Below are 144179 nucleotides of genomic sequence, written 5' to 3' on the forward strand. Positions count from 1 at the left end.
CTTCATCAGCCAATGAATTCCCTTCAACGTGAACGCCATCACGTTGATGACTCAGTGTATTTATCACGTGTTTTGTAGTCCTTCTCGTCATTTACCTACTTGTTCCCAAAGCATTTTATTCTTGATTGTGCCACCTTTTGCATCTTAGAAACCGTTTTGAAGCCAGTTTTGCACAGTATTCATTGCAAGATTGAACACAATAAAAAGAATCGCACACTAGGAGTGTGGGGAATTCGCGATCCGTGTTTACAAGTGCCATCTTGAATGCTTGCAGTTCAGCTTGCTGAGCTGTACAATCTCCTAAGGATTGATATTCAGTGACCATTGGTCTAAATTTGCCATCACGCCAAGGACCTTTAACGATTGTGCATGCAGCACTATAGGCTTGTTTACCCCCCGAGCGGGTTGAGCTGATCCGTCAGTATAAATTATACATTCATACTTCTCTAGAGGTAGAATTTCAGCAGGCAGAGGACATTCATGTTCGTATTGTAGAAATACTTATGTTTTTAAATATGGATCAAAAAGTATTCAACATCTGTTGCAGTAAGAGAATTAACCCACTGTATCCATTTCAGATGTAAAGCTTTAGCATTTGTAATGCTCGCTTTTGTCACTGCTTCTAAGGCAGGTAAAGGAGTTACGACCGTTATGCGTTTTCCCTGTGCCAGGGCTCTTTCTCTTGCAACAGCCGTCTGAACCGCTGTCAGAATTTTTTCTGTTGAAGTGAATTTCGTTTCTGCTTCTGTATACAAATGTGATTTGTAAGCTACTGGCACTTTTTCACCTTCGTTAAAAGTTAAGTAGGTGAATCCGCATTGACCCGGAATGATTCGGATCACTAGGTTGCGTACGTTTACGCGTTTGCAAATGTGTAGTTGCTAACATGTCATTTTGTAGTGAACGCTAAATTTCTGTCCAATTTACTGTTTTAAAATCAGGTTTGATTAATTCGTAGAGAGGTTTAACCCTTTCTGCGTAGCTCAGAATGTAAGTTCTTCCAAAATGTAAGAATCCTAGAATCGACTAAGTTTTTCAGCGTTTCTGGAGGTTGGAGCAGCGCACATTTCTCTAGAAAGTTTGCTGCCAGGCTTTTGCCTTCACTTGATAACTCATATCCTAGAAATAGGACGTTGAGTTGGGCAATTCTAGATTTTTTTAAATTTGAATTTGTAACCCTCAGATGCGAATCAAAGTATAATGGTGTTCACTCTGTTCAAGTGCCTATCCAAATCGTCATCTGTCAGATAGATGCCATCTACATATGATAACGCTTCATCATCATAACTTTGTAGTAACTCTGTTACTCTTGCTGAGAATAACCCAGGACTGTTCTTGAATCCCTGAGGGAGACGACAGAAGAGATTCTGTATCCCCATAATTGAGAAAGCTGTCAAATACTTACTTTCTGGTGCAATGTTTTGACAGAAGAAAGCGTTAGAAATATCTAATGTGATTTTATATTTTGTACGCACAATGTTATTCATTAGTGCTGTACTGTGTGCATTTTGCACAGCAAATGTTTTGCAACAAGAATTTAGATGTCTGTAATCCAATAGTAGACGATATGTGTTGTCTGGTTTGGTTATAGGAAACAAAGGATTGTTCATTGACGAGGTGCATGTTTCAATCACACCTTGGTATTCAAGTTGATCTAATATCTCCGTGACCTGTTTTTTAGCTTCTTGCTTAACCGGGTACTGCCTTTGTGCAGTTGGTTGATTTTTTAACTGTATTTTATTGTGAGGTGAATCCTCATCTTATCTTACATGATTTTTATATAATGCTGGAGCTTGGGTGACTGCCCATTTCCTGGGATATGTATACTTTAAATACATTGGAATATGATTAGATAAGGCTGGCATAATGATGTCTTCGCCATGTGGGCACTCCCTGACAAATTGTGGTGGCCAGTCTTGTTCAGCTAGAAGAAGTCATAACCCTTAGAAAGACGCTCACAAAAGAGTGCTTTTACTTTTTTTTGGTATGTATCCCTCCAGTCGGAGTGTTATTTCATATAACCTATGTGGAGAGCTAACCCTGGTATCTGCAGTTTCAACTTGAATAAATTCATTCAAGTCCTCTGTCTCCAGAAGATCCTTCAGGTTCAGGCCAGCCATGGTGACTTCTCCAGCGTTGTCCAACATTGTCTGAGCCCATTCTCCGTTCTTGAGTTGTGTCCTCCAAGATCCTGGGCATGTCTGATTTTTAGACCTGCTACCTTCTTTTTGGTAAATTGAGGGTTCTTGTTTTTCTGAACGTGTTGTTCGTCTTTGGACTTCACGCGTTCTTCCTTGTTTTCTGACCGTCCTCTTCTTTCGGATTTCTGTGACGAAGTCTGAAAGGTACGAGAGGAACGTGTATCAGTATCTTAATATCTATTAGGTTTTCTCAGATTATCCCTATTCCTGAGGCTATACTTCCTTTTGGAGGGCTCCTTTTGAGGAGACCTACCTCGGGAATGAGAACGCTTCTTTTTAGAAATTTGTTTGCTATTTTCCCACTTCTTTTTAGAAGGAGTGTTTTTAGTAAAGACCTTTTCAGGACTTTCAGACAGTTGGTGTTTCACTGTATAATTCTATTACATTTTGTAAATTACTTAGTAATTCATTGCCTGACATTGCGTCAATGTCAGGGTCTGGTGTGTAGCTGGCTAGTGCCGACCATGTTGCTCCTGGTCTACCTCGTGGACTTAGCCTTGTAATGTGAACTAAATGTTTTAGGGTGCCTTTAAACCAGAGCTCATGCTCCTGGTATGTGAGTGGAATTTCAATATCCTCGAAAGGAATGTATTCCTCTGGTGGTTCATCTTCGTTGTAGAAGTGAAACACATGTGTTAGTGGATTTGCTTCAGGGACGACTATCCATGAATAGAATACCTGTCTGGTGATATTCATGTGCCTCTATCACAAAAACTGCCCTACCACCTCTCGATGTTAGGCCATGTTTTATACATTTTATAGTGATGGCTTTCCTTAAATTTAGAGGGATTGCTATAGCATACACGTCGGTTTCTTGGAAACCTGAAAAGTTAAGGGCTGGATCGACTAAATCAGCCACAGCTCCACCGGTTTCGGTGTTGCTGCTATCCGGCATTTTGTTGACAATGTTTGCAGAGCAAGTTTCAAGGAAACAAAGATAAGGTGCACAATATTTTGGAACACTATATCCTTCAACGTTGTACAAACCAAAAAGCTAATACATAGGATTTTCGTCCTACTCAGCTATGGCGGATATTATCCCTTACTCACTCCAGACGTCTATTGGATTATTAGGAGTATGGGGTCTCTGAGAAAGCACAACTGAGTTTCTTCAGTATCTAGCGTTAAATTAGTGCCTTACAAAACTGTTGGGCGCCATGTAGTGTAGTTTCTATATTCCCAATAGGCTCTGCGCATTGTAATAATATACACTATAGATGTGACAAAGGACTGAGGTCAGTATGTCTCTATCGAGTATAATAAACTTAATTGTGTGTGCCGACTAACTCAGAGTTCACTAGAAACTTTCTCGAATAAAGAAGGGATTTGTTTCTGACAACCGCATAAACATGACAACTTTGTTTCCCTAGGACTAGAGCAAATATCTTCAGTCGTGGAAACAATAGATAACTATTTCACTCAGTCAGTCGTGCATGCTTCGTTTCTACAGAGTTGCAGAGAAATAGTGAGACGGGTGTTTTCAATAAAAGGGTTTATTGAACAGTCTCCTTTCTTGTGCAAGAGAGGTGAACTGCTAGAATCGATAGACAGAATGCAAAGTATAATGCGTACAGCGCAAACAGTAATATAAATTAATACTGTAATAGCATTGTCTGCTGCTATGACAAATAAAAATACATACATAAACAACACATGCTAAAATACTCAACTGGTGCTTCTAAAATACGCCTACCCCAATGTACCTAACCTAGGTCTAGTACCAGGGAAGAAGTTAGTGCTGCTTAGCATAAGTTTTAGTTCTGCCAAGAATTGCCAAAGGTTTCTCTAGGTTCTAATCAGCTCCATACCTTTAGAATGAAAGAGGCTAGTATCTCTGTCTCGGGACTCGATTTCCCAAAACCCCAAAAGGGGAGTCAGAAACACTGGAGCTTGATTCTCGGCAGGAGGATGTCAGCTTCTAGTCAGTGCGTCAACTGGAGAGTTGGCTTTCTTCGGCACTTGCTGTAGCGAGCTGCGTCGGGCAAGTAGGTAGTCGAACTGCACCGAACCACACTGTGCTTTGAAGTAGCAAGTGAAGGCATATACCTTGAAGGTGTTTAGGAATGCCAGCTTTGACGTAAAGTCGGGCATATGAACGTCATGGATGGACCCCTAAGGAATAGTTGTTCAGGCATAATAAATGAGTTCTTGTAGAAAACAATAGTCAAGCAAGAGGAAGTCCCTAAGAGCTTAAGAGTCTGGTTTTCCTAGAACTCGTTGTGAAATAGATGAATGGATGGAAGTAGCCATGACTGTATTTGGGTAGCATGGGCTGCGCCTATATAAGGGCTGGATTTCTATGCCTATATAAGGGCAAGTCGAATTGTACCTATAGAAGAGCATGAATCCGGAAAATTCATTCAGAATCTAAAACTACATATGACACCCATTCCACTTGCTTATGTACGACGTTACTGAATTTGAAACATGTTTAACATATCTAAAACATATCTACACATGAAGTGTGAAAACCCACTCAAAAATACATAAAAATGCATTTGAACTGGTTGTACACATAACAGATGCATTGGTGCTGTACGCATTTAAAGCAATGTTTCATTCTAAGCATATATGTTGACATTTGGATGCTAAATGAATGAATCATGAAGATATACATTTATGAAATGTCTCGTAAATACAGAAGAAAAAAGGCAAACCATTCATGTCAGATCACATAAAACTGATTGAATACTTCTAGAGACAATATCTGACCTTGTCCATATACAAAGAATTCTTGTTCTCTATGAATAGTTCTACTTTAAGCAGATTACTTGTGCCAAGAATGAAAAAAATACAAATTTGGGAAGAATTTTTTTTTTATCATACGAAAAAGAGTCCCAAAGTTTAGAACTTTGTTTTGAAAAAAGGAAGGTCAGATTCAAAATCTCTCAGAATACTGTGTACTCAAAAGTCAGTGTTAGTGCTTGGAGAAAACATGAAATCTTCTAAGTCTGTAAAAAAGTAATCTGTCATTGTGGGTTACAGTTGGATTATCTTGTTTAGAAGATTAACAGCACAGATATGAATCATTGCCTTCAGCATTGGTCGTATTAGCAATGTTCAAATCGGTTGGTGCATGTGTGTCTGTTGGACAGAGTCATTCAAAAACATAATTTGCTCAGGTATTATACAGGCTCTAAATAAAGCTTCTATACCCTGTACTTGCCAATCTTTTGTACCCCAGACAGTTTTTGTCTCAATATTGTCTTTTCAAAAGTCGAAACCTAGTTTAGACACTTGGGCATAAAAGGCTGCAGAATAAATCTGTTTTGTATTGGTCAACATACTTTTCATTCCGGTTTTGTTCATATTTCTAAAGTAAAATGATTCAGGATTGAATATATTGAAGCCTGAAAAGTACGGAAATTGCATTGCAAATGTTTTTGAGCTACCCTTTGGTGGCGTAGGACAATGTTTCCTTTGGTTATACATAAATACATCTCTAGGCATTGTTGATTTGTGCAAGAAATGATGACCATAATGATTATAACAATACATTTGTTCATAGTCTGATGAACCTTCAAAATATTCCTGATTTGTGAATACTGCAGACATTTCTAAGTCTGACATCATATTATTATCAGACTCGAAGTCCCAATCATCAGAAAAGGTACTAGATGAAACAAAGTCACTTAATGAAATCTTGAATAAGTGTGGAATCTTCAACAGCTCTGACGGGCCAAAAATGTCATATTCTGTTTTGTCCCAAGCTATACCCCCAGGTATAGGAATGGCTGTGATGTTCACTGCTGACAAGTCTCTTTGCTCACGATGGGATGATTTGTGTGGCTTGAGGAGTACGTTGATGTTCTTACTTGCTGTGTCCGTTTTGACATTTCTTCCATTAATCAGCATACCCAGTTATTACTAGAGTCAACCAAAGTAGAAGAAAAAATACACCCAACACAATCCAAAGTTCAATCCATGGTGAAACCAGAGAAGTCTTTTTCAGGTGATGAAAAAGGTCTGTTGCTTGTTCTTTGAAAGTACTTTTTGCTGGCATCGCTTCAGGTTCGCTTGGATCCTCAGAAAACGTATCAAAGTTAATGAAATAGCCAGAGGCAGCTCTGTCAATTGTTGGTATTGCATCAGGATTAGTTGAAATCGCTGGAACCACTTGATCACTTGTTACTTCGTTGTAGACATGTGTTTCTTGACGAACTGTTATTTGGGTCTCAAGAGGTACAAGTTCCATGGCTTTATTGCATAGTCCTTCATTTTGTACTGCAGATTCCTCAAAGGTGATGAGTCTCTCAGTTTGAACCTCTTGGATAGTAGCTAGAGGAGTGCGTCTGCTACTTGGTCGGAGTCCACTTGGCCTACTGCTTAGTATCGGCCACATAGTGTGGTTTGATCAGGTCGATAGACACAAACCTGTTCTTTTTACCAGCTATGGGTGGCAGTAAACTGTTCTTGATCCGCGGATTGCTAGGACAGGTACTGGTTGTTTGTAAGAAGGCCCAAATTCTTTCTTGTCCTCGATCTTTTCTCTGACATGATCACCGAGCTTTGGAATCCAGACAGGCCTTGCGGGGACGGTTGGTTTTCCTTCAGTGGTGGTTAGCTTCAGGAACACGTTGCTTTGTTTTGTTCGAGGGAAGCCGTAGAGATTCAGAAACCGAGTGTCAGAAAATATGTTACGTTAAAAACATCCTTACACATTGAGCCTTATTTAATGGGTGCTCTGACCTCATATGAAAAAATGTTATTAACCAGATTTCGGCTGAATCAATTTTGATATTCGCTTGTTAGGTCACAAAAAGCCATTTTTAGTAAAGGAGCTGCTCCCTGCGGCTGCGACCGAAAGTCTCCGCAGGATATGCTGCATTTTATGCAAATTTTATGAATATCCCCGTAAACGCTATTTGGTGTCACTTTTAAGGAAACTGAATTTGTCAGATCAGACCAGCTATGATGTATTTACAACTATTACACAGTGACAGTATTCTCCATGTACTTGAATTTTTAAAATCTACTGTAAAGTAGATAAAATATCTGGATTTGTAATGAATTTCTAATGGAATTTTCTCTAAGCTTGTATTTATTGTATTCAGGTAAAATATGTATTCCCTCATGGTGTTGTTAATCTTGTATTTTTGTATCCTGATATGGTTCTTTTTTAAACAATGAATTTTTTATTGCTGTATTTGCACTATTATGGTTTGCAAACAAGACCGAAATAAAGTTTTTATTGATTGATTGGTTCTTATTTCATTTAAATCCTGTAAAACAGCCAAACTGTCAAATGTTTTTTGGTCTACCACTGAAGTCTGACAATTGAGGTCCGCTACTAACATTCTGGTCCAAAAAAGGACTTCATATGGAGTGATACTCCCTCGCGAACTTCTTGGCAAATTGTTAAGACTACGTTGGACACTTATTAGATGTTTAACCCACCCGTCACCCGAGCCTAATACCCTAGCTGTTATAGATTGCTTTATGTCCCAGATTTTTCTCTCCACAACCAAGTTTCCCTCAGGATGGAATGGACTAGAGTACCGTAATGCAACGCCCAAACTGGCCATGGCCTCCTTGTACGCTCGGGGGCTAAACATGATCCTGGTCAGAATGTAGCGTGCCAACTGCGTATGTGCCGATAAAGACTCGCAAATGTTTTATAACAATTCGAGCGTCAGACGAGCGCTGAGGCCACATCCAAATGAACCTTGAATATGAATCCACTGCGACCATGATACATTTATAGTTACCATCCCTCTGTAGGGGACCGCAGTGGTCCAGGTAAACGCAAGCGAATGGTTTATCTGAAATTAGCAGGGGCGTCTGCGCAGGACGTTTCACAGTAGACACTTTAATCTTTTGGCATATTTCACATTCCAAAACATAATTTCTGGTTTGTTTCCTCATGCGCGGCCACCAATATCTCTGTTTTAATAAAGACTCTGTGGCAGAAACACCTGCATGTGCAGAGGCGAGCCCTTCATGTGCTGCTAAGGTTAGTCCTAATCTATGTTCCATGTTTGGAAGTACCCTATCCCCCAATTCAGGGATACGAGCAAACGGAACATTGTTCGCATCAGTTATATATGAGTATTTGAGTGGAAACCCTTTTGGTAATGTCTTACCACTGTCTTTGCTTGAAGCATTGACAGCCAGCATTATTTCACGGTCTATTTTTGTTTGTGAACGAGTGATTGCAGCTACAGAAGCAGTTTGCACAGCTGCTTTCGCGGCTTCATCAGCCAATGAATTCCCTTCAACGTGAACGCCATCACGTTGATGACTCAGTGTATTTATCACATGTTTTGTAGTCCTTCTCGTTATTTACCTACTTGTTCCCAAAGCATTTTATTCTTGATTGTGCCACCTTTTGCATCTTAGAAACCGTTTTGAAGCCAGTTTTGCACAGTATTCATTGCAAGATTGAACACAATAAAAAGAATCGCACACTAGGAGTGTGGGGAATTCGCGATCCGTGTTTACAAGTGCCATCTTGAATGCTTGCAGTTCAGCTTGCTGAGCTATACAATCTCCTAAGGATTGATATTCAGTGACCATTGGTCTAAATTTGCCATCACGCCAAGGACCTTTAACGATTGTGCATGCATCACTATAGGCTTGTTTACCCCCCGAGCGGGTTGAGCTGATCCGTCAGTATAAATTATACATTCATAATTCTCTAGAGGTAGAATTTCAGCAGGCAGAGGACATTCATGTTCGTATTGTAGAAATACTTATGTTTTTAAGTATGGATCAAAAAGTATTCAACATCTGTTGCAGTAAGAGAATTAACCCATTGTATCCATTTCAGATGTAAAGCTTTAGCATTTGTAATGCTCGCTTTTGTCACTGCTTCTAAGGCAGGCAAAGGAGTTACGACCGTTATGCGTTTTCCCTGTGCCAGGGCTCTTTCTCTTGCAACAGCCGTCTGAACCGCTGTCAGAATTTTTTCTGTTGAAGTGAATTTCGTTTCTGCTTCTGTATACAAATGTGATTTGTAAGCTACTGGCACTTTTTCACCTTCGTTAAAAGTTAAGTAGGTGAATCCGCATTGACCCGGAATGATTCGGATCACTAGGTTGCGTACGTTTACGCGTTTGCAAATGTGTAGTTGCTAACATGTCATTTTGTAGTGAACGCTAAATTTCTGTCCAATTTACTGTTTTAAAATCAGGTTTGATTAATTCGTAGAGAGGTTTAACCCTTTCTGCGTAGCTCAGAATGTAAGTTCTTCCAAAATGTAAGAATCCTAGAATCAACTAAGTTTTTCAGCGTTTCTGGAGGTTGGAGCAGCGCACATTTCTCTAGAAAGTTTGCTGCCAGGCTTTTGCCTTCACTTGATAACTCATATCCTAGAAATAGGACGTTGAGATGGGCAATTCTAGATTTTTTTAAATTTGAATTTGTAACCCTCAGATGCGAATCAAAGTATAATGGCGTTCACTCTGTTCAAGTGCCTATCCAAATCGTCATCTGTCAGATAGATGTCATCTACATATGATAACGCTTCATCATCATAACTTTGTAGTAACTCTGTTACTCTTGCTGAGAATAACCCAGGACTGTTCTTGAATCCCTGAGGGAGACGACAGAAGAGATACTGTATCCCCATAATTGAGAAAGCTGTCAAATACCTACTTTCTGGTGCAATGTTTTGACAGAAGAAAGCGTTAGAAATATCTAATGTGATTTTATATTTTGTACGCACAATGTTATTCATTAGTGCTGTACTGTGTGCATTTTGCACAGCAAATGTTTTGCAACAAGAATTTAGATGTCTGTAATCCAATAGTAGACGATATGTGTTGTCTGGTTTGGTTATAGGAAACAAAGGATTGTTCATTGACGAGGTGCATGTTTCAATCACACCTTGGTATTCAAGTTGATCTAATATCTCCGTGACCTGTTTTTTAGCTTCTTGCTTAACCGGGTACTGCCTTTGTGCAGTTGGTTGATTTTTTAACTGTATTTTATTGTGAGGTGAATCCTCATCTTATCCTACATGATTTTTATATAATGCTGGAGCTTGGGTGACTGCCCATTTCCTGGGATATGTATACTTTAAATACATTGGAATATGATTAGATAAGGCTGGCATAATGATGTCTTCGCCATGTGGGCACTCCCTGACAAATTGTGGTGGCCAGTCTTGTTCAGCTAGAAGAAGTCATAACCCTTAGAAAGACGCTCACAAAAGAGCGCTTTTACTTTTTTTTTGGTATGTATCCCTCCAGTCGAAGTGTTATTTCATATAACCTATGTGGAGAGCTAACCCTGGTATCTGCAGTTTCAACTTGAATAAATTCATTCAAGTCCTCTGTCTCCAGAAGATCCTTCAGGTTCAGGCCAGCCATGGTGACTTCTCCAGCGTTGTCCAACATTGTCTGAGCCCATTCTCCGTTCTTGAGTTGTGTCCTCCAAGATCCTCGGCATGTCTGATTTTTAGACCTGCTACCTTCTTTTTGGTAAATTGAGGGTTCTTGTTTTTCTGAACGTGTTGTTCGTCTTTGGACTTCACGCGTTCTTCCTTGTTTTCTGACCGTCCTCTTCTTTCGGATTTCTGTGACGAAGACTGAAAGGTACGAGAGGAACGTGTATCAGTATCTTAATATCTATTAGGTTTTCTCAGATTATCCCTATTCCTGAGGCTATACTTCCTTTTGGAGGGCTCCTTTTGGGGAGACCTATCTCGGGAATGAGAACGCTTCTTTTTAGAAATTTGTTTGCTATTTTCCCACTTCTTTTTAGAAGGAGTGTTTTTAGTAAAGACCTTTTCAGGACTTTCAGACAGTTGGTGTTTCACTGTATAATTCTATTACATTTTGTAAATTACTTAGTAATTCATTGCCTGACATTGCGTCAATGTCAGGGTCTGGTGTGTAGCTGGCTAGTGCCGACCATGTTGCTCCTGGTCTACCTCGTGGACTTAGCCTTGTAATGTGAACTAAATGTTTTAGGGTGCCTTTAAACCAGAGCTCATGCTCCTGGTATGTGAGTGGAATTTCAATATCCTCGAAAGGAATGTATTCCTCTGGTGGTTCATCTTCGTTGTAGAAGTGAAACACATGTGTTAGTGGATTTGCTTCAGGGACGACTATCCATGAATAGAATACCTGTCTGGTGATATTCATGTGCCTCTATCACAAAAACTGCCCTACCACCTCTCGATGTTAGGCCATGTTTTATACATTTTATAGTGATGGCTTTCCTTAAATTTAGAGGGATTGCTATAGCATACACGTCGGTTTCTTGGAAACCTGAAAAGTTAAGGGCTGGATCGACTAAATCAGCCGCAGCTCCACCGGTTTCGGTGTTGCTGCTATCCGGCATTTTGTTGACAACGTTTGCAGAGCAAGTTTCAAGGAAACAAAGATAAGGTGCACAATATTTTGGAACACTATATCCTTCAACGTTGTACAAACCAAAAAGCTAATACATAGGATTTTCGTCCTACTCAGCTATGGCGGATATTATCCCTTACTCACTCCAGACGTCTATTGGATTATTAGGAGTATGGGGTCTCTGAGAAAGCACAACTGAGTTTCTTCAGTATCTAGCATTAAATTAGTGCCTTACCAAACTGTTGGGCGCCATGTAGTGTAGTTTCTATATTCCCAATAGGCTCTGCGCATTGTAATAATATACACTATAGATGTGACAAAGGACTGAGGTCAGTATGTCTCTATCGAGTATAATAAACTTAATTGTGTGTGCCGACTAACTCAGAGTTCACTAGAAACTTTCTCGAATAAAGAAGGGATTTGTTTCTGACAACCGCATAAACATGACAACTTTGTTTCCCTAGGACTAGAGCAAATATCTTCAGTCGTGGAAACAATAGATAACTATTTCACTCAGTCAGTCGTGCATGCTTCGTTTCTACAGAGTTGCAGAGAAATAGTGAGACGGGTGTTTTCAATAAAAGGGTTTATTGAACAGTCTCCTTTCTTGTGCAAGAGAGGTGAACTGCTAGAATCGATAGACAGAATGCAAAGTATAATGCGTACAGCGCAAACAGTAATATAAATTAATACTGTAATAGCATTGTCTGCTGCTATGACAAATAAAAATACATACATAAACAACACATGCTAAAATACTCAACTGGTGCTTCTAAAATACGCCTACCCCAATGTACCTAACCTAGGTCTAGTACCAGGGAAGAAGTTAGTGCTGCTTAGCATAAGTTTTAGTTCTGCCAAGAATTGCCAAAGGTTTCTCTAGGTTCTAATCAGCTCCATACCTTTAGAATGAAAGAGGTTAGTATCTCTGTCTCGGGACTCAATTTCCCAAAACCCCAAAAGGGGAGTCAGAAACACTGGAGCTTGATTCTCGGCAGGAGGATGTCAGCTTCTTGTCAGTGCGTCAGCTGGAGAGTTGGCTTTCTTCGGCACTTGCTGTAGCGAGCTGCGTCGGGCAAGTAGGTAGTCGAACTGCACCGAACCACACTGTGCTTTGAAGTAGCAAGTGAAGGCATATACCTTGAAGGTGTTTAGGAATGCCAGCTTTGACGTAAAGTCGGGCATATGAACGTCATGGATGGATCCCTAAGGAATAGTTGTTCATGCATAATAAATGAGTTCTTGTAGAAAACAATAGTCAAGCAAGAGGAAGTCCCTAAGAGCTTAAGAGTCTGGTTTTCCTAGAACTCGTTGTGAAATAGATGAATGGATGGAAGTAGCCATGACTGTATTTGGGTAGCATGGGCTGCGCCTATATAAGGGCTGGATTTCTATGCCTATATAAGGGCAAGTCGAATTGTACCTATAGAAGAGCATGAATCCGGAAAATTCATTCAGAATCTAAAACTACATATGACACCCATTCCACTTGCTTATGTACGACGTTACTGAATTTGAAACATGTTTAACATATCTAAAACATATCTACACATGAAGTGTGAAAACCCACTCAAAAATACATAAAAATGCATTTGAACTGGTTGTACACATAACAGATGCATTGGTGCTGTACGCATTTAAAGCAATGTTTCATTCTAAGCATATATGCTGACATTTGGATGCTAAATGAATGAATCATGAAGATATACATTTATGAAATGTCTCGTAAATACAGAAGAAAAAAGGCAAACCATTCATGTCAGATCACATAAAACTGATTGAATACTTCTAGAGACAATATCTGACCTTGTCCATATACAAAGAATTCTTGTTCTCTATGAATAGTTCTACTTTAAGCAGATTACTTGTGCCAAGAATGAAAAAAATACAAATTTGGGAAGAATTTTTTTTTATCATACGAAAAAGTGTCCCAAAGTTTAGAACTTTGTTTTGAAAAAAGGAAGGTCAGATTCAAAATCTCTCAGAATACTGTGTACTCAAAAGTCAGTGTTAGTGCTTGGAGAAAACATGAAATCTTCTAAGTCTGTAAAAAAGTAATCTGTCATTGTGGGTTACAGTTGGATTATCTTGTTTAGAAGATTAACAGCACAGATATGAATCATTGCCTTCAGCATTGGTCGTATTAGCAATGTTCAAATCGGTTGGTGCATGTGTGTCTGTTGGACAGAGTCATTCAAAAACATAATTTGCTCAGGTATTATACAGGCTCTAAATAAAGCTTCTATACCCTGTACTTGCCAATCTTTTGTACCCCAGACAGTTTTTGTCTCAATATTGTCTTTTCAAAAGTCGAAACCTAGTTTAGACACTTGGGCATAAAAGGCTGCAGAATAAATCTGTTTTGTATTGGTCAACATACTTTTCATTCCGGTTTTGTTCATATTTCTAAAGTAAAATGATTCAGGATTGAATATATTGAAGCCTGAAAAGTACGGAAATTGCATTGCAAATGTTTTTGAGCTACCCTTTGGTGGCGTAGGACAATGTTTCCTTTGGTTATACATAAATACATCTCTAGGCATTGTTGATTTGTGCAAGAAATGATGACCATAATGATTATAACAATACATTTGTTCATAGTCTGATGAACCTTCTAAATATTCATGATTTGTGAATACTGCAGACATTTCTAAGTCTGACATCATATTATTACCAGACTCGAAGTCCCAATCATCAGAAAAGGTACTAGATGAAACAACGTCACTTAATGAAATCTTGAATAAGTGTGGAATCTTCAACAGCTCTGACGGGCCAAAAATGTAATATTCTGTTTTGTCCCAAGCTATACCCCCAGGTATAGGAATGGCTGTGATGTTCACTGCTGACAAGTCTCTTTGCTCACGATGGGATGATTTGTGTGGCTTGAGGAGTACGTTGATGTTCTTACTTGCTGTGTCCGTTTTGACATATCTTCCATTAATCAGCATACCCAGTTATTACTAGAGTCAACCAAAGTAGAAGAAAAAATACACCCAACACAATCCAAAGTTCAATCCATGGTGAAACCAGAGAAGTCTTTTTCAGGTGATGAAAAAGGTCTGTTGCTTGTTCTTTGAAAGTACTTTTTGCTGGCATCGCTTCAGGTTCGCTTGGATCCTCAGAAAACATATCAAAGTTAATGAAATAGCCAGAGGCAGCTCTGTCAATTGTTGGTATTGCATCAGGATTAGTTGAAATCGCTGGAACCACTTGATCACTTGTTACTTCGTTGTAGACATGTGTTTCTTGACGAACTGTTATTTGGGTCTCAAGAGGTACAAGTTCCATGGCTTTATTGCATAGTCCTTCATTTTGTACTGCAGATTCCTCAAAGGTGATGAGTCTCTCAGTTTGAACCTCTTGGATAGTAGCTAGAGGAGTGCGTCTGCTACTTGGTCGGAGTCCACTTGGCCTACTGCTTAGTATCGGCCACATAGTGTGGTTTGATCAGGTCGATAGACACAAACCTGTTCTTTTTACCAGCTATGGGTGGCAGTAAACTGTTCTTGATCCGCGGATTGCTAGGACAGGTACTGGTTGTTTGTAAGAAGGCCCAAATTCTTTCTTGTCCTCGATCTTTTCTCTGACATGATCACCGAGCTTTGGAATCCAGACAGGCCTTGCGGGGACGGTTGGTTTTCCTTCAGTGGTGGTTAGCTTCAGGAACACGTTGCTTTGTTTTGTTCGAGGGAAGCCGTAGAGATTCAGAAACCGAGTGTCAGAAAATATGTTACGTTAAAAACATCCTTACACATTGAGCCTTATTTAATGGGTGCTCTGACCTCATATGAAAAAAATTTATTAACCAGATTTCGGCTGAATCAATTTTGATATTCGCTTGTTAGGTCACAAAAAACCATTTTTAGTAAAGGAGCTGCTCCCTGCGGCTGCGACCGAAAGTCTCCGCAGGATATGCTGCATTTTATGCAAATTTTATGAATATCCCCGTAAACGCTATTTGGTGTCACTTTTAAGGAAACTGAATTTGTCAGATCAGACCAGCTATGATGTATTTGCAACTATTACACAGTGACAGTATTCTCCATGTACTTGAATTTTTAAAATCTACTGTAAAGTAGATAAAATATCTGGATTTGTAATGAATTTCTAATGAAATTTTCTCTAAGCTTGTATTTATTGTATTCAGGTAAAATATGTATTCCCTCATGGTGTTGTTAATCTTGTATTTTTGTATCCTGATATGGTTCTTTTTTAAACAATGAATTTTTTATTGCTGTATTTGCACTTTTATGGTTTGCAAACAAGACCGAAATAAAGTTTTTATTGATTGATTGGTTCTTATTTCATTTAAATCCTGTAAAACAGCCAAACTGTCAAATGTTTTTTGGTCTACCACTGAAGTCTGACAATTGAGGTCCGCTACTAACATTCTGGTCCAAAAAAGGACTTCATATGGAGTGATACTCCCTCGCGAACTTCTTGGCAAATTGTTAAGACTACGTTGGACACTTATTAGATGTTTAACCCACCCGTCACCCGAGCCTAATACCCTAGCTGTTATAGATTGCTTTATGTCCCAGATTTTTCTCTCCACAACCAAGTTTCCCTCAGGATGGAATGGACTAGAGTACCGTAATGCAACGCCCAAACTGGCCATGGCCTCCTTGTACGCTCGGGGGCTAAACATGATCCTGGTCAGAATGTAGCGTGCCAACTGCGTATGTGCCGATAAAGACTCGCAAATCTTTTATAACAATTCGAGCGTCAGACGAGTGCTGAGGCCACATCCAAATGAACCTTGAATATGAATCCACTGCGACCATGATACATTTATAGTTACCATCCCTCTGTAGGGGACCGCAGTGGTCCAGGTAAACGCAAGCGAATGGTTTATCTGAAATTAGCAGGGGCGTCTGCGCAGGACGTTTCACAGTAGACACTTTAATCTTTTGGCATATTTCACATTCCAAAACATAATTTCTGGTTTGTTTCCTCATGCGCGGCCACCAATATCTCTGTTTTAATAAAGACTCTGTGGCAGAAACACCTGCATGTGCAGAGGTGAGCCCTTCATGTGCTGCTAAGGTTAGTCCTAATCTATGTTCCATGTTTGGAAGTACCCTATCCCCCAATTCAGGGATACGAGCAAACGGAACATTGTTCGCATCAGTTATATATGAGTATTTGAGTGGAAACCCTTTTGGTAATGTCTTACCACTGTCTTTGCTTGAAGCATTGACAGCCAGCATTATTTCACGGTCTATTTTTGTTTGTGAACGAGTGATTGCAGCTACAGAAGCAGTTTGCACAGCTGCTTTCGCGGCTTCATCAGCCAATGAATTCCCTTCAACGTGAACGCCATCACGTTGATGACTCAGTGTATTTATCACGTGTTTTGTAGTCCTTCTCGTCATTTACCTACTTGTTCCCAAAGCATTTTATTCTTGATTGTGCCACCTTTTGCATCTTAGAAACCGTTTTGAAGCCAGTTTTGCACAGTATTCATTGCAAGATTGAACACAATAAAAAGAATCGCACACTAGGAGTGTGGGGAATTCGCGATCCGTGTTTACAAGTGCCATCTTGAATGCTTGCAGTTCAGCTTGCTGAGCTGTACAATCTCCTAAGGATTGATATTCAGTGACCATTGGTCTAAATTTGCCATCACGCCAAGGACCTTTAACGATTGTGCATGCAGCACTATAGGCTTGTTTACCCCCCGAGCGGGTTGAGCTGATCCGTCAGTATAAATTATACATTCATACTTCTCTAGAGGTAGAATTTCAGCAGGCAGAGGACATTCATGTTCGTATTGTAGAAATACTTATGTTTTTAAATATGGATCAAAAAGTATTCAACATCTGTTGCAGTAAGAGAATTAACCCACTGTATCCATTTCAGATGTAAAGCTTTAGCATTTGTAATGCTCGCTTTTGTCACTGCTTCTAAGGCAGGTAAAGGAGTTACGACCGTTATGCGTTTTCCCTGTGCCAGGGCTCTTTCTCTTGCAACAGCCGTCTGAACCGCTGTCAGAATTTTTTCTGTTGAAGTGAATTTCGTTTCTGCTTCTGTATACAAATGTGATTTGTAAGCTACTGGCACTTTTTCACCTTCGTTAAAAGTTAAGTAGGTGAATCCGCATTGACCCGGAATGATTCGGATCACTAGGTTGCGTACGTTTACGCGTTTGCAAATGTGTAGTTGCTAACATGTCATTTTGTAGTGAACGCTAAATTTCTGTCCAATTTACTGTTTTAAAATCAGGTTTGATTAATTCGTAGAGAGGTTTAACCCTTTCTGCGTAGCTCAGAATGTAAGTTCTTCCAAAATGTAAGAATCCTAGAATCGACTAAGTTTTTCAGCGTTTCTGGAGGTTGGAGCAGCGCACATTTCTCTAGAAAGTTTGCTGCCAGGCTTTTGCCTTCACTTGATAACTCATATCCTAGAAATAGGACGTTGAGTTGGGCAATTCTAGATTTTTTTAAATTTGAATTTGTAACCCTCAGATGCGAATCAAAGTATAATGGTGTTCACTCTGTTCAAGTGCCTATCCAAATCGTCATCTGTCAGATAGATGCCATCTACATATGATAACGCTTCATCATCATAACTTTGTAGTAACTCTGTTACTCTTGCTGAGAATAACCCAGGACTGTTCTTGAATCCCTGAGGGAGACGACAGAAGAGATTCTGTATCCCCATAATTGAGAAAGCTGTCAAATACTTACTTTCTGGTGCAATGTTTTGACAGAAGAAAGCGTTAGAAATATCTAATGTGATTTTATATTTTGTACGCACAATGTTATTCATTAGTGCTGTACTGTGTGCATTTTGCACCAAGAATTTAGATGTCTGTAATCCAATAGTAGACGATATGTGTTGTCTGGTTTGGTTATAGGAAACAAAGGATTGTTCATTGACGAGGTGCATGTTTCAATCACACCTTGGTATTCAAGTTGATCTAATATCTCCGTGACCTGTTTTTTAGCTTCTTGCTTAACCGGGTACTGCCTTTGTGCAGTTGGTTGATTTTTTAACTGTATTTTATTGTGAGGTGAATCCTCATCTTATCTTACATGATTTTTATATAATGCTGGAGCTTGGGTGACTGCCCATTTCCTGGGATATGTATACTTTAAATACATTGGAATATGATTAGATAAGGCTGGCATAATGATGTCTTCGCCATGTGGGCACTCCCTGACAAATTGTGGTGGCCAGTCTTGTTCAGCTAGAAGAAGTCATAACCCTTAGAAAGACGCTCACAAAAGAGTGCTTTTACTTTTTTTTGGTATGTATCCCTCCAGTCGGAGTGTTATTTCATATAACCTATGTGGAGAGCTAACCCTGGTATCTGCAGTTTCAACTTGAATAAATTCATTCAAGTCCTCTGTCTCCAGAAGATCCTTCAGGTTCAGGCCAGCCATGGTGACTTCTCCAGCGTTGTCCAACATTGTCTGAGCCCATTCTCCGTTCTTGAGTTGTGTCCTCCAAGATCCTGGGCATGTCTGATTTTTAGACCTGCTACCTTCTTTTTGGTAAATTGAGGGTTCTTGTTTTTCTGAACGTGTTGTTCGTCTTTGGACTTCACGCGTTCTTCCTTGTTTTCTGACCGTCCTCTTCTTTCGGATTTCTGTGACGAAGTCTGAAAGGTACGAGAGGAACGTGTATCAGTATCTTAATATCTATTAGGTTTTCTCAGATTATCCCTATTCCTGAGGCTATACTTCCTTTTGGAGGGCTCCTTTTGAGGAGACCTACCTCGGGAATGAGAACGCTTCTTTTTAGAAATTTGTTTGCTATTTTCCCACTTCTTTTTAGAAGGAGTGTTTTTAGTAAAGACCTTTTCAGGACTTTCAGACAGTTGGTGTTTCACTGTATAATTCTATTACATTTTGTAAATTACTTAGTAATTCATTGCCTGACATTGCGTCAATGTCAGGGTCTGGTGTGTAGCTGGCTAGTGCCGACCATGTTGCTCCTGGTCTACCTCGTGGACTTAGCCTTGTAATGTGAACTAAATGTTTTAGGGTGCCTTTAAACCAGAGCTCATGCTCCTGGTATGTGAGTGGAATTTCAATATCCTCGAAAGGAATGTATTCCTCTGGTGGTTCATCTTCGTTGTAGAAGTGAAACACATGTGTTAGTGGATTTGCTTCAGGGACGACTATCCATGAATAGAATACCTGTCTGGTGATATTCATGTGCCTCTATCACAAAAACTGCCCTACCACCTCTCGATGTTAGGCCATGTTTTATACATTTTATAGTGATGGCTTTCCTTAAATTTAGAGGGATTGCTATAGCATACACGTCGGTTTCTTGGAAACCTGAAAAGTTAAGGGCTGGATCGACTAAATCAGCCGCAGCTCCACCGGTTTCGGTGTTGCTGCTATCCGGCATTTTGTTGACAACGTTTGCAGAGCAAGTTTCAAGGAAACAAAGATAAGGTGCACAATATTTTGGAACACTATATCCTTCAACGTTGTACAAACCAAAAAGCTAATACATAGGATTTTCGTCCTACTCAGCTATGGCGGATATTATCCCTTACTCACTCCAGACGTCTATTGGATTATTAGGAGTATGGGGTCTCTGAGAAAGCACAACTGAGTTTCTTCAGTATCTAGCATTAAATTAGTGCCTTACCAAACTGTTGGGCGCCATGTAGTGTAGTTTCTATATTCCCAATAGGCTCTGCGCATTGTAATAATATACACTATAGATGTGACAAAGGACTGAGGTCAGTATGTCTCTATCGAGTATAATAAACTTAATTGTGTGTGCCGACTAACTCAGAGTTCACTAGAAACTTTCTCGAATAAAGAAGGGATTTGTTTCTGACAACCGCATAAACATGACAACTTTGTTTCCCTAGGACTAGAGCAAATATCTTCAGTCGTGGAAACAATAGATAACTATTTCACTCAGTCAGTCGTGCATGCTTCGTTTCTACAGAGTTGCAGAGAAATAGTGAGACGGGTGTTTTCAATAAAAGGGTTTATTGAACAGTCTCCTTTCTTGTGCAAGAGAGGTGAACTGCTAGAATCGATAGACAGAATGCAAAGTATAATGCGTACAGCGCAAACAGTAATATAAATTAATACTGTAATAGCATTGTCTGCTGCTATGACAAATAAAAATACATACATAAACAACACATGCTAAAATACTCAACTGGTGCTTCTAAAATACGCCTACCCCAATGTACCTAACCTAGGTCTAGTACCAGGGAAGAAGTTAGTGCTGCTTAGCATAAGTTTTAGTTCTGCCAAGAATTGCCAAAGGTTTCTCTAGGTTCTAATCAGCTCCATACCTTTAGAATGAAAGAGGTTAGTATCTCTGTCTCGGGACTCAATTTCCCAAAACCCCAAAAGGGGAGTCAGAAACACTGGAGCTTGATTCTCGGCAGGAGGATGTCAGCTTCTTGTCAGTGCGTCAGCTGGAGAGTTGGCTTTCTTCGGCACTTGCTGTAGCGAGCTGCGTCGGGCAAGTAGGTAGTCGAACTGCACCGAACCACACTGTGCTTTGAAGTAGCAAGTGAAGGCATATACCTTGAAGGTGTTTAGGAATGCCAGCTTTGACGTAAAGTCGGGCATATGAACGTCATGGATGGATCCCTAAGGAATAGTTGTTCATGCATAATAAATGAGTTCTTGTAGAAAACAATAGTCAAGCAAGAGGAAGTCCCTAAGAGCTTAAGAGTCTGGTTTTCCTAGAACTCGTTGTGAAATAGATGAATGGATGGAAGTAGCCATGACTGTATTTGGGTAGCATGGGCTGCGCCTATATAAGGGCTGGATTTCTATGCCTATATAAGGGCAAGTCGAATTGTACCTATAGAAGAGCATGAATCCGGAAAATTCATTCAGAATCTAAAACTACATATGACACCCATTCCACTTGCTTATGTACGACGTTACTGAATTTGAAACATGTTTAACATATCTAAAACATATCTACACATGAAGTGTGAAAACCCACTCAAAAATACATAAAAATGCATTTGAACTGGTTGTACACATAACAGATGCATTGGTGCTGTACGCATTTAAAGCAATGTTTCATTCTAAGCATATATGCTGACATTTGGATGCTAAATGAATGAATCATGAAGATATACATTTATGAAATGTCTCGTAAATACAGAAGAAAAAAGGCAAACCATTCATGTCAGATCACATAAAACTGATTGAATACTTCTAGAGACAATATCTGACCTTGTCCATATACAAAGAATTCTTGTTCTCTATGAATAGTTCTACTTTAAGCAGATTACTTGTGCCAAGAATGAAAAAAATACAAATTTGGGAAGAATTTTTTTTTATCATACGAAAAAGTGTCCCAAAGTTTAGAACTTTGTTTTGAAAAAAGGAAGGTCAGATTCAAAATCTCTCAGAATACTGTGTACTCAAAAGTCAGTGTTAGTGCTTGGAGAAAACATGAAATCTTCTAAGTCTGTAAAAAAGTAATCTGTCATTGTGGGTTACAGTTGGATTATCTTGTTTAGAAGATTAACAGCACAGATATGAATCATTGCCTTCAGCATTGGTCGTATTAGCAATGTTCAAATCGGTTGGTGCATGTGTGTCTGTTGGACAGAGTCATTCAAAAACATAATTTGCTCAGGTATTATACAGGCTCTAAATAAAGCTTCTATACCCTGTACTTGCCAATCTTTTGTACCCCAGACAGTTTTTGTCTCAATATTGTCTTTTCAAAAGTCGAAACCTAGTTTAGACACTTGGGCATAAAAGGCTGCAGAATAAATCTGTTTTGTATTGGTCAACATACTTTTCATTCCGGTTTTGTTCATATTTCTAAAGTAAAATGATTCAGGATTGAATATATTGAAGCCTGAAAAGTACGGAAATTGCATTGCAAATGTTTTTGAGCTACCCTTTGGTGGCGTAGGACAATGTTTCCTTTGGTTATACATAAATACATCTCTAGGCATTGTTGATTTGTGCAAGAAATGATGACCATAATGATTATAACAATACATTTGTTCATAGTCTGATGAACCTTCTAAATATTCATGATTTGTGAATACTGCAGACATTTCTAAGTCTGACATCATATTATTACCAGACTCGAAGTCCCAATCATCAGAAAAGGTACTAGATGAAACAACGTCACTTAATGAAATCTTGAATAAGTGTGGAATCTTCAACAGCTCTGACGGGCCAAAAATGTAATATTCTGTTTTGTCCCAAGCTATACCCCCAGGTATAGGAATGGCTGTGATGTTCACTGCTGACAAGTCTCTTTGCTCACGATGGGATGATTTGTGTGGCTTGAGGAGTACGTTGATGTTCTTACTTGCTGTGTCCGTTTTGACATATCTTCCATTAATCAGCATACCCAGTTATTACTAGAGTCAACCAAAGTAGAAGAAAAAATACACCCAACACAATCCAAAGTTCAATCCATGGTGAAACCAGAGAAGTCTTTTTCAGGTGATGAAAAAGGTCTGTTGCTTGTTCTTTGAAAGTACTTTTTGCTGGCATCGCTTCAGGTTCGCTTGGATCCTCAGAAAACATATCAAAGTTAATGAAATAGCCAGAGGCAGCTCTGTCAATTGTTGGTATTGCATCAGGATTAGTTGAAATCGCTGGAACCACTTGATCACTTGTTACTTCGTTGTAGACATGTGTTTCTTGACGAACTGTTATTTGGGTCTCAAGAGGTACAAGTTCCATGGCTTTATTGCATAGTCCTTCATTTTGTACTGCAGATTCCTCAAAGGTGATGAGTCTCTCAGTTTGAACCTCTTGGATAGTAGCTAGAGGAGTGCGTCTGCTACTTGGTCGGAGTCCACTTGGCCTACTGCTTAGTATCGGCCACATAGTGTGGTTTGATCAGGTCGATAGACACAAACCTGTTCTTTTTACCAGCTATGGGTGGCAGTAAACTGTTCTTGATCCGCGGATTGCTAGGACAGGTACTGGTTGTTTGTAAGAAGGCCCAAATTCTTTCTTGTCCTCGATCTTTTCTCTGACATGATCACCGAGCTTTGGAATCCAGACAGGCCTTGCGGGGACGGTTGGTTTTCCTTCAGTGGTGGTTAGCTTCAGGAACACGTTGCTTTGTTTTGTTCGAGGGAAGCCGTAGAGATTCAGAAACCGAGTGTCAGAAAATATGTTACGTTAAAAACATCCTTACACATTGAGCCTTATTTAATGGGTGCTCTGACCTCATATGAAAAAAATTTATTAACCAGATTTCGGCTGAATCAATTTTGATATTCGCTTGTTAGGTCACAAAAAACCATTTTTAGTAAAGGAGCTGCTCCCTGCGGCTGCGACCGAAAGTCTCCGCAGGATATGCTGCATTTTATGCAAATTTTATGAATATCCCCGTAAACGCTATTTGGTGTCACTTTTAAGGAAACTGAATTTGTCAGATCAGACCAGCTATGATGTATTTGCAACTATTACACAGTGACAGTATTCTCCATGTACTTGAATTTTTAAAATCTACTGTAAAGTAGATAAAATATCTGGATTTGTAATGAATTTCTAATGAAATTTTCTCTAAGCTTGTATTTATTGTATTCAGGTAAAATATGTATTCCCTCATGGTGTTGTTAATCTTGTATTTTTGTATCCTGATATGGTTCTTTTTTAAACAATGAATTTTTTATTGCTGTATTTGCACTTTTATGGTTTGCAAACAAGACCGAAATAAAGTTTTTATTGATTGATTGGTTCTTATTTCATTTAAATCCTGTAAAACAGCCAAACTGTCAAATGTTTTTTGGTCTACCACTGAAGTCTGACAATTGAGGTCCGCTACTAACATTCTGGTCCAAAAAAGGACTTCATATGGAGTGATACTCCCTCGCGAACTTCTTGGCAAATTGTTAAGACTACGTTGGACACTTATTAGATGTTTAACCCACCCGTCACCCGAGCCTAATACCCTAGCTGTTATAGATTGCTTTATGTCCCAGATTTTTCTCTCCACAACCAAGTTTCCCTCAGGATGGAATGGACTAGAGTACCGTAATGCAACGCCCAAACTGGCCATGGCCTCCTTGTACGCTCGGGGGCTAAACATGATCCTGGTCAGAATGTAGCGTGCCAACTGCGTATGTGCCGATAAAGACTCGCAAATCTTTTATAACAATTCGAGCGTCAGACGAGTGCTGAGGCCACATCCAAATGAACCTTGAATATGAATCCACTGCGACCATGATACATTTATAGTTACCATCCCTCTGTAGGGGACCGCAGTGGTCCAGGTAAACGCAAGCGAATGGTTTATCTGAAATTAGCAGGGGCGTCTGCGCAGGACGTTTCACAGTAGACACTTTAATCTTTTGGCATATTTCACATTCCAAAACATAATTTCTGGTTTGTTTCCTCATGCGCGGCCACCAATATCTCTGTTTTAATAAAGACTCTGTGGCAGAAACACCTGCATGTGCAGAGGTGAGCCCTTCATGTGCTGCTAAGGTTAGTCCTAATCTATGTTCCATGTTTGGAAGTACCCTATCCCCCAATTCAGGGATACGAGCAAACGGAACATTGTTCGCATCAGTTATATATGAGTATTTGAGTGGAAACCCTTTTGGTAATGTCTTACCACTGTCTTTGCTTGAAGCATTGACAGCCAGCATTATTTCACGGTCTATTTTTGTTTGTGAACGAGTGATTGCAGCTACAGAAGCAGTTTGCACAGCTGCTTTCGCGGCTTCATCAGCCAATGAATTCCCTTCAACGTGAACGCCATCACGTTGATGACTCAGTGTATTTATCACGTGTTTTGTAGTCCTTCTCGTCATTTACCTACTTGTTCCCAAAGCATTTTATTCTTGATTGTGCCACCTTTTGCATCTTAGAAACCGTTTTGAAGCCAGTTTTGCACAGTATTCATTGCAAGATTGAACACAATAAAAAGAATCGCACACTAGGAGTGTGGGGAATTCGCGATCCGTGTTTACAAGTGCCATCTTGAATGCTTGCAGTTCAGCTTGCTGAGCTGTACAATCTCCTAAGGATTGATATTCAGTGACCATTGGTCTAAATTTGCCATCACGCCAAGGACCTTTAACGATTGTGCATGCAGCACTATAGGCTTGTTTACCCCCCGAGCGGGTTGAGCTGATCCGTCAGTATAAATTATACATTCATACTTCTCTAGAGGTAGAATTTCAGCAGGCAGAGGACATTCATGTTCGTATTGTAGAAATACTTATGTTTTTAAATATGGATCAAAAAGTATTCAACATCTGTTGCAGTAAGAGAATTAACCCACTGTATCCATTTCAGATGTAAAGCTTTAGCATTTGTAATGCTCGCTTTTGTCACTGCTTCTAAGGCAGGTAAAGGAGTTACGACCGTTATGCGTTTTCCCTGTGCCAGGGCTCTTTCTCTTGCAACAGCCGTCTGAACCGCTGTCAGAATTTTTTCTGTTGAAGTGAATTTCGTTTCTGCTTCTGTATACAAATGTGATTTGTAAGCTACTGGCACTTTTTCACCTTCGTTAAAAGTTAAGTAGGTGAATCCGCATTGACCCGGAATGATTCGGATCACTAGGTTGCGTACGTTTACGCGTTTGCAAATGTGTAGTTGCTAACATGTCATTTTGTAGTGAACGCTAAATTTCTGTCCAATTTACTGTTTTAAAATCAGGTTTGATTAATTCGTAGAGAGGTTTAACCCTTTCTGCGTAGCTCAGAATGTAAGTTCTTCCAAAATGTAAGAATCCTAGAATCGACTAAGTTTTTCAGCGTTTCTGGAGGTTGGAGCAGCGCACATTTCTCTAGAAAGTTTGCTGCCAGGCTTTTGCCTTCACTTGATAACTCATATCCTAGAAATAGGACGTTGAGTTGGGCAATTCTAGATTTTTTTAAATTTGAATTTGTAACCCTCAGATGCGAATCAAAGTATAATGGTGTTCACTCTGTTCAAGTGCCTATCCAAATCGTCATCTGTCAGATAGATGCCATCTACATATGATAACGCTTCATCATCATAACTTTGTAGTAACTCTGTTACTCTTGCTGAGAATAACCCAGGACTGTTCTTGAATCCCTGAGGGAGACGACAGAAGAGATTCTGTATCCCCATAATTGAGAAAGCTGTCAAATACTTACTTTCTGGTGCAATGTTTTGACAGAAGAAAGCGTTAGAAATATCTAATGTGATTTTATATTTTGTACGCACAATGTTATTCATTAGTGCTGTACTGTGTGCATTTTGCACAGCAAATGTTTTGCAACAAGAATTTAGATGTCTGTAATCCAATAGTAGACGATATGTGTTGTCTGGTTTGGTTATAGGAAACAAAGGATTGTTCATTGACGAGGTGCATGTTTCAATCACACCTTGGTATTCAAGTTGATCTAATATCTCCGTGACCTGTTTTTTAGCTTCTTGCTTAACCGGGTACTGCCTTTGTGCAGTTGGTTGATTTTTTAACTGTATTTTATTGTGAGGTGAATCCTCATCTTATCTTACATGATTTTTATATAATGCTGGAGCTTGGGTGACTGCCCATTTCCTGGGATATGTATACTTTAAATACATTGGAATATGATTAGATAAGGCTGGCATAATGATGTCTTCGCCATGTGGGCACTCCCTGACAAATTGTGGTGGCCAGTCTTGTTCAGCTAGAAGAAGTCATAACCCTTAGAAAGACGCTCACAAAAGAGTGCTTTTACTTTTTTTTGGTATGTATCCCTCCAGTCGGAGTGTTATTTCATATAACCTATGTGGAGAGCTAACCCTGGTATCTGCAGTTTCAACTTGAATAAATTCATTCAAGTCCTCTGTCTCCAGAAGATCCTTCAGGTTCAGGCCAGCCATGGTGACTTCTCCAGCGTTGTCCAACATTGTCTGAGCCCATTCTCCGTTCTTGAGTTGTGTCCTCCAAGATCCTGGGCATGTCTGATTTTTAGACCTGCTACCTTCTTTTTGGTAAATTGAGGGTTCTTGTTTTTCTGAACGTGTTGTTCGTCTTTGGACTTCACGCGTTCTTCCTTGTTTTCTGACCGTCCTCTTCTTTCGGATTTCTGTGACGAAGTCTGAAAGGTACGAGAGGAACGTGTATCAGTATCTTAATATCTATTAGGTTTTCTCAGATTATCCCTATTCCTGAGGCTATACTTCCTTTTGGAGGGCTCCTTTTGAGGAGACCTACCTCGGGAATGAGAACGCTTCTTTTTAGAAATTTGTTTGCTATTTTCCCACTTCTTTTTAGAAGGAGTGTTTTTAGTAAAGACCTTTTCAGGACTTTCAGACAGTTGGTGTTTCACTGTATAATTCTATTACATTTTGTAAATTACTTAGTAATTCATTGCCTGACATTGCGTCAATGTCAGGGTCTGGTGTGTAGCTGGCTAGTGCCGACCATGTTGCTCCTGGTCTACCTCGTGGACTTAGCCTTGTAATGTGAACTAAATGTTTTAGGGTGCCTTTAAACCAGAGCTCATGCTCCTGGTATGTGAGTGGAATTTCAATATCCTCGAAAGGAATGTATTCCTCTGGTGGTTCATCTTCGTTGTAGAAGTGAAACACATGTGTTAGTGGATTTGCTTCAGGGACGACTATCCATGAATAGAATACCTGTCTGGTGATATTCATGTGCCTCTATCACAAAAACTGCCCTACCACCTCTCGATGTTAGGCCATGTTTTATACATTTTATAGTGATGGCTTTCCTTAAATTTAGAGGGATTGCTATAGCATACACGTCGGTTTCTTGGAAACCTGAAAAGTTAAGGGCTGGATCGACTAAATCAGCCACAGCTCCACCGGTTTCGGTGTTGCTGCTATCCGGCATTTTGTTGACAATGTTTGCAGAGCAAGTTTCAAGGAAACAAAGATAAGGTGCACAATATTTTGGAACACTATATCCTTCAACGTTGTACAAACCAAAAAGCTAATACATAGGATTTTCGTCCTACTCAGCTATGGCGGATATTATCCCTTACTCACTCCAGACGTCTATTGGATTATTAGGAGTATGGGGTCTCTGAGAAAGCACAACTGAGTTTCTTCAGTATCTAGCGTTAAATTAGTGCCTTACAAAACTGTTGGGCGCCATGTAGTGTAGTTTCTATATTCCCAATAGGCTCTGCGCATTGTAATAATATACACTATAGATGTGACAAAGGACTGAGGTCAGTATGTCTCTATCGAGTATAATAAACTTAATTGTGTGTGCCGACTAACTCAGAGTTCACTAGAAACTTTCTCGAATAAAGAAGGGATTTGTTTCTGACAACCGCATAAACATGACAACTTTGTTTCCCTAGGACTAGAGCAAATATCTTCAGTCGTGGAAACAATAGATAACTATTTCACTCAGTCAGTCGTGCATGCTTCGTTTCTACAGAGTTGCAGAGAAATAGTGAGACGGGTGTTTTCAATAAAAGGGTTTATTGAACAGTCTCCTTTCTTGTGCAAGAGAGGTGAACTGCTAGAATCGATAGACAGAATGCAAAGTATAATGCGTACAGCGCAAACAGTAATATAAATTAATACTGTAATAGCATTGTCTGCTGCTATGACAAATAAAAATACATACATAAACAACACATGCTAAAATACTCAACTGGTGCTTCTAAAATACGCCTACCCCAATGTACCTAACCTAGGTCTAGTACCAGGGAAGAAGTTAGTGCTGCTTAGCATAAGTTTTAGTTCTGCCAAGAATTGCCAAAGGTTTCTCTAGGTTCTAATCAGCTCCATACCTTTAGAATGAAAGAGGTTAGTATCTCTGTCTCGGGACTCGATTTCCCAAAACCCCAAAAGGGGAGTCAGAAACACTGGAGCTTGATTCTCGGCAGGAGGATGTCAGCTTCTAGTCAGTGCGTCAACTGGAGAGTTGGCTTTCTTCGGCACTTGCTGTAGCGAGCTGCGTCGGGCAAGTAGGTAGTCGAACTGCACCGAACCACACTGTGCTTTGAAGTAGCAAGTGAAGGCATATACCTTGAAGGTGTTTAGGAATGCCAGCTTTGACGTAAAGTCGGGCATATGAACGTCATGGATGGACCCCTAAGGAATAGTTGTTCAGGCATAATAAATGAGTTCTTGTAGAAAACAATAGTCAAGCAAGAGGAAGTCCCTAAGAGCTTAAGAGTCTGGTTTTCCTAGAACTCGTTGTGAAATAGATGAATGGATGGAAGTAGCCATGACTGTATTTGGGTAGCATGGGCTGCGCCTATATAAGGGCTGGATTTCTATGCCTATATAAGGGCAAGTCGAATTGTACCTATAGAAGAGCATGAATCCGGAAAATTCATTCAGAATCTAAAACTACATATGACACCCATTCCACTTGCTTATGTACGACGTTACTGAATTTGAAACATGTTTAACATATCTAAAACATATCTACACATGAAGTGTGAAAACCCACTCAAAAATACATAAAAATGCATTTGAACTGGTTGTACACATAACAGATGCATTGGTGCTGTACGCATTTAAAGCAATGTTTCATTCTAAGCATATATGTTGACATTTGGATGCTAAATGAATGAATCATGAAGATATACATTTATGAAATGTCTCGTAAATACAGAAGAAAAAAGGCAAACCATTCATGTCAGATCACATAAAACTGATTGAATACTTCTAGAGACAATATCTGACCTTGTCCATATACAAAGAATTCTTGTTCTCTATGAATAGTTCTACTTTAAGCAGATTACTTGTGCCAAGAATGAAAAAAATACAAATTTGGGAAGAATTTTTTTTTTATCATACGAAAAAGAGTCCCAAAGTTTAGAACTTTGTTTTGAAAAAAGGAAGGTCAGATTCAAAATCTCTCAGAATACTGTGTACTCAAAAGTCAGTGTTAGTGCTTGGAGAAAACATGAAATCTTCTAAGTCTGTAAAAAAGTAATCTGTCATTGTGGGTTACAGTTGGATTATCTTGTTTAGAAGATTAACAGCACAGATATGAATCATTGCCTTCAGCATTGGTCGTATTAGCAATGTTCAAATCGGTTGGTGCATGTGTGTCTGTTGGACAGAGTCATTCAAAAACATAATTTGCTCAGGTATTATACAGGCTCTAAATAAAGCTTCTATACCCTGTACTTGCCAATCTTTTGTACCCCAGACAGTTTTTGTCTCAATATTGTCTTTTCAAAAGTCGAAACCTAGTTTAGACACTTGGGCATAAAAGGCTGCAGAATAAATCTGTTTTGTATTGGTCAACATACTTTTCATTCCGGTTTTGTTCATATTTCTAAAGTAAAATGATTCAGGATTGAATATATTGAAGCCTGAAAAGTACGGAAATTGCATTGCAAATGTTTTTGAGCTACCCTTTGGTGGCGTAGGACAATGTTTCCTTTGGTTATACATAAATACATCTCTAGGCATTGTTGATTTGTGCAAGAAATGATGACCATAATGATTATAACAATACATTTGTTCATAGTCTGATGAACCTTCAAAATATTCCTGATTTGTGAATACTGCAGACATTTCTAAGTCTGACATCATATTATTATCAGACTCGAAGTCCCAATCATCAGAAAAGGTACTAGATGAAACAAAGTCACTTAATGAAATCTTGAATAAGTGTGGAATCTTCAACAGCTCTGACGGGCCAAAAATGTCATATTCTGTTTTGTCCCAAGCTATACCCCCAGGTATAGGAATGGCTGTGATGTTCACTGCTGACAAGTCTCTTTGCTCACGATGGGATGATTTGTGTGGCTTGAGGAGTACGTTGATGTTCTTACTTGCTGTGTCCGTTTTGACATTTCTTCCATTAATCAGCATACCCAGTTATTACTAGAGTCAACCAAAGTAGAAGAAAAAATACACCCAACACAATCCAAAGTTCAATCCATGGTGAAACCAGAGAAGTCTTTTTCAGGTGATGAAAAAGGTCTGTTGCTTGTTCTTTGAAAGTACTTTTTGCTGGCATCGCTTCAGGTTCGCTTGGATCCTCAGAAAACGTATCAAAGTTAATGAAATAGCCAGAGGCAGCTCTGTCAATTGTTGGTATTGCATCAGGATTAGTTGAAATCGCTGGAACCACTTGATCACTTGTTACTTCGTTGTAGACATGTGTTTCTTGACGAACTGTTATTTGGGTCTCAAGAGGTACAAGTTCCATGGCTTTATTGCATAGTCCTTCATTTTGTACTGCAGATTCCTCAAAGGTGATGAGTCTCTCAGTTTGAACCTCTTGGATAGTAGCTAGAGGAGTGCGTCTGCTACTTGGTCGGAGTCCACTTGGCCTACTGCTTAGTATCGGCCACATAGTGTGGTTTGATCAGGTCGATAGACACAAACCTGTTCTTTTTACCAGCTATGGGTGGCAGTAAACTGTTCTTGATCCGCGGATTGCTAGGACAGGTACTGGTTGTTTGTAAGAAGGCCCAAATTCTTTCTTGTCCTCGATCTTTTCTCTGACATGATCACCGAGCTTTGGAATCCAGACAGGCCTTGCGGGGACGGTTGGTTTTCCTTCAGTGGTGGTTAGCTTCAGGAACACGTTGCTTTGTTTTGTTCGAGGGAAGCCGTAGAGATTCAGAAACCGAGTGTCAGAAAATATGTTACGTTAAAAACATCCTTACACATTGAGCCTTATTTAATGGGTGCTCTGACCTCATATGAAAAAATGTTATTAACCAGATTTCGGCTGAATCAATTTTGATATTCGCTTGTTAGGTCACAAAAAGCCATTTTTAGTAAAGGAGCTGCTCCCTGCGGCTGCGACCGAAAGTCTCCGCAGGATATGCTGCATTTTATGCAAATTTTATGAATATCCCCGTAAACGCTATTTGGTGTCACTTTTAAGGAAACTGAATTTGTCAGATCAGACCAGCTATGATGTATTTACAACTATTACACAGTGACAGTATTCTCCATGTACTTGAATTTTTAAAATCTACTGTAAAGTAGATAAAATATCTGGATTTGTAATGAATTTCTAATGGAATTTTCTCTAAGCTTGTATTTATTGTATTCAGGTAAAATATGTATTCCCTCATGGTGTTGTTAATCTTGTATTTTTGTATCCTGATATGGTTCTTTTTTAAACAATGAATTTTTTATTGCTGTATTTGCACTATTATGGTTTGCAAACAAGACCGAAATAAAGTTTTTATTGATTGATTGGTTCTTATTTCATTTAAATCCTGTAAAACAGCCAAACTGTCAAATGTTTTTTGGTCTACCACTGAAGTCTGACAATTGAGGTCCGCTACTAACATTCTGGTCCAAAAAAGGACTTCATATGGAGTGATACTCCCTCGCGAACTTCTTGGCAAATTGTTAAGACTACGTTGGACACTTATTAGATGTTTAACCCACCCGTCACCCGAGCCTAATACCCTAGCTGTTATAGATTGCTTTATGTCCCAGATTTTTCTCTCCACAACCAAGTTTCCCTCAGGATGGAATGGACTAGAGTACCGTAATGCAACGCCCAAACTGGCCATGGCCTCCTTGTACGCTCGGGGGCTAAACATGATCCTGGTCAGAATGTAGCGTGCCAACTGCGTATGTGCCGATAAAGACTCGCAAATGTTTTATAACAATTCGAGCGTCAGACGAGCGCTGAGGCCACATCCAAATGAACCTTGAATATGAATCCACTGCGACCATGATACATTTATAGTTACCATCCCTCTGTAGGGGACCGCAGTGGTCCAGGTAAACGCAAGCGAATGGTTTATCTGAAATTAGCAGGGGCGTCTGCGCAGGACGTTTCACAGTAGACACTTTAATCTTTTGGCATATTTCACATTCCAAAACATAATTTCTGGTTTGTTTCCTCATGCGCGGCCACCAATATCTCTGTTTTAATAAAGACTCTGTGGCAGAAACACCTGCATGTGCAGAGGCGAGCCCTTCATGTGCTGCTAAGGTTAGTCCTAATCTATGTTCCATGTTTGGAAGTACCCTATCCCCCAATTCAGGGATACGAGCAAACGGAACATTGTTCGCATCAGTTATATATGAGTATTTGAGTGGAAACCCTTTTGGTAATGTCTTACCACTGTCTTTGCTTGAAGCATTGACAGCCAGCATTATTTCACGGTCTATTTTTGTTTGTGAACGAGTGATTGCAGCTACAGAAGCAGTTTGCACAGCTGCTTTCGCGGCTTCATCAGCCAATGAATTCCCTTCAACGTGAACGCCATCACGTTGATGACTCAGTGTATTTATCACATGTTTTGTAGTCCTTCTCGTTATTTACCTACTTGTTCCCAAAGCATTTTATTCTTGATTGTGCCACCTTTTGCATCTTAGAAACCGTTTTGAAGCCAGTTTTGCACAGTATTCATTGCAAGATTGAACACAATAAAAAGAATCGCACACTAGGAGTGTGGGGAATTCGCGATCCGTGTTTACAAGTGCCATCTTGAATGCTTGCAGTTCAGCTTGCTGAGCTATACAATCTCCTAAGGATTGATATTCAGTGACCATTGGTCTAAATTTGCCATCACGCCAAGGACCTTTAACGATTGTGCATGCATCACTATAGGCTTGTTTACCCCCCGAGCGGGTTGAGCTGATCCGTCAGTATAAATTATACATTCATAATTCTCTAGAGGTAGAATTTCAGCAGGCAGAGGACATTCATGTTCGTATTGTAGAAATACTTATGTTTTTAAGTATGGATCAAAAAGTATTCAACATCTGTTGCAGTAAGAGAATTAACCCATTGTATCCATTTCAGATGTAAAGCTTTAGCATTTGTAATGCTCGCTTTTGTCACTGCTTCTAAGGCAGGCAAAGGAGTTACGACCGTTATGCGTTTTCCCTGTGCCAGGGCTCTTTCTCTTGCAACAGCCGTCTGAACCGCTGTCAGAATTTTTTCTGTTGAAGTGAATTTCGTTTCTGCTTCTGTATACAAATGTGATTTGTAAGCTACTGGCACTTTTTCACCTTCGTTAAAAGTTAAGTAGGTGAATCCGCATTGACCCGGAATGATTCGGATCACTAGGTTGCGTACGTTTACGCGTTTGCAAATGTGTAGTTGCTAACATGTCATTTTGTAGTGAACGCTAAATTTCTGTCCAATTTACTGTTTTAAAATCAGGTTTGATTAATTCGTAGAGAGGTTTAACCCTTTCTGCGTAGCTCAGAATGTAAGTTCTTCCAAAATGTAAGAATCCTAGAATCAACTAAGTTTTTCAGCGTTTCTGGAGGTTGGAGCAGCGCACATTTCTCTAGAAAGTTTGCTGCCAGGCTTTTGCCTTCACTTGATAACTCATATCCTAGAAATAGGACGTTGAGATGGGCAATTCTAGATTTTTTTAAATTTGAATTTGTAACCCTCAGATGCGAATCAAAGTATAATGGCGTTCACTCTGTTCAAGTGCCTATCCAAATCGTCATCTGTCAGATAGATGTCATCTACATATGATAACGCTTCATCATCATAACTTTGTAGTAACTCTGTTACTCTTGCTGAGAATAACCCAGGACTGTTCTTGAATCCCTGAGGGAGACGACAGAAGAGATACTGTATCCCCATAATTGAGAAAGCTGTCAAATACCTACTTTCTGGTGCAATGTTTTGACAGAAGAAAGCGTTAGAAATATCTAATGTGATTTTATATTTTGTACGCACAATGTTATTCATTAGTGCTGTACTGTGTGCATTTTGCACAGCAAATGTTTTGCAACAAGAATTTAGATGTCTGTAATCCAATAGTAGACGATATGTGTTGTCTGGTTTGGTTATAGGAAACAAAGGATTGTTCATTGACGAGGTGCATGTTTCAATCACACCTTGGTATTCAAGTTGATCTAATATCTCCGTGACCTGTTTTTTAGCTTCTTGCTTAACCGGGTACTGCCTTTGTGCAGTTGGTTGATTTTTTAACTGTATTTTATTGTGAGGTGAATCCTCATCTTATCCTACATGATTTTTATATAATGCTGGAGCTTGGGTGACTGCCCATTTCCTGGGATATGTATACTTTAAATACATTGGAATATGATTAGATAAGGCTGGCATAATGATGTCTTCGCCATGTGGGCACTCCCTGACAAATTGTGGTGGCCAGTCTTGTTCAGCTAGAAGAAGTCATAACCCTTAGAAAGACGCTCACAAAAGAGTGCTTTTACTTTTTTTTGGTATGTATCCCTCCAGTCGGAGTGTTATTTCATATAACCTATGTGGAGAGCTAACCCTGGTATCTGCAGTTTCAACTTGAATAAATTCATTCAAGTCCTCTGTCTCCAGAAGATCCTTCAGGTTCAGGCCAGCCATGGTGACTTCTCCAGCGTTGTCCAACATTGTCTGAGCCCATTCTCCGTTCTTGAGTTGTGTCCTCCAAGATCCTCGGCATGTCTGATTTTTAGACCTGCTACCTTCTTTTTGGTAAATTGAGGGTTCTTGTTTTTCTGAACGTGTTGTTCGTCTTTGGACTTCACGCGTTCTTCCTTGTTTTCTGACCGTCCTCTTCTTTCGGATTTCTGTGACGAAGTCTGAAAGGTACGAGAGGAACGTGTATCAGTATCTTAATATCTATTAGGTTTTCTCAGATTATCCCTATTCCTGAGGCTATACTTCCTTTTGGAGGGCTCCTTTTGAGGAGACCTACCTCGGGAATGAGAACGCTTCTTTTTAGAAATTTGTTTGCTATTTTCCCACTTCTTTTTAGAAGGAGTGTTTTTAGTAAAGACCTTTTCAGGACTTTCAGACAGTTGGTGTTTCACTGTATAATTCTATTACATTTTGTAAATTACTTAGTAATTCATTGCCTGACATTGCGTCAATGTCAGGGTCTGGTGTGTAGCTGGCTAGTGCCGACCATGTTGCTCCTGGTCTACCTCGTGGACTTAGCCTTGTAATGTGAACTAAATGTTTTAGGGTGCCTTTAAACCAGAGCTCATGCTCCTGGTATGTGAGTGGAATTTCAATATCCTCGAAAGGAATGTATTCCTCTGGTGGTTCATCTTCGTTGTAGAAGTGAAACACATGTGTTAGTGGATTTGCTTCAGGGACGACTATCCATGAATAGAATACCTGTCTGGTGATATTCATGTGCCTCTATCACAAAAACTGCCCTACCACCTCTCGATGTTAGGCCATGTTTTATACATTTTATAGTGATGGCTTTCCTTAAATTTAGAGGGATTGCTATAGCATACACGTCGGTTTCTTGGAAACCTGAAAAGTTAAGGGCTGGATCGACTAAATCAGCCGCAGCTCCACCGGTTTCGGTGTTGCTGCTATCCGGCATTTTGTTGACAACGTTTGCAGAGCAAGTTTCAAGGAAACAAAGATAAGGTGCACAATATTTTGGAACACTATATCCTTCAACGTTGTACAAACCAAAAAGCTAATACATAGGATTTTCGTCCTACTTAGCTATGGCGGATATTATCCCTTACTCACTCCAGACGTCTATTGGATTATTAGGAGTATGGGGTCTCTGAGAAAGCACAACTGAGTAACTTCAGTATCTAGCGTTAAATTAGTGCCTTACCAAACCGTTGGGCGCCATGTAGTGTAGTTTCTATATTCCCAATAGGCTCTGCGCATTGGAATAATATACACTATAGATGTGACATAGGACTGAGGTCAGTATGTCTCTATCGAGTATAATAAACTTAATTGTGTGTGCCGACTAACTCAGAGTTCACTAGAAACTCTCAAATAAACAAGAAGGGATTCGTTTCTGACAACCGCATAAACATGACAACTTTGTTTCCCTAGGACTAGAGCAAATATCTTCAGTCGTGGAAACAATAGATAACTATTTCACTCAGTCAATCGTGCATGCTTCGTTTCTACAGAGTTGCAGAGAAATAGTGAGACAGGCGTTTTCAATAAAAGGGTGTATTGAACAGTCTTCTTTCTCGTGCAAGAGAGGTGAACTGCTACAATCGTTAGACAGAGTCCAAAGTATAATGCGTACAGCGCAAACAGTAATATGAAATAATACTGTAATAGCATTGTCTGCTGCTATGACATACATAAAAATACATTCATAAATAAAACAGGCTAAAATATTCAACTGGGTGCTTCTAAAATACACCTACCCCAATGTTCCGAACCTAGGTCTAGTACCAGGGAAGAAGTAAGCACTTAGCATACGTTTTAGTTCTGCCAAGAATTGCCAAAGGTTTCTCTAGGTTCTAATCCGCTCTATACCTTTAGAATGAAAGAGGTTGGTATCTCGGTCTTGGAATTCGATTTCCCAACACCCTGCAGGGGGAGTCAGAAGCACTGGAGCTGGATTCTCGGCAGGAGGATGTCAGCTTCTTGTCAGTGCGTCAGCTGAAGAGTCGGCACTTGCTGTAGCGAGCTGCATCAGGCAAGTAGGTAGTCGAACTGCACCAAACCACACCGTGCTTTGCCATAGCAAGTGAAGGCATATTTATACCTTGAAGGTGTTTAGGAATGCCAGCTTTGACGTAAAGTCGGGCATATGAACGTCATGGACGAATCCCTAAAGAATAGTTGTTCATGCATAATAATTGGAGAAATGAATATTCAAGCAAGGGGAAGTCCCTAACAGCTTGAGTCTAGTTTTTCTAGAACTCGTTGTGACGTTGATGAACGGATGGAAGTAGCCATGCCTGTATTTGGGATAGTATGGATTGGGAAAATTCATTCGGAATCTAAAACGACTTACACCAATAGAATGGGAGTTTGTTTATAACATCTCATAAGCATATCATCTCATTGGGACAAGATGAGGAAATGGAGTTTAGTATGCCTGGACTCAGAATGTAAAAATGCATCTTTTAGTAAAGATGATTTTATGTTCTGTGTTTGAAAATACCATTTTTAGAAAGTAGGATTTTCTTGCTTAGCCATCCTGTGTGCCTCTGCTGGTTTGTGGATTGACTGTCTTTCCTGGATGAGTCAAGGCTGGGCTGAATAGACCTGGGCTGTATTTAGAGTAGTGGGAGGAGAACTCTGCACCTGAATAGGCCTAGTCTGCTCTGGACAATGCTGTCTCCACCTCCTGCCAGTAAGTTGCACCAGTGAGGCCAGAACTGGCCTGGGTTCAGACTCTTGCCACAAAGAGAACAAATACATTTTGGGTATAGGTATTAGACCCAAGACCCCAGGACTTTAGATATCTTCTGGCACCAAGAGAAAACCCTGCCAAGGAGAAGAGCTGGAGAAACTGAGGACACGTTCTGCCCCTGTGCTACGTACTGTGTGGGTTGGCCTACAGTAGCTGTTTCTGCAAAGGAGAGGACAAAGACTTTGCTGAGTATCCTGCTTGAGAAGATCTCCAAGGGCTTGAAGTAGAGCTTGCCTCCTGTTCTGAAGTCCCAGGGAATACAAAGACTTCACTCACCTCTGGGCACCATCAATGGAACCGTGGTATCAGTTGCCGCAGAGGCAACCTAATCCGTCCCTGGCTAATGTCCTGACGGGACCGCAGAGGGCACAGCTGCATCACGCAACGCAACCCTGGTCTCACCGACAACGACGTCCGACGCTGCCGCCACAGAGCCGTTACTTGCACCATGACCTGGGAGCACCACACTACGCTCCGCTTCACCTCGCCACCTTGGACTTACAGACTCTGACGCTGCTAACCGACCTGTTCTGTCGCCTGCTTCTTGATATGCTGTACATAATTACATTAATTAAAAAAATATATGTTGTATATGTAAGTGCTATGAGAGTGAGAGGTGCAAAACAACTTCTTCTGGTTTTGTACAGACTGTATCGGGTCTCTGGTAACTGGACATTTTACATTGTAATACAGTTTCTTTATTGCATTTTTCCACTGCAGGATTACTTTTCGTACACAATGGCATGTCGTAAACTGACTTACTCTCAGAGCTACGCTCCGGTGTTTAACGTGACCGAAATGAAAAAGCGCCAACAGGCGAAGTGGCGCTACAAATGACAAGAAACCTATATCATCGCACAGCAAAATATACTGTGTATTGTCAGAAACTGGAGACATGTTGTATCTGAGATCCAGCATTATACTTTGTACCGTGTTAATGGTTTGAATCACTTTTCTTAATTTCACATGTTTTAACAAGGGAATGCCGTGGCTGCGTTGTTTTACTACTTCTTGGATAACTTGGGAACCAAGGGTGGAAGGAAGTTGGATTATTCTATTTCACTAACTATAGCAATGAATAATAATTCAACACAAACACACTAAAATGTAAACCACGTGGCTATAAAAATATATAAACGATGCACATTAAATGCTCGGTTGCTTTCATTGCATAAAACGCAGTGGTTAAAAATAAATAATTCTCAGGGGATCGTGAAAAATTGAAAAAATTCCATATGTTCCCTTGAAACATCATAAAAACACCTGGCTCCAGGCCACTATATAGAGTTATTTCTTTGTCAGGGCCACTGGGATTGTGTGAATCTAAATCATGGGGCATGGAAAGGCAAATGATGCAACTTCCTGTGGCTCTGTATATATATATATAATGCGCAGGCCTCGCAGTGACTCGCCCGTGTGCTTTGTATTCACAACGCGTACAGGACATTTGCAGTGCACTCTATTTTCACAAGCATTTGCAATGCAATAGATCTCATTACATGAGACCTATTGCATTGCAAATGGTTGGTAACTTGGCATCACGAACAACGGGAGGCAGGGCGGGGGGAGTAGGCACGGACATCTGTAGGGAGGGAGGGCGGTAAAAAGGCACGGACAACGGGAGGGCGGGGAGGAGAAGGCACAGACAACAGGGGGAGGGCAGGGAGGGGGGAAAAAAGGCCCGGACAACGAGAGGGAGCGTGGAGGGGGAAGAAGGCACAAAAAAAAATTTGCTGGGCGTTTCTAGACCCCACATCCCCCTTGTTGTTTGAAAAGCTGTGTGAACCAACGTGTGCCCCTCTACACACTCCACATTTACCTGGTCCGTGTCATGCGGCGGGCTCCGGCTCTAGCAGCTTAGTAAAGGAAATAATACACGCTTCTTATAACAACCAAGTATAGAGGCCAGTGCACCATGGGAGGATACAAATGATGACATTGGTGTACTAAGGAGGACTAACAAGCTTCATAATGAATAAGACAGCAGCATTTACAAAGGACAAACACACAAGCCAATGAAAAATAAGGGTTAGGGAGTGGGCGAAGCTTCTCTCTGTACTGAACTACCACAGCTCTTTGCAGAGCAACTCTTTGCAGAGCCGCGCTTGCGCGCAGGCTCACGCTCGACCTAAAAATGGAGTAAGAGGAATTCAAAAGGCAAATAACCTTGGGCAGAGCAGATTACTCCATAATATCTTAAAGAAGAAAAACATTCATTTAACTTGTTCAGTACAAATATTTTATTTGACCTAAATAACATTATGTACAGTTTTCAAGTTAGCTGGAACTATTTCTCTTCCGGTCAGGTTGTACCTGACCATACATAAAAGAAAATGTACAATTTACTGAATTCCAACGTTCGTGCATTTGATTAAAACCCAACGTGAAGTGAGCCATGCTGTACTTTCATCAAATTAAATCAGTGCTTGTGAAACAGAGCAATGGTATCTCTTTCAGTGTCCAAGAGGTGTGGTTGTAATAGGAAACAGCTGCAGAATCCTCAGCATGCCTGGAGGCGCTACATCAGGGGCAGGTTTCTGTGCAAGTCCTCCACTTCAAGCCTCCACATGCGGGAATGTACTGGATTATCGGAGAGGTCCGTCATTTTCACCGCACGCAGGAAGGGTTCAGGGCTGCAAGACTGAACAACGCCCATTACCATGACGTATTTGCCTACAAAACAAAGTGAGACTTAGCGTTTGCAAACTATGTCATTATAATTCTTCAGGGATGTTCTGGCAAAACATCAATGCGTTACGGAATCACAGCACCGCTAACAACTGGATCGAATGCAAAAACTATGCTGATTCAGCCCTTGCGATACCTGAACATCTTATCTCTGACTCGTATGGGTCAGATCACACATATTAACCAATGCAAAATTCAGTTTTTTTGACTCGGTCGGTGGGTGCAAATGTGTTTGCAAAAAAAGGCACTGCAAGGTGCAAAGTTTATGAAATTGGGGTAAGGCACTTAAATTAACTTGATAGTTGAGAGGGGCCGCGAGAGGCAAATCCAGCGCCAGCCCTTAAAATCAGATGGGACCTACCGCGGCGCGGGACGCACTCTCTGGCTTGGGGAGAGACTGTGTTGCTGCCCTATAGTGTGTTGCTGTCTGTACTGTTGACCAGACCAACCTTCGCCACCCACCTCGTTGCTCCCGCGGACCGCTGACTGCCGGGGCACTACATCCCCCAGGAGGCAGTGTGGTCTCGCGAGAGGGGCTGCGAGAGGCAAATCCAGCGCCAGCCCTTAAAATCAGAAGGGACCTAAAGCGGGACACGCACGGGCCAAGGGCGGGCCCGTCCTTACCAGTCATAGCCCGAAAGAGGCTGGGCTGGGCCCCGTCTCTTGGCTCATCGGTATTTGGGACCATAATAAAGTAAGGACATTATTATTGCCAAAAGACTCTCCCTGTTTAAGTAGACTTTGTCAGTTGACATAGTGTCTTAAGTGTGCATGAGGAGGGACTGCCACACAATTGATGGGGAAAAGAAAGTTAAACAGATCAAATGGAGCACTACCATCAGATAAGAAAAAATTAACTAACATGTCATTAATGAACTACTTGGCGGGTGCAGTAGGGGCTATAGAAAAACACATATCCAGTGTAGAAGATGCATTGACTAAACAGACAGAAGGATTGATTACAGGGGTGCTGAGTAAAAACGTTAGTAATCAAGGGACAAAGTCCCCGGGAACACAAAATAGCAGTAACATTTCAAATGAGTTAATTAATGGCTGCATTCTTAGAGGAGGGGATGAGATTCTCCCTGAAGATCAAGAGGTTCTCACACTGCCCACCAAAGAGAACTTGTATAAAGGAAATGAAAGTCCCCCCCATTAGTCTACTTCCTGTGATACACATTACCCCTGAGGCACAAACTAATAAGCCCCCAGTCGCAACTATGACAAAAAGTAAGCCTAATATAGGGACAAATAGGGGGAAAAAACGGGCAACCCAGGTAAAAAGTAATATTAAATCGCAAACCTGTAGCCGCCTATCTGAGTCTAAGTCCCTTTTTGCAGATTTGGTATCTACAATCCAAACACTCATTGGTCCACTAGAGGAAAGGTTAGCGCACCTAGAAGCTGGACAAGCTTCTATCTTGAACAAACTAACTGAATTCGAACCCAAGTCATCAAATGGGGGTGATGAACGGTCATGTAGACAGCCCTCCTCTATTCTGAGACAGGGAGCCCATACCCCTAGTAATTCGGAAAAAAACTGCCAGAGGTGTTACACAAGGGCATAATAATAATAATCATGATGGAAAAAAGGGGGCAGGAGGTATAGAAAAAGAAAATGGGAGGATACCGCACATTGATGCGCACCCACAGGAAAAGCTACATAAGACATCTATCCAAATACCGCGTCAAGAACATATTACCCTTAATCTTCCTCCAGCCAAAGCCCTGTACACCCTAGTACTGGCAAATGTACCACTGATAAACGATTCTGCTAACGAATGCTGGGCTACCCTGCGGAACAAGTCCATTCATCACTTGGGGCTAAAGACAGGTCTAGCTAAGGATAGGTTTGAGGCGTTTAAAATGGTGAGACGTGTTTCTTGGGTGGGTTGGGAGAGAAAGATTTGGATAGGTGATTGTGCGGTTTTGACCCTGAGTTCCCCAGCCCTGGTCCATGAAATCCTAAAACGAGTGGGGCAAGTTGATTTAAGAACTGATGGAATAAAAGTTCTTCCACTGGGCTTTTTCTATCATCCATGTCTGTTATGGAGAGAAAATTCTACTTTGCGGCATGGCTTTAACGATGATACCCTGACCTATAAAGTTATGATACACAATAGATTCGAACCATGAGACAGCTAGAGGTGGATTGACTTCATGATGGTATTTATAAAACGTGTAGCTCAGCTCAGAAAGAGATTACACCGTTAGTGCATCACTTAAATAAGGTCATACCAGAGGCCCAGACCAAGCCTAACTTGTTACAGGATGTAGTCTCCCCACACGCTAAAGATGCTATTTTTAATGATGCCTTAGATTCTGACAGAAATAAAGACCAATGTGCAAGTCTAATAATCCCATGCAGTGCACAAGTCAGACCTGAAGTAGGGAACCTAGTGGTTTCGAAGGATGGAGAACACGTGGAGGCTGTTGTTAAGGTGGGAGCATCAAAGCCCCCCATTGATGATGATTGTATTCCACCAGCCAGTTCACCAATAACTCGCGGGCTTGAAAGGATAGCCTCTTGGAATGTTTGTGGCCTTGAGAGCAAAGTCTCTAATCATTTTGGGGGGATTTTATCCAGACGTTTGACATACTGTGCCTCCGAGAAAGTTGGTTCATAAATGAAAAACATTTGGACGGTTACAAAACTTTCCATATTCCAGCGGTGCGGTCCATATATGGATGACACAAAGGGGGAATCTGTGTATATGTATCAAACATGCTGAGGGTGCAGGGTGTTAAAATGATAAAAAGTTCCCCTTTATATCAAATGGTATCCATCTACTTACACGGTATGTTGCATATGGCCATGTCTCAACTGGGGTGGCGGAGTGAGCTAAAGAACGGTGATGGATTAAACCCAGATCAGTTGACTAGGGGTGAGTGTTTGTATTATCAACGCTCCGTCCATCACCACCTTTGGTTTATCCATCTACTTACACTCATCCATAGAGTTGATGGTAAACTTCTATAAAAATATTGACAATGCTAATTTCACGGTTGTGATGAAAGTTTTTTTAGAAGATTTAAATTATCAAACTACTGCAAAAGGAAGAGATCTAATTTTGTTATGGGGAGGGGATTTTAACATAAGTGTATGTAAGCTGAATGCGTTCGGCTTCGGGGAAAATGAATGGGAAGAAAATGGTGGCTTGAATCACTTTGTCCACACAGAAAGAGGGGGAAAAAAATTAACAATAATATGGCCACGTTCGATCTTGGCTTTGTAAACATGATGTGCTCCCCAAAGGTAAACTTTAGTACGACTTTTATAGGTCGAGGATTCAAATCTGTGATCGGTTTCATTATCCTACCTATTCGATATTCTAACTGGGTAAAACATTTTATGATTGTCCCAAATGGCCTTAGTGACCATTTGCCCCTTAGTCTGCACCTAAAATTACCTGACTGTATCGATTCCTCTAATATAGTGTGTTTGGCATGGTCGCAAGAAATTGTGTTGGCTCGTCAAAATGGCTTTGCACACAAGTGGGGTAAAAAAGACCCAATAAAAATGAACGCCGATATTCTAGAAAAGGCATTAACACCTATCCTGGTATGTCTAGATGAAGAGACCGCTTACGTTGAGATTCTGGATGCCTTCGGGCAGGTCACTATTGCTATCCAAAACTCCCTCTCTATGCCAAATAAAAAGAAACAAAATAAGAGTAATGGGTGGTTGGCACCCAGTGCACTAAAACATATTCCCTCCTCAAGGATGCATTTAGCACACAAATAAGGGACTATGAACTAATTAGAGATTGTAGAAAGGCCTGTAACAGCCTGGAATCAACGGAAAAAATAAATAAAGAACAGGCGTGGCTAAATTTGTGTGAGGCCGCCCAACTTAGAGATTCCCAATCATTCTGGCAGGCAGTGAATGCTCCTTATTTTTCTAAAAAAGATACCTTGAGAATAGAAATCGCCATAGATGAAAGTACCTGGATCGATTTCTTCTCGAAGGTATATAAAAAAAGAGGATGGAAATCTTGTTAGGCCCTTAGAGAATAACGAGCTGGATGATCAAGATCAGGAACATTCCCAGATATCTATAGAGTTTTCACATGAGGAAGTCCTATCAGCAATTAACAGTAAAGGAAACAAAGCCCCGGGTCCTGATGGGATTCCAAATGATATTTTCAAAATGACTACCGAACTTTGGGCCCCAGTTTTGACACGTGTCCTAACGGCCTGCTGTTCCAAAGGATTTATAAAAAACTGGTCCGAATCGGTAATAATACAGATCTATAAAAAAGGGGACAGAGAGAATCCAGCTAACTATAGGCCTATTCACTCATGAAGATTGCAGGCAGGGTGGTCCTAAATAAACTACAAACTTGGGATGATGACAATAATATTTTGAGCCCGGTACAGTACGGTTTCAGGGAGGGGATGGGCACAGTGGAGCAGGTTCTACATTTTGTGATGCTACAAGAGAAATATACCGAGGCAAAGACAGGGTGTTTATACGCCATATTTGTCGATCTCACGGCCGCTTTTGACTGTGTAGATCATAATAAGCTCTGGGGAGTATTGGAAGACATAAGGCTGGAACCTGCAATTGTGCAATTCCTTCGACAACTATATGCAGGAGCCACTGCAAAAGAGAGACACGGCCTGAAGGGCGAGTGCACCAAGCCTTTCCGCATAGAGAAGGGAGTCAGACAGGGCTGCGTCCTGGCCCCATTTCTCTTCTCCATATATACGAACGCTTTGGAGGAGGAATTGGAGGCAGGTGTAGTAGATTCTCCAAGATATAGAAATAAGCAGGCTGTCTCCCTTCTCTATGCGGACGACGGGGTGCTAATGGCCAGAACTAAGATAGGTGCCCAGAAGGCACTTTCCAAATACATTGAGTTCATGGATAAAAGGGGCCTAAAAATAAATGCCAAGAAATCGTTCGTGATGAAGTGTGGGAAGGGTCGGGCTAAATGTAAAACTATCCAGGTGGGCGGTGTTTCTATTGAACATACCAAAACTTTCTCCTACTTGGGGGTGCTTCTTGACGGTCCGGGCTCTTGGGGTCCTGCAGTTAAGAGCAGAACCCTATTGTTTAAACGCTCAATTGTGGCACTAATGAATTTTGTCCAAAAATTAGGAAAAAGACCACCGGAGATCCTTTTAAAAATATACACAGCTAAATGTAGAAGCATAGCACTTTAAGGGGCGGGTATTTGGGGTTTTCAAAATGTAGCATCCATTCAAATTGCAGAAAATTGCTTTTGAAGATATCTTTTAGCGCTCCCTCAGGGCACGTCAGTTTTTAATTGTCATGCAGAATTAGGTATGGAGTTTATCTCAGATCTTATAAAATTACAACCAATCTTACTCTGGCAGAGAGTTTGGTCTGCAGATGTGTTGGGCCTTAATCGGGAAATCATTAAGGATGTAATAGCTTTGGACAACTCAAAACACATTACATGGTTAGAGTATGTTAGAAAAACGCTAACTGATCTCCATAGACCTGAACTCTATAATGACCCTCAACTAATCTGCATGATATCAAGAAAGGAACTAAAAATGTTATGTATGAACCATTTTGAACTACTTAGATCATCGGGCGAAATAACTAAAATATCAGTAATTCAACATCAAATGACCTTGGCCTGTTATGCGATCCAACCTTACTTACTTCTTTGCATAAAGGGTTTCGATCGATTAATTTTTACCAGGTTTAGATTTGAAATATTACATCACCTGGTAATATTTCCAGCTAAAAACGACTGGTCAAGGAACTTTGAGTTCTGCCTGTGTGATTGCAATCCACATTTCACGTGGTTTTATTTTGTAAATATTATGAGAATGAACGTAAAAGGTGGATCAGACAGTATCTAAAGCAGGGTTCTTGGCGGCAATGCCGGCCAGCGTACTTATTTTTACAACAAATGGAAAACGAATTCTGCATTATGATTATGACTGGCTTTTTAAAAAGTATCCTGAGGAAATGGAATTTTATAACTTGTTAACAGTACTAAGGAAAGGTTTTAGCCTGTTAATTGTAACAATTGAAGCTTTTTTAAACATGTTTAGGTATTTTGACCAATCCTCATAACTTTTCAGAGAAAATAAATATAGACAGACGATAGCTAAAGTATCAATTTCCGATTAAGTCATGTCACCTAAATACATTGGAAAAAATCTTTAATACAATAACAGTTTTGAAACTTAGGCTGGAATAACAGAAATTAAAATGCAAATTCTATGATAAAAAATAGACATCCCAAAGTCTATTACGAAATAGACGATTGAAGAGAATACAAACAGACTCAGTGATTAATATCACACAAATGTGGGTGACCGATTATGATGTAATATTACAATTCATGGATTAGATCCTTTAACCAAATGTTGTAGATGCAGCTACAATACGTGGAGCCTAATATCATTTAACGTGATGTAACAAGTGTACACTTATGACAATAGGCCATACAAGATAATTTTCCTGATTGTGTTCATGACCCTCTCTATTTAACACCAGGCCCCTATTATTGAAAGTATCTAGGGGTGAAAGATGTGTGCGTCCTATTTCTGCGCCCCAAGGACACTTTTGCATTAAAAAGGGGCTGCAGATGCGTGTACGCACACTTCTGTAATCCACATTGCATTTGCACACAGATAGCGGTCCCAAGAGTTTGACCCCTTATTTGCATAGGGTTGTAGGTCCCAATCAAAAGAAGGAACACTTTGCCTTTCCACCAGTACTGTATTATAAAGGCAAGCGCAGAGGCACATGATCTGTTATAAGCTGCACTGATTGTGTGCCACCTATGTGGAGGTGCACAGCTATTGAGAACCCCCTTCCCCAAAAGCATGGAAAAGGGGGGCCCTTGGACCCCATCAGTCATCCCCCTATAGTCAGGTGCAGTCACCCACAGCACCCGCCTGCATGGAGATCTGTCCCTTTTTTTAAAGGCAGGCTGCTTTGCTGACTGCAAAGAAAATATGGACTGGCTATACTTCAAACAGTTGCTCCATCATTTACTAATGAACTGCCCTGGCACAGGTGGGAGCTTGCAGCTGCGAGTCTGGCGGCGCATTAACATTCTTATGTCACAGTGACTCAGCATGCCCCCGACACACCCTGATAAATGTGAGCCACCATGCAGCCGAAGGCAGTGCACTTTATAGATAAAATGGACCAAGGTGTTCAACTGTCCTTTAAACTCTGAAGGCGAGAGTTATAACCTGTTAAATCAAATATTCCCATTTCCATCAGGAAGTTAATGGGTTCTGTACTAATCAAGACTGTCAATTCGTTCTGTCCCCTCAAGCCGGTTACATATACGGTTTCAGAAACAACTTGCCCTTTCTACCTAGTTCTGGTGTAACAGCAAGTGCACTGCCTACACATTTGCTTGAGATCCTGCAAATTTCGTCCAGTCTTTGCTACCCTTAGATGGTGTTTAGAAAAGTGATATTACTCAATTAAGGCTGTCTGCAAAGTAGTTCTGAGATCATCACGTTGCTTCACTGAACTCAGTTATTTTGCCGCCCAAGTGCAAGTCAAAAATAAACCTCCTGTGAAATGATAACCATGCATTTGGTCGTTCTGCCTTAATCACAGGGATTTCCTGTGACCGAAACTGGCAAACATATCAGATCTTCTAGCTGTCATCTAGGAACAAGAATATTGATATCACCTGGCCATTAAGATTAGAAGACTCACTCTGAATGTTACAAACTCATCAGTGACCTCAATAATAAAGAGGCTCAATGCTGTGTAAGGCATAATGCACTCCTTTCATACTCTTTAACTATGTAAGATATTGCCAATTTACTGTCTTTTATGGAATTCTCACACTTTCCGCAAGTTCAGGTAGCACTTGTGAGTGGAAAATTTATATTTCAATATATACTTACAGTAGATTTATTTTTAATACTATTGTACATTTCTATCCAATTTTCTGTTGGCAGTAAAATAATTTTTACTGTGTCTTTTGTGCTGTTTATGGATAATCATGCAAAATAATCTCTGCTTTCCAGTTAATTGGTATATAACTGAACTCCAATAGGTTTATAGTGTGGTAAAATACCTATTTCATGTTATGTATCATTTCAGATGCTTCCTCCTGCAAGTCCCTGGCTTAACCCATTCTCCCACAAATACCGCTGACCCTATGTTTCTTATTACTATGGTTGGACTTAGTTTAGATGAGGCAGGAGCCATGCTACATAAGTGTTCAAAGTGAACCTAGATAGTAGGCATCAACATTGACCTTTGCAGGAGTGGAAATCTCCCATTTCTGAAAAATACAACTTAAATAGTATCATATATCTTACTCTTTCCATGCTCCAAAGTTCACTGATTAGTACTAGAATATCCCTTTGAGCATTTTTCATGGTTGTGCCAAACAACAAATATCCCTCAACGGCTGTCCAATAAAGTTTTCAACCACTCATTTTGTTTGAAAAACAATCCTTTCTAACAATTTTAGCGCTTTTGTCGTAAAAACAGACCCAAACTGATTATAGTAAGTTATGTGTGATTACGTGTGCTCATGCCAGAAGGGTCTTAAGAACGGAAAATGTGAATATTGCATGAAACTTCACTCATAAATAGGATACTAACAATAAATGGGAAAACACTCAAGGTAGGATGGAGCTTCATACTAGAAAACTATTAACAGCAATTTTCTTGTGTACAAAGCCTGAGAGCCGGTTGAGCTCCAGACCAGAAGATGAACTGTACTCCAAAAGTAGTACAATTTTCTCTGAAATGTTTTGTTGGCTAAGAACAGACTAACAGCATTTTGAAGATCTAAGTGGATAGATGTTACATAAACAGCTTAAAAGGATACAAATGTGGAAGAATAAATCCTAAGTGATTGTGGACGAGAAGGAAAATGGGTCCCATCATATGGAAGAAGCAATGATCAGTTAGTGGAGAAGTGTGGCTCACTGGTTAGAGGAGGCAGACCCGGACGCTGAGATCAGACCCGGGACCAGGGTTCAATTCCCGACGCGGCAGGGTCTTGAGCCCAAAATGTCCATGGACTCGGTAATTCTCGCTTCGGTGCCTACTCGAATCACAGATTCACACTCTGCAACTCTGGGCAATAGATTGCTTAATCTCCACTACGGACCCCCGAGGCGGGATGCCTGGCTTTCACCTTGGGATACCCAGTAGGGGCTATCTCACAGGGACAAACCAGGCCGGGTTCCCAATGCAAAGCGCTTTGAGACCTGGCGGTGATATTGCGCTATATAAAAAAAAAAAACCCATCAATTAAAAATGATTTACCCAGGAAAAAAGCGCCCAGGACCAATGAGACATACATGATGTTAATTGAAACAGACACTAAGAGAAAGGGGGGGCTAGGAGTAAAAAAAGATCCAGTACCCAGGCCCCGAAGGCAACTGTAATGTCAATCACAGAGGTACTGTATCCATGAAAAGGAGGTCTAAGGAAGGATGACTCTGAAGAACATAAGACCATAAGGGAGGAATCCTATATATTGTTTCTTGTTGCCCTCACACACCCCCAAGGATGTCATGCTTCATCATTGGGCATTGATCATTGTTGGGCCGGCGCTGCAGTGCACTATGGGCCCCACGAAGTGTGTCTTTTTTTGGGGGGGGGGACCTTTTTTTTTGTTTGCCGTATGTTGGAAGGTTTGTGCGCTATGGAGTAAAGAGTATGGGGTGGTAAAAAGCAAGGTAATAAAATGGTCTAGAAGATACCAAGAAACTATTTTAATTTGGAGGTTCTCCTGGCAGCATTAAAAGGACAAAAAACCTGGTTGAAGCTACGGGGCCCAAGTAGCTGTGAGAAATAGTGTAATCAGGTCAGCATGATTCACATCTAATGGTCAATAACTGATTCACAACGCTTCAGCAGGACTAATAAAAGGTGGGTGCTGAGCCTACCCCACGTCTATGACGTGATATATTATGTTGGTATTCCACACGTTAATTAGTCCCTCGCACACACACCTTCATAATGAAGCATGACATCTTTAGGGGTGTGTGAAGGCAATAAGAAACAGTCCGTAGGATTCCCCTCATGCTCTTGTATTCTTCAGAGGCGTCCTTTTTTTGTTAACTGAAATAGTTCATGAGAATGTGCATAAAGCAATGGAGATATGACAATATGCTTACATACTTACGTTTATACGTATTCTTTGGACCAATAACCATCCTCTACCTTCCGAAGTCACTGGTGATTTAATCAACGTAAACTGTCAATACTGAGATATCTGATTTGTGGTGCAAGAAAATGTATATTTTAATTTCAGATATCAAAGCAGCAAGGCATTGCCGGTAGAGGGATAGTGCGCCAGGCAGCAATTTGTAAGTCGATTTTATTTAGCGATTCTGTAGTTACGGCTAAAGAAACCAACTATAAAAAAGGGATCAACTGTACTTAGGAATCTCTAGTTATATTTCTAAAACATTGTTTAACCTTAACAGTGGCATATGTTGTATTCTTTTTACTTATTTATTCTATTGCCATTTCTCCTTTATTATTTCTGCTTTTCTTTCTACTAACATTTCCTATATATTTTTTCTTTTTCGCCCATATAATTGATTGCTATTTTATACCTCACCTTATATCACGTTCTTGATCTTTTGACTTTAAACTTCCTCATTATCGTATCATCTGTCATTAGAGTTTTTCTATCAAATTGCTTATTGTTTTATTCATACTTGTATTCTTTTCTCCTTCTTGGATCTTAATAATGTATCATTTGTATTCTAGTCAGATAATATCTCCACCCTTCTGAAATTCATATATTTAATTATTTATACAATAATACCAATGTAATTCACGTTATTGTATTACATATTGCTGTATATTGTCTCTATTGCATTATATTTAGTAAATACTAATAAACAATTTCAACAAAAAAAAAAACTGTGGCCAGAATAGAGACAGTACATTTTCTAAAATAGTTTTTTTTTGTAGAAGGCTTAAAAGGAAGCTCTCAATATGTACAGTTATCAACAATAACCTTGCAGTCACCCCAGAAGCATGCTGCTTCTTTACCAGTTTTAAGGTATGGATGTGTCACAAACAGGATGATGGTATGTGGCTGTGAGGATATGGTGATGATATTTCAATAACATGTGAGCCCCTTTGTTATGAGAATACAAAGTTGTTTGGGTATACCTTATAGGTGGATTTTAGGAAGAAACACTCTAAAATGTGAAACAAAGGAGCATGGTAGAAAATCACAAGAAACTATACTTACACCCAGGGTAAATGCTGCTTTCTCTTTTAAACAGATAGTCTAACCAGTTCTAAAGTCCAATGAGTCGGTAGCATGTTAACAAGTTAATATTTCGTTTACAGGAGTGTGGTTTGGGCACTAACTCAACTCAACTCAAGTAATCTTTATTTCGATCATAAAAGATCATAAAAGATATACAAATTGATTTTCATCATTAAACAGTTAAAACCATTATAGAATGTACTATACATTTTAAAAAATGTCCCAACTCATGGTTAGGGTCTGCTTACTAAAATAACACTTTACTTAAAAAGAGGACGAAACGATCTCAAAACAGATGTGCAAGACAATTTAAAAAAAGAGAGAAAATAAAAAAGGAAAAAAAAAAGAAAAAAAGAAAAAAGGTATTCACGCAGCTATGGTGTCCTTGATTATTTTTGTGCGTAATCGCCACATTGCCGTCAAAAATGTGGCCATTACGAACACTGTTGGTGCTGATAGGTCTGTCTTGAGCACTCTGTAGGCCGGAGCATATGTTCGAAAGCCCAAGTTCTTTAAATGAGGGACCAACCAATAACTCCTGATTCTGCTATAAGCTCTACAGAACAGGACCACGTGAAGATCACTTTCCAGTTTGTAGTTGCAGGCTGGACACACCCCTGAGTCCAGATGGCCGGCCCAGGATTTAGTGAGGGACCTCAGGGTGAGAGATCCATACCTCCATTGCATGTAGATCTTCCGTGAGAACACAGGTGTCATGCCATCTAGTACATGTTCATGACTATATGAGTCTTTTACCTTGATGAATGTGTCGGTTAGGGATCCTTCCCGGATAGAATTCAAAGATTTCTGGAGCATAAAGCTATAGAATACATTTGAAAGTGCTTTTCCAGAAAGCCTTGCGGACGCAATCTCTGGCTCGGACCACAGCTCTGAGACTCCAAGGGTCGTACACATGTCCCTTGGACCCCATTAGTCATCCCCCTATAGTCAGGTGCAGTCACCCACAGCACCCGCCTGCATGGAGATCTGTCCCTTTTTTTAAAGGCAGGCTGCTTTGCTGACTGCAAAGAAAATATGGACTGGCTATACTTCAAACAGTTGCTCCATCATTTACTAATGAACTGCCCTGGCACAGGTGGGAGCTTGCAGCTGCGAGTCTGGCGGCACATTAACATTCTTATGTCACAGTGACTCAGCATGCCCCCGACACACCCTGATAAATGTGAGCCACCATGCAGTCGAAGGCAGTGCACTTTATAGATAAAATGGACCAAGGTGTTCAACTGTCCTTTAAACTCTGAAGGCGAGAGTTATAACCTGTTAAATCAAATATTCCCATTTCCATCAGGAAGTTAATGGGTTCTGTACTAATCAAGACTGTCAATTCGTTCTGTCACCTCAAGCCGGTTACATATACGGTTGCAGAAACAACTTGCCCTTTCTACCTAGTTCTGGTGTAACAGCAAGTGCACTGCCTACACATTTGCTTGAGATCCTGCAAATTTCGTCCAGTCTTTGCTACCCTTAGATGGTGTTTAGAAAAGTGATATTACTCAATTAAGGCTGTCTGCAAAGTAGTTCTGAGATCATCACGTTGCTTCACTGAACTCAGTTATTTTGCCGCCCAAGTGCAAGTCAAAAATAAACCTCCTGTGAAATGATAACCATGCATTTGGTCGTTCTGCCTTAATCACAGGGATTTCCTGTGACCGAAACTGGCAAACATCTCAGATCTTCTAGCTGTCATCTAGGAACAAGAATATTGATATCACCTGGCCATTAAGATTAGAAGACTCACTCTGAATGTTACAAACTCATCAGTGACCTCAATAATAAAGAGGCTCAATGCTGTGTAAGGCATAATGCACTCCTTTCATACTCTTTAATTATGTAAGATATTGCCAATTTACTGTCTTTTATGGAATTCTCACACTTTCCGCAAGTTCAGGTAGCACTTGAGTGGAAAATTTATATTTCAATATATACTTACAGTAGATTTATTTTTAATACTATTGTACATTTCTATCCAATTTTCTGTTGGCAGTAAAATAATTTTTACTGTGTCTTTTGTGCTGTTTATGGATAATCATGCAAAATAATCTCTGCTTTCCAGTTAATTGGTATATAACTGAACTCCAATAGGTTTATAGTGTGGTAAAATACCTATTTCATGTTATGTATCATTTCAGATGCTTCCTCCTGCAAGTCCCTGGCTTAACCCATTCTCCCACAAATACCGCTGACCCTATGTTTCTTATTACAATGGTTGGACTTAGTTTAGATGAGGCAGGAGCCATGCTACATAAGTGTTCAAAGTGAACCTAGATAGTAGGCATCAACATTGACCTTTGCAGGAGTGGAAATCTCCCATTTCTGAAAAATACAACTTAAATAGTATCATATATCTTACTCTTTCCATGCTCCAAAGTTCACTGATTAGTACGAGAATATCCCTTTGAGCATTTTTCATGGTTGTGCCAAACAACAAATATCCCTCAACGGCTGTCCAATAAAGTTTTCAACCACTCATTTTGTTTGAAAAACAATCCTTTCTAACAATTTTAGCGCTTTTGTCGTAAAAACAGACCCAAACTGATTATAGTAAGTTTTATGTGTGATTACGTGTGCTCATGCCAGAAGGGTCTTAAGAACGGAAAATGTGAATATTGCATGAAACTTCACTCATAAATAGGATACTAACAATAAATGGGAAAACACTCAAGGTAGGATGGAGCTTCATACTAGAAAACTATTAACAGCAATTTTCTTGTGTACAAAGCCTGAGAGCCGGTTGAGCTCCAGACCAGAAGATGAACTGTACTCCAAAAGTAGTACAATTTTCTCTGAAATGTTTTGTTGGCTAAGAACAGACTAACAGCATTTTGAAGATCTAAGTGGATAGATGTTACATAAACAGCTTAAAATGATACAAATGTGGAAGAATAAATCCTAAGTGATTGTGGACGAGAAGGAAAATGGGTCTCATCATATGGAAGAAGCAATGATCAGTTAGTGGAGAAGTGTGGCTCACTGGTTAGAGGAGGCAGACCCGGACGCTGAGATCAGACCCGGGACCAGGGTTCAATTCCCGACGCGGCAGGGTCTTGAGCCCAAAATGTCCATGGACTCGGTAATTCTCGCTTCGGTGCCTACTCGAATCACAGATTCACACTCTGCAACTCTGGGCAATAGATTGCTTAATCTCCACTACGGACCCCCGAGGCGGGATGCCTGGCTTTCACCTTGGGATACCCAGTAGGGGCTATCTCACAGGGAAAAACCAGGCCGGGTTCCCAATGCAAAGCGCTTTGAGACCTGGCGGTGATATTGCGCTATATAAAAAAAAACCACAAAAAAAACCCATCAATTAAAAATGATTTACCCAGGAAAAAAGCGCCCAGGACCAATGAGACATACATGATGTTAATTGAAACAGACACTAAGAGAAAGGGGGGGCTAGGAGTAAAAAAAGATCCAGTACCCAGGCCCCGAAGGCAACTGTAATGTCAATCACAGAGGTACTGTATCCATGAAAAGGAGGTCTAAGGAAGGATGACTCTGAAGAACATAAGACCATAAGGGAGGAATCCTATATATTGTTTCTTGTTGCCCTCACACACCCCCAAGGATGTCATGCTTCATCATTGGGCATTGATCATTGTTGGGCCGGCGCTGCAGTGCACTATGGGCCCCACGAAGTGTGTCTTTTTTTTGGGGGGGGAGCTTTTTTTTTTGTTTGCCGTATGTTGGAAGGTTTGTGCGCTATGGAGTAAAGAGTATGGGGTGGTAAAAAGCAAGGTAATAAAATGGTCTAGAAGATACCAAGAAACTATTTTAATTTGGAGGTTCTCCTGGCAGCATTAAAAGGACAAAAAACCTGGTTGAAGCTACTGGGCCCAAGTAGCTGTGAGAAATAGTGTAATCAGGTCAGCATGATTCACATCTAATGGTCAATAACTGATTCACAACGCTTCAGCAGGACTAATAAAAGGTGGGTGCTGAGCCTACCCCACGTCTATGACGTGATATATTATGTTGGTATTCCACACGTTAATTAGTCCCTCGCGCACACACCTTCATAATGAAGCATGACATCTTTAGGGGTGTGTGAAGGCAATAAGAAACAGTCCGTAGGATTCCCCTCATGCTCTTGTATTCTTCAGAGGCGTCCTTTTTTTGTTAACTGAAATAGTTCATGAGAATGTGCATAAAGCAATGGAGATATGACAATATGCTTACATACTTACGTTTATACGTATTCTTTGGACCAATAACCATCCTCTACCTTCCGAAGTCACTGGTGATTTAATCAACGTAAACTGTCAATACTGAGATATCTGATTTGTGGTGCAAGAAAATGTATATTTTAATTTCAGATATCAAAGCAGCAAGGCATTGCCGGTAGAGGGATAGTGCGCCAGGCAGCAATTTGTAAGTCGATTTTATTTAGCGATTCTGTAGTTACGGCTAAAGAAACCAACTATAAAAAAGGGATCAACTGTACTTAGGAATCTCTAGTTATATTTCTAAAACATTGTTTAACCTTAACAGTGGCATATGTTGTATTCTTTTTACTTATTTATTCTATTGCCATTTCTCCTTTATTATTTCTGCTTTTCTTTCTACTAACATTTCCTATATATTTTTTCTTTTTCGCCCATATAATTGATTGCTATTTTATACCTCACCTTATATCACGTTCTTGATCTTTTGACTTTAAACTTCCTCATTATCGTATCATCTGTCATTAGAGTTTTTCTATCAAATTGCTTATTGTTTTATTCATACTTGTATTCTTTTCTCCTTCTTGGATCTTAATAATGTATCATTTGTATTCTAGTCAGATAATATCTCCACCCTTCTGAAATTCATATATTTAATTATTTATACAATAATACCAATGTAATTCACGTTATTGTATTACATATTGCTGTATATTGTCTCTATTGCATTATATTTAGTAAATACTAATAAACAATTTCAACAAAAAAAAAACTGTGGCCAGAATAGAGACAGTACATTTTCTAAAATAGTTTTTTTTTGTAGAAGGCTTAAAAGGAAGCTCTCAATATGTACAGTTATCAACAATAACCTTGCAGTCACCCCAGAAGCATGCTGCTTCTTTACCAGTTTTAAGGTATGGATGTGGCACAAACAGGATGATGGTATGTGGCTGTGAGGATATGGTGATGATATTTCAATAACATGTGAGCCCCTTTGTTATGAGAATACAAAGTTGTTTGGGTATACCTTATAGGTGGATTTTAGGAAGAAACACTCTAAAATGTGAAACAAAGGAGCATGGTAGAAAATCACAAGAAACTATACTTACACCCAGGGTAAATGCTGCTTTCTCTTTTAAACAGGTAGTCTAACCAGTTCTAAAGTCCAATGAGTCGGTAGCATGTTAACAAGTTAATATTTCGTTTACAGGAGTGTGGTTTGGGCACTAACTCAACTCAACTCAATTAATCTTTATTTCGATCATAAAAGATCATAAAAGATATACAAATTGATTTTCATCATTAAACAGTTAAAACCATTATAGAATGTACTATACATTTAAAAAAATGTCCCAACTCATGGTTAGGGTCTGCTTACTAAAATAACACTTTACTTAAAAAGAGGACGAAACGATCTCAAAACAGATGTGCAAGACAATTTAAAAAAAGAGAGAAAATAAAAAAGGAAAAAAAAAAGAAAAAAAGAAAAAAGGTATTCACGCAGCTATGGTGTCCTTGATTATTTTTGTGCGTAATCGCCACATTGCCGTCAAATATTTGGCCATTACGAACACTGTTGGTGCCGATAGGTCTGTCTTGAGCACTCTGTAGGCCGGAGCATATGTTCGAAAGCCCAAGTTCTTTAAATGAGGGACCAACCAATAACTCCTGATTCTGCTATAAGCTCTACAGAACAGGACCACGTGAAGATCACTTTCCAGTTTGTAGTTGCAGGCTGGACACACCCCTGAGTCCAGATGGCCGGCCCAGGATTTAGTGAGGGACCTCAGGGGGAGAGATCCATACCTCCATTGCATGTAGATCTTCCGTGAGAACACAGGTGTCATGCCATCTAGTACATGTTCATGACTATATGAGTCTTTTACCTTGATGAATGTGTCGGTTAGGGATCCTTCCCGGATAGAATTCAAAGATTTCTGGAGCATAAAGCTATAGAATAAATTTGAAAGTGCTTTTCTAGAAAGCCTTGCGGACGCAATCTCTGGCTCGGACCACAGCTCTGAGACTCCAAGGGTCGTACACATGTCCCTGATGTACTTTATCCAGGGGATTTTGGTGGCGTAGGCTGATGTAAGAAGTTCCTGCAGTTCGTTTCTGTAATTTACCAGATCCTGACTGCTCCACAAACGCCTCCAGTAGGTCAGGGGTTTTAGGCCCAATTCCTCAGTAATTGGTCGTATTGCCAGATCCATTCTAAGGGGGAGAAGCGGAGTGCTCGGGGGAAGTGCAGCTAATTGTCTTATAAAGTTATTTTCTGCAACCTGTATGGTATATAACGGAATGTGTCCCCAGAGCTCACCCCCATAAGTAATGCCCCCCCGGGCTTGAGCTTTGTAGATATGGATGGCAGGTACCAATGGACGAAGAGGAGATTTTTTAGCGATTCTTGTTATGGCGCCTGCCCTCTGGACTAATTTTGTTGTTGCTTTTGTTTTGTGTGGCAGCCATGTCAGGTTCTGGTTAAGGGTTATGCCAAGGTATTCTATTACATGAACCCTTTCCAGGGTTGTAGATCCTAGGCGCGGGTTTGGGCAATTTTTGGGTTTGGGGTTGAGAATCATAAATTTGGTCTTTGAGGGTTTTTTTTCCAGACCCCTACAAACCCATTCAGGACCCTCTGGAGCCCCATTGGCGTTTTTGACAGCAGCAGGGTATCGTCCGCGAACATGATCGCTGGTACCCTGCTGCTGTTCAATTGTGGCGCATCAATATTAGGGATCCTGTTCAGGTACTCTATCACCCCGTTCACAAATAGGCAAAACAGGGTCGGCGCCAATACGCAACCCTGCCTTACCCCTCTGCGAACGGGGAACCTGTCCGTCAGCCTGCCTCCCTTTCCATATCTAACTCTGGCATAGTTGTCAGTGTGCAATCTAATTAGGATATGGAGAATATCTCCTGGAACACCCAACTCAGCCAGGACCTCCCACAGTTTGGCCCGCGGGACCAAATCGAAGGCGGCACGAAGGTCCACAAAGACCGCGTACAATGTCCCGCCTTCAATAAATACCGTCTTCCAGTAAATAATATTCAGTCTGAGTATTTGGTCGACTGTGGAGACTCCTTTTCTAAATCCCGCCTGGAGAGGGCTTAAAATGTCAGTCTCCTCTATCCAGCATTGCAGCCTGTTAAGTATTAGTCTTCCAAATAGCTTCTGGGAGACATCAATAAGGCTGATTGGACAGTAGTTGACTGGGAGCAGGGGCGATCCCTTTTTAAAAATCGGGACCACCTCCGCCCCCAGCCAAGTGTCTGGTATTTTCATTCCCCCCAGCACCGCATTAAATAACACTAGGAGATAGGGTGCCCAGATTCCTGGTTCCTGCTTGAAAAGGTCACCCGGGACCCCATCCAAGCCTGGTGCCTTTCCTGAGGACAGCCCTGCTATCGCCATCCTAATCTCTTTTATAGTAAAAGGATCAAAAGCCTGTTTTTCGGGAGTGATGGGTGAAGATGGTTCTATCCCCCCATCTTCTAACGAATATAACAACTGGAAGTGTTTTTGCCAAACACTTGCAGCAATGTTAGGTTCAATTGCCGGGGGGAGATCTCCACAGCCGTGGTTAATTATTCTCCAGAATTTGCGGGAGTCTCCTCCTGCTAAGGACTCCGAGAGATTCTCCCAGTGCTGCACATCCCACTCTATCTTGGCGTTGGATATAAGTATTTTATAAGCCCTCCTTCTGGTGCGGATCTCTTCGCTCGGGCCTCCTAGTTTTATACTAGATAAAAGGTTGCGTTTTGCATCTCGGCATGAGGTATTAAACCAAGTGCCTTTATGCGATCCCTGAGTTCTTGGAGGTCTGGTACAGAAGAGGTCGGCCTCAAGCTTTTTAATTAGGTGCTCGTGTACCTGTGCGAGATCCTCAATAATTCCCTTCGTGGGATCTGGGTTCCATAATTCAAAGGCCTCTTCTAGGATTGGGGTAATCCCAGCGTAGAGGGTAGCTAGCTTGTCTTCGCTGGTAGCAAGGTTTTCCCATCTTATCCTCCTCCTGTTGTTATCTAGGAGGTGTCCCTCTCTGGGCTTGTGTTCATTTGACACCCTCTCCTCCATGCAGGGGATGTCATAGTCTAGCTCTAGGGCATTGTGGTCACTGTCCTCTCTAGATGTTACTCTGAAATCCACCACCCTTTTCCAGGCATGCAACTGTACCAGAAAGTAATCTAGTCTAGATTCCCTCCCGATTTTATTGTACGTACATTTGCTCGGGATATCGGACCCGATGCGGCCGTTACAGGCTCTCAGGCCGTAAGTGAGAGTAAGCGTGTTTATCTGCACGGCTAATGGTGTCCATGCTCTGGGAGGGGGAGCCTCTGTTGGAGGAACCTGCCAACTTGAATCCTCCTCTAGGGAGGGTCCATCAAGTAGACCAGGTAGCAGTTCGAAATGCGAGTTAAAGTCTCCCCCTACTAGGTATGGTATACCTTCTGGGATGGTTCCTAAGAGACAAGACAGTGCCTCAATGGTTTTGGAGGTGGCAGCCGTGGAGACTGGCCTGGAATAAACATTAATTACGAGTAGTTTATGAGATCCCGTCCATTCGAGAAGAACAGCCAGTATGTCTTCCGAATCCACGGTATACCGTGAAGCTGTACAGCCTAGATCCGAGGCCACCCAGGTCGCCAAACCCCCGGATGGTCGGCCTTTCCCTCCCCATGCAGCTTTAATCGAGAATGTCTCAAAGCCTCTATAAGTAAGCTCCTCCCTTGCCCAGGTTTCTTGAAAGAGGCAGGCGCTTTTAGAATTGATTAATTCAGCCCATGAGTCCGAGTCGATTTTGTTGGCCAATCCTGCCAGATTCCATGAAAGCAGTTTTAATGTATGAGGGACATGGTGCCTATTTCCCTTCATGGGTTGATTAGCCATTTGGTTTGTGTGGACTGTTCAAGATGTCCTCTGTTTCGGTCCTTGTCCCCTGCATATACCCTCTAAGTTAGTTTCCCTTACTGCTCTCTGTTGGAAAATTCCCAAATTTCTAGTGTCAGGGTGCTCCTCCCCATAGATGAGATTAGGGGGATTTTGACCGCTATCATCAATGAAATTAGGTGTATCATACCCTAGTATTTGCATGGGTGCCCTTTCTTCAGAGGCCAGCTGTCAGTCCACCATTTCAAGGCAGTCATATCGATTGAAAGTCGGTAGAAACGGTGGCTGGTAATATCTAGGGGGCCAAGGTACTTCTCTTCCAAATCCTCCCCTTCCCATTCCTCTTCTCTTTACATTCTCCCAATCTTGGGGGTCATCATAAATTGGCGGGTAGGCAGATGCTATTCGCATTTGATTATAGGGGATTCTCTTCCCTCCCTGGTTTCCCCCCCAATTTCCCAGTGTATCATGATGGTGTCCCCATCTCTGGTCGTTGGGTATATGAGTATTTGCTGGATAGAAGAATGAAAGAGGGAGTGGGTGGATGTTATTTCCCTCGTCCTCTGGAAAGGAACCACAAACATAGGAGACTGTTCCTGGTTCTTTGAAACTGACCAGTATACAATCGCCACTGATTGTTTTTGGTGTCTTTCCTACCCATGAGACTCTTCTTACCATGCGAATGTCGCTGGTCATACCTCTTGGAAGTGGTCTGTATGTAGATAGCCAGTTAATTACTTTGTTTTTTAATGAGGCCCCTGTCTCACTTGCGGCTGGTTTTAGTTCGGGTGCCCCAGCTAAGATAACGGTGTATGCAGCTACCTCTGGTGGGAGATTTACGGTTACTGTTTTTTGTAGTTTTGGCAGTATGTTCTTAGAATCCTGGAGATTTTGATTAATGGTTGATGAGGATTTCGGTGCACTTATATGTTGTAACTGGGAATGCGTAGTATCAATGGCTACAGTTGTTTGCTGTGAACTAAGGGTTTGCTTATGGGAGCCGCCCACTAGGGTAGGTGATTGATGTGGGTTGGCCTTTAAATTAAGTGCTTGTTCACTGGCTGATTTTGGGTTTTTGGTAGCAGTTGATGATATTGCTGCTTTAACGGCCTCATTGTTTTTAACAAGTTTCTGAGGCTCAGGGTTCTTTTTGTGTTTTGGGTCAGTGTTGGAGACTATGGGACGAGGGACCCCAGATTCCCAGCTATCCTTAAGCTGTAAGGTGGTTTTCTCAATTTTAATGAGTCTCGCTTCTATTTTAATCAGGCGAGCTTCTAGGGGACTTAGGATTGACTTGAGCAAATTTCCTATGTCTACTAGAGTAATATCTTCATCAGCTGTCTCGGTGTTATGTTCTATTGCGGGAGGTGGCGGCTCACTAGTAATGTTGCTATCTAATTCCAGGCCAGGGCCCTTCATTGTCGCTAGTGGAGAACTTTCCTGTGTGGTATTGTCAATGCTAAATTTGTTGTGTGTTGCCCCTGGCTTTGGTTTTTTCGCCTTCCTCTCCCTGTGATTCTGTTTCCCCATTTTCCTTTTTTGTATTGCACCCTCCCTTACACCCCTACCTGTATTTGGCAACTCTGTTATATCTGGTGTGTTTGTTGCAGATGGCGGTTTTTCCATCGGTGGATTAGTGCTTTGGACAGATAGTACGGTGTCTTCTCCCATATTTGTAGTAGTTAAAGATTGTGTAATTTGTGTCAGCGGGAGTGAGAGCAGACTCGTATCTTCGAGGTCACTTAGGGTTCCCTCTGAAAGATCTATGCTGATAGGTAGGCGGTCCCCTCCACAGGCTCCAAGCTGCGAGCTGTCTGTATTCAGCCTTGCCTCAGGGGTTTTTGCCATCGCTAGGATACCCATAGACGATCTCCTGACCCATTCGATCTCTTGGGAAATACGTCTTTCTAAGACAGTAATGTCATCAATCAGCAAAGATCCCGCCTTTAAAAAGTAGTTGTCAATTTTACCTTGGGCAGCAGCGGGCGTCGTAGGTCCAGTGACAGCCGAGTTGGCTTTGCTCCTAGTCTCCATTTTACTCATCATTTGTGATGTTCTTTAAGGATGCGGAAATGGACCAAATGATAGAATGTGGAGGAACGACAGAGGGGCGCAATCAAGATTTACGGGGGTGGCCCGGTCCGGACTCTGCCGTACTCGAACGGCCTCAAACGGCCCGCTCTTTGCCCGGTCTTCGCCCGCGCTTCACCCGCGCGCGTCCCGCATACGCGCTAGTGGGCGGGGTTAAGTAGGAGGAGGAGGGGGCGTGAAGAGGCAGCGGGTGTGCGCGATGGCTTGGCGCAGTCACCTGTGGGCCTCGCAGTCCCGCTCCCGTTGGAGTATTCCTCTAGCACGATGATGCAAAAGCCGGTATGGAGCACGCCGGCTCCCGCTAAGGCAAAGAGTTCCACTGGAGGGAGAGTGCGAGCTTCTGGTGTTCAGGGAAAACCAATAAATCCAAAGTTGCAAATCCTGGACCTGTCACAAGGCGACTCGAGCGGCACCCGAGGAGCGGGGGCCGCGAGTCGTATTTGAGTGCTGCTGGGAGGAGGGGGCGGGAAGAGGCAGCAGGCGTGTGCGATGGCTTGGCGCAGTCACCTGTGGGCCTCGCAGTCCCGCTCCCGTTGGAGTATTCCTCTAGCACGATGATGCAAAAGCCGGTATGGAGCACGCCGGCTCCCGCTAAGGCAAAGAGTTCCACTGGAGGGAGAGCGCGAGCTTCTGGTGTTCAGGGAAAACCAATAAATCCAAAGTTGCAAATCCTGGACCTGTCACAAGGCGACTCGAGCGGCACCGAGATGGCACTAACAAGATGGCCATCAGTTAATCGAGTTCTCAACATCTCATACCAATATTTGAGGTTTTGGACGGGACTCTGACTTGCCTGACATCATTGGGCGGGCGGGGCTGCTTGGCAGATGGTGAACAGCTTGGTAAGTATTGTGGACCAAGTTTGGTCCTAAATTAACACTGCTTTCATTTTCAAGTTCCTGCTCACCGCTTCCTGTGCCTGCAGGCCACCCCTGCCTGTCGCTGATTGGAATGTGAGTGAGACACACAAAGAGTGCCTCTCGCCTAAATGGCAGATCATTGTGATGCATTTTCTGGAAAGAACACGCATCTTTTACACCAGTGACATACAATGTTGACTTTTTTCTCACATTTACCTGAATTTGCATTCTATTGATACGGTTTGGTGTGTGTGTGTATATATATATATGTATACACACACACACATTCTTCAACACCCTATATGACAGTAAGAGGTTCTTAACGCAATTTTTAAACTTCCCATAGACAAAGCACCAGTCCCTGATCACTTTACTGTTGAATTTTATTTCAAATTCTCTTAAGCAATACCTAAGCTTCTATTACTACTACATTTTTTATCAATAAATGGTACGTTCTGATCTTTTTCAGAGGCTAGGATTTGCTAGATCCCCAAAAAGATAAAGATCTCGCTGAATGTAAAAACTACAGACTGATCTCTCTCAAATATGGAGTGCAAAATATTAATAAAGATCCAGGCCCTTCATGTTAAAGATTTGTTTCCATATCTTGTTGGCAATAAGCAATCGGGACAGGTTTAGGGTCATAATATCACTAATGACTCTACAAACTCGGCTCATCTTAATGGCTTACAATCTCACTGTTTTCCCACTACAAGATGCACAAGATAAGGTTGTCCCATGTCTCCGCTACTCTTTATTTTATCTTTGGAACCATTCTTAGACATGAAACAATCCACAGATCTACGATCTTTACAGGTTATAAATGTAAACAGCTGGAGATCAAATTCATAGCATATGCAAATATATTATACTTGTCCAACTCCCAAACCTCCATTCCTTCCTACCTTTATTGATCTTCTCTCTTCCTACTCTTGCCTCAGCTTATAAATTAAACATTGATAAACCGGAGGAACTTTAGAAATTATGCTTTAAATATATGTTTAAAGATTCAGGCTTTCTTTGTAAAACTACTACTATTAAATATCTCAGTATTAGTTATTCCAACACAATAGAAGATAATGTACTTATTTAAAAACCAAGATATGTTTTCAGTTTGAACTGTGGTCCCCCTTTTCCTGTCCAGGAGGGGTACATTAGATATGAATAACATGATGATGCTGCCCATTATCAAATTTTACTTATCAATGCTCCCACTTAAACTCCCGCAGATCTTTTTTAGATTTATTAAAAGCATGTTGTCTAAATTTTTATGGAATGAAGAAGAATTACTTCTATTTTTTTTAATTTAAGCTTTAGAAGACTAAAGTTATTGCTGGTGTTAGTTTCTCCAAATTTGATTCAATACTACAGATCTGGATCTCTCTAGCAAGAATTTCCCCTACAAGTATTCCTTTATGGCATACACTTGAGCTCGGATTTCCCTTTTTCCCTTCATGCAATATGCGCTAATTTCCCCAAAACTTAAGTCAGTTTCTCCTTCTATATTAAATCACTCCAACGCTGTGGCATCCTCTGTCCCTTCTTACATCTACTCACCATGTCAATTGTCTCTACTTTTCCCCATTTGGTACAATTGTAACATCACAATTGTGGCACTATTACGTCCTGGTAGTCCTTCCCAGGTAAACAAGTACTGAAGGAGTCTGCAGTAATGGTGACCGAGACCTGTGACCTAATCTACTTGAGCATGAAATCGTCCATTGGCTTCTCAATTTCTACTCTAGGTCAGGACATTATTTCCATGTTTGATGCAGTTACCTGAACCTGGTTTACGGAATGAAATCTTACGGGCTAAAGTGGGATGTAATCTAATCCATTCATCCCGCCCATGTTGGGCCAGGGTCCAGGATAAGATAACAGCAGTATCTGTCTCTGCACCCTGAATGTAAAATGCTTTCTACCGCATATACTTATGGACTGTTTTTTATCTTTCTAATCGTATTACGTTTTTAAGACCCTTGTCTTTTAAATATGGAATTGTCCAAAGGAGGAAAGCTGTTGACTTATCAGAAATGTGTTATTTAGATGTGGCAGTAGGAATTGCTCGGATTTTACGGAATGTCAGACATTTTTAATGATGAATTGTAGTAGGAGGGGGTGTTGATCCAGCTAGATGGGTGTAAATCATCTATTTTAACCGTTTTATGTGCTTTTAGAATGTTTTATGGACAATTGTATAAATAAACTTGTATTCTACCTAGCGTTTCTACTTCTTTTTTAATCTATAGCTACAGGGAGCTTTTATTAGGAAGAATCCTGTTATTCATATTGTTAAAATTTCCACAAAATGCTACTTTTATACAAAGAAATGTCCTTCCTGTTTTCTACATAGGGATAGGTCTTTATGCTCCCTATTCTGAATTGTAATTGATATTTTACACCGATACTCTTTTTGTGGAATAAGGCACTGTTGTAATGGCATATTGCTATTGGCTGTTCTGTTGATTGCTTTTGCTATATTTGCTGAAAAGGTATTTTTTGATAAAAAACATTTTAAGCAAAAAGAAAAGATTTTATTTATATGTCTATTGATTTGTAGAGAGCGAAAACCTGTGCATGCATCTGTGTGTGGTCAGACTTCTACACATCCTCTATCCTCACATACTGATTTACTTGTCTGACGTAGCCTTAAATCAGACACACCTAGGAAAAAAATGACAGCTTTGCTGTCTCGAAGGAGCGAGGCATGTGGTCACCCTGGTAGGATTTTGTTGAAAAAGCGAAGGCCGCCAGGGTGTACAATGCAAAGAAGCATGACTTTAGTTCAGAAAGGCGTGTGCGTAAGATACTGGTTTAACCACAAGCGCTCGGCGGATTTTCCCGCTGCGCGCTGAAGTTTTTAAAACCCCGCGGATCATGACGAGCTCAGCTCGTCATGAGCGCACGGCAGGTAAACCTCATAACGAGCTGAGCTCGTCATCAGCGCAGAAGGGGTTAAATGGATGGAGTGTTCTAATCACGAGACTTGGCAAAATGGGTAAATTATCCAAGGTGGAAAATTACGGACAGTTTTTTTGTTCGTCCATCCAGGTCTGCCAGTCAGGTGTGTCAGTCAGGTGTGTCTTCTGCCTGGAACTGCAAGGTTCAGTAGAAAGATTTTGCTTTTTAAATAGAAACGCTGATATTTAACTGGTCGTGACTGACAAGGTATTTTAATATATGTCTTGGGTGTGGTTTTCAAAGGAAATGTTTATTAAAAAAACATTGTATTGGCTTAATCTCCATGTAATAGGAGTTAAACAGCATATTGAACTATCTGCAACATATTTAAAGGACCTAAAGACTAATTATGCCAGACAGGCCATCGTGTTTTCAATTAATAAGAGAAGTAGAGCCGATTACTGGGTCTAGTTATGCTAGTGAAAATATCAAATGACTGGTACTGCATGGTTTCTATTAGAACCGATTTTGACATATGTGTTGATAGACAGTATATAAGTATATAAAGATATGATTCATTAACCCTTCCATCAGGCAGGAAGCAGCTCTGCAGTATTTTATTCCCCAGGTATCACATAACTTTTTACAGTACTTCGTACTGTTTTCTTCTTTCTGTTCTGCAACTTAAAACACTAATGCAATGTATGATCGACATAGCGATCCACCTCTACCAAAATGTAAATGTCCTTTCCTAGCTGCCCTTCAGAAACTGCCTTTGTGTGGTTATGTCCATGACAGTGGGGTAGTCTCCAGCCTGCAAACCCCACTAACAGGTCTGAGTTTCTGCATTTGGCTGTGGTCAAGTAGGTCAAAAGGCTAAGCCTCTCCTGAAAGGTCCTCTTCGACTTGCACAAACAGTCTCTGCAGTCCAGCCTCTCCACCTACCAACAATGCTTCAATGCATTGAATCAATAGCCCCTTTAAAAGAAAGGAAGCCCAATTACCATCCTCCTCATCTTAGTGTCTGGATGTTTACCCTCCAGTAACAGTAATGCAGACAATATACTTCTGCTGTCTGTTGACACTTGTCTTCCATCTTGTGCCAAGCTACAACCGGGGGCACCCAAATGTATCTTACTATGTTTTTATAATTAATACTGTGAACTAAACTTGAAGTTTAACATCAAAAGACATCTACTCGAGAATTTGCGGAAGTTCTCTCATGTTTTCAATATTTACTCATATATTTACTAATATTGATATGATCTTGAGGTTTTTGTTTCCTTTGAGCACAGACTAAAACTCTTGATATTTCCCAGTGCACCCAGTCATAAAATTATCCTTCTAACCCCAGAGCTAATCTTGCTGGAGCGCACACGGTTCATCTGATTCTCGTGCCTATCAAAAGTACCCAATACATCACTAACTTCACATTTAAATTATGCTGTTCCTCTCTACACTCTTGCATCCTCAAATTGCTTGTTATCTCAAAAAGCATCATTCTAGCATTTTAAATGAGGCATGAAAAACTGACCTTTTCTTAACGCTTCCGCTTTTTTTATTTTCTTTTTTCCTTTTCAAATATCCTCTCCTTCCCCATCATCCCTGGAAGGCCTCCTCTCTCTGTGCAGCACCACTCTAAAGCACATGCATCATTGTCTTAATATCTATTCATGTATTTCTGCAACTTACCCACAAATACATTTCAAAGATCACACCCTATACTTTTTTTGTAAGTCAGACCATTGCAACTAAACCATACCAAATCTCATTTAACTCATCTATTAACCTCACCAACGATCTGCTTGAACTCACATATCACACCTTTGCACTAATGATCACACCAAACTCCCATTAATTTTAATCTAACAAAAAGAAACCAGAAAGAATATATGGAATGGTTTACTTCAATATGCATGATTAATTCCAATAACTACTATTACCTTACGAACCATGGGCTTTGGAGAGCCCGGTGTAAAGTGCTTAAATGGTTCGTCAGTGGTAGTGAGCAATATATAAATGAAAATGGCAATACAATACATATTGTTTCAAAAACAAGGTTAAAACCCCCTTAAAAAGCAACACTCATAACCCACTCAATTAAAACCACTTTCGCAAATGTAAACTATTAATGTTCAAATTATTTGAAACTTTTACGTGGAACCTTCTATGGTTTAGTTTGGCAGTGACTGCTGAAACATACTGATTTACTTGTCTGACTTAGCCTTAAATCAGACACACTTGCGATTTTCCACCTAAGACAAAAATGACCGCTTTGCTGTCTTGAAAGAGCGAGGAATGTGGTCACCCTGGTAGGATTTCCTAGAAAAAGCGAGGGCCGCCAGGGTGTACAATGCAAAGAAGCACGGCTGAAGTTCAGAAAGGGGTGTGCGTAAGATACTTGTTTGTATGGATGGACTGTGCTACTCGCGAGACAGAGCCAAATGGGTTAATTATCCAAGGTGGAAAATTAGACACTTTTTTTTTGTCTGTCCCTACAAGGTCCGCCAGTCAGGGGTGTCTTCTGCCTCGAGCTGCGAGGTTCAGTAGAAAGATTATTTTTTTTTAAATAGAAACGCAGATTTTTAACTGGTCTTGACTGACCAGGTGTTTTAATATGTCTTAGGTGTGGTTTTCGTAGGAAATGTTTATTAAAAGAACATTGTATTGACTTAACAATCTCCATGTAGTATGTATGAGTTATACAGCATATTGAACTATCTACAACATATTTAAAGCACCTAAAGACTGATTGTGCTAGACAGGCCATCGTGTTTTTCAATTAATAAGATAAGTAGAGCCGATTACTAAAGATATATTTGCTCTTCAGTGTAAAAAGCTTTACTTACAAAAAACTTAATTTTGAACATGTGCAATGCTTAAACCCCACAGCGTCCAAAAGTGAAATGGAGACTAAGAGTATTAACAAGTAAGGGAGCTTGTTCCTGTTCTTACTTTGTGAATCAAGTAAGAACTAGGCCTAGGCATTGAACTCCGCTGGAGCTCGCGGAGTGCAAGAAAACCCCTCTTCGCGCAGTGCAGCACATGAACCCTGTGATCAAAAGCTTTCTGTTACAAGTTGCTTGCCATAAAGATAAGTAAAATGGTGTGGACTTGTTCCTATTACACAGTGACTGTGACTTTATCATATATATGTGCAACAATGTTTCACAACAGACAGTCTCAAAAGGTCTCAGTTCTTCAGAATGTCCACAGTGCCTGTCAAAGATCCATAGTGTCAAATCAGCGCAACCCAATACCTTTTGAGCCTAGCAGTCTAGATTCAGACACCGATTTAACAAGGAGATCGCACCCACACAGGTCTTAGAAAATGACCCCAACATGGCTGACAACGACCAATGCCTCTCTATTTTACTCCACTAGTCAGCAGCTTGCAGTTATGTCAAACATTAGACATTATTCAACATAAGCAAACCCATGTTCCAGTGATTTACCTCTAAATCGTCACCTCAAGATTCCAGCAGCTTCCAGTAACCATAAATGCACCTCAGGAATCCACTACCATTTCCTCATCCTAAATATTTACATGAGGTTACGTGGAGTATTACACACAAACCAAATAAAGAAAATCTACCTATAGGCCTATGATACACAAATTACACTTCAGGCTATATCCCTCAAATTATTTATTTGACTCTGAGATTGCCTCGGTGAGCAGTTACATTACGTTAAACCCACCCAACTGAATTCTTACTCATAGTAAACGACTCCCAAAAAAAACGGAAAAAAAAAAACTTTGCAGGCATTAATCTAGGCACCTTAATACAACTCCCCACAAATGCCAAATCCCTCCGCTTCACCAGTGACATCTCTTACAAGTCCCACAATGCGTGCAAAACTCACAACACCTAGGCTGAGCTCAATATCTTTTGCAGGCTAAGCCTAAATCACTCCTCCCAAAGACTACGAAACCCCAGTTCAAGAGCTGATGCGGTCTCGTCTGTGCAGTTAAAACATCTCACTACCAGAGATGCCGGACTGCTATTGTGCCCCAAGAAATCCACCCATCATGCTGCAGTTAAACTCAAAGGATTTGAGAAATGCCACCGCACCCCGCTCCTAGATGAACTGCGATGGATACGTTTTTGTACCTGCAATCTGGACTTTTTTGCTCTCTTGTCTCCGATACATACTCCGTTCCTGGCTTTTCTGTCTTGTGCCTCCTGCGTTTGCTGGTCTTCCCTTTTCCACAGTCTCAGTTCTTTCTTTCCTTCCTTCCTTGCTGGCTCCCAGATTCATTCCACCTGGCTTATTCCCTGCACCTGAGGCTCCTCCCCACAGTTCCCACCTATTTCCGCCCAGAGTGCAGTGGCTCACAACTGACCTTCCTGCGGAGTCTGCTTGTGCTCTGTTGTGATCCAGCAGCTATATTGCCAGGATTGCTCTTTGACTTCTTTCTCATTTGTTATTTGATTCACTATTCCTGTTCTGGTTATTTAGTTGTGTCTGTGGTCTGTCTCGTTTTACCTGCCTCTTTGTTACTGATTCTGTCATTGCCATGCTCCTAGCCTTGTCTGCATTCCTCTTGATCTGTCCTGTTACATGGAGAATCCTTGTCTTGTGGTCTATGTCCCTAGGTAGGACATATTTCTGTCCTACCTAGTAAGGGTGCACAGTTGTCCTAGTGTTGTCTCAGTATTCATGGTTCAGTGTATCCCAGTGCTGCTCCTTGCCCGGTTTTCAGTTGTACGCTTCTCTGAGCCCAGTTTCTGTTTTGGTACTATCTAGAATATTAATTATAATTGTTACCAAGTGTGCCAATGGATTTCTGAGGCCTTGCTCCTCTGGCACAGAGATCCACCCAGTTCTGTTTTCCCACAAGAGCTGCTAGGTGTCTCCATGAAATGAGATTAATCTGCTCCTTGCAAGATCTTTTTCACTTCATTGAGTATCCACTTGCAAGGAGCAAACTATAATTTATGATAGTTCACAATTTCCCTGCTTTATCTTCTTGTTGTTTGTACTTGTATTCACTTCATAGTTTCCCTGGCAGACCTCCAAGGTCCCTAATTCATTGCCTGCTCCAACTTGCTTCATTCCTCAGCTTCTGTTCTGCCTTTAGATACTCTCTAGTGTATATTAAACCCCTTTTTGGAAAATAGCTTGTCCTTGTAGAGAGCAAGCACCCCCATTGTCCTATATTCAACTAGTGGCCCGGACAACTACAGCTTCACTGACAGTATTTATCACAAATAGCCCAGCCACCTTGTCAGAATAATAATTAAGAAGGCACACAACTCAAGAAATCTTAATATTGGGACTCAAAAACAAGAAACAATTTATGATCAACCAGCATGAATTCTTAAACTCTGTGCATAGGATACGAAAACCACCACCCCACCTAACTTGATCGCCCCCTCATTGCTGCAGTTCGGAGAGGAGCTTAAGTCCATTCTCTTCAGAGTATGCTGTTTACTACTGATCAGGACACGTCTGACTTCTGTCCTCATAAGAGTCAGTCATGGCCTGTACCTACTCAAAACATTTTTAGCCTAGATAACATTTAAGACTGAACTACTGCTTACCTGCTTGGTTCATGATATAGAAATCCCAACACAAAAATGAATACAAGGACAACAAAAAACACAGAAGTTTAGGGGTACTTCAAAATCTAAGCTGAACAATAGAAAACACAATCCAAAGTTCGATTAAGAACTGGTGCGTGGTATAAACACACTCAGTGACTGGAAGAGGATCACTTTCTCTAGTTCCTACTACCTAAATACCATCAAGCTTTTTTCAACCTAATCAAAAATTACTATCAGGAACAATGGAACAGCGAGACAAACTTCTTTCAAGGACATCTACTTCCTCCCCATGCAATGTGATAAATCCTTGAAGATATTACCACATGCATCTGAAAGACTGTTTATATGACTAATCAGAAGGAACTATGTTAAACTGACAGCCAAATATCTATATAGACTGGGTAACCTTCAAGTTTATTACTTTGATCCTTAAAGCAGTTTTTTAAAACTGAATGTCAAGATCCATCATCATATGGCTTTCAGAACCAGGTGCTCTTTAAACCTCAACAATGTATTAACTGCACATAGTTGCCGAATGGGTTACTCTCAAGGGTCAGTTATAAACTGTGTCCTTCAAACGTTTGATTGAGTACTTTCCCGAGAATATGCCTGTACATAATATTTTAAAACAATACTTGCTTCATGTAAACTGTAGCGCTACAGTGGTATGTATTTTTGGGCAATTTTTCCAAACAGATTTATCACCGACAGCTCTGCATTAAGACAAAGTAAAAGTAGATGCAATGAAGACAGGATTAAGTCAAATGTAGCAGTTTGCTAATTCTTTCAACTTAAACTCCGCATATCTTGAAATTACAACCTGAATGATATTGCTCTTATTCTACAATTTGGCGTTGTACAAATTTTACAACTGGGATCAAAGGCCCCCAGAAAAAGAAGGAATCAACAAAGAACAGATACAGCATTATGAATTTTGGCCAGTAAGGCTGCTACTGTCCCCCTTTGTATACTGAGAATGATAGACAAGGCAAGGAATAGCACAATTGTAAGACCGTTAATATCTGACATCATGGTTTCCTTCCCTCGTTATTACTTCATTTCCATATTCAAAATGGCTGAAGTAGATAACAGAGGGTTACCCAGATAAGAGTGTCATGAATAGTTCACTTAAAAGAGAACAGTCAGACATTGTGTGTCTTATATTTGAGATGCAGGGATGGAAATGGAAGAACCTATATTCCATGGGCGCGTCTTCCCAAATACTGAATCCAGCCTGCCAGGTGGCTAAACGAGAGAGCTATCAGATGTAAACTGTGGATTGTTATTTTCTGTGACATTAGAAATTTTACTGTGTAAAAGTTGAAGCTCCAGAAAGAGACAAAAGTGCAAAATTTAGTTCGCAAAAAGTGAAACAGCATGTTAATAAAGTAATTTGTGGACCAGTTAACAACAAAGATAAGATTAAAATGTTATTGCCAGTCCAGTTGTGTGGTACCAGATCTATTGTAAACATTCTGCCAGCATTTATAGCGCCTCTCTCAAGACCTATGATTCCCACTATGCACGGGGATCCCTCATTAAAAATATGAACCAAAAACATCCACAGTTCTGTGCTTGTCAGAGCCAACAGATGGCAGCTGGGACAGCCCTTCATTTGAAGTCAATTGCGGCTATACAACCCAGATATCATGGACATATGCGGTCTTTGCCTTCTTCACCTCAATCCCACTCCTCCACACTCACTCAGCCTTTCCCATATAACACATCACAAATTCCTCCAAATGAGGAGACCCTCCTTTCCTCATCAGAGGCGTTAGTTTGAAAACCGCGGCCCACACTTCTAAGCACAACTTCTCCAATCATCATACATATAAAATATTCAGAACTCTGGTCTCCGGGATTGCAGCTCAGTAGACTCATTCTTGACAAGTGCTTTAGGCACAACACCATCATGACTGCACCAGACCACCGAGGGAATGCGGGCATGGTACTGATGTATCATTGAACACCGCCCACAGTACAACCTTGGGCCCCAATCCTGTACTTGTACTAACTGAGGAACGAGTGGTTAAAGCAGTGACAAAAGGAAGACAAGACGGAGCACCAGGCCCGAATGGCCTGCCACAAAGGCTATATAAATCAGACATCCCTTTTTGGTCCACGGTCCTATTAAATCTCTTTAATTACACCTTGAAGACATCGACAATCCCGGACTCGTGGAGGGGCGCAATAATTCACCCCATTCACAAAGCCGGATCTCGAGCCATGCCCAACAACTACAGATTAATCGCCCTATTGGATATAGAGGCGAAACATTTTGCAGGTCTCATACTGGAGGATTTAAGGCAATGGACAAAGGATAATGATCTGATTCCTCTGAACCAAACAGGGTTTGTTGCCAATTCAGGAACTACGACAAACCTATTGGCAGTTTCACTATCCTCGATAAAGCCTTATTAACTCGCAGGTTGGCCTTCTGCTGCTTTGTTGATTTCAAAGCAGAATTTGATAGAGTACCCAGGGCGGCCCTTTGGAAAAAACTGACACAGTGGGGTATTCCAAATAAGATACTGAACCCAATTATTCAACTCTACTCTGATACCTGGGTTCGAGTGAAGCTAGGCTCCGGTTCGCATCTCTCGCATAAAAGAATGACCTCACGTGGTGTCAAACAGGGATGCGTACTGGCCCCCCCTTCTCTTTAACCTATTTATAGCCGATCTGTCAAGCACCCTAGATAAGGTGAATAGCCATCTGCCTAAAATAGGAGGTGCGGCATTATGCAACCTTTTATACGCCGATGACCTGGTCCTGTTTAGCCTCACTAGAGTAGGGTTACAAAGGCTTCTTGATGCACTATCGCAATACACGTCTGATAACCAACTAGAAATTAACATGGAGAAAACCCTGATAGTCCCATTTGGTAAGAAATGTTACACTGGCGGTGGCTGGTCAATCAACAAAACACGTCTCACGATTGACCAATCATACAAATATTTAGGCGTCCACTTGGACTCCAGGGGTAGTTTCACAAAGCAAAGCAGTGTGATTGCAGCCAAAACTATGGCTCTAGTGGTATCCTTGGCCAAACTATCAAAAAAACTTTCAGGTCCAACACTTGTCCCCTTATTAGAAGTTCTAAGAGCAAAGATCGGGCCAACACTCTCATATGGCATAGAGATCTTTAAAGGCAAAATGAATACTGCCCTAAACAAAAATACCACTAAAATCTACAGATTGGCACTTCATTTGCCGAGCACCGCTTCCCCGGCCCAGATTAGATTAGAGCTGGGACTAATTAATTATGAAGCCTCTAATGTCGGTACCTATCTTAAGTTGTGTCACAAACTAAGACAGGCCGAACCGGGGACACTAGAATCTTTAACCTGGAAAGAAATCAATGAGACCAACCCAGGGGGAACATTTGGCCGCCTCTTGAAGGACTATATCCACCAAATGTCAGTTGCCGAACTTTGGGCTCTTAATCCTAGTCAGACTGTTTTTAAAAATATAATCAAAAAATGTGTAAGAAGGAAATCCTTGGCTGCAGACAAAGCTCATGTCACAAAGCGTAGTCATTCCTGGGCAGTAGTCAATTCTTACAAACTACTAACCCCTGCTGCCTACCTTTCTACGGCGTTCTCACTTCATCTAAAGCGTTGTCTGATTGCTCTAAGAATGGGGTATTGGCGCTTTCTTGAAAATCTACCCACTTGGCGCCGCAAGAAAGAGGACACAACATGTAGAGGATGTGGGTTAGCAACTGAAACAATCTTGCACGTGCTTTGCATCTGCCCCACATTTAATCTCCAACGCAGACGTCTGCTCATGCCAGAATGGAACAGGCTGGGGGTTCGGTCTTGTAGGCATGCCATTATTGCTGCTTTGTCTCTAGATAATATTATTTTAAATATAAATTTGGCCAAATTCATTCAGCAAGCATACCGTAACCTAGATAAAATGGACACTGCTGAGGTCTCTGCTCATCGCTAAGTCTGAAAATGCATTCTAACAGACTTGCAAAGACCGGGAGGGTTAATCTACAAACTGTAATGTTTTAACTGGCATGCTTTTGGCCACATTTTACTGTTTGCTTCTTTTTTAATCATTCTTTTATTTTATAAAATTGTATATAATGTGATTGGTGCGACCTTTTAAAGATATATTTTATATCTAAATAAAGAACTATTTCATTCATTCATTCAAGTGCTTTATTGCGATTCTCTACTCTTAAATCTGCATCGTAACAGGAAGTGACACATTGTTTGGAGCTCAGACTATGAAGGAAAAAGGAGCGGTAGGTTTTTTGTTTCCAGAGTGCCATGCCATCCGGTCCTTTTTTGGATCTTCTGAAATGCTATGAATGGAGGGTATTTGGAATCCTAGTGAATTTCATTATGGTAACTCATTTTCATATCTTCTTAATTCTCTCTTCTCATTGGTCGCTGGTGGTTTTGCCATCATAAAGTTCCCTTTGAGACTTTTAAGGTATTTACCCTTTACTTCCAGTAGTGCAGTGAGGACATTCACATTAGTTAAACACTTCTACGACGTCCTTCATAGCAATAGCAACCTGTTCAATGCTTACAAAGCTAAAACTGAGCAGGCATTTTAAACCGCCTCTAACCTCATCAAAAACCTGGCTACTGATATTAAGAAAAATAACGTCATTTCTGATTTAGACCTAAATGCATGTATACATCACAATATTGCATGTTTCATGTCTCAAGTTCCGGCTGTAATGGCAACCAATGAAATCCATGTGTCTGACACTGTTGTGTGACATGCACCAATTTACCTTTGAAATGCCTTGCATAATAACCATTCCCAGGTTGGGCAAGGCAGTTAAAAATGATCTGTCGCTTGCTCCTTACAAAGTGGTCAGTGCTCCAGGCAAGTGACATTTTAACATTTCAATTTAGAAAGGCACAGTTTATATACGGGCTTGCTAGTGTAAAAAAAATTTTTTGATCCAGTGTTTTTCACTGGAAATCTGTCCTTGTCCATCATTTGTATGCTATAATGTGAGCCACCCTCGCAAGCATGCCGGTAAATGTTAAACGTAAAATTGTGCTTTGCATATTTACCTGCAGAGAGGCACGGTTTCCCCTTGGGAACAGAATTGACGCCACAGACCGAAAAGGTGCCAGTGTCATCACGAACTCGCACTGTAGTGCCACGCTCAGGAAGGACCTCTACCACTGTGCCCTGCATCCACACCACAGACACATCCAGCTCACTATCGCCCACACCCCTGCTCAGCCAGAAGGAAGGCTGTCCATCAACACTGCAAGTACAACGGCTCAGCGTCTCAGCCAACACCTTGATTGGAGGAGACTGGAATTTGAAAGACAGTGACGTCACTCGGCCCGAATCAGCTGAAGTATCCATCAGTTATCCGAACAACAGACTCCTGAAAAAACAGAAGATCGAATGAACTGTAAGGCCTTAATAGTAGTTGTTTTAGAGAGAAAAGCAAAATGGACACAAAGTGCTAAATACATACATGTAACTTGACGTTTATCTGAACTGAAAATGTTGAAATATAAGGGTGGGGAATTATTCTTGGGACTTGGTAATAAAAGCCGTGCTTCCACTAAACAGATATCATGGAATGAAGACATTAAGCAAGGAATGATTACTGATTATTCTCATAGAAATATCTTAAAGGTGTGAGGATTGTTTTCTTAACCAGACACTCGAAAAACATTTTAGATAATATTTACATTTAAAATCTGATCAGCATTCCACAGGTAAATAGAACAGAGCATTTTGGGATGCAAACAATTCTCCCAAAAGAAGAAAAGAACATTTTTTCAACCTCTGTCTCTTGGTTTGAGATTAGCCTGGAGCAGATAATGATGATTTATCCCCATTGGCATTAATTTACGTGTTCTTTTGCACCATTGAATATTTCCAGGGAACACGAAAAACATTTTAGAAAGTACATGGTTTAAAAAAAAGTTTTTTTTAAGTCTAATGATTTGCAAAGTTGTACCCCAAACTATGATGAAAGGTCTATTTTACTTTCAAAAAGGTCCAATCGGACATTCAAGTACAGAAAAATCAGACAATATGAAATCTAAGCAACACTAACTTTGATCATTTGAAATAATCATGAACACATTATATTTAAACATTTATTACGGAACTTACATTTACACACAATGCAAGTCTACAATAACAGCTAGCCCCCACAACAGCCACTTGCCCACCCAAGACAACACTCCAGCCACCGCGATCCGTGACAGTCGCTCACAACATACATCTCATCACCTTAACCATAAAGATACTTACAGACACATAACGGCTTACAGTCATTCCGCACGGGCACGCATGACAGCCCTTATTCTGTCTGAAACATCTGCATCACATTAAGATCTTGAAAAATAAACATTCAGCACAAGTTCTGCCACCAAGAGGCACACATTTTACGGTTCTACGTTCCCAACAACAGATGAGCAGTGAGACAAGACCATAAAATCTATGACTTTGTCACAACTCTAGATTACGTGTTTGTCACAGATATGAAGTTCACTCCAGATTACAAGAAGATCCTGGGCAAATTTCTTAATTTCCCTGTGCCTAAAATGTAAATATGTGAATTGTGCAATCAAAAATATGTAAATCTACAATGGATATACACAATATCGTATTTGTTCTCAAACCCCCTCATAATTAACAGCACCATGTTCTTTCCTAGCACACATAGACCCTTAGCAGAACTAGAGCCACATTACTACTAAATCTTTGCATGACATAGACTGACCCAAAAAGTAGTCCGGGGATGCAGTCAATTGCACATTTCAAACTCACAAAAACCCTAAACAATGCAACGGTCTCGCCTTTAGGAAACTTTAATGTATTTAGTCATGCAGCTCATTATCCTGGGTGTTATATTAACTCTTCTCATTTACCCTTACACAACTGCTATAACCGGATGAAAAGAGCATTTGTTATCAGTGGGGCGCCATGGAAAGGGGTTAAGGTAACTGTTAGTCCCAAAAAATTACGTTTTACAAAAACCAGCATACATTGACTAAGTGAAAATTGGTTAACAGCGATGTTTGAAGCGCAGTATAGGGCAAATTGAAAATGCTGTAACAGAATATGTAAAGCAGCAAACACTGTCTGCTAAAGGCACAACCTACGGAGGATGGAGAACATGGGCTAGCAGCAACGAAATTACATTAGATACAAAAAAGTAGCACAAGTATTAAGTATAATTAGAAAAGGGGGTCGGACACTAGTATTTAACAAAAAAAAGTGAACAATCGTGACAAATAGCCATCCAACAGTGTTGTTAAACACTATTCAAATGTCACGCTGCACCAGTACGTCTATGTCAAAGTACAACTGTTTTAACTTTGACATGATAGGAGCAGTGCTTGCCTCGTCAAACAATCTGTATTATAAAAGGGGCTGCACAACTGTCTGTGATGCCAGAGTGCCCCAGGGGTGCACAAAGTGGGCACACATGTCCATTACAACTCTGGGCACTTTATGTAATATGACACCTGGAAAGCTTTTGATGATGTACAGCTGAAGGTCACAGGATCGTACAAATGAGGGGACCACAGGCTGATGTGTTTCAAGAGGCGCACTGTGGAGAAGCGTGGCTCAGTGGTTAGAGGCGGCAGACCCGGAAGCTGAGATCGACCGTGGACCAGGGTTCGATTCCCCGCCTCGGCGAGTCTCGGGCTCAAAATGCCACTGACTTGACAATTCTCGCTCTGGTGCCTATTCAACTAACGGGGTCACACTCTGCGACTCTGGGCAATAGTTTGCTTAATCTCCACTACGGCCCCTCGCGGCGGGATGCCTGGCTTTCACCTTGTGGACACCCTGCCGGGGTTTCTCACAGGGGAATACCAGGACGGGTTCCCTAAGCAAGCGCCGGGACGCTTACGGGCAGCTGTGCGCTTTACAAGTCCAACACATTTACATTTACATTACATGTTGCATTCTTAATACGGAAAAGGGCGATGTGCAGTAACTGCCATGGTGTAATGTGCAGAGACAGGGTAAGGCGGGAGAGCACAAGTTGTAATTTCTTAGTCATGTTTAGTGCCAGTCATTTTTTTTCTCTTTTTTGCATTCGTATTCTTATTTTCTAATGCAAGTTTGAGGGTGGAAGTATCAGTATGTAAAAGAAAATAAATAGGACCAGAAGCTACCCTGCCTGACATGGGGGGCTAGAGAACATTTCAGAAAGCAAAAAATACCCACTTGGACCTCTCTTTCAATGGTTCCGTAAAGGGAGGATTTTTTAACACAATTACTTACCAATTAAAAGAAGCAAACGTCATGCAAGTACCAATGATTGTTTGCAATGTAAACCCCAATAAATACGTTTAAAAAAAATTTCAACAGCAAATGCCACATTAGCATGGAATATTAGCTAAGCTCAACACGCCTTGCAGGGCATTTAGATTAGATGATCCGATCACAAAGCCTATATTTGCATACCGGTTCTCGTTCCATCAGCTTATTTCTGGAAAAAAGATTTGGAATATTCATTATGTTAACCTTAAAAAACAAGTCTGGCCTGGATGGTCAGTATTAGTGTTCTACCTGCAAGCAGTTTATTTGTGTGTTAATGGCCTAGAAATGTTGCGTTCCAAGAGAAAGGTCAGGTCATCTGCTTAGCGATGCAAATAATGCTCTGCCAGTCTCATACTCTCGAAAGTTCACCAAATATTATCATAATTCATTGACAAGAGTCACCATTTTTCATATCTTATAAAAGACGAAGAGCTTATTTAGCCTGACTTTAATTCTGAAACTATGAACTGCAGTTAGGAAGGCTCAGACACCAGGACTGAATGCTCGAGGCTGAGTGACTGAGTTCAAAAAAATTCTCTCAGAGCAAGGGAAGGAAGGGTCTGTCAATATCCGAACTATATCATAGAGTTTCTCTGACCATATGGCCAGACAGACGCAAGACGTTGTGTTTTTTGGCATCCTCTTGTAGGTCAGCGCTTAGAATGGGGCATGTAGCAGCTTTCCGGAAATAAGGTCGGCGCAGACGGCTGTTTCCAAAGAATAAAGGAAGCCCTTTCGGTAACAGCAAAATAAGCCTTCATGGCGGAACCCAGGGGCAGATGTATGTTAGGCGGGTGAAAAACGTACAATCGAGAGTAAAAACTCAAGTCCTGAAAAGGTAACATTCTATTTCAGTTGAGGAACTGTGAAAATATAGGAAATATGTTTTATGTTCTGGAAAGGAAAACACCTATTAAATTAATTGCCATTACTTTCCGGGAATTGTTTCTTTTATTCTAACCAATGGTGACTACTCGCCCCTGCCTCGGCCCGCCAGGCTCCCGCCGTGCGGTGCTGCTTCAGAGGCACAGCACGCATTTGGTATTCCGGGCATGGCATCGCACCGAGCTCGAGGCACACTTTAATAGCATCTTCTTTCGGTCAGCTGTGTAAAAACTGTGTGCATCTGGACACTGAGGTGTTACACCAACTGTGGCGCTGATGAGTTTTGGGCCGTGTTCTTCTATTCTCGTGTGAGAGGCGGTGCTACTTTCCGGGAATTGTTTCTTTTATTCTAACCAATGGTGACTACTCGCCCCTGCCTCGGCCCGCCAGGCTCCCGCCGTGCGGTGCTGCTTCAGAGGCACAGCACGCATTTGGTATTCCGGGCATGGCATCGCACCGAGCTCGAGGCAGACTTTAATAGCATCTTCTTTCGGTCAGCTGTGTAAACTCTGTGTGCATCTGGACACTGAGGTGTTACACCAACTGTGGCGCTGATGAGTTTTGGGCCGTGTTCTTCTATTCTCGTGTGAGAGGCGGTGCTCTCGCTGCTGCATAAATGAAAAGTCAGGTCCCGGGCCGGCCAGCCAATCACAGCGCGGCCCGGGACAAAAGGGCGGGACTTAAAAAAAGTCCCAGAATTTTTCTGACCTCTTTCATTGACTGCATCTTTAAACATGATTGAGAAACAACATACTTCGTCCTATGGATTTATTTCCTACAGACTTCATTTATCACCTTTCATTCAAGAAATCATTGGAACCAAATCAAATGGTCAAAAACTTCACCCACATCTCTAGTAGCGTTCTCTGATCTTCAAACACAATTTAATGATGAACATTCTGGATTGCACAGCTCGCCCTTCAACAAACCAGGGTGCCATCCTTTTCAAAGTCACTGAATTGCCTCAAAAGATACATTTCCTGAACACAAACCCTATTTAGAGTCCCATTAAGTTTTTGTAGTTTGCCACTTTCCAACTGTTTTGGCTAGCTCTCTGTGTTGCACCAAATCATAGGAAATTGCAAATAGGGTAAATATAAAAAAATATTAAATCACTCAAATTGCAAATTGTAGAAAAATATTACATCGCTTGTGATGCTTTATGAATTCGTGCAACTTGCACGAATTCATAAAGCATCACAAGCGATGTAATATTTTTCTACAATTTGCAATTTGAGTGATTTAATATTTTTTTATATTTACCCTATTTGCAATTTCCTATGATTTTCTGACTTTCAATTATTCACAAATATTCTAAGTTGCGATGTGCAAAAGCATATAAACCCCACGTATTCCTATTTTGCCATTACCTTGTAAATTACATTTTGTAGGTTATTTTATGGGTGTTTTGTACCAGTTTCATATCAAACTATGTAACACTAACAAAATGGCAAAGATGGCAGCAACGTCAACCTCAAGCATAAAATAGAGGATCGAAAAATAAAATCTGATCAGCAGCCCATGGGTAAATATAACAGAGTATTTTAAGATGCAAACAATTCTCTCATAAGAAGAAAAGAACATTTTTTCAACATCTGTTTCTCGGTTTGAGATTAGCCTGGTGCAGGTAATGATGATAATCCCCATTGACATTAATGTTCCTGTTCTTTATTTTGCACCAATGATTATATCCATGGAACTCTAGATATGTAGCAAGAACGTAGCCTACTCTGAAATAAGACACTCGGCTAAGAATTTGAATGCTATGATTTGAGAGACCGCCCAGTCACTAAGACGTTGCAGAATGGCGAGCTTTTATACTATTAGCGTAAAATACAGTACTGTATTAAAAACAAGGAATGTGTATTACCCTTAGTCTTTCTTTACTTTCAACTCAGGAGGAAACTAACTAACAAAGAACGAGTCCCATGAGTCCCAGCAATACAGTATTTCTACAAAAATAGAGCAACCTGCTTATCCCCACCGCTATGCTTGTACACATCCCCCCGCTATGTCACTTTCTGCCTGAGCTCCTCCAATTAAGTGGTTGCTTCTATTAATAAATTAACATTTCAAGTCCTCGAAATGTTCAACAGCTAACTTTACAGCATGTCACTTTAACCATCTGAAATTCAGAAGGTCTTTCAAAAAAAGCCACAAAAAAGACTAGCGGAAATAAAAACCACCAGATCTTGTGTGAGATGTTAACTACGCTTCTCCAATTTACATCCAATGTGGCATAGAACGTGAGAATTCCATGAATATGTAACCATGTTGACAGTGTGGCTTGTGTACATGAAGGACAACAGTATTACTGTTTTTCCTTCAAACTGCTTCAGCGCATATTTCACTTTCTGGGCCCCCAGGGGCTGGAGGATAGCAAGCCTGAGAGAAGACTCTCTGTTCATTAACAACTAGCTAGATCTTTTCCTTACCCCACATAATATGTACTATAAGCCACTGGAATGGTATATATAAACGTTCAGACATTGCTAAAAGATCAATGCTTCAAATAAAGGTTATAATGGTGTTTCATGAACAAGTGGCAACATTCCTAAAACAGGCATTTAAAATGCAATAGGTCTCGCATTAATTAAGTTTGAGCTATTGGGATTGCTAAATATTGCAACACCAATTGCAACAAAAGTCTATAAATTGTAGGCCAGAAAAAGTGTATTTATTTTTGTAGTAATGGTGGCATGCTGCGCTTTAGATGAATAGGTTTAAAAGTAAAATGTGCCATACTGCGATTGCTACAATAGTTAATTGTGGATGCGTTCACAATTGATGTGTGCAATGATGGCTGGTGGTGTGTGTGCCTGTAGAAATTGTGCACTGCCGGCTGGTGGCGTTTGTGCCCGTTGAAAGCATGCACTGACGACTAATGGTGTCTGTGCCTGTTGAAAGTGTGCACTGACTGTGTGGTTGTGTGTGTGCACTGACTGTGTGGTTGTGTGTGCGCACTGACTGTGTGGTTGTGTGTGCGCACTGACTGTGTGGTTGTGTGTGAGCACTGACTGTGTGGTTGTGTGTGAGCACTGACTGTGTGGTTGTGTGTGAGCACTGACTGTGTGGTTGTGTGTGTGGGTGTGTGTGTGTGTTGTGTTTGTGTGTGTTGTGTTTGTGGTTGAGTGTGTGTGTTTGTGGTTGAGTGTGTGTGTTTGTGGTTGAGTGTGTGTGTTTGTGGTTGAGTGTGAGTGTGTGTGTTTGTGGTTGAGTGTGAGTGTGTGTGTTTGTGGTTGAGTGTGAGTGTGTGTGTTTGTGGTTGAGTGTGAGTGTGTGTGTTTGTGGTTGAGTGTGTGTGTTTGTGGTTGAGTGTGTGTGTTTGTGGTTGAGTGTGTGTGTTTGTGGTTGAGTGTGTGTGTGCTTGTGGTTGGGTGTGTGGTTGGGTGTGTGTGGTTGGGTGTGTGTGGTTGGGTGTGTGTGGTTGGGTGTGTGTGGTTGGGTGTGTGTGGTTGGGTGTGTGGTTGGGTGTGTGGTTGGGTGTGTGGTTGGGTGTGTGGTTGGGTGTGTGGTTGGGTGTGTGGTTGGGTGTGTGGTTGGGTGTGTGGTTGGGTGTGTGGTTGGGTGTGTGGTTGGTTGGGTGTGTGGTTGGTTGGGTGTGTGGTTGGGTGTGTGGTTGGGTGTGTGGGCTTGTGTTGTGTTTGTGTATGTGTGTGTGCTTGTGTGTGTGCTTGTGTGTGTGCTTGTGTGTGTGGTTGGGTGTGTGGTTGTATGTGTGTGGTTGTATGTGTGTGGTTGTGTTTTGTGGTTGTATGTGTGTGGTTGTATGTGTGTGGTTGTATGTGTGTGGTTGTATGTGTGTGGTTGTATGTGTGTGGTTATGTGTGTGGTTATGTGTGTGTGGTTGTGTGTGTGGTTGTGTGTGTGGTTGTGTGTGTGGTTGTGTGTGCTTGTGTGTGTGTGTGCTTGTGTGTGTGTGTGCTTGTGTGTGTGTGTGCTTGTGTGTGTGTGTGCTTGTGTGTGTGTGTGCTTGTGTGTGTGTGCTTGTGTGTGTGTGTGCTTGTGTGTGTGTGTGTGCTTGTGTGTGCTTGTGTGTGTGGTTGGGCGCGTGTGTGTGGTTGGGCGCGTGTGTGTGGTTGGGCGCGTGTGTGTGGTTGGGCGCGTGTGTGTGGTTGGGCGCGTGTGTGTGGTTGGGCGCGTGTGTGTGGTTGGGCGCGTGTGTGTGGTTGGGCGCGTGTGTGTGGTTGGGCGCGTGTGTGTGGTTGGGCGCGTGTGTGTGGTTGGGCGCGTGTGTGTGGTTGGGCGCGTGTGTGTGGTTGGGCGCGTGTGTGTGGTTGGGCGCGTGTGTGTGGTTGGGCGCGTGTGTGTGGTTGGGCGCGTGTGTGTGGTTGGGCGCGTGTGTGTGGTTGGGCGCGTGTGTGTGGTTGGGCGCGTGTGTGTGGTTGGGCGCGTGTGTGTGGTTGCGCGCGTGTGGTTGGGCGCGCGTGTGGTTGGGCGTGTGTGTGTGTGGTTGGGCGTGTGTGTGTGTGGTTGGGCGTGTGTGTGTGTGGTTGGGCGTGTGTGTGTGTGGTTGGGCGTGTGTGTGGTTGGGCGTGTGTGTGGTTGGGCGTGTGTGTGGTTGGGCGTGTGTGTGGTTGGGCGTGTGTGTGGTTGGGCGTGTGTGTGGTTGGGCGTGTGTGTGGTTGGGCGTGTGTGGTGTTGGGCGTGTGTGGTGTTGGGCGTGTGTGGTGTTGGGCGTGTGTGGTGTTGGGCGTGTGTGGTGTTGGGCGTGTGTGGTGTTGGGCGTGTGTGGTGTTGTGTGTGGTGGTTGTGTGTGTGGTGGTTGTGTGTGTGGTGGTTGTGTGTGGTGGTGGTTGTGTGTGTGGTGGTGGTTGTGTGTGTGGTGGTTGTGTGTGTGGTGGTTGTGTGTGGGTGGTTGTGTGTGGGTGGTTGTGTGTGGGTGGTTGTGTGTGGGTGGTTGTGTGTGGGTGGTTGTGTGTGGGTGGTTGTGTGTGTGGGGTGTCTCTCGGGGGGGTGTCTCTGGGGGGGGGGCTGTGTGCTTGTAGTCTGAAATCTGCCATTTCTGTAAGGTTTGTAAGCATTTCCAGCCAGATAAAAGGAGGAGCAACTGAACGAGGGATTATGGCCTAATGGGCAGAGCTGCCAACTTTGGAACTGGGACATCATGTTCGACTCTCGGCTCCGCTCAACATCTTGTGATTCTGGGTAAACGGCATAATCGCTCCATGTCTCAAAATAAAATATGCTTTCATGTCATCTGGGGCTCATGTAAAGAGCTCTAATGTCCTTAGTTTAGGACTTTGCACTATATGAAAGCTACCTTAAAACCAGGAGGAGGTGTTCTGCGGATAAGAAGAGCGTAGTGGGGGCAGGTCGGTTGGAGTGCACTGGGCGTTCCTAGGCATTGGGGGGGGGGGGGGGGTGTATGGAGTTGCAGTGCCGACAGCTACAGATGAAGGGCAAGAGTGATCTGCACTGGGGGTTAGAGGCACCAGTTTGACAAAATTAGGAAATACTGAGTTGTGTGGTGCACGCAGCTGTAAGAAGGGGAGAGAAGGCAACTTGTGGCAGCGGGGGCCTGTGTTATGCTCCTGACTCGTGGTATGGTGGTCTGCGTGGTGCAACAGAGCTTGGTAAAAATATGCCCTCCCCCTCTAAATTAAACAAAGAACTCCGTCGTGTGTCCGTTTCTGTGGTAATGTGACCAGCTTGAAGTACCTGGTTGTGATTTTGAAAAGCTCTTCTGTTTTATATACTATTTTATATACTCCAAGCAACGCAGGGCACGGTAAATATATAAATAAGCACGACATTCCTCGCATGTGCAAAAGCGCAATACTAGCGTGATGAATGCTCGCAGCATGGCAACCGTGCACACATTTTACTATGCACTTTCAATGTGGAAGAAATGGCTTTCTTATCTTTGAATACGTTAAACATTTTCTGTAAAAAAATAACCATGTAAATCCTTTAAAAATTATGCACAAACATAAAGTGGCATCTTATTGCACTCCGTGAAACCGAAGAATGCAAAACATGCGTAATGCTACCATTTGTGCAAAAAAAAAATCCTTCAGAAATGTCAATATTGGCGGTAGATGTGTTTTATTCATATTGACAGCTTAAGATATTTAGAATACAGATGCCATCAATTACGCAGACTTTCCCCCTGTAAAATTAGCGTTGGCACCGCTATAAAACTTCAGGAGAGGGTGTTACGGAGGACCTGAGCATGCAACTGGGCAAGAAGCACACACTTTAGTTACTGTAAGAACACTATTTATTCTTATTGTGCATTGTCACCTTCCAGCCGTGTGATCTTGCTCCTTCGGATGGCAAATGGTGATCACTTTCGCGGCTGCTTTGATGTGCTCAGTGGCCGCGTGGCTCCCTGAGAACCTCAAAGCGGCCGCGAACGTGATCACGCAGGCTGACAAATGGTGCGAGCGCCCGGCGCACATGCACTGTACCCGATCCGCCTGCAGCCTTTGGGAGCACTTTCAAAAGCCCCATAATTAATATCTTGCATAGCATCGCTTACGTGATAGCTAGGCAAGACCTAAAGAAGGGGTAAGAGGGAAAACATAGCGGCAGACAGGCAGTGCTGGTTGTGAGCTCGTGCTGTTCTACGGCATACTTGTGCTAACTGCGCTTCACCTCGCTCATCAGACGAAGGCATCCCGCACCTGGTTGTCTGTCTTCTCCTCGCGCTGTGGCGGGTCGCATGACTGCTTCTTCACCCTGGGGTGGATTCTCTGTGGCTCTGGCAGCTGGAACAGGCATATGGAAGAAGGCTGCAGCGCAGTTCGCCAGAGGCCGACGTGCCACAGCTAGGATTGGCTTCCGGGGCATCCCGGGCAGTGGTAGCCGGAGAGTCTGTGGGGGCCTGCTTTCTTCATTCTCGGCAGCGGTTTTCACCTCAGGAATCCACCAAGGGCTCCAACGGTGAAGCTGGCCCCAGAGTACCCATGAGCCCAGCGACTAAGAAGAACTGGAGAAAGGGTTGCACACAGGGGGCCCCCCTCTGACTGTATAGGTCTGCAAGACAATAAAAAAGGGACTGGAGGGGGGCAAACAGATCTTGCTCCATCCATTCTAGATCCACAGATACACCCTTAAAATAGGCATATTTAGGAAAAGTGAGAACCAGGGATCCCCTTTTCTGCAATAACCCTTCCCTCCTCAACAATACTGTTTAGCAACCAAGGGAAAGCAACTATTACGGAGGAGATACAGCCCCCCACCACATCCACTCCCAGAAAGACCCAGCCGTGCGGCCATCATAAAATATAGCTGGGAGAAACGGATGAAAAATAAAAAATAAAGCGTGTTAAAATAACTCCTTCCCTGCGCTCCTATTTAATGGTCAAGGCGAAAGGAGAGCAGACTGTCTCGCCATCTGCCTCTCTTAGTACCAATCCCTCGTGACAATTCCAGTCTGGTCTTGAGGTAGAAACACATAGAACTATAGAGGGACGCTGTTCCTGTCTGTTTTGTACTGGAGACACCTTTCTTTGCGCAAACACTCTGGTGGGACGCTGTCCCAGAGTGGGAAGATCACAGTTGCTGGCCACATTGACACCCTCCCACCCTTCACGCAACAACACCCTGGGGAGGACTACAAGTCCCAGGGCGCAACGCTCCACCTTCCCGCTACCGCAAACGAGGTGGAGGGGTCACCACCGTGCAAAAAGCGCTGCCTCACCCCCTGTGGTATGGGCGGCGACCGGGCAAAGTCTAGGCCAAGGGCGGGCCCGTCCTTGCCAATAAGAGGCAGGGCAGGGCCAGCACCTATGGCTCGTCGATCCACATGAACTAAGTGGGGCTCTGTGGAATTTGTGGACTGCTATCTCTAGAAAATGTGAGTTTTAGAAGCACTGACTTTGCGACTAATTTGAATATTTGACCCGCAAACCTTAATGATTAAGCCAGCGCCGTCGAGAAAGTTTTTATAATTATCATTTTGCTATTTTCCTTGGTATTTTGGTTTTAGAGTGGCTGAAGATTTACTTTCGACGGTACAGATATTTGCTCACATGGGGAAAAGGATAGCCATTGAGAATAACACCAATGGGGGGGGGGTCGTAGGAAAGCCAGCAAAGCCAAAATGGCTAGCAAATCCGCAGCTAATGACTGTGTTCTAGGTCGCATAATAATAATACCAATATGCAATACACACTAGCGGAGCACGACAGGGAGGTAGGGGCTTTACTCTCTTCCACCGCAGGAGTAGACACTAGCATAGTAAATGGCAGGATTAACAGCAATACTACCACTAATATCCCATAAACCAATCGATTTTCGTTACTTCAAGACCGGTGCGAACAAAAATTGGGAAGGCAGGAAGAAACAGTGAGGTCTACTCTGTCCCCTAGTCCAGATGTAGTACGTATGAATATCGAGAATGAGGCAACAGGTGGGAGTGGGGTGGTTCCCCAAGCACAGCACCCAACAGAAGAGAGTGATACCTGTAGGATCATTACCGAACTTAGGGACGAAGTTAGTTCACTAAAATCATGAATCCTAGTGCTATCAAACCAAGTGAAGCTCCTTGTGAACAATGAGCAATCTAGAGTAAACACAAGTTAACTAACCATTAGTTCCCCACCAAATCATATTCCATCAACAGGCAGTCGCCCCACCTCAAAGCCTATGATTAACCCGGTCCCCTTAATGTCTATTCAAACACATCGCCCAATGGAACATAGAGATACAAGTCACATCAGAGCAAAGCTGGCTGATATTTAATAATACAATCTAAGGCAGATTCAAGACCAATGTCCCACCAAGAGTATCTTTATAATGTATGTGCCTAAAGTCCAGTTGAAAGGCAAACAAGAGGACTATCATTCACTGGTTAACAAATCAATCCATTGGACCCGGAAAATAAGGGGGTGCAGGATATCTCACAGCGCCTCCCATACGGACTTCATTTAAGAAACAAGAACCTAGTTCACAATCTTATAGCACTGGAGGCAAGAACCTGCACACCCGTAACCACCAACATCCAGATTAAGTATAATACCACATCCCGTTTTGCAAACTACATACTTTCTATCATACCCAGGGAACAAATCTCCTTCATAACAATTACTGGAAATCCTTTCCGGTAATGCAGATTCTGCAGTTCCCCAAATCTCCCTCGGTGACTTCAACCTTCACTGGTCTAATCCCAATGACAAAGCTGTTACATGCCTGAAATCCTTCTTAGATGATCACAAATTGACCCAATATTGTGACAGGCCAACGCATAATAAAAGAGAAATCCTGGATCTCATCATCTCCAAATGAACACAATATCATTGGAAAACATCTTCCCTTGTGACTGGTCTGACCACCACATCATCATCATCATCTTCTACATTAACCGGGTGGTGTCAGTGAGGAAGCCTCAATCAAAGAAGCTAAATATATGGAAAAGGGCATTTAGACATATTAATACAGCGGAAATAGCAACCCAATGTAAACTTGCCCTTTCCGCCCAAGTTGTCAAGTCAGAGGTTAACTCACTTACTGACTTTTAGAACTCTACTATCTCAAGTATCATGGACTCCTTTGCACCAATCCAACAGAAAAATGCAACAACAAATATTTCCCAACCATGGTCTAATGACAACCTAAACTCCGAACGACGCAACCTAAGGGCAACTGAACGATCTTGGAAATCCAATCCTCCCTTGGATCAACTAAAAGTCATGAGAACAGTAAGAAGCTCCTATAACAAACAAATGAAGAGCGCCAAGACAGACCACCTCAAATCTCAATTTAACCAAGCCTCTAATCGCCCCCAAAAACTTTTTGAAAATGTTAAACAACAATCGTGTGACGCACTCACTCGTTCTGACCCAAGACACAGGCCACCCTCTTGCGACACAGGCTATGTTTTTCTCTGAGAAATTCGAGACTCATCAATATTGAACTGGAATCTAAAAAGGCCTCGTTACCATCCCATTGACCAGCGCTCACCCGACCACCCTCTGAACAGCCCGTACCAGCTAGTCTGAGCAGCAAAAATAATGCCTCATGGGACACCTTCACCCGTTTTAGTGAAAGAGATATAAAAAAAAATTCTTCAGAATATTAACCCATTAAATCACTTTAACGACCCGCTACCACCCGCCATTTTCAAGGAAATAAAGGAAGTCATCATGCCAACCTGGAAAAATATTGTCAATGCCTCACTGTCTCAAGGTATGATCCCTGACTGCCTGAAAGCGGCTCAGGTTTCTCCTATTTTAAAAAAACCTAATGCTGGGCTCGAAAAATCCACTCGACCGCTCGCATATGCGAGCTAAATTTAACGAGGTCGAGCTGCTTTTAGGTCCTACTCGCCCTTTCTGACGAGTAGAAAGACAAACTAACTTTTGTCCTCTGTCTGTGAAAACGGAGCAAATGTGACAAGATATCAAGATTTAAAGGCACTGTTATTGCTCACAAAGGTAATGAGCAATAAAGATGCCTTTAAATCTTGTTATCTTGTTACATTTGCTCCGCTTTCAGAGACAGAGGTCAAGTAGGTTGGAGTTAGGTCGAAGAGATTTTAAGGTACTAGTCCTGCAGGACTAGTACCATTTTTTGGATTTTTCGAGCCCTGACTACTCTGGCCAAACTCTTTGAAAAATGTGTCCATTCATGTTTTAATGACATTTTAAAAATGCTCGACCACAATGAATCCTGCCTCCTGATCCTCCTGGACCTTTCCTCTGCATTTGACACTGTAAATCACGACAACCTATTATCAGTCCTGGAACACAGGATGGGCTTCTCTGGTCTGGTGCTACAATGGTTCTTGTCCTTCATCCACCACAGATCTCAAAGAATAAAGGTGAACCGCTCCCTATCCCGGGCCCACGCCTGTATCCAAGGGTGTCCCACAAGGGTCCGCTTTATCCCCCATACTATTCAACCTATTCATGGAACCTCTTGCAAATGCACTAACTCAATGAACATTCTCTTCCACATGTATGCAGACGACACGCAACTTTACCTGAAAATCTCCTCCCCTGACAATCTCACAACACTCAACACTATCCTCATGGACACTCAAAACTGGCTAACGGAGAACCACCTCCTACTCAACACTTCCAAAACCGAATTCTTGCTAATTTCTCCTCCGAATCATACCCCTAAGGTAGACCTCTGGTTGAACCATCTCACTGCCTTCATCTGCCCCAGTCATTATTGATTCAGCCAACCGCTTTGAATCACCCTGGACAAACATTTAAACTTGAAGAACCACATTAGTAATGTCTGTAAGGGTGTGAATCACCAGATGAGACTACTAAGGAATCTCAAATCTTTCCTCCAACAAGCTGACTTCAAGCAGGTGGTTCAAGCGCTGGTTTGGCCGAAGCTAGACTATGGCAGTGCTACACTATGTGGCCTCCCGAAATATACCTTGGCACCCCTTAAGGCTGTATTGAATGCGGCGGCCAGACGGACTACGGGCACAAAAAGATCTGCGCACATTTCTTCAGTTCTAAAATCTCTAAATTGGTTGCCTTTTGAAGCAAGAATACAGCTAAAGATCGCCTGCCTGACTCACAAAGCTCTCCATCTCAAAACCCCCAAATATCAATGCCAAAAGCTAGAACTATCTGAAGGTGGTAGTCCCTCAAGAAGCGCTAACACCTTCCTTCTCAAACCACAGTTATTTCGCAAAAAAGAGAACTTGTCAAAGAGCTTTCTCTGGCTCCGCTCCACGTATCTGGAACTCTCCCCGTCCTGAAATTTGCAGACTGACCTCCACGGTTGCCTTCAAAATGGAAGAACAACAATTCCTTATGTGCAAGTTCTTAGCGTAATTTGGCTCTTTCCATTTGCTTGAAGATACTGGACTTACACCCTCATCCCTTGTACTGGGGTTTTATATACCCATACCTAATCTTTTCTTCCCCTTCCAGTTCCCGATTATATTGTATTGCCTATTTTTTGATGTATTATGTAATTGTTGATCTTTTTCTGTTACATTGTTGATTCTCATGTAAAGCGCTCTGATACCTCCTGGTCTAGCCAGCGCTATATAAAACCAAATAAATAAATAAATAAATATATACACATATACATATACATATATATATATATATATATATATATATATATATATATGTGTATATATTGTTTCTTCAACTATTGTACTGCTTTGTTGTAACCTTTATAACTGTTTCCTTTGTTTTTGAGGTCTGCCTGACCATCCTTAATTGTGAAGCGCTCTGATATCGTTCTGGATCATGTTCGCGCTCTATAAAACTTTATAAATAAATAATCCTTTCGTCTTAACACAGTCACATGTACACAGAAGGTTGGGCACCTTGACGGGGTCTGATTCCTCTCTATCCCTGAATGACTGACTGAGGCGCCAAAACACATCCCACAAGACCTCCAGCCCAGTGGTGTGACGAAACTTGAGGGGGCCCCCCTGCAAAGCACATGGAGGAGCCCCCAGCGGCGGCCCGGCCCACCACCTACCACTTTGCCCTACCACTCAGAAATCTAGTAGATTTTGATTTGAAACATCCAAAATTTAAATGAAATGCCTCTATATTGTCTCTCTAAGTTCTGATGAGAAAGTGGGAAACACTCTTTATTTTATTTATTTAAAGAGTTTTATATAGCGCTGGCTAGACCAGAAGGTATCAGAGCGCTTTACATGAGAATCAACAATGTAACAGAAAAAGATCAACAATTACATAATACATCAAAAAATAGGCAATACAATTAGGAGAGGAGAGAGAAAAGTAGTGGATGGGGCAGGGGAGGTGAGAAAGGGAGGATGAGGGAAGAGACGAAAGTGAGACGAAAGGAAGTCTGTCTAAAGACTGACTGGGTAGGTGACGTCCAAGGAGGGAATCCTCGGCCTGTCTCCCCTATAGCTAAACCAGGTAGCTCCATTGGGCATCAGACAAAATAGTTCAGTTTCAATACATTGAGAGAGGAGAGAAGGAGAGACATAAATAGAGGGAGGATACGGGAGGAGACAACAGGAAAGACGAAAGGAAGTCTGTCTAAAGTCCGACTGGGTAGGTGACGTCCAAGGAGGGAATCCCCGACCTGTCTCCCCTATAGCTAAACCAGGTAGCTCCATCGGGCATCAGACAAAATAGCTAGGTCTCAATTTATGAGGGAAAGTTCACAAATAAACAGGGTGGGGACTAAGGGCCAGGACAGGTGAGGGCAAAGGTCAGTAGCAGGAAAGTGGAGAAGAGTAGAGCGGGGAGGGGTAGGGGGGAGGAGGGAGATAAGGTCAGGAGAGACGCAGGAGGGTTTGTTGCGGCCGTCATTTTAGGCAGGTACAGGCAGTATTTCAGGAGCAATCACTGTGTGGGGTGTCTACATAGCAGCTTTGTTGTCTCTCGTGTCCCTGTAGGCTCTGAAAACACTGCATACCACTGTTTTATAGGCTTGGCCACTGTATTCGTGTTGGCCCCTTTACATGCTTACTGCCAGGTTCCAAGTCATGCCATGCACCTTCTCTGTCGCTGGTTCACAACCCATTGGCTAAGTCTCTCGGCAGTGTGAGGGGGGCCCAGCGCTAATCCCTCGAACTAAGTTCCATGTTGGACGGCTGTTGCGCTCCCCGTTCCGCTCAACAGCTCACAGTGCCCGTCTTGATGTTTTCACGGGGATCGCCGGTCTTTCCCCTCTCCGCTGGCCTCCTTAAACTTCACCGATCAGGGACGGATGTATGACGTTATAACGCATACTTTTACTCCGCAGACCATTACAACGCGACTTTTACTCCGCATACCGTTACAACGCATAGCGCCTTGGGGCGCTGGATAGTGGTAAGTATAATTTACTATTCTAACTCCAGTCCCCGTGGACCCTAGGGAAGGTGTTGGATAGTAAATTATACTTATCCCCTATCCTAGAGCGCCCCCCAGCGCAATGCGTTGTAATGGTATGCGGAGTAATGGTCGCGTTGTAATGGGTCTGCGGAGTAAAAGATCCGTTGTAACGGGTGTATACCATCAGGGACCCATCTCCTCGGCGGCACCTGCTCTGTATGCACACCGCTTCACTGCCCACGCACCAACCCCAGTGTGGGGGATAGTTCAGCGTTGGTTGCGTTGCTGGCGCAGTCTCTAAACGGCAGTAGGAGTGCAAGTGCTATGCAAAGTATCTCTCACCCGTCCGGTCTCCCATGTGTGGCCTACATAACTTTCACAGCGCTTAGATGTCAGCACAAGCCCTCTCAGTAAGCTCCCAGGTTCTGACCAAGGATATGCGTGTCCCCAGCGTCGCTGCCCGTGGTTTGTATGCATAACAGTCAGTTGTACCATGCAGTCGCCTGTTTGCAAAGATTCACCGCCACTCGGCTGCAATAGTGGTTCACTGCGTGTTCCCACCACAGCTATATGACCCCAGATGAAGCGTCCAGTCAGATGCTGCTGTGCATCTCCGTCGTGGCCAGTACTGTTCCGCCTTGCGATCCCTCGCTGCCGCGATAACTCCCGGAGCTTGCAGCCCTCACAGTGCTGTACACACCGCGCTTTCCTCTTGTTACTGGGCGCTACTTTTCCTGTCAACCACACCTCTGTATTCACCTCCAGGTTTGCCTTGCTGGACTCAAAAACTTGCGGCAGCCATTTTGGGAGCTCTGCTGTTTGATTGCATTCCGTTTCGGTTTCCCATCTTCTTGAATGGGCTATGTGTGCATCGTCGCCATTTTGTCCCCTCTGGCACCCTTAGTGTCAGTTTTGTATCGTAATCCTTCCGCTGGCATTAGATGTTTATTCTTAATTTTCCTCCATGCTGCGGAGGGTCTTATGGTTTCGCTCTGTTCCCCATCCCCATTCCCCATCTAGTTGCGTTTTTTTACGGTATATCCGCGATCCCTGGGTTGCGGCTAGGCTTCAGTGGTTCTACGCTCTGCAATGTATCTCCGCCGTCGTAGTTGCCAGCCCCTATCTTCCCCCCACTGGATGTGTGCTCGCACTCTAGCCTGCTTGACTGCTATTGGGGGCGGATTATCGCTGCGGTACTAACCTGCATGTGAGGCTTGTAGCTTGTGTCACGTCTCTAGTTCTGCCGGCGCTCAGATTCGGTTCATTGCTGATCTTGGCGCCCCCATTTTTGCCCTGATCTTTTTCCCCCTGTGCTCGCCTTTGCTCTTGAAATTTCTTCAGTTTCTCGGCTTCAGAAATCAAACTAGGGGATCCCCCCCATCAGCTTGCGACCTTCCCGATGTTCAGATCTCCGTTGTTGCGCCTGTTTCGTCTCCTTCTCGCAGAGTTATTAGGCTTCGTTTTCTCAGTTGTAGTGGAGCAGTCACATCAGATGCCCTTCCCCATGGAAGCCATTCGTCACAATACAGACAAAAGCAGATTATTTAACTGAGGCAGCAATCACAACAATGCCAAGGAGCGATCCTATTGTCTCAGGAACTGCCTATGGCTGAAGAACAAAGAACAACTATGAAGGGTCTGAAATAGAATTGACATTAATGGACAATAACTTGAAACATTGAAAGACAAACCCAATCCTGCAATTCTATAAAAGCTCGACTGACAATATACATGAGAAGTACACGAGATATAACTGTGTCCTGCGAAAGTCCAGAGAAATAGATTGGTGAATTATATGCATTCCACACACTTGTGACGGTCAATGGTTGTGCCTGATAATAACGTGAATTGAGTAAGCAATTCCAATTTCGACCATAATGTTTTTATTAGTAAGCATTGCAAAACAGGCAGGCAAACAAGACTGAGGAATAAAACTGTTTGGATGCTTCATGACGTTGATGCAGATGTTTTGTCTGTTTTAATGTATCATTTCTGTAGTGTAAACAATGCTAAATACAAGATTTAAGATTTAGGCCCAGATCTCTGTACTGGAGTTAATGTATGACATTGTTCTACAGTCTGTCCATCAACTGTAGTTTTTGCATTTGTTTTTTTCAAATAAAAGATTTAAGGCACACATATTACAGACAAGTGCAAGCAACACCATAAATAACACTGCATGTAGAATAAAAACAAACCATATCAGCAAGTACCTAATGACAATCTATGCAAACTGTAGCTGGTAAAGCAAAAGTGTAAATACTTTCAAAATACATAATAAAGCAATCACCAGTTCAGTAATATACAAAAATCAAGAATGTTTTGTAAAACAATCAAAATTTCTTCTTGCATTAAGGTGAAAATACTTTCAAAGTGCACAGTAAAAACAAGTCCAGCAGTATGCAAAAATGAAGCCAGGTTAGTCAAACAATTCCCAGTTTGGTGTGTGCATAAAGGAACATATTTCAAAGCAACTGGTAAACAACAACTACAGCACCATACAATAATCAAACCAGTTTAAACTAACAATTCCCTTTTTGAAGGCTCAAATATTTCAAAGTGACTTCAAAACGCTAACAAGTACAGCAGGCAATAGCATACAAAAATCAAACCACTTTAGTCAACCAATGCCCTATTGGTTTGTGCATGAAGATGCAAATATTTCAAAGTGACTGGTAAAACAATAACAAGTACAGCAAGCAGCAGCATACATAAATCAAACCTATTAAGTCAGACTAATTTCCCTTCTGTCTGTTCATGAAGGCATAAATATTGCAAAGTGCCTGGTAAAGTATAACAATTTAACAGCATAAACATCAAACACATCCAGTCAAACAATGCCCCTTTTATTTGTGCATTAAGGTGCAAATATTTCAACGTTAGCAGCATGAACATTAAACCAGTCTCGACAAAGTATGCCTCTTTAGTTTGTGCACAAAGGCGCAAATATTTAACCCCTTGCATGCGCGCGTCGGCCAACGGCCGCTGCGAGCACTACTTCAGTAGTGCTGCGCATGTCCATTGGCCGATGCGGCCCTGCCCACTCAATAAAACTCCCGCAACGCGGCGGAATTTGCGCCGCGTTTAAGGAGTTACCCCCTTGAAAGCGTCGGATGGCCCCCAGCAGTCTGACGCCGCGGTGAGCGTGTGCGTTTGGCCGGGAAAAATCCGATCTGCGCACACGTGGAATTTCACAGCACCGCAGTGAAATTACGGCCGCGCCCAAGGGGTTAAGTGACCGGCAAAACAATAACAAGCTCAGCAGCAAAATAAATAAAAAAACGGTTTACTCAAATGATGCCCATTTTGTCTGTGCAAAAGAAAGTGTCAAGGGGGTGCAGATATTTCTTCTTGCCTCTATAAACGTATGTTCAGAATATTGAGGTAGCCTATATATAAGCGAACATTATTTAAAGTATGATATACTGGCAGAATGCTGGGGGTATAGCTGCCAAGGTTTCAGGTTGCCATGTGTAACATTTCCACAATTTTAGTGTAATTATGAGTGACATTTCAACGACTATGAGAGACACTTTCTTGAGAGCAAAATTAAGCAATGAAGACAAACAACACATATAAATATCAGAAATAACACCACAAACACTGTTCGGGTAGAAACACGTCAGTCTTTTGAATACACTTTTAAATAAACTACTATGGCAACTATATCTCAGAATGCAAGCTTTCCTCTGTGCGTGATCACAATGCAGAGCGGTTTACATTTTTATAGTGGGACATGCTCCCAGTACATGCACCAACCCTGACAGGTGGTTGCGATCAGTAGAATTTTCGGTCCTATAATATATATCTCTCTGTGACTTTTGATCCCACTCGCTCTCTCCATCTTTTTACCCCGCTCTCTATCGCTCTCTCTTTATCCCTCTCTCACGCTCTCTCTATACCTCTCCTCTCTATACTTTTATCCCTCTCCTCTCTCAAGCGCTCTCTATCCCTCTCCCCCCTTGCAAGCTCTCTTGCCCTATCCCTCTCTTCTCTGTCCTTTTGTCCCTCTTCTCTGACTCTTGTTATTCCTCTCCTATCCTCTGTCTCTTCTTATCCCTCTACTTTCACATTGACTATTTATATTCCTCTCCCCCTCTCACACGCCCTCTCTCTATCCCTCTACTCTGTCTATATCCCTCTCCCCCTTTTGCTCTCGCACCCTCTTTTTATCCCTCTCTTTATTCCACTCCTCTCTCTATATCCCTCTCCTATGTCTTGATCCCTCTCCCCTTCCCCTTTTGCTCTCTGCCCCTCTTTTTATCCCTCTTTATTCCTCTCCTCTCTCTCTCTATCTCTCTCCCCCTTCTCGCGAGCCCTCTCTCTATCCCTCTCCTTTCTCTCTTTATCCATCCACCCCACCCCCCTTTTTGCTGTTTATATAGCCTTTGATCCTTCCTCACTGCAGCCTCCTCTCTCTTTTGCACCCCCTCTATCCCGAGCATAGGCCTAGCGATAAAGGCGATGTGATGTCTGAATGCACCAGTGAGGTGTTCGGGACATCACTCGCCCTAACTGCCACGTCAGGATATTACTCGCTTTATTTTAAGACCCGTGGAACATAATTGTATCCCTAACAAAAGGACATTTATAGGAACCTCTGCAGCGTCAGGATATTACTCGCTTTATTTTAAGACCCGTGGAATACAATTGTATCCCTAACAAAAGGACATTTATAGGAACGTCTGCAGCAGATTGATATTATTTCCAAGACAACGCTTTACTTTAATTCCCAGAAGAATATTCTTTTCTTTTAAGCAATTGACTGAATTTGCCAATGAACTGAGGGCGCGAGAGGGGCTATTGTGGATGGGCGGTGGCTGCGGTGCTTAGTGGCGACATACTATTGCAGAATTTTACAGTGAATTGCCACGCTATCACTTGAAATTAGTCACACTTATAACCCGACTGGCCTATTCTCATGATGTCATCATATGTTAGCATATAAAATAAAGAGCCTTCAGAGTATTTCGCTGGTGCTTTTAATTGTCAGTGAAACCAACGTTTATAATAAACTGTCACATTCATTGCAATATTGCACCAAGTTGCTCTGTTTGTTTTGATCTCCATAAAGGACGCCTTGCTAGTACAGATGGACCCTATCTTTTTGTCATGGTCCGATCACCTGGCCGTTCCATTTGAGCTAGCCTGTCCGCTCATCCAATCGTCCAAAAACTTTCCGAGCAAAAAGGAATGCCGCAGGAATTTTAAGAATATCTCCAACAGCTCCTTTACCCCGTGGACATATAATCTGTCCCTACCTCAAGGGGGAAGTGTCTCTACAGCAGTCTTACATTTTGAAAAGACAGTGACTGAGGCACTGGATGATTTAGCCCCGATCCAACTATGCTACCGAGCCAGAAAAAGCCCTCTGCCCCCTGGTTTTCGGAACATCTTAGACTCCTCAGACAAGAAGTGAGGAGGCGGGAGCATCTATGGCACTCGGGCTGGGACCTAAAGGATAAGGAAGCACATAAGACTCTGCTGAGGAAATATAAGGCTGAAATCATAAAGGCCAAACAAGAGCATTTTACGGCCCTGACTACCTCACTGACTTCTCCTAAAGAGCTCTTCAAAGTAGTGGAATCCTTTATAACCCTCCAAACCCCAGATCCTGTAGTAGCATCCCAAGAGCTGTGCAATAATATTGCCTCCTTCTTTCAGTCAAAAATCTTAGACATTTACTCTACCTTGGAGCTGCAAAAATCTCTCATTAGTGGGTCTCCTGCTCTGGGAACTATGGACCTTGCCCCGGCTGAAACACTCCCTTTGGGAACCTTAGATTCTTTTCCCCCTCTTTCTCTGGAGGACTTGGATGATCTCCTCAATAAAACCAAATCAGGTTCACCCCTGGATGTATGCCCGCTCAGGATCCTCAAACAGTGTAGGGATACTCTCCTGCCCCCCCTGGTCGACATAATGAATAGAGCCATGAGGGATGGCCTTTTCCCCACCCAATGGAAAAACGCGGTGGTAAAACCTTTACTTAAAAAGGCCTCTCTGGATCCTGCGGTTCTAAAAAACGTTAGGCCCATATCTCTGCTCCCTGCTCCAGCAAAGATGCTGGAAGCACATCTTAATAAACATCTTGCCGCATTTGTAGAGAGTTCGGGCTGTCTTGACTCCTCCCAACATGGTATCAGGAGGGAACACAGCACCGAGTCGGCCCTCACCATAGTGTTGGATAATATCCGCACGCGTGCTGATGGGGGCCAGACCACCCTCCTGATCCTTTTGGATCTGACGGCGGCCTTTGATACCCTCTCTCCCTCAGTGTTAACATCTCGGCTGAGGGAGGTCGGGGTTCAGGGTTCAGCCTTAGATCTACTCACCTCTTTCCTCAGTGATCGAGTGCAAAGAGTGAAGTTGGGGGAGTATCTATCTCCGTCCCTGCCCGTGCAATGTGGGGTTCCTCAGGGGTCGGCGCTTAGCCCGACCCTATTCAACATCTATGTGACCCCACTTGCCAGGCTTATTAGATCATATGGGATGGAGATAGTATCCTATGCGGATGACACCCAGATCCTTGTCTCTCTCTCCCAGTCAGGTGGCCCGACTGCCTCCAATTTTAGATCCTGTATGGAGGCAGTCGGACAATGGATGATTCACAATTCATTAAAACTGAATGGGGAGAAGACGGAGGTGATGGTGTTTGGAGGGAAAGATGACGTGTGGTCATCCTGTTGGTGGCCAGACTCATTAGGAGTTTGCCCCTCCCCTACCTCCTCTGCAAAAAATCTGGGGGTCATGATTGATCCTGCCCTCAACTTAGATAAACAGGTTAGTAGAACTATCTCTACTTGTTGGGGCATCATCCACATTCTGAGGTGAATCAGGCATTATCTCTCTCTAGAGGCAAGAAAACAGCTTGCAGTTGCCCTCATTGGTTCCCGGCTGGACTACTGCAATGCGCTGTATATGGGACTGAATAAGAGTCTATTACAGCGCTTGGAGGTAGTCCAGAACGCTGCTGCCAGGTTTGTGCTGGACCTCCCCAAGCGTGCCTCGGCCACAGCGGCCAGAAAACTGCTACACTGGCTCCCTGTTGAGGACCGTATCCATTTCAAGACCCTATGCATGACTTATAGGGCCCTTACCAAAAACAGTTCTACTGGTGTAGGATCTATCCTGTCCCGCTATATTCCCCCCAGGGACTTGCGTTCCTCTAGTACACTTCTCTTATCAGTCCCTCGAGTCAGAAGAGCTAAATGGGGTGGCAGAGCTTTTTCCACCCTGGCGCCCAAGGGGTGGAATGCCCTTCCACTGGAACTAAGATCCCTACCCACTCTTCAGGCATTTAGAAGCGCTCTGAAGACGCATCTCTTTGTGCAGGCCTACCTGTAACGGTGTCATGCCTATGTTAATGAAATGCTTTGTTAGGCGCCTTGATGCCTTCGGGTTATTGTCTGCGCGATATAAATTTTATTCAAATCAAATCAAACGCCATTTTTACATAGTTGTGAAAAATGTCACCTTGCCTTTAAACATCGTCATGAAAAATAAATGTTTGGGGGGCAAACCGCTACACACCTGCTCTTATCCCCGGCTTGCGCAATCTAACTTGCTGCTCCATCACGCTTCATAAATTTTGAGCTGGTGACCTCGGTAGCGCAGATGTGTTCATTCATCCACACCCGGTGGACAGTCTGCCGCCTTTATCGCCTAGGTTTAGCTGAGGTGCTCGCCTCCAATCCAAACGGGTCTCTTTCATACACTTGTCCGCTCCCTAATCGGATAATACTCTCATTTGATTCAGCCTTTCAAAGTGGGGGCTTCTCAGCGCATTATTTATTTAATTGTCTCCTCCTCTCCATTTCCCGTGCATCATAAAGTTTGGGTAAAGTAACCGGGCGCTCCCAACCACAGCAGCTGCGGTCCAACCCATATTTAACTGGGTGTGTAGTAGGTAAATTCCAGCAACGCTCTGCACTACCCACTTCTCTTGGGCCACCTTCCTTCCTCAGAGGCACATGCTTGAGTCTTTTTTTTTTTTTAATAAGGAGCGGTGTACTATCCATGTTATGAGAGTCGGATCTTTGGAATGGTTGAAGCAGGAAGGAATCATCTTACGACACTCAAATGTCCAATTCTATAGTCGCCAAACGTATAATCGCCAACAGCCATTAAAACCCTGGTATGCCTCCAGCCGCCCTCACCTCACTGGTCACGACTCAGGCGTACTTTTAATTGCGGTGCATGACTGACAAGTCACCAGCCCCACCCTGAAGACCTCGGAGACATCTGCGTGCCGCGCACCAATCTATACTACTATAATAAAGGAAGAACTTTCAGCCTTTGAGGCGGGTAAACTCGGGAACCACAGCGCCAATTCACACACCCGATACACTGTTGGAATCGTCAGGGTGTGTAGATGGTTATAGGCTATATAAATAAAAAAAAAAACGTTATTTAAAAAATGTTCAGTAAAAAAAAAAAAAGTAGTCCCTACGAAGTAGCGCCGGCCGCGACGTGCGTGCTCACGTCAGGAGCGGGGGGAGGAGCGGCGTCCAGGAGCGCGACGAGGAGCGGCGGACATGGCGCGGGGGAGGAGCGGTGACGTGAGGAGCAGTGGACAGGCCAGCGGCGGTGCGAGCAGCGGACACAGGGGACAGGCCAGCGGCGGTGCGAGCAGCGGACAGGCGGGAGGAGCGGCGGCTCAGGTAAGGGGACCCATGTCGGGGCAGGCGGGGGTCGGGGCAGGCGGGGGTCGGGCCGGGCGCGGGCCCGGGCTGCTGCACAATGTCGGGGAGGGCGGGGGTCGGGGAAGCCTGTTGCACCCGGACAAGGTCGGGACGGGCTGCTAGTTAATTAATGAAGAGGAGAGCCTCAGGGGCCAGGTTTGCGCACGCCATTTAATTAATGAAGACAAGAGGCTTGCTGGCTCCGCTGAGTGAGGGGGCCCCTGGAGCTCAGCCCCCCCCCCGCCCCCCCCCACAACGCAGGGGCTGCGAGGGCCTGTGTTACGCCCCCGCCACCTTGACAAGATCAATTATTCTGCCCCGGAGGTACAAAAGGCAGGGGCGCCACCAACCATTTCATCATCCATGCTGCAGACCACTAGTCCCGAGTCTTTTGTTCCACAGAAGCCTACCACTGGACTACAATAATGGCAAGCCTAGATCAGCAAGCAAATTCCCCATTTTCACAGACGTGTCGTATAATAGAGGAATACCACCACTCTACCCATCTAGGATTAGAAGAATTGACATCTACACTTCATATACTGACTAGGAATGTGGCTGGGATAAGAACTAAGGAGTCACTCCCCCACTGGATCGAATATATTGAATAATTCGATGTCTGCATCCTACAAGAAACTTGGGCAACCGCACCTGTCTTTATCCCTGGGTACGTCACGCTGTGCCAACCGGCAGTTACCAATAGACCAGGACGACCAGCAGGGGGGCTGATGACCTGGGTCAAGATGGACCTGCAATGCACCATTAAAGATATTAAGATCAATAGCCCCAACATACTTGCAACCACCCTCAGGGGCAGAAATGGCAGGATGATGGACATATACGTCTACGTTCATGGCGTTAAGGCAGGCAAAAGCTCACCAACCCTTTAAGCATAGGAAAACACCCTTGAGGGGAGAGAGTCGTCATCACCTCTAACAGTAGCAGGAGATTTTAATGCCACTGGACTCGGTAGATGTAACTAACAGCGACCAGATAGAGGTGGCGTGGCATGTCCCTCCCCTCGATTTACCACCGATCAGAAAATGGACACAAACTGCCTTGCAGCTACAGCATATAACCCTGGATAATGGGCTTAGGGCAGCTAATGGTCGCATCCATTCTGATAAGATGGGGGCCAATACCTTCAATAGAACTACCAATACAAGCCGGATCGACTATGTATTGATAGACGTGAGGCTGTGGCCGGAAGTGCTGGACATGGTGGTCGGGAAAACAATAGACAGCAACCATAACCAGCTTGAGCTTGCCATGACCTCACCCAACAATGGCAGTTCTGGCGCAATGCTCAAGTCCAAGGAACTATGCCCCACGAATGATTACAGACGACTAAAATACGCGCATGTAGCACTGGATACCAATATGACAGAAGCCATGAAGCAAACTTTCCTAGAAAACATTAATAAGCTCAAAAACAGAGCGAGCAGCAAGATGAGCTTGCAATGATCATGGGCATTCACACATCCTTTTTCACGCCGTTAGCTTCTTATTTTAACCGCCCGAGATCTCATTGTAAGAAGTCATCAACTAAGTCACAGCATTCCTGGTTTAATCAAAAGTGCAAGGAAGCACGGTCACATCTGGCAGATGAGATTAAATCCAAGAGCGTAATAAACATAAGATTAGCTAGGAGATCGAACAAAAAAGCCCAGACTGAAGCAAAAAAAAAAAAAGAGTGGGTCGAAGATAGATGGCTACAGATTTGCGACACCTGTCAAAGGAAAGATTCCTTTTTTTTCAAATAAATTGTTATTGTCAAGGAAAAGGCATTAAATACAATACTTATTGTTAGATAGAAACAAACAACCAGCCGATATGAACACAAAAAAGAAAACCATGAAGGAGAAGGTTTAACTATTACATACATTATCAATCGAGAATACATCCGTTAGAAATAAAGTTTTAAAAAAAAGGAAATTAGCCGGTTCATTTCATTTTTCTATTGTCATTCAAAAGATACGTCCACATATTGCAGTACATTTAATCACAGAGCGAGCCCCTCTCGTCCCAGACAATGAGAATTCCATATCATATATCTGTCTTACTAACAGCCACCAGTCCATCACAGTTGGAGGTTTTGTCGATATCCACACCCTGGCTATGGTTAATCTTGCTGCAACTAATAGGATAGTAAACAAGCTAATGCAGTTTAAATTTTTAGAGCTATATCCCATCATAACTTCAATGGTCGACAAAGGTATTTCTATCCCTAGTTTTTGATGCAGGACATCCCCAACCTTCTGCCAAAATATTGTTAATTCAGGGCATGTTAAAAACATATGCTTGATGTCAGCCGCGTATAGATTACATCTTGGACATTTTGTCCGCTCGCTATTGATGTTATTACCCGGTGACCATTTTACAATTCTATCCGGAGTATAATACAGAAGGCATATCATGCGATGTTGCTGCAGTCTTAAATTAATAGCATGTATGGCCTGGTCTATCCTGTGATTTGGTACCAGCCGTTACCGGTATCCACAACACCCCACTGCAGCGTTCTGCCAGTCTCCCGCAGTCGTCGGGTCTCCCACTGCTAAACCATTTATACACTCTAATTATCAGAGATGTTGATTCGACTGCATTGAGAAAACCCCATATCTCAGAACCATTTATATTTTTCCAATTTTAAATTTTTCAAAAAAAAATCTCGAATCTGGTAGTACTTAAAAAGCATAGACCCTGGTAGCTTATATTTTTTCTGTAAACTCTCCAATGAGACAAAGCCATTGCACTCATATACATCCCCAATACAATGAATTCCGCATCTAGCCCATTTTATACCAGCCAGATCATGGAATATCCCCGGGAATCCTGGATTCTGCCAAAGAGGTAGCTCACTGTGATAGCAGGAGATATTCTTGCTTAACAAAATCGAACGCCAAATATATACAGCATCGCATATAGTCTTAAATGTAACCCTTTTAAAATAGTTATGGTCGTTAAGTCTATACCAAAACATATGACTCTCAACACCCAAAATAAACTTGTGGCTAAAAATAGTGTTGGTTGGATTAATAAGGCTACGTAGGAGAGTGAAGCTAGCTGACCAAAAGTATGTTTTGAAATCTTGGAACTCTAACCGGCCTTGACTAAAAGAAAGTTTCAGCCGATCAATTGCTCGTCTTGCCTTTCTATATCCCCATATGAAGCTACCTAATATTCCATTCAGCTTTTCAAAAAATGCATTTGAGACGTAATGGAATGGAACGAAAAAGAAAGAAATGTAGGCAAAATCTTCATTTTAATAATATTAACTCTACCGATAATCCCAATAGGTAACTTATACAATTTTTTAAAAGACCTATTCGTCTCTTAATAGTGCATCATAATTTAGTGACAATATACTGTTGATTTGCGCTGCTATCCTGACCCCTAAGTAAGTAACAATTGGACAGGCTCCAGGTACTGGCATCAAAGGCTTATGGTTGAGAAGGACTTTTGCGTCTTATTGACGTTTAATTTATAGCCTGAAATTAGGCCAAACTGACCGGCTACCTCCGTTATCGTTTTCAACGCTTCTCCCGGTTCTGTTGAAAGAACAGCTATGTCGTCTGCATAAGCGACGACCTTCAGAGAACTCGCCCCTGACTTAAAATCACTTATTTGCATATCATTTTGCAGAACAGAAATAAATGTCTCTATATAAAGGGCAAATAAAGGTGAACAAGGGCATCCCTGGCGAGTACCACACAGGAATAGCTTCCTATCACTGAAAGGGCTCTGGGTAATTCAATTACCAATCACTTGTTTTAGTAGGGCTCCACTCTGTTTCACTTGTCCTCACAGATATGTGGGGTCCTAAAAAAAGAAGTGGGGGGACTCACCTAGTTAGGCAGTATGCAAATGACATCACAGCATGTAACATCACGGTACGTGACATCACACCTGGCGTCATAGGAATTGACATCATAGGAAGGGGCGTCACAAGCCACGACTTTAAAGGAAGTGGCATCATAGGAAGTGACATCAGATCTTAAGCCCTCACATATATGTTTAGCAGGTCTATCATGACTACATTTGAGCGCAATTCGGGTACACATGAACACCCTCCTGATTTAGGCAGAAGATTCACACTTTTGTAAGCCACACATAAAACAATTTTGTCTTTTGCCAGCGTAAAGCTTCCTTTACCCAAGGATTGAACAAACTCTCCAGCCAGCCTACTCGACCAGGCATAATATTCCACATAGACGTGATATCTTTAGCTACCTGCACTCTCCAGAGGTGAAAACACTCTCCTATGCAAAGTATTCTTACCCACCTGCACTCATTTTTAGAGATTGGGGCTTATTTTTTGCCAACAAGCCATGACCAAAAGCAAGAGAGAAAGACAAAGGGAAGAACAGAGAGAGATAGGAAAACGATGATGAATGCAGAAAAGGAGATGAAATAAGAACCTTGCAAGAATAAGCAATTTTAGGGTAGTGAAAGAAAAAATATATTGCAACCTTGGCATTCAGCAATAGGACCCTAAGAAAAAGTTTTGATGGATGCACAGGAACACACTAGTACCACCCATTTAATCCCTACCTGACGTAAGATAATGCAAGGCTGGGCAACGTGTGGTATTGTAAATCCAAATAGATTTTGTGTCAGGTTTGTGCCAGAAAAGTGATGTAACCCTGAGGCAAAATCTGGGCCTCAATTTATACATGTTTTTTTTTTTTAACTCTGCCACAAAGAAAATGGCAACAAGAAGAAAACTGACAGTATATCTGTTCTGGTTAATTCATTGCAAATACTTATTTTAACATATCTTATGGGGTTAAGGCACCTGTTGTAGAGATAGGTGTGTTCCCAGTAAATCGGAGTGAATAATAATTGTAAGATAACTCTGGAGGTTAATGTACTTGCTGGAAAGATCTGTGTCTTGTCTAGCCTCAGTTTCGACTCCAAGTAGCATAGAAGGTTAATGGAAAGCACATCTTGTAACATGCAGATGACCGATTTTATTTTATGTAGATAGGTAAGTGGGTTACTGCTTTGATCATAGAGAACCTCAGGTCACTCACAGTTGCATTGTAATTTTTCTAATACAGCACAGTGAGCTATGGAAGATGTGACTTCTACACCTTGTAACCCCCCTCCCCCCACTGTTGTATTTAACACATCCTATACAACAATTTACAAATGCATATGATTTATTGTATATGTAATATGCACGTGTGATGTAAAACGCTCCGACACTCTCCACCAGGGGCGCAACTAGGTCTTAATTTCGGGGGGGGGGGGGGCTAACATGGCAAATGAAGGGGCGTGGCTAATGTTAATCAATGGGGTGGGGCTAAAATGGCAGATAATCAGGATTGATTAATGCTCAGGTCAAGCGGAGAAAACATGCAACCCTAAAATTACCCCCTCGCACCCCAAAACCCATTACCACCCTGAACCCTGAAATCATCCCCCTAGAACCCCAAACCGCATACTCGCGCTGATCCCTAAAATTACACCCTTACCCCCCAAAACCCTTACCCACCCTGACCCCTAAAATTACCTCTGGCACCCCAAAACCCATACCCGCACTGAAGCGTAAAATTACCCCTGGCACCCCAAAACGCATACCCATGCTGAACATTAAATTCTCCCCTGGCACCCCAAAACCCATACCCACCCTGAACCCTAAAATTGCCCCCTGACACCCGAAATTCCACACCCACCCTGAAACCTAAAATGTCCCCCCCTCACACCCCAAAACCCATTACCACCCTAAACCCTAAAATGACCCCCTGGCACTCCAAAACCCCTACCCACCCTGAACCCTAAAATTGCCCCGACATCCAAAAACCCACATCCACCATGAACCCTAAAATTCCCCCCTCACATGCTAAAACCCATACCCACCCTGAACCCTACAATTAACTCCATAGCACCCCAAAACCCTTAACCACCCTAAACCATAAAATTACCCCTGGCACACCAACACCCATACCCACGCTGAACCCTAAAATTACCCCCTGGCACTCCAAATCCCATGCCCACCATGAACCCTAAAATTACCCCTGATTCCCCAAAACCCATACCCACCCTGAAGCGTAAAATTACCCCTGGCACACCAAAACCCACACCCACCCTGAACCCCTAAATTGCCCTCCTGGCCCCCAAAACTCATACCGATCCTGAACCCTAAAATGACCCCCTGGCACACCAAAACCCATTACTACCCTGAACCCTAAAATTACCCCTGGCACCCTAAGACCCATACCCACTCAGAACCCTAAAATTACCCCCAGGCACCCCAATCCGTAACCCACCCTGAACCCTAAAATTACTCCCTGGCACCCTAAAACCCACACCCACCCTGAACCCTAAAGTTACCCACTAGCACCCCAAAAAATGAACTCTGCAACCTTACACTGCATTTGCATATTCGGAGGGAACTCTCCTCTTTGACGTTGGGCTGATCAGCAGCACTGTGTCCTGCCCCTCCCGAAAATCTCACAGTGTGGACAGGTGCGGGCCAAAGGTTTCCTGGTTTCTCCTTACCAGGGCCTCCTCTGCTTCTGCTTGTGTTTTAGCGCCCTGGATGTGAATTCCCTACAAGTGCACAGACAGCAGGGGGAAAGGGATGTCCAGTGCAGGTGAAGGTTTTCCTTTTTAAATTAATTCCTGATGGTGTCATAGCCCAGGGTGTGATGTCTGTGCACTTGTATGGAATACACATCCACACAAGTGCACAGACAGCACACCCTGGGCTATGACACCAGCAGAAATTAATTTACAAAGGAAAAGCATCACCTGCACTGGCCGTCCCTGCTGTGTGCATCTTCCCACTCCCACCCCATGCTGAACACATCAAGTGATTAGGTGAAATCCCTGCCTTCAGGCAAGGCTATCACCTCAGTGCCAGTAAAGGAAAACAAGAGGTGGGGGCTGGGGGTTCCCTGAAACTGCTAAGAGGCTGGCTGGCTCGGGCTGCTGGGCCTCTCAAAAAGCACCATAAAAATGACTCTCTCAGCTCCGATGCGCAGTTATTTCAGTGCGTGTCAAATTAGCCCGGGCTGAAGAAGACGACGGGGGGGGGGGGGGGAGGGGGGGCTGAAGCCCGGTGAGCCCAATGGGTGTTGCGCGCCTGCTCTCCACTGGGATGAGCAGCGCTATACAAGAAAAAATAGTGGTACTTAAATTATTTCAACGCCTCCTCAGTGGTAGTAAGTGCTATATAAATTACATGTATTTAGTGTAAATACTGGGAATGACCAACACAACTGAGATTCTTACAGTGAAAGCATATCTTGTAAACAGTGACTGAACAAAGTGTAAAGCTGCCTGTGTAAAGTGCTGTAAGGTAGCCTTTGTTTCCCCTCTGCTGCATTTGAATCTAGGTGTGAGGCTCCTGACTGCTGCCAGCCAGGACTGAACAAAAGGAGGCCTGATGACCCCTCAAATTCGGCCTTTGTTTTGGGCCCTGCAGGAGTCTTAAATAAAAAAAAGCCATGTCCCCACCTGCAAGTTGCTGCTGATGAAAAGCAGACAACTTGCAGGCGCTGCTGCATGTGTCCGGGTGTTTGAAAAGGACACGGGACGAGTTCAGTACATTATTAAATGGGGCCCAACTTCTTGGCAGGGTGAAAAGCGTCCACCCTGTAAAAATAGTGTGTGGACGCCGTCCATTCGCGTGTACCCCCCGACTTGTGCCCTGTGTATACGGCGCTATGGTTATTTCAGTGCATTTAAAGTGAGAGGGTGACTTCATTGTATATCGACGCACGTGTTTGTAGTATTTGATCCCTCCCCTGGAGAAAGCCCCTTATTGACCACAGATTTTGCGTCTTCCTGCATTTGCCATCAGGCAAATGGCAGCGGGAAATAACTGCCAGGGATGTCATCGCTACAGTAATTAGTTGCTTAACTTTTAAAACTCCAACCACCTTTTACTAAGATAATGTTGTCAGGTATGGTTTCGTCCTCTTAACCACCAACACTGACTTTACCCTTTTTAAAGCTGACTTGACAGAATAGCTTTCTGCAGACCTACTGTTCCTAAATCTTTAAAATGTGCATAAAACGCTATACTCCCTTACCGTCATTCTGCTGTTGCTACTACTGTTACGATACGGACGCAGACAGTCACAGGACGTACAGGAGAACGTGAACGTGAAAGCGAACGCGGGAGATAACGGACTGACGTCACACGCCAAGACGTCCCTCGGCGTCTTGCAGCTCCCGCCCCCAGGTCCCTGGCTTCTAGTCCGAATTTCAATGTTCCACGACGGTTCACTACTGACGAACCTCAGGGGTTGAGGGTAGGACCGGAGTTGTACGTACTTTAGGAGCGGGCAAAGGAGAGTGTAGGCGAGGGCCGGTTTTGTCACCCAGCAGGCACGGAAGCGGCGTACGGCCGGTGCGGCGTGCTCCTCCTGGGGGACCCTGCACGCCGCACTCCTCGTTCAGTTGCCTTATCTGGTTAACGTTCCTGTATTTATTTATTTATTTATGCATTTTTATATAGCGCGGACTTTACCCGAAGGCGTCAGAGCGCTTCACAATTAGGAACAGAAATTAAACATAATGAGAAACATTACAAAAGAACAGATTGCAAAAACATAGGTTACTTACATAAGGTAGTGACAATTGTGAGCAAACAAAATACATGAGGTAGTAAAAACTGTGAGCAACCAAAAATACATGAGGTAGTAAAGGTAATAGTGATAATCGTGAGCAAACAAAATACTTGAGTAAAGATTGTGAGCAACCAAAATACATGAGGTAGTAAAGGTAATAGTGACAATCGTGAGCAACCAAAATACATGAGGTAGTCCAAAGTGCATAAGAGGAAATGAAAGTGACAAGTGTGCAGTTATAAGAGAATACAGAGTATAATTAGAGGTATAGTCCTGCAATAGGTGCTAGACACTCAGGCTCAGGAACAAGCGTTACGTGGGCAAGGTGGCACTTGTGCAAGTATCAAAGGTAAAGACATGTGAGAGGTAGCAGCCGTGTGTTGCAAGGGCAGAGTGGTGTGTGCATGTTACAAAAGGGCACCGAACACCACTGCACCGAACTGTACTGGGGACCCATTGTTGTTCCATATTAAATCTAGAAAATAATTGGATTACGTTTGTATAGGGTGCTTTGTACAGTGAAGTGTCACGTGTTTAGAGAAACACGAAGTATGGATATTGTCATATTATTACATAGTATATTACTACTTCACAAGTGACACTTCATACAGTCAAAGAAGCAGCACTGAGCATTATTCTGCCACTTTTTGTGATTGATTACCGCAGTGAGATTTTAAGTTAACTGGCAACTATTAAACCCTACGCCTGCTCACGTATAACTCTTAAACAAATCTAGAATGACATACTGAGAATTGCCAAACAAGCAAACAATCTTGTTTACTGAGCCACAAAGAATTTGTGTTCCTAAGCAATGTTTCTCCATGGATGTTGATTATTTATACCTTAACCGAAATCGATACAAATGTAAATAAACGCCATGAGTTATACCACAGTGTCTGGATTCTGCTCCAATTACGTCAATATTTACTCACATTTACCCTAAGTTTAGCACCACTGACCAAAACGTATGTTAGGGGCACCATGGATCTGATACATCATATTGAGGACCTTAATTTTGGCATATCTACTGATCTATGAGGGGAGCTGAGTTTTTTCAGGGAGGCAGCAGCCCTCTCTAAGCTGCTGACTGACATAGGATATCTCAAAAGCTTCGTAATGAGAGCATTAAAAGAGCATGGTATTGCTTGTCAAACATTTACTTTACTTAACAAAGCAAAAAATCCACAGATCCCCAGTACCACCATATTTAGCTCCTGGTCAAACGGTTAAAAAAATAATCAAGAAGCATTGGTCTATTATAAGAACATGGATACTGTGTGGGATGATTAGGTCCTATGTGGTAGTGGCGCTCACTTGTAAAGGTCTGTGTTTGACAGTACATGACTATTTGGTTATGGTGTTAAGGGAGGGTGTAATCATCCAGTACCCCTTGATAAAGATCCCTAAATATCCTTGACAAAATGCTAACAAGCACGAGCACACACACACACAGCCTCTTTATACACCTTAATGTTGCAAACAAATTATAGCAAACAATCAATAGTAATGTGAGGTTGTTGGTTTAATGTTCATTTCAGTTGCTCCAGCCAACACGTGTTTCGTCGCTATGGGAATAGGGCCTGCAACTTCCTCAGGGCTGTATCACTTTTGTAGACTGTGTTCTGCCTAAAGAACTTCCTGCCGGTTATACTTCCGTCTCGGCCGTATTTAGGCTGGGATAAGATTCAGATTTCCCGTTCCTGGGTATAATTTGACCTTAGAGTAGAAACACAAAACAATTCAGACATGTGGTATGCACCTTAGGACAGTATACTAACAGTAACTCTTCCAGTGAGATCTGTGGCATCTGGTCTCCTTGTAATTTTATCTACATTGGCCAAACACAGACAACAAGACAATCCATTATCCAGCACATGCAAGTATTCAATGCAAAACTGAAATCACCCCACTTTCTGCACACTATATTACCTACAGTCACACAGAAATGGAGTTATGATGGCAAGTCAGAACAAGCCAAACTACTACGGAGAGGGACAGTCTTCAGAGCCTACTAAACAGATGTTAGTGTTGTTGGGTCTGGAGATGTGATTTATTCAATATAGGTTTGAATACAATTGAAGAATGGAGTAAGATACTTTATAATTGCTTTCAACTACTAATAAATTATGAGCCTTTTTAGGGCAGTACAATTTCTACTGATTCTTTACGACTGTCTAATTTTGTGGGTACTTTCACCCAGACTTCACTTCACCATAGTGGCACATGATATTCAATTACCATACTGGCCCTGGTTTTTGCAGCACTTAGTCAGTTTGTACCCCTGCAGAAGGCAGCATCCCATTCATTGTTGTGTACAGAATGTGTTCAGCTGTTCGCCTTCTAGAGTCCTAGTTTACTGTTACTAGCGCCGAGACGCCCTCGGTATTTGTGCGCTCTATAAGTTTCATAAAATAAATAAATAAATTCCTTTTGTACTGGAATTACTTTGTCACCATTGAGAAGAGTAATTTTAAGTGCCATTCAGCTCTGTGTTCTTGCAGCACTATATCTACGCTATCTTTTACCCCTATTCCCTCTCCTTGTCATTATGCATAGACATCCTAGTGTATATCATGTGGTATGGATGGACGTTCTGTAGCTATCCCACAGATAACCGGACTGACACTGACTCCGTCTCCATGGTTTTTGCTGAACTGATTGCTTTTTTGAGCCGTGGTCTGTACTTCAGACCAGTTGGCTGTAACCGGGGATTACACCCCAATTCACTCATGCATGGCTTTCTTTGCTCCGTTGCTTTTTGGATTGTAAAGTGTACCCTCTCTTTTCTGGGTACTTCCCTGTATTTTCTTTTTCAAATACGATATTGTTATAATTGCGCTGCTATCTGTAAATTTGTAAAGCTCTCTGATACCCGCAAGGGTCATGTTCGCGCTATAAAAAACTGTTAAATAAAATGTTGTAATCTATAATCCATAGAGTAACCGCCCCATTGTGGTGGAAGGGGTGTGGTCGCCGCTTTCTGATAGTGAGGCTAGTGGGGTTTTGTTGACCTTTGTGGTCTCTGGTGTGGTGCTGGAGGCGTGTTGTGGACGTGAATGGTGAGTTGGCGCTGAAGAGTTTTACCAGAGTAAGAGGCCAACCTTTTGTATATTCTACAGTTGGGAAGGGGAAGTCCGAACAGGAAGTCCTGAAAGGAATGTGAAATAGCAGATGCTAAGGGGGGTTGTTAGAGGAGTTATCCCAAATTGAATCTTCCCTCGGAAAACAAGATGTGTCAAGCCACTATGGTATTAGTGTGGGGGAAAATCATCTAGACCTAACACAAGAAAAGGTATTTTTTTCAATCTTTAAAAAAGTAAAAAATGGAAGAAGTTAGAACCCGTCAGCAACCAAGGCAGGAAAAAGTGAAAAGGGAAAATTCATAGGTTGGAAAAGAAGAGAGCAAGGAGGATTAGATTCCCAGCTGTGGTATCACAAGAAGGGGCCTTTGTTGGGCAACCAGTTGCAGTAGAAGGTATCAAGGATGCGCAGGTTGGGTTAATGCCCTCAGCGGAGCTCCCCAGTCCACATGATGGGGTGCAGGCGATAGGTGATCCATGTGCTGAATTGGAACAGTTATGCCTGGAAAGAAGGGTACAAGGGCAATATAAGGCCAGTTCCCTTTTAAATGTGGAAGCAGAGCCTTTTAGGCCATAAGTAGAACAAAGATGGGGTGAAGTCTCAATAGTTAGACCCTATGAGGAATTAGAGTGGGTTGTTGAATTGGTAGACATTTTCGCAGACATGCAATGTATTTTTAATAGAACATACTAAAAAACTATTAAATAAATAAATGTTATCTCTTTTTGAATGAATTCCGTGATTATAAACAAATTCTTATAATTATGTTTCTTTGGTGGTTCTCCTCAAGGCAAGTGAGGTAGCGCCATCACAGCCATATGCCTTGGTTCATTTTTATTCTAGAATTGTGGCGGATGAGATCATGCACACAGTGGAGGAATTCTGAAGGTTTTGCTTTGATGTAAATGATTTATTTATAGGCCCACCCCCTCCGTAATGTTAGCATCTCAGGAGAAGATCCAGGGGGCAGGTGGAGGGCCTGTATCATGTCAGCCTAAGTAGGTCTCCTTGTTGGGTGGTCCAGGGGCCTGCAAGCAGTAAAAGAAGATGATCATGCTTGGTTATGGATTGCAGGTGCATTAAATGAGAAAAAGGTGTTTTCTAGACACCTGTGTTTTTGATCCGGATGATATAGGGGACATTTGGTTTCATGGAATATATGAACCTAAAAAGGAATCTAGAATTATTGCGAGGGGTCATAGAGGATAGACACACTATAATAATCTCATTGCAGGAGGCTTGGGAACAGCATAAGGTGATAAGGGATTATAAAGTGCTTAGTACCGGTGCGGTTAAGGGCAAGTTTGGCCGGCCTGCTGGAGGGCTTGCAGTAATGTTTGGTGTAAAATATGAGATTGCAGGTACAATTTCATTTCAATATTATACTCATTTCTAGACCGTCTTAGTGAGTGGAATATTACTTGCTAATCAGGGTGCAAAGGAGAAAAAAAGCTGCACAGATTTTATTTTCATTAATCAATACTTTCATCCGAATAAAATATTGGATAACCAGTTGAAGGAGCTTGTAGACTTGATAGATAAGGTGAGTTTAAATTTTCCAAAGGTTCCCATCTTGATGATGTGAGGTTTTAATGCTAAAATTCCTTTTAACTTAATAAAGGATGAGTTTCACCCTTTGAAACCCACATCAGCACTGGGAGTATCATCGGAGTGATGGGAGAGGGAGGAAGCTTGGTCTGTTGCTTGACAGTTTAAATGTAACTTTTGTGAACAGCAGACGTGTAGGGGATCAGCCTGCTCAGTGTAGCTTTGACAATGGTAAAGTGGCTACATTATTAGACGATGTCATGATCTCTACAAAAAGTTTTGGTTTAATAAAGGATCTAGTGAAAGGAGGATTAACAGGTAGTGATCATAAGCCAATAATTTCTTTCTCTGCAAAGGGATGTACGTTTAAGAGATCAGTGGAAAAATAACTCTGCAATATACAGGTGAAATAAATGCAGTCTAATTTGGACATGCAAGTTGAAAAGTTACACACAAAATAGAATAAAGGAAGTTTTGCAAGTGCAATCCTCTCTGACACCACAGTTTATGGTAGACTCAAGCCAATTGGACGAATGACTCCGCACTCGAGTTTCTTTGCTGTTGTTGATTGATTATGTAAAGTTTTTAGCAGTGTGGTTGGTGCTGTATGTGAATCCGCTTCTGAGCCACGGGGTTGAATATAGATACTGACACGTGTTTCTTGAACCACAAGATTCACATTCACATAAGCACTCGGATTTGTCTTTCATATAGCCTGTTAATCCCTAATTTGCTCAATTGTGGTTTTGAAAAAATGTCAAAATGATTTCCTGGTTTGTCAATCTCATTTAATTCTCATGAAATTACTGTTTTTCAATGGTATTTCAATTATTCCAGTTTGTCATCATAATTCAATTTATCATCATAAATCAATAATAGTTCATACTGCCCGATGCATTTCGAGCTACACAGCTCTTCCTCAGGGGACTGTTTATCTGAAAGAAATATGTACGTCTGTTCATTCAAAATGTACCAGATATGTTGAAAGCAAATTTCATGATAACAACATGTTCACACTTAACACGTTCCCTGTATTTACAATGTTCACAATGTATGCACAATCTGGTATAGCACTGCCACCTTATAACCTTATAACCCTGTGAAGGTCATGCTTAAGTACGTGATTCGTGACTGCATCAGTTACCCGGCGTCGGTGTTTAAATGGTCTGGCGGCACTGACCTGACTCTTTATTGCGTTGCAATAGTCTTAGAGCTGTAACGATAAGTGAAACTTGGTTTTAGGCAATGGTCTATACCCTTGTCAACGCCTATTCTCCCCTCATGAACTCGTCTATCTATTCCTTACCGTGTATAAATCTGCATTCTGTTTAGCTGCTCTCGCTGTTGGCGTGCGACGCTCTATCCATGTGTGCCTCTATGGTTATAGTCACGGTGTGTGTGTGCGCGCTACTTTCTATCTGCGCACCTCTATGCTCGCTGTCTAAAACGTCACGTGTTTTGTTGACGACTCTCTATCTGTGACGCGCTGCTCTACGCTCATCAATGGTTCGATCCCTTGTAAAACGGGACAGACTAAGTTCCCCAGTTACAACGGGAACGTGATGAAATATTGTGAGATCTTCGTGCATTTTAAACGTGTCGTGTGAAACTCATGAAAAGTCAAAGTAAAAATAAAATGAAAAAATAACAAATGAACTGCACATGTCAAATTGGATCCCATCCAATACATTGGTCGTAATCAATGTCTGTCATAAAAATTGCAAATTACAAAAAACAACTGAGTTCAATCCGTTCATTTAACCCTTTCGGGTGGAGAGTACATAAAAAGTTCATCCAAAATGTTTCTCTCCTCAACAAGTGAGTGTTGTTGTCTCTTCCAGGTAGAATTGCGACTGTTTCTAGGATACAAAACTGTAGTTGAGAGACGTTATGTTTAGCTTCATTAAAATGTATTGCCACGGTGGATTTCTGATTTTTTAACCTAATGTTGCTTTTGTGTTCTACCAGTCTGGTTTTGATTTTTCTCTGGGTCTTTCCTACATAAGATAGTCCCCACGGACATCTCAACATATATACAACATTACTACTGTCACATGTACCTGATACCTTTAGTTTGACCGGTGTTCCTTTCGTGGGATGATTGATGACATTCCCTTTAATGATTGCTGAACAGTTCCCACAGTTGTGGCACGGTATAGTTCCTTTGTACATCTTTGGTTCATTGTCTTTCGGTTTTTTGATTAATTCTTTGAGATTTTTTGTCCTCTCATATGCGAATGTAGGCGTTTTTACAAATAACCCTTTGAAGTCTTCCTCGAGTGCCAACAATGGCCAATGTTTCATGATTGTTTTTTTAATTGCGAAACTTCTGGTTGAAAACTTGGACACAAATACAGTTCTTTGTTCCTCCTGTTTTGTTTGCGTGGATAGTAACTGTTTTCTTTGTAATTTATCTGCTCTTTCTGCAGCGGCCTCCAGAATGGATTCGGGATATCCTCTGTTCCTGAACTTGAGTAGAGTTTCTTGTTAGTGTAGAAGGTCCAACTTTTTGAAAATAAGTACAGCTAAGACTTGGGTAATGGTTTCTACGAAAGGGAGGGGACAGAAGAAAAGTCCTAAGTGGTGGCTAAATGAAGCTCTAATAGAAGAGATAAAATAATATCACTATCTTGACCTTTTAGATATAATCTTAATTTTACTCCACATATAGATGTAAAGGAAGGGAGGGTTGGGGCCATTGCTGGAGTATTATTTAGGATGAATGTTGCACTGTGTCATAAATCCCTTGAAGTGCTCAGAGAGGCACACAATGCAAAAATAGTGAGTTTGCTGCAGTACGGGTGTGAATTTTTCCCGTAAGATTTGCAGGAAAAATGCAAATCATCGAAATGAATGTTTGGAAGAAGTGGTACTGTAACAATGCATTGAGACTTGAACTAGGCGATAACAAAAGTCCTATTTAAGTATAAGAAACGGCTCCTTAGTTATTGGCTTGGCCTTTTTAGAGCAGAAGAGGGTTCCTTAAGGCAAATTATAAAATCTAGCCTGCAGGAAAAGTATGCCGATAGGTGGGTGGCTAGCCTACTGGATAGTAAGGCTTTAATAAAAAGTTACAGTAGGGTAGAAACTCCAAGGGCTGTCTGTTACACAGCAGAAGGAAATCGTAAAGTATTTAGTTAAGGAGTGCTCTAGGAGGAGGAGTCATTTAGAAGAGGTGTGTAAGAAAGATAATCTGTGCCATTTAAAAGATGTAAGATACGGGGGCATATTCAATCTTACTTGCGGGATATAAAGAGCACACACATAAGGAGGTGAGAATTAAATGTTAGATTGGGGCAAGTACCAACATTTATACGGTGGAAGCTGGTCTAGCAACCCAGGATAGAGAAAGCTATGTGTCCCTTTTGTCCAAGGGAACCACTGACCTTTTTGAATGTACTCATAATTTGCCAGAGTTTTTTTTAGCTTGTAGTAGATCGTTGTTGCTACTGACCTTTAGTTTGGCCCAGATTCGACATACAAAGGGTCTCCTTCAGTTACATTTAGGATGTGATAATATACCCTTGTGTTATTCAGTAGGGACATTTTTGGCCGTTGTTCAGGATCACTTAACTAAGAAAAAAGGTTTGCTGGACTAGGGAGATAGAATGGGTATATAGAGGTTATGTTTTAGTTATATCCCCAAATATAAGAAAGGATATATATTGTTTTGTAGAGTTTTATATAGCACAAAATAGACTCGAAGATATTGGGTATCAGAGCGCTTTACATGAGCACCAGTTTCGTTACACAAAGACACATTCGTTTTTGTTAGGCAAGGGGAGATTAAGTGATTTGCCCAGAATCACAGGATGTTGACCGTCGTTGCCGAGACTTGAACCCCGTTTCCCAGCTTCGAGGTCGACCGCTCTAGCCTTAAGGCTATATCCTTAGGATAGTGCAAGGAAAGGTAATTTTTCTTAATAGTAATTTAACATGCACTTTGTCTAATCTTGCACAAAGGAAAAAACACTTTCTATACATTCATAAGTGATTTTATTTGTTTAAAAAAATTATGATCTGTTTTATTTAAAGGTATATGGTTTAGAGAGGACTGTTGAATTATAATGTCTCTCCTATTACCATGTCATTATTTTTTTAATACAAGAAATGGTTCTTTGCACTTGGTGATTTTCTTATTTAATTCTTTTGATTATTCACCCAAGAGATAAAAATGATCACATATGTGAAATTATGGCATTTGTTTTCACCAAACTGGATTGTATTCTGCACAGAGATAATGTCAACCCCGTATGGAAAGAATATGGAAGAAATGTTCCCATGCTAGGGAGTAAAGCTCAGTTGTCTTATTATGAAAAATGAGAAATTTTAAGGATTTTAGATATAGAAGGGTCAGGGTTAAAACAAGCACTTGTTGATTTCAAATGCTTGTATGTGGGCAGGTAAATGTAGGTTTGTATATTAGTACCAAAAATTTCTCTCAGTTGTAAAAGTTTACATTTTTAAATATGATTTGAGTTATGTGTGTATAGGAACTGTTTATATGGCCTTTTTAGGTATGACATCAAACTGTTACTAAACTGAAACTGCATAAAGTGAGCTTTTACTCCACCAAGAGAAGTTTCACCCTTTCACCTGACCTGACAACCCTATTGGCTGTTTGATATATCATTTAATCTCTTATGGTATGCTTACATTGCAAAGAATGAGGGAGTATTTGGCATCTGAAAATGTCACTGAACCATCACATAATCTCACTCATGCATTGTTTACAGAAGGACATTCTCTTTAGGTTCACTAAAACAAGTTTTTAATTGTTTGAGTGAGGAATAGTGTACAAGTTGCACACATATGTTTACAAACACATACATTACAACACGCAAACTAGCTGCTTCTTTCAAAATAAGCAGTGACAAAACCAGTAAGTGTGGATTAAATGTGGCAATGCATGCGAAAACAGGCACATTCAAATCAGACTATGGCTGTGTCAATGCTTGTCTTTGCATTTTGGCTTCGAATCTCACTTCGGCTCCAAGAACAGGCAACAACGATTTCCCCAGCAAGGGGCAAACCTGCTGCACCGCCCTATAGTTTTATTAACCATGTTTGTATGTAAAACGTTGAACACACTCTGCAGCAATTGAAGTAAATGAACTGGAGAAACATACGAATGCCTTTTGAAATTTGAAAATGTATACTGTACTCAAATTGTATTGCCAGTTTAAACCAATAGATTGAATTTTGAATTCTAAAAAACAAAGCTAACTGCTATGTAAAAGCGTGGATCTGCATGATAGTATCACTCTTTCTTAACATGTAAGTGTTCAAAGTGGTAGAGTTTCAAGTTCTATAGCCAAACACAATTTGTCAAAATTTCTGAATCAGAGGTAGTTTCTTGACCATAGTAGTCCTTACTTCCCCCTCTGGACACAAGATCCTCTTAAGAGTGTTTAACTCTATGCAATGTCTACCGTTGAAGGTGAGTCATACTAATTCCCATCGATTGGCTGATGGTGCTGGAAGGGTCTTTATTAAGGTACTTTCCCATAATATTACAACCACACACACCATAGAGGGTCTACTTTACTTGGAAAAAGCACCACTGTTACTTACTGCACCGGAAGAGAATGCACCAGTGCTCCAGAAGTAATCATATGTCCGCAAGTTGGCCAGCGCTCTAGACAGTGTGTAGATTAGAGTTTTTTTGGGCGCTGATTGTGATTAGTTCTCAACCCTAGCAACGAAGCACTATAATTCTCTATTTCTGCTCTTTCTAGCTATACGTCCACGGATGGAACTTGGAAAACCAGATAGCCCTATGTTTAGCAAGTTGTATCCTCCACTCATTTCAGTTTGAAGAAGAGTTGCAAATAGAGTGGGCATCTGTTCATGTTTTAATGTTCTGTGCAGCCCCGGCCAGACATGCTTTTTAAGTAAAACTTTACATTGAATCATCTGTATTCATTTTTAACCTGACCTTTCCAAGAGTGATGTATTCATGCCACCATTTCGAAACAAAAAAGAGGGATGTAAAAAAAAAAAAATCAGGGAATTCGTTTTCCTCATTGACTAACATTGAAAAGAGGGAATTTTAGGCGGGATACAGCTATTTTTGCATTTTTTTTATCTTTTTCCCGCCTGAATCTGGCCTATTGGAATGCATGGAGATATCTGATGTTTAAGAGGGTGGTCCCATTTGACTGAAGGGAGAAAAACGCGTTTTGGGGGCGACTAAGGTTTTCAAAGAGGGTGGCATTATGGAAGTTTGTGTAAGCATTTTAAATATGAATATAATTAATAAGAGGGTGTCACCTACTACATAAGGGTGAATTGACAGGTCTGGATGCCATAACCATCACTGGTTCTTGGCTTCTGTGGGGCAAATTAATTCCTTCTTGGTGCTGTAATCTTTTGTAATAACTGATAATAGTGAGTTTTAGATGGTAAGGCCAGTACTAGAAAATGTCAGTGATTTACAGAGGGGGGCTGTCACCAATGTGTGACCGTTTAATTGGCACATTATTACAAGCTGAGCAAAGCATTTATGATAACATCTTTTGGTCCAGCATGCAAGAGTGTGTTAGCAACCCTGTCCGGGTAGGGCGACCAGATTTTGAAAACCAACATAAGAAACACAAATTATGAGGCACTAAGGAGAATTAAATGCAACATTTGCGCACAGTGTCATCTGTGCAAAATATATTGCTTTGTAATAAGGGCTGCTTACAAATCTTTCACTGAAACACATGAACACTCATGTCTCTCTTTGTTCAGTCAGAATGTCCTGAAAATCATGATGTGCACTAAATTTACTGAAATTTGCTGGGGTAAATTCTAGAAAAGTACACAGTCCCCGCAAATCCAGGATTTTTTGTCTCCCTGTTTTAAGGTGAGCCACGTCAGGCATGAATAGTTAGTCCAATTGGTCGCACACTGCTTGTTCTATCAGCGTGTTGCCCCAAAGCATTGTGGTCCATGAAGTAAGCATCAGCGGGTGCGCCTCTGCCAGGGTCTTGAGCAAAAAATCACTGTCGCGTTGGCCATCCCTGGACACGTGTTTCGAGGTTGTTTCCTCTCGTCAGCAGGGAATAGGCATATATGTAGGGGTGCTGCGTAGGCTGCCAAAAAATATCCTCAGGTCCGGTACCACTCGTGGCACGCAGGTGCGTAACCCGGGCTCGTCAGCCCCACCAGCTCAAGGGAGCTTGAATATAAAAGAAAGTCCAATTGGTCGCACACTGCTTGTCCTATCAGCGTGTTGCCCCAAAGCATTGTGGTCCATGAAGTAAGCATCAGCGGGTGCGCCTCTGCCAGGGTCTTGAGCAAAAAATCACTGTCGCGTTGGCCATCCCTGGACACGTGTTTCGAGGTTGTTACCTCTCGTCAGCAGGGAATAGGCATATATGTAGGGGTGCTGCGTAGGCTGCCAAAACATATCCTAAGGTCTGGTACCACTCGTGGCACGCAGGTGCGTAACCCGGGCTCGTCAGCCCCACCAGCTCAAGGGAGCTTGAATATAAAAGAAAGTCCAATTGGTCGCACACTGCTTGTGTTGAAATTGGCAATGTATATACACATAAGCGGCGTTCATTTGTGTTCACTGTACCTCTTGTCGTAAGCAGAATGGACATTGCAAAACACTGACTGTGTTATCCCGCCAGCATAGACCCATGCACACATATATACAACAGCCATTTCAGGTACCGTGGTCTCTCTGTTTGCGATCGATCACCAGCGCCCTTCCCTGACCCTGCAAGCTTCCCCCATGCACCCTGACCGCCCCCGCTCTCACATGCACAAGTCATGAGCCCTCCCCTCCCGCATGACTCTGTCTCTGAGAATCACACCCCGCGCCTGACCAACACCTCCTTTCCCTCCATGAATACCCCTCCTTTGATGACCCCGACCTCTGAGCCAGATTGTCTACATGGACCGCTGGTCATCCCTTAGCCTGAGGATACAGTTTATTGCCCACTACTGTATGCACTCGCCTCTCTTGAAAGGAGCCACTATTGATCATGACCTCCCCACCCCCTGAGATTCGATCAGGCGCACACATTCTAAAGGAATCAGCAGAACACTCAGCTGCGTGACAGCCCCCTCCTATTGTATGGAGGATAAGGGTCCCTACTGTAGCCACATGTTGGAATATCTTCATACTTCACAATGTCTTGATTGTAATGAAGGATGTCTGTGTGCCATAAACCTGTGTATAAAAGACGAAGCCTCAGAGAAACTTGTTAGAGCACCTCCTGAAGACACTATGAGAGTGTCCGAAATGACATGCTCTCCTCATGAGAAATAAAACTCTATTCTTGTTTTCCTGCCTTCAGCGCCCGTCTCTTTATTTGGTAATTATTCAAGATGGGAACTAAGAGTCGCCCTGCACCAGCAGCCTGGGCACCAGGTGCGATATGGGCTGACTTTTCCACACTTGTCCTATCAGCGTGTTGCCCCAAAGCATTGTGGTCCATGAAGTAAGCATCAGCGGGTGCGCCTCTGCCAGAGTCTTGTGCAAAAAATCACTGTCGCGTTGGCCATCCCTGGACACGTGTTTCGAGGTTGTTACCTCTCGTCAGCAGGGAATAGGCATATATGTAGGGGTGCTGCGTAGGCTGCCAAAAAATATCCTCAGGTCCGGTACCACTCGTGGCACGCAGGTGCGTAACCCGGGCTCGTCAGCCCCACCAGCTCAAGGGAGCTTGAATATAAAAGAAAGTGCAATTGGTCGCACACTGCTTGTCCTATCAGCGTGTTGCCCCAAAGCATTGTGGGACATGTATCGAGTCTAGAGATCATCAGTTCTACAAGTACCTACTTGCACCCACTGGGGTGAACCACTCAAGAACTCCATGTACCAGAGTCCCTAGGGGCGATCCGGAGGAGGGGCTAGCGGTGTGCGCTCCATTGCGATTGCTTCTACAAATAGGATTCCTTGAGCTTTGAGCCGACGGGCTCCTGGACGACGCACCTGCGTGCCGGTTCTGGCATCGAGGCCTTTGACGGTTGTTTGGCGGCCTTCTCTTCCACCCCTAACTATTTTCTCTACTGATGAGGGAAGTTATCCCGAAACCCGAGCCATGTCTCGGGCGATACCCAAAAACCCGGTACATGTATCGGGTCTAGAGATCATCAGTTCTACAAGTACCGACTTGCACCCACTGGGGTGAACCACTCAAGAACTCCATGTACCAGAGTCCCTACGGGCGATCCGGAGGAGGGACTAGTGGTGTGCGCTCTATTGCGATTGCTTCTACAAATAGGCTCCCTTGAGCTTTGAGCCGACGGGCTCCTGGAGGACGCACCTGCGTGCCGGTTCTGGCATTGAGGCCTTTGACGGTTGTTTGGAGGCCTTCTCTTCCACCCCTAACTATTTTCTCTACTGATGAGGGAAGTTATCCCGGAACCCGAGCCATGTCTCGGGCGATACCCAAAAACCCGGGACATGTATCGGGTCTAGAGATCATCAGTTCGACAAGTACCGACTTGCACCCACTGGGGTGAACCACTCAAGAACTCCATGTACCAGAGTCCCTAGGGGCGATCCGGAGGAGGGGCTAGCGGTGTGCGCTCCATTGCGATTGCTTCTAGGCATGAATAGTTCTTCCTTATATGCCAACATTTGTAAACATGAAAATGTGAGATTTTCAAAAATAGTATGTGATGTTTATTTTCCCCATTGATTTGAAATGAGGTGAAGTAAATTTTAGGCAGAGGAAAGCGAAAGTTAGGCTTTTTAGCTTAAAATTCATTAATTTCTCACCTGAACTGGGTGTGTTGGTACAAATGCTCTTTCTGTCTCGATTTTTTCTTTCTGAAACTCACATTTGTTAGGACTATATACCTGCCAACCTGTTGGATTGTGAATGATGGCAAACGTCAACATTTAAGAGGGTAATCCAATTAAAGTGAATGAAAGATAACCCATTTGATGCAGGATTGCTCAGAGAGTGACCCTACTGATGTCTTTGAAGGCATGCTGGTTTTTAGGATGTTGAATGTAATTAAAAAGTTGGTGACAGCCGCTAAATGAGAGTGTGGTGACAGTTATGCGGCTTGAAGTATCACAGTGAATGAAGTAAAACAGGATTGGATGAAGAAGCCATGTCTGCCATGGAACATCTTAAGCGTTTTGCTTAAGGTAGCACTACCATCTGACCTGGCTCATGAATTGGCCAGAGTGGGACAGATTCTAAAAAATTAGTCAGGTGTGCAGATGTGTCTGCCTTCATTATTTCGACAACTGGAGTACATTTCTGAGATTTTTGGATTTCAGAGAGGTCTTCAGCAGTACTTCTGGGATGCTGTGACTGATTTTCTAGTAGTATTCCAGGATTTCTTTCTAGAATTCAATTTCAACATTAGCAATGTACACAGCTATATTCACTCCTGCGAATGCCCCTAACTAGATGCAACTTCACACCATTTATTTTCTTTATTTCTCACCAGTGAAAATATTTTCCCCAGTGGCGATACCCATTAATCACACCCAACAACCCATTAATCACACCCAACAACTTTGGAGAGTGTTTTTCTCTTTCCATTCCTGCCTCGTATAAAGATCTGCCTCTGCTCTTTACCCTAAGTACATTTGTGTCCAGATCTGTGAATACTCACTAAAACCTGTTTGTGGGTGTTTACAAACTTTCCATGGCATTTCTGCAAAGGAACGTCACTTCCCTGCTGTGGGAGCAGATGTTCGACCTACACATCTATATTTGCATGTAAATCATTTTTAGGTCTCGCCCTGGCGAAAGCGCGTTCTCGACGCGAGACTATAGTCGTCGGCTCAGCTGACAACGAGTGGAGACAAGAGATGGCCACGCGCAGCATTGTCCAATGGTATTTGGTCGCGCGCGTGAGCTTCTGCCGTAGACAGCATGGCAGAAAGAATCGGATAACGACGCGCGCCTCGTGAACAGTTCACATGACTTTTTAGCCATTAGGTTTCGGTTTTTGTACTCGTGCGTGGTGAGGAGGAGGCCGGTGGAGAGGAGGAAGGAGCGGTGGAGATCCCCTACCCGGAGACCCGGGGTGAAGAGGAGCAGGGTAGCGGGGAGTTGGGGCGAGCGTCGGCGCCCGCGGAGGCACCCACGTGATCCGCTTGAGTAGCGATGTTTTGTTTGTTAAAATCTGTGGATGATGGATGACTTGGCAAATCCCAAATTATGCGTAACAGTGGCAGCCCCAAAATCATGTCATCATTCAAGTGGCCCTGGTTATGGAGGCGCAGTCCGTGCGGCACTATTGAAGGGGAGGAGGGAGGCTGGAGATACGTCTGACTGACTCGAATTACTGTCATTTATGTGTGATTAAGGTGGGGACAGGGAGGTTCCTGGTGACGGGTATGGTTGCTTGTCCCGTCTGTCACTGAGGCTTTCTGAAGTGAGTGAGCTCCGTGAACCCGCCCAGAGCCCAGCCTTCCCAGAGTCCTGCAGCGCCCACGCGTCCTCAAGGCACCGGGGCAGCGTTTATTCACGGGTTTACTTGGTCGAAAAGCGGAATGTGGGAGCGCCTGTTTGTGACGTACGACAACGGCACATCTGCATGGGCTCTGTGACAAGCGACGCGTGGGCTGAGAGGAGGGCGCTGTGGGGCTGAGTAGGAGAGGGGTCTGCGAGGGGTTAAAGGTTGGTGTGGACCGCTGCCATCCCATGTGTGACGCATTCCGACGTCTCAGCAGACCTGCCCGTTGCATTCTGTTTCTTGTTTTACACATTGCAATTGTTTAGTGGCAGTGATAAGGTTTTGTTTTGTCCTCTCTGTTTCTATATTATGCTGTTCAGTGTGCGGCTCCTCTGTGTAATGCTTCTCCCCCCTCCCTCTGCTGGGACTTTATTCCAGTCAATGTTGGTTTAACGTTGCAAACTTTTCAAAGTCTGTGAAGCCTGGAGGTTTGTGAACATCTTTTAGAAAGTTCACAGGCGAAAACTTTGCAATGTTGCACACCTCAGTGCACAGCTACACACATTTCTTGTTTACTTAGCCAGAGGTGTGTGTGCTCAGTGCCTGCACACACTGAGCATACAAAGGGAACACGACCTTCAAGTATCCTTTTAAACTGTGAGCATACCTGTGTACCCCTCTCTGTATCTCTGAATCATGTGTACCCATATATGTACCTCACTGTGTGTACCCCATATCTTTGCGTGCCTCCCTTGCATTGTCTCGCTTGCACGGTGAATACAAATGGATTACGACCTTCAGATTTCCTTCCGACTTGTGTATATGCTCGTGTACTTATCCCGCATGCTCTTCCCAGGAATCACTATTCGTATTCTGTCACCTGTATATGTCTCTACTAACAATGCATGACTCCCATCTATGCAGTACATACAACCACACACACACACACAACCACACCGTCAGTGCACACTTTCACCAGACACAAACACCATCAGTCGTCAGTGCACGCTTTCACCGGGCACAGACACCACCAACCATCAGTGCACGCTTTCACCGGGCACAAACACCACCAGCCGTCAGTGCATGCTTTTACCGGGCACAAACACCACCAGCTAACAGTGCACGCTTTCACCAGGCACACACCACCAGCCGTCAGTGCACGATTTCACCAGGCACACACCACCAGCTGTCAGTGCACGCTTCTACCAGGTACACACACCACCAGCCGTCAGTGCACGCTTCCACAAGCACACACACCACCAGCCGGCAGTTCACACTTCCACCAGGCACACACACCACCTGCCATCAGTGCACAATTTCTACAGGCACACACACCACCAGCCATTAGTGCACACATCAATTGTTAACGCATCCACAATTAACTATTGTATCAATCACAGTATGGCGCACTTTACTTTTAAACATATTCATCCAAAGCGCAGCATGCCACCATTGCTACAAAAAAAAATCCACATTTTTTGGGCTTACAATTTATAGACTTTTGTTGCAATTAGTGTTGCAATATTTAGCAATGCCAATAGCTCAAACTGAATTCATGCGAGACCTATTGCATTGCAAATGCTTGTTTACAACTGCAAACCCACTTTTTGTGAATCCTAAATGTGAGGTGTTTAAATGGCTTTGCAAATCGGGCCTAGAGGGGTTTTCTACGGCTTAAATTAGATTGATGCAGGTCTGAAGAGCTCCATTGCAGTTAGCTCTATTCTACTCCTCCTAATCTCCTCCTTTATCTTTGGACGTGATTCAGGGGTGAGAGTTGTGGGTGACAGTCAGTGGAAACTACAGTGCTCCCTTTAGAGTGTTTGCTGGTTAGGTTGTATCACAGTGCCCACCGAGCTGTACTGAGGAGTGCCCCCTCATTGCATCCACCCTTTATCGCATTGCTTTGGTACCTTGTGGTGAGTGTGGCATGCAGAAGCCATACTCTGAGAGTATGTGGAAGAAACTAGGAGTTCACAGAGAAGAAACAGATGCTAGGAGTTGTCCTTCATGGATGTTTTTGATTTTGCATGGAGGATTTTATTTTATTTATTCAATGCGATTTTATATAGCGCGAACAGTACCCGAAGGTGTCAGAGCGATTTACATAAGAACCAGTTGCAATACATAAGGACTTAGGATTACATGAGTTACATAAAAGATACAAACGGAAAAAATTGCAAATTTACAAGTTGTAGAGTCACACAAGGAGGAGATACAAACAAAAAAAACAATGTTTTTGCAAATGTACAAGTTGTAAAGTCACTCAAGGAAGAGATACAAATGGATAAACTCTATGGGGCACATTAGGATGGCGCATTCCGTCGGACAGATGGACCGCCCGCCATAAGGGCGGGGGTCCCGTGCCTGCCATTAGGATGCGCCACATTGGTAGGCACATCCTGCATCCCTAACATTGCGGCGGGCGGTGCACTCAGCACCCCCTGCCACAATGTTAGGGAGGCATGTTGTGCACTTCCATGCACAACATGGCTACCATGTGTTGCATGGAACTGCAGGGGGTACCATAGGTACCCCCCCCATGTGCACCCCCCCGGAGTCCTTGGGGGCCTGCAACGGGCCCCCCTAGCAGACTCCGCATGCTGAAAGACACTGCCACCATATTGCAGCCTTTCCGCCCCGGTCGCAAGTCGATTTCATGAAATGATTTCATAAAATCATTTTACAGTGTCAATAATCACAAATTAATACTAGAGAACACAATTAAAAAGTTCATAGAGAGAGTTTTATACCAGACCGGTACAGTTGGTCTTGGAGAGCTACACGCCCCCTATTAAACTATATTGTACACACATTGCTTGACACCATTGATGTATTTTGCCGTTCAAGTAATGGGAAACAAGGGGATTGTGTAGTATGTTATAGGCTTCGACGCGTTTCGATGGGTTCTCAAATGATTCCATCTTTATCAAGACCATTTCATCACTCTCATTAGCAGGATACAGTTGTAAATAACAGTGCACCTATAAAAACAATAATTTAAGTTCAGAAACCATACTTTATATTACAGAAATCCTAAAATTACAGTGGTCCTCAGAAGGATGCGTATATTTTCCATACATAGATAACATGTTTTTTACTGACAGTGATATTTGTAACAGAAGTTTTATCCTACTCATTAGGCCAAAGTCAAAAATGTCTAACAATAGGCACAGGGTCCATCTTATCTCCTCATTCTATGTCTGTTTCATCTACTCGTACAGAACCTGGTTTATTGATGCACCCTTACACACATGTATTTATTTATACGATTCTTTCACACTTCATCCATACCATTTAAAAAGAGGAGGAAATTATACTCATCTATTGTACTTATGATGTTATTATGAGCCGACTCACCTTTTAATTACAAGGTCAGCTCTTATGTTTGCAACACGGCTTCTATTAACCGGTTTAGTGTAATTTATAGCATGGGTTAGAGTTCGAGTCCTTTGCTGTAGAAGGAGATGACATGGGGAAATGGGGAAAACAGTGAGAACCTATCTTATAGTTTGTTTAGCCATTATACTTCCTAGTTCAAACAAATCTCACCTCAGAGCGCTGTTGGTAAGTTTTTGGCTCTACCGTTTCTGTGTGGTATTTAAATTGCAATTCCACCTACAATGACATATTGTGCATAGAACTTTAATACTAATTAGAGTTTTCTACATATCAATGTCATAATCTATCTGTACATTTGAAAGGGTGTACTAATAACACAATATATACCTCGCAGTGAGAAGGTAATGGCCTTCCTTCTGTAGAGGCACCGTCTTTCTCCTCCTTTTCTAATGTTTAGGATGGCCTCGGACTGGTTGACTCAATTGTTATGATAGGCTCAGTGTCTGTTAAAGAAAGTAAACAACAAGATGGCGACAAGAGCGGTCGCGTAAATCCTCCGCTCCTGCCGACGGCCGACTTCTAGCACCGGTTCTGGCATACCGGGACCCAGGACACGGGGTCCTGGAGCTGTCGGAACTGCAGACAGCACTCACGGGACCAGAGAACCCGCCGGGGGCGAAGTGGAAGCGAGGTACAGCGAGCGGCGGCCGGCCTGGAGCTTGGAGGCCGTTGGGCGCGCTTCCCCCATGGCGCTCAGGAAGCGGCCTGGCCGGCGCGGAGGTGCAGCGATCCACCACGTCCGGTAGCGGCGGATGAATGCGCCTTGGCTATCCGCACACTCCTAGACCGCAACACACCATCACGAATGGCGGGCTGCCTGGGGTTCAGGGGCCGCGTGGAGCCCATCCCCCGCAGCGTTGTGACGGCAGCCGGGTCCGAGCGGCAGCACTAACGGAGGTCTAGGCCCTGGAGAGCCCGGAGCAGCGGCCTTGGGACGGACGGCACCCCATCTCCCGATGACTCACAGGTGAGCAGCACCTACGCTCGCGGCGGAGTCTTGGGGGAATCGAGAGGAATCCTCGTGGGCTCTAGAGAAAGGAGGCCCGGTCAGAAAATCCACCGTGGACGGCCCACAAGGCGCAGTGAGTGGAGCGTAGCGCCGCCAGCCAAGAGGGGGCACTGAGAGTCTTGAGGGGCTGCGGAGGGCTGCACTAGCGACAACAGGGCCTGGACAGAAGTGGCAGGGGAGAGCTACGCCCGCCCGGCAGGGAGGCCCAACGCAAGTACCGAGGACGCGGTGCTCTCCCGAGGTCGAGGCCGGAGAGGGAACCTCCCAGCAACGAACCACGGCGCCCAACCCTCGCAGTGGCCTGCGATATCATTCAGCGGCATACCTACCCGGAGCCCAGCTGTTCGTACATCGCCTTCGGTGGTCGGTTGTGGGTGGTGACGCTGGGCAGTGGCCCTCTGGGGCACAGAGACTTTCACACCCCGAATCACTCGGCCCCCACGGTCTGGACACTGCGGGAGACGCGGTACAGTTCGGAAGACTGAGGGGAGGAGAGGCGCGCTGCCACACACATCAAGGAACCACAGAGGGGCACTCGTGCGGGGGGGGCCCTAGAGAACGCTCTGGCCTCGGTGAGACCCGCCGCTCGCTCGCAGGCCCGTTGAAGCTCGCGACCGGTCAACCTGAACAAAGGTCCTGGGACTCCGGGTGGTCTGATTGCCAGGAAAGAGGGATGTCAACAGGCAGACCGCCCGAGGCAAAACAGTGAAAGAGATGTTTGCCAAGTCTCAATCCCCCCCGCAGAAGGACGCAATAGCCCCGACGCCGAAAAAAATGGAGCAGGCCCCGGACGCTGGTACAGAGCCCATTACGAAGGCCTTTTTGGAGTCCCTCTTTGTTTCCCTGCGTGATGATATCCAGACCTTCAAGACGGAGTTCACCAGCGAAATTCGGGAGGTGCGGCGCGAGATGGATGGCATAGGGGAAAGGGTGGCAGACCTGGAAGCCAAGAGCGACGAAAGGGAGACGGAACTCTCCGCTCAGCAACAGGAGATTATTCGGCTGCACGATCAACAAGTAGATCTGCAACTCCACCTGGAAGACTTAGAAAATCGCTCCAGACGTCATAACATCCGCATTTGCAATGTGGCCACGTCCGACGCTACCCAAGATGCGTTTCGCTATGCTAGAGAGCTCTTCAACCATGTGCTGGGGCGGCCACTGGACTCTCCTCTACAGCTAGATAGGGCCCACAGGACCGGCCCACCCCGCGCAGCGACCCCCCCAGACATATTGGTGTGTGTTCAAGACTTCCGTACCAAGGAGGAGATACTACAGAGGGCACGTCAGAAACACCCGGTAACGTTCCAGGGCACGTCACCGCTGCTATTTCAGGACCTAGCGGCACTCACGTTGCACAAGCGTTGGCTCTTCAAGCCAGTCACATCCTACCTACAGCAGAATAATATTCCGTACGGCTGGGGCCACCCCTTTCACCTCATTTTCAGACTGGAGAATAAACAGTACCAGCTCCGATCAGTCTCTGAAGCCTGCACTCTGTTGGGTATAGAAGCACCGACTGATGACGCGGAGGCCCAGGGAACAACGCCGGAGACGGAAGGGAGGAGGCCGCAATGGAGCCAACAGCGAAGGCGGAAGCGAGTCAAGAAGCCTCCGGCGACGGAGATCGCAGCTGGACAACGCGCCGCGGTGGATGCAGTAGCCATGGACAATGGCACCGACCCCACGGGATGAGAGCCACACAGGCGCCGATTGATTTGGTTGTCCATTCTGGCCGCAAGGCCGTTGGCGGGAGGATGCTCCCGGACAAACTAGTAAGACTACCTTACTTTATTCTTTTTCCCTTTTCATCCTTGGATGAGAGACAATGACAATTTGCAGTTGGGGGGAGGGGGGTGAGTTTGAGTTGGGGAGGGTTTTTTGGTCCATGATTCGATCACTGGTGGGGCTGGCGCAGAGACAGAGAAGGTAGAGCCATGGCGCAGGAGTGGGCCGGGGTCTGACGGGATTGGATATTCTAGGGCTACACGAGGGGCAAGAAGTGGGTTGGATCCTTTAGATGAAGAATGACGAGCTCACTATCCTCACGCTGAATGTGCGCGGCCTGAATAGTCCTGTTAAGCGCAAGGCGATCCTACTGCAGTTAGAACAATCGAAGGCGGACATATGCCTCCTGCAGGAAACGCACCTTCTGCATAAAGACTGTCACAGGCTGAGGTCTTGTAAATCCCCCCATCAATTTTTCTCCTCATGCCCGGATAAGAAAGCAGGGGTGGCGATCCTGGTGGCACAGAAGTTCAGGGGCAAGGTGCTGGGGAAGCTGGCCGAAAACAAGGGGCGCCTACTGGTGTACAGGTTCGCTGTAGGCAACCGGACCTTCACGATTGGCTCGATATATGGGCCCAATGATGGACAGGAACATTTTCTGAACAGAGCACTCACTGATGTCACCGACACAACAGACAGTCACATTGTCTTAGGCGGAGACCTCAATCTGGTCTTCGATAACATTCTTGACAGGTCCTGTCAACGCACTACACAGGTGGGAGCGCTCACAGCGGCAGGCAGAGCCAGATTGCAAGAGTTAGGACTAGTGGATCTATGGCGCGAGCTGCACCCCGGGGAGAGAGACTATACTCATATCTCAGCAGCCCACCAAACATATGCGCGTCTAGACTACCTGCTAGTTTCCACTGCCGTTAAGCCACTTGCCATCAGCATCGATATAGGAACTGCTTCGCTCTCCGACCACGCACCGGTGAAGGTCACCCTTTCCAAGCCACCTACACAGCGCTCCAGTAGAGTTTGGCGCCTCCGAGACTCACTTCTACATAGGGGAGCAGTGGTCATGAAAATCCAGAACGCGATCACTGACTATCTTGCACATAACAGCAACAATGACACCACACTATCCACGCAATGGGCCGCGCTGAAAGCGGTCCTTAGGGGTGAATTTATATCTCTCTCAACTGCAGAAAATGCAAAACGTCAATCTAAAAGGGATGAACTCACACAGCAGACCAGGGAGCTAGAACAGATCCACCGGAGAACAGGGGCTCCAAGGATATGGAGGCAACTGAAAGCAGTCCGCCAGCAACTCGCGGCCCTCGATCTTGATAGGGCAGAATACGCAGCAGTACGCCTACGCCACGCTTATTATACAGGCGGAGACAGGTGTGGGCGTCTTTTGGCTCATAAACTTCGCGAGATCACGCAGCGCAGGGAGGTGCGAGAGATAAAGAGGAGCGATGGCGTCACGGTAGACGGACCCCAATCCATAGCGGAAGCCTTCAGTGATTTCTATGCCACACTGTACACCGCGGACCCTCCTAGCCCAGAGGTGGAGGCGGAATTCCTGGCCGATATCCCCCTGCCGAGGTTGACGCCAGAGCAAATAGACTGCCTGGAGAGAGACATCAGACCGGAGAGAGTTATCTCCGCCATCTCACGGCTTAAACTGGGCAAAGCTCCGGGACCAGACGGTTTCCCGGCAAGCTTTTACAAAACATTCTGTCATCAAGTGGCGCCGCTGCTTGCCCGACTCTTTACCTCTTTCGCGGAGGATGGAGCGATCCGTAGGGACTTGCTGGAAGCATCCATTGCAGTGATACCAAAACTAGGCAAGGATCCTGTGGAGTGCGGAGCGTATAGACCAATCTCCCTCTTGAATGTTGACCTCAAACTATACACAGGAATTCTTGCCTCCCGCTTAGGTCCATGTATGGGGGGACTGGTCGACCCGGATCAGTCCGGGTTTATTCCAGAACGCCAGACCTCAGATAACACTAAACGGGCCTTCCACCTACTGGAAAAACATTTTACTGTCAGGAAGGTTATTCTGTTTGTTTGCAGATCAGGTTCCTTATGGAAACAAAGATTAGATGCACAATATTTTGGAACAGTGTATCCTTCAACGTTGATTGAACCAAGAACCATACATAGGAGTTCCCTCCTGCGAGGTTTGGCGGATTTTACCTCTCACCCACTCCAGACGTCTTTGGAGTATTATGGGAAAAAAGGGTCTGAGTGAAAGAGCACGACTGAGTTACTCTAAAGTCTTGCGTTAGTTTTATCGCCTATCCAAACGGTTGGGCGCCATGTAGTGTAGTTCCTATTATCCCAATAGGCTCTGCGCATTGGAATAATACCTCCAATAGTATAGACCTAGACCAGACGTTAACTAGGTCTTCTACTGTCGATATTAGACTTAAAGTTTTGGGTTTGCCAGCTAGCTCAGAGTTCACTAGAAACTTTCTCTAATAGGCAAGGAGGAGTTGAACCTCCCTGGATAGACAAGAAGGGATTTAGTTTCTGACAACCATAGAACATGACAACTTTGCTCTCCCCTAATCAAGAGTGTATCTCTAGAGTCGTGTGAAAACAAAAGACAACTTATTTTACTCAGTCAGTACGTGCATTCTTAGTTTCACCAGATTGTAGAGAAAAGGAAGAGACGGGCGTGTTCAATAAAAGATGTTATTTATTGATCGGTCTCTTTTCTCGTACAAGAGAAATGAATCGATATTATTGCAATACTTATGGTTAAGTAAAGTGCATACAATAAAAGCAGAATTATGAAATAATACTGTAAAAGCATTGATATGGTTTCTAGGCCATATGCTATTTAAAATGGATAGAATATATACATACACATATACATTTAACTAATCGTACTCAACTGGTGCTTCTAACCACGCCTACCCCGGTGTACCTGACCTAAGCCTAATACGTGGGCTGGAGTAGAAAGTAGCAGTTCGAGTTAAGTTTGTTTTTGCCAAGTGACTGACTCAAGAATTCTCTGCAAGGGGTTATTCAGTTCTGTACCTGAGATCTAGGATGGTTGAGGGATGGTATCTCTCGTCTGTGGTCTCGATATTCCAAGCTGCCTGCAAGGGCTGCTCGGAAGCGCTGGAGCTGGATTTCTCGGCAGGAGAAAGGCAGCGTCTCGTTCTCAGCGCGTCAGGAAGGCGGGGCATCGCCAGTGGGCTTCACTCTCTGCTGGGCTTCGGCAAATCTCGCTGCTCCGATCTCGTCACCACCGCGTGTGTTTGCTTAAGGCAATGTCGGTAATATTTATACCTGTAAGGTGCCGAGATTGACGTAAGGATGGACATAGATACGTCAATAAGGATGTCATACGAGCTGGTCGTTGGCACATTCTTTTACTGAAGTTCTTTGAGAAATCAAAACAATGGCCGCAGGGATTTTCCCAGGTTGTCATAGGTTTGATTTGTTTTGAGAACTCCGTATGCCTTATCAGGGGCTGGAGGAATATTGCTTGCCTAATTAGATGGCAAGCGTTATGACCTAATCAGATAACGCGCTCCTGTGCCGTGGTCTGGCTTAATCAGATAACGGTTTCTGCATCATGGGATGGCTGCTAGTTAATTTGTTAACCAGAATAGGGTCAGGAATAGGGGGATCTATACAGAACCTATAGGAATACATCACAGGGTCAGGTGGGAATCTGGGAAACACTGGTTGTTTCAAGACCAGGCCGTCGCAGGACGGACGCTGCAGGAAATCCCCTTTATGAGACGGGAACACAGGCCTCCCAATCTCTATGCATCCTTCATCACGCGAGTGCCCCTGGAGATTTGGGACCGAATAGGGGTTAGTCAAGAACTAACCTCCCCACTCACACCCATCGTAGGAAATCCAGAATTCCACCCAGGGATGGACGAGAAATCGTTTGCGCGCTGGAAGCCTGCGGGTTGTCAGGCTCTACTTCACGTTTATGACGCAGACGGAGTGATTCCCTTCCAACAACTTAGACAGGAATTCGACCTGCCGGAGACGGAAATGCTCCGTTACTACCAAGTTAGGCACTGGGAGCTCAACACCACAGTGAGGTCAGCGGCTGACAGACACCTGACCAAATTTGAATACTGGCTGATATCCCGCACCACTGACAAACAACTGATCTCAGACCTCTACAAAACACTCATGCAGAAACACACACACATCTACAATGCGAGTAGGGTGCGCTGGGAACGGGAGCTGGGGAGGAATCTATCACATAAGGAGTGGGAGGGAATCTACTATAGAGCGCGTCACTCAGGCTACCACATGGGCCTTACAGACACCCTCACGAAAGTAGCGTACTACTGGTATTATACCCCCGAACGCCTGTACGAAATGGATAGCACACAAGACCCTAGGTGCTGGCGCGGATGCGGTCAGATGGGCACGTTGGTGCATGTGCTTTGGGACTGCCCGCTTTTACAGGGATACTGGAGCCAGATACTGGGAGAGATAGACACACACTTCGAAACGGAAATCCCTCGCTTCCCCGCCTACGTGCTCCTGGGGTTGCCTAACGTACTAACATACCCACTGAAATCACGAAGGGGTCGCCTGATAGCGATCGCACTGGGGTCAGCAGTACAGAACGTAGTGGCGCAATGGTGAACCAAACACATCCCCACTTATCAGGGGTGGCTCCATCGTCTATTGATAGTTCTAGGTATGGAGAAATTGTCCTTGTCCAGGGCAGGGGAGGAAGCGAAGTACGCAGAGTTGTGGAAACCATTCCTATCCCTGTTAGCGTCTGAGTTCATGGAGGTGACCTGTCCTAAGTACCTTCGCCTGTTAAGATTGACTGACACCGGCACAGAACCCAAAGCACGTTAACTTACCATTGTAGACTGAGGAAGCCGTAGACAGCGGCTAAAGCGGACCATAGACCAAAGGAGGGGGGGGGGAGTTTGAAAGGGGGGAGGGTTACCGGGAGGAATTGGGGGTTAAGGGCTTGGGGGGTTATGGACAGTTTACAAAGGGGGTCCCCCTCTTTCTCCTTTCGGGGCAGGTTGGGGTTTGTTACTGAATTCTGCAATAAGGGGATCTTGCAGTGGTTGATGACTTATAGACGCACAGGAAGGCGCTCGAAGAGGGCCGATCGAACACTCAGCGGCAGTAAGGCAGGGAACTGGGCTACAGACCCTTCAATAGACGGGGGCGTAGTGATGGCCCGGAGATGTTATTCATTCATACTCTTTTGATGACGCGGCCGGCCCTGCTTGGGTTGTAGGCGGCTTGCTGTGTATAAGATTGTTTGCCCATGCCGTACCCTGAGGATTGTGCCTTCCTTATCACTGCTTGGTGTATCGGTCCTCGGACAGTTCGTCTGCTCCTTCATGTCGCCACTGTTTCTTGTTTTCATATGATGTATCTTCAATAAACATATGTAATACTAAAGAAAGTAAACATCAAAAAAATATATATTTATATACCCCTCCCTCATCTCAGTCTTTCTGCATGGCACTGCCTTATGTTACTCCTTTAACTATAGGTAGTTTGCCCATATATTACTTCTATTTGTTGTAGAGGGATTTCTGTTATGTGAGTCCCGTTGGATACTGATAATTTAATCCAACTTCATCAATTGGCTACTAAAAGCTAAACGAGAGAATTATTACCGCTTATATATGGACCTCATCGGGTTATCAAAATCCCTTTTGCGTCTCCTCAACAGTTTTAACCTCAAGTTGAGGGGGATAAAAAGGAGACACAACATATGTGAGTGTGTTCTCCTCTTTGTTGTTTTTTGTCCAGGTTTTATGCCGTGGTCAGATAAGTGCGGGATAAAACGGCAACATGATAGCGAGTTTGTTTATTCATAAAATTGGGGTTTTGTTTTACGGTCAGATAAGGCCGGGTCAGAATAGCACAGAAATAGCGCGTTTATTTATTAGTGACAGTAGGGACGAAATTCAACTTATGAAAACAAATTGTTGCACGACAAAGATATTCGGGAAAACTTGCCCATGCAGTTAAACGCAGCCTGCTGACACCCTCTCCCGTTACTTATGGTGCTTACAGAGACGGCTAGCTGATTAAAATCGGTGCTCGGCAAAAAGATAGCCAGTGGCAAACAGAGCTACCTACAACCAACCCTTTGCGTTGTTAAAAGAGTCGAGTTTCTGTTACCCCATACAACAGCAAAGGTCAGAGGCCCCTCCTCTCACCTGTATATGACATCTGAATCGAATATTCGCTCCGTTGCGTCCCGTGATTAAAACTAACTGTTTCTCTTTGCTTAATGTATACTCTTGAGACACGGGAAATCATCTGGCATTCATTTTCTTCCTAATTGGCCGGTGTACTATCAATAGACCCACCCCATCTGTCTTTAGACCCCCCGCGTTTGCACGCATGCGCATAATTATGCGCAGCCGTACTATGGTCCATGTCTTGGCCGCATGTATTTTTAAGCTCCCCACTCTTCTGCCAGTTTAGTGCGCATGCGTGTTATTGCACGCATGCGCTTTCAGGATCCTTCGGCGAAAACTACTACTGCTTGAGCAGCGTTAACCGCCGTTCACCAGGGAGAGCCCCTGCCTTGCACTCGGCTCCGGCAGCTATAGGGCCTCCCCCCTTTCCCGAGGCTCCCAGGAGAGACCCACACAAAGGCTCGTCAACCCCACCAGCTCAAGGGAGCTTGAATATAAAAGAAAGTCCAATTGGTCGCACACTGCTTGTCCTATCGGCGTGTTGCCCCAAAGCATTGTGGTCCATGAAGTAAGCATCAGCGGGTGCGCCTCTGCCAGGGTCTTGAGCAAAAAATCACTGTTCGCGTTGGCCAGCCCCACCTGGACGACACACCTGCGTGCCGGTTCTGGCATCGAGGCCTTTGACGGTTGTTTGGCGGCCTTCTCTTCCACCCCTAACTATTTTCTCTACTGATGAGGGAAGTTATCCCGAAACCCGAGCCATGTCTTGGGCGATACCCAAAAACCCGGAACTTGTATCGGGTCTAGAGATCATCAGTTCTACAAGTACCGACTTGCACCCACTGGGGTGAACCACTCAAGAACTCCATGTACCAGAGTCCCTAGGGGCGATCCGGAGGAGGGGCTAGCGGTGTGCGCTCCATTGCGATTGCTTCTACAAATAGGCTCATTTGAGCCGACGGGCTCCTGGACGACGCACCTGCGTGCCGGTTCTGGCATCGAGGCCTTTGACGGTTGTTTGGCGGCCTTCTCTTCCACCCCTAACTATTTTCTCTACTGACGAGGGAAGTTATCCCGAAACCCGAGCCATGTCTCGGGAGATACCCAAAAACCCGGGACATGTATCGGGTCTAGAGATCATCAGTTCTACAAGTACCGACTTGCACCCACTGGGGTGAACCACTCAAGAACTCCATGTACCAGAGTCCCTAGGGGCGATCCGGACTAGGGGCTAGCGGTGTGCGCTCCATTGCGATTGCTTCTACAAATAGGCTCCCTTGACCTTTGAGCCGACGGGCTCCTGGACGACGCACCTGCGTGCCGGTTCTGGCATTGAGGCCTTTGACGGTTGTTTGGCGGCCTTCTCTTCCACCCCAACTATTTTCTCTACTGATGAGGGAAGTTATCCCGAAATCCGAGCTATGTCTCGGGCGATACCCAAAAACCCGGGACATGTATCGGGTCTAGAGATCATCAGTTCTACAAGTACCGACTTGCACCCACTGGGGTGAACCACTCAAGAACTCCATGTACCAGAGTCCCTAGGGGCGATCCGGAGGAGGGGCTAGCGGTGTGCGCTCCATTGCGATTGCTTCTACAAATAGGCTCCTTTGAGCCGACGGGCTCCTGGACGACGCACCTGCGTGCCGGTTCTGGCATCGAGGTCTTTGACGGTTGTTTGACGGCCTTCTCTTCCACCCCTAACTATTTTCTCTACTGATGAGGGAAGTTATCCCGAAACCCGAGCCATGTCTCGGGCGATACCCAAAAACCCGGGACATGTATCGGGTCTAGAGATCATCAGTTCTACAAGTACCGACTTGCACCCACTGGGGTGAACCACTCAAGAACTCCATGTACCAGAGTCCCTAGGGGCGTTCCGGAGGAGGGGCTAGCGGTGTGCGCTCCATTGCGATTGCTTCTAGGCATGAATAGTTCTTCCTTATATGCCAACATTTGTAAACATGAAAATGTGAGATTTTCAAAAATAGTATGTGATGTTTATTTTCCCCATTGATTTGAAATGAGGTGAAGTAAATTTTAGGCAGAGGAAAGCGAAAGTTAGACTTTTTAGCTTAAAATTCATTAATTTCTCACCTGAACTGGGTGTGTTGGTACAAATGCTCTTTGTGTCTCGATTTTTTCTTTCTGAAACTCACATTTGTTAGGACTATATACCTGCCAACCTGTTGGATTGTGAATGATGGCAAACGTCAACATTTAAGAGGGTAATCCAATTAAAGTGAATGAAAGATAACCCATTTGATGCAGGATTGCTCAGAGAGTGACCCTACTGATGTCTTTGAAGGCATGCTGGTTTTTAGGATGTTGAATGTAATTAAAAAGTTGGTGACAGCCGCTAAATGAGAGTGTGGTGACAGTTATGCGGCTTGAAGTATCACAGTGAATTAAGTAAAACAGGATTGGATTAAGAAGCCATGTCTGCCATGGAACATCTTAAGCATTTTGCTTATGGTAGCACTACCATCTGACCTGGCTCATGAATTGGCCAGAGTGGGACAGATTCAAAAAAATTAGTCAGGTGTGCAGATGTGTCTGCCTTCATTATTTCGACAACTGGAGTACATTTCTGAGATTTTTGGATTTCAGAGAGGTCTTCAGCAGTACTTCTGGGATGCTGTGACTGATTTTCTAGTAGTATTCCAGGATTTCTTTCTAGAATTCAATTTCAACATTAGCAATGTACACAGCTATATTCACTCCTGCGAATGCCCCTAACTAAATGCAACTTCACACCATTTATTTTCTTTATTTCTCACCAGTGAAAATATTTTCCCCAGTGGCGATACCTATTAATCACACCCAAGAGAGTGTTTTTCTCTTTCCATTCCTGCCTTGTATAAA

At 43.0% G+C, this 144179-nt stretch overlaps 1 protein-coding gene across 1 annotated transcript; it reads right to left on the reverse strand.

The window, feature by feature from the left end:
- Positions 1-40663: 40663 nt before the first annotated feature.
- RMI2 (RecQ mediated genome instability 2) lies at positions 40664-112607 on the reverse strand. The gene is made up of 3 exons (XM_078663152.1): positions 112455-112607; positions 77879-78204; positions 40664-41120 (listed from the first exon to the last, which is right to left on the reverse strand). Exons 2-3 carry the CDS (start codon positions 78180-78182, stop codon positions 40966-40968), a joined length of 459 nt encoding a protein of 152 aa, XP_078519278.1. The 5' UTR covers positions 78183-78204; positions 112455-112607; the 3' UTR covers positions 40664-40965.
- Between the last annotated feature and the right edge of the window lie 31572 nt (positions 112608-144179).

The sequence above is a fragment of the Lissotriton helveticus genome, chromosome 10 (assembly GCF_964261635.1).
Source record: "Lissotriton helveticus chromosome 10, aLisHel1.1, whole genome shotgun sequence".
Lineage (NCBI taxonomy): Eukaryota > Metazoa > Chordata > Amphibia > Caudata > Salamandridae > Lissotriton > Lissotriton helveticus.

What these genes read in the sequence shown, in the direction of transcription:
- RMI2 (XM_078663152.1), bottom strand. Translation starts at nt 78,182, where the DNA reads ATGGATACTTCAGCTGATTCGGGCCGAGTGACGTCACTGTCTTTCAAA. An exon ending in GAAACCGTGCCTCTCTGCAG is followed by an intron (nt 41,121 to 77,878) that starts GTAAATATGCAA and finishes TTTGTTTTGTAG; the next exon opens with GCAAATACGTCATGGTAATG.